Raw genomic sequence first — 144,179 nt, 5'->3', positions numbered from 1 at the left:
GCCGCTTCTTCCAAGATTGTTGATTGCATGATTGATTGTCCAAAGTGCTGGTAAATGCAGTAAAATCTATTAAAAAGCATATTATTAGTTATATTATTACGTTTAAAAACACTCTTCTTACCAAAATTTGCCAATTGCTTCTGGGACGATGCATTTACATACATTTGTTCTATTTTCATTTTGTCGTTTCTTCTCATTTAACAGTCAATGTTGCTAACAACATTTGACGGCAGTGAAGTTAATGCGCCTTCAAAGTAGTCCCTCTCAACTGCAACGCAGTTATACCAGCATTTTAACCAGCTCTCGAAACATTCCCGGAACTCAATTTTCAATATAGCCATCAGAACCGCCTCCGGCGTCTCCTTAACTGTGGTATTTCTTTCGTTATCGGTCAAAAATTCACGGATAAGGATGTCACTGTGCGACGGTGTGTTATTATAGTGCAAAATCTATGAGTTCTCTTCCCACAATTCCTTTGTTTTTTTTTTTTTTGACGAATTTCTTTACGTAAACATCTCATAGTGTCCAAATAATAGTCCTTAGTAAGTATCTGACCATCTGGCGAAACTTCGTGGTGTACATAAAAACCGTGAGCATCGTTTTCTTTTTTGACTGAAAACGACGTGGAATTTTTGGTTCATTCGGAGCTCTCCACTCACTCGGTTGATGTCTGCTTTGCGTGTCGTACTCACAAACCTACGTCTCGTCTCCAGTAGTAAAGCGTTTGATGAATGTTGGTCCTTTGGAACCAAGTTCGTAGCAAGACGACGCTAATTCAAATCAGTTGAATGAAATCAACGGATCCATAAGCCATCTTCAAATTCGCTACTTTTCTTTCTCTCTATTGATGTGGTAGATTTGTTCAAGACGGCGTAACTTTTACAAACTATAATCAGTTGATTTAGAGCGTCACCATGAGGGTATTCTGGGAACTTTTTGATCAAGGTAGTATTTTAAGTGATTTTTAAAAACTTATTTCTAACACACATACTGCAAAAAATACACTCTAAACACAGGCAAAACCATAGTGTCACAGTGTGAGGCAGAACCAATTTTAATTCGAAAGCTTTCTATTCGCGGATTGCCTTATTGGGTGAGGTCGAAACTCCGTAAAGTGCACAGTACCACTTGAATACTTAACGCCATAAAAACGCCAATAAATCTCGGAGTTAACCAAAACTGCCCACGCTACTAAATGATATTCAACAGTCGACATTCGTAACCGGGACTGAAGCAGTGGCCAGCAAACTACCTGTGTGGTCGACTCTTGTCCGCAATATTTCGAGATAAAAACTCAAAACGAAGGAGGATGAAGCAAGTAGTGCCGCAGATAGTCCGACGATTTTTCGTTAATGCCGTCCGGCAACCATAGATGACTCGTGTTCAAAAGTGAACAACTATATTTTCAGCCTATGCTGCTTCTTCGCTGCGAAAAATCTCCAACTTTCCCCAATTAAATCCACGGCAATCCTATTCACCACTCGGACAAAAGAGACCAAAGTACAGCTGAAGGTTAAAGTCGATGAAACGCAAATACCAACCCCTCCGGGTGTCACCTTCGCTAATCTGCTTTCTTTCTCGGCACATAGAACCGCAATTGCCACCAAGATCCAAAACGGCAATCAGGTCCTCAAATCGCCCGCCGGTAGATAAGGAAATGTTGCTGACGACATATAAAACAATTGCCCGGCCAGTTCTGAATTATGCTGCATCCATTTTGTCGCCTGGCATTAGTGAAATACAGTTGAAGAAGTTCCAAACCTTCCAGAATAGCCACGGGTTGTCTCCTGATGTCTTCCTTACAACATATCCCCAGTTAAGGAGCATAGGAAGTAGCTCAACAAGCAATTCTATCGGTACGAGTAGTGCAGAGCGGGATGACGAATTTTTAACTATTTCAAGAATTTGTTGTTTATCAACTCACGTGATTCCTTTTCGGGAGCGGCCGAACAGACGCGGCCGTAAATGTCGACCGTTTCACCATTATAATCATGATTGCATGAATTATTCATATGCAGGTATGTATGTATATAGCTATTTATATATATATTTATTTATATGTATGTATGACTGTTGCAGCCAATTAGACTAAGAGAATTGCGAGTAGGCCCGGTATCACATTCACGTGGCCTACGCTGAAGCTTTCAGGTTTCTTCACATGCTCTGACCGATTAGTGCACACGAATTGTTATCACCCATGTTTTGTTGAATAGCCGAGATTAATTTGTTGACGTCAATGTGCAAACGCCGAAAAAAGATCACCGCGCCAAACATTCATAGACTGGCGCTGCCAAGCTCCCTTCCCATGAGCCATTTAGAAGTCTAGAACAGCATAAATACATACATACATATGTACATACTTCCATTTACGTATATCTATGTGTTGGACGTAGTAGTTAATTAATATTTATTTACTTATTTAGTATACAGTGAGTCAAAAAAGTATTGGCACACTCGAAAAATCAAAGTTCTCAGTGCTATAGCTTTTCTTCTAATGAAATGGTAAAAAAACAGAAAACGGTATTTTCTAAATGTTTTTATTTATTATCAGGTCAGTCCATAAGTTCGTGCGCTTTTTAAAGATGGTTTTAAAATTAATAAAAAATATGTTTAAGGTATTTATTAATCAATAATATATTTTCCTTCATTATTTACAATGTCTTCCCAACGTTTAGGCAAATTTTTAATTCCCTGCTCAAAAAATTGTTTGTCCTTGGAGCCAAAATACGCGATATCCCTTTTTATAGCTTCTTTTGAGGAGTAGTTCTTGTTACCCATATAGAAGTCCATGGAAAAGGTGATAATCACAAGGTGCAATATCCGGAGAGTATGGTGGATGCGGCATTATCTCCCATCCGAGCTCGTTCAGCTTGCCTAATGTTTGCCTTGCGGTATGAGGCCTTGCGTTGTCGTGGTGAAACAAAACTTTGCGTCTATTCACTAAAGACGGTCGAAGGGTGAAGGCCATCTCTAGGGGTCGGTTATGGTGTTTCATCTTTATCTAACCATTGGCGTTTGTGAACAGGATTATTGTAAAGGACCCATTTTTCATCACCAGTAACGATACGGCTCAAAAAAATTTCATTTTCAAGCCGTTGCAGCAGCTGAGAACACACATTCCCTCTCTGCTGAAGGTCTATGCGGAACCCATTTCCCCAGCTTTGAAACCTTTTCCAACTGAACCAGGTGCCTGTGAACTGTTCCATGCGATGAATTTAACCTCTGAGCTATCATATCGACTGTCGAATTTGACTCAACTTCCACGATTTCGAGCAAGGCGTCGGATTTAAAGACTTCAGGACGACCAGCGCGCGGGGCATCCTCCACGTCCCAGTTACCACTTCGGAATTTTGAAAACCACTTTTACGCAGTCCTTACATTCACGGTATCCTCTCCGTGAACAGTGCTTATTTCTGCAGCAGCAGTTCTTGCATTTTTACCACTTTTATAAAAAAAAATACAAAATATGCCTCTAGCGTTCGAAACTTCCATTTTATTGTTTAACAACACGTGCTTCTATCCGCGATTAAAATCACTTGTTGGATGCACAATATATCAAAGAAAATATAAGTAGTTCCGTTAATCCAAAAATCGTATAAAAGTGAAATTATGGGTAAAATACGCACGAACTTATGCACTGACCTGATATGTATCTGAACAAAAAAAAATTAATTTCGACTTAGGTTTACAAGCTCAACCTTGAAAGGTAAAATAAGGCACAAATTCACATCAAAAAAGTATTGGCACAGGTAGCGTAATCAGCTTGCTCCATTGCAGCTGTAGCGCGCTAATACTTTGTGTGTCCTCCTTTAGACTGAATAACGGCCTGCGAATGTGTCTTCATATTATTTACCAGATTTGATGCCGCGAAACGCCTCCAAACCATTGCATTTCCTCCACCGTGTTTAACTGTTTTGAGCAGGTTGTTCTTTTGAAGCTCTTTATTTGGCTTTCGCCAAATCTCTTGTGCTCCATCTAACCCAAATAAATTGAATTTTAATTTATCACTAAACATGGTGGTGTTTCAAAAGCGTCGTTATTTAAATGCTGTTTAGCAAATTCTAGCCTCGTTTTCTTATTTACCTTCGAAATGAAGGGCTTGCGTCGAGGAACCCGGCCATGATATATATATATAAATTGGCGCTTACACCCTTTTTGGGTGTTTGGCCGAGCTCCTCCTCGTATTTGTGGTGTGAGTCTTGATGTTGTTCCACAAATGGAGGGACCTACAGTTTCAAGCCGACTCCGAACGGCAGATATTTTATGAGGAGCTTTTTCATGGCAGAAACACACTCGGAGGTTTGCCATTGCCTACCGAGAGGCGACCGCTATTAGAAAAATGTTTTTCTTAATTTTGGTGTTTTCACCTGTGTGAATTCCGAATGGTAGTCACGCACCAACCCTTTCGGCTACGACGGCCATGATACCCAGCCTTATATAGGGTATTCCGAACAGTTTGGGGGTTGCAATTGATTTCAAAAGAATTTTGCAGGGTCTCGCACAATTTGGCAGCCGAAGTTTTTGGAAGTTTTGTGCCACCGTGGACCCCACAATTCACTTCTGTCGTTCGGTTAATTTTTTTGGGCGGTCAGATCTGTTCTCCGGAGCGGTTTTGCCAGTATTGCAAAAATGCATAACGACGTTTCGAACGATGGGCCATGATTTATCGACAAGTTTGCCAATTTCGCGATAAGATTTTTTTTCTAAATACAGTTTTTTCATTAATTGACGTAGTTCTAGGGAAATTTCAGCACCACGGCTTATTTTGGGTTATGTGCATTGAAATCGCTATCAAAAGTGCTTGCGACCGTATGCGATTCCTAAAAGGTACGAATAAGTAAAAAGCAAGAGTAAAAATAACGGGAGTTTACCGTTACGACTCCAAAAGCATAAGCTAACATAAAGAATGTGCCAATACTCTTTTGATGTCAATTTGTGCCTTATTTTACCTTCAAGGTCAATATAAATTTTTTTTTTGATAAATAAATATATTTAGAAAATACCGTTTTCTATTTTTTTATAATTTCATTAGAAGAAAAGTTATAGCACTGAGAACTTTGATTTTTTTCGAGTGTGCCAATACTTTTTTGACTCACTGTATTTATTTGCATGCCATATCACCGTTCGTTGCGCAAATCCTATTTTTCATGCGTGCATTCATCAACTCATCACCTGGCGCCTACACAACTAGGCAAAAAAAGTTTAATAATTTTTCCCCTCGTGATTTAACAAAGTCGGATACACATATACATATGTACATATATGTATGTGAGTACATGAGTGTTTGGCCGAATTGTTAAATTTTTAAGCCAGTTAAGTTAAGTTGTTAAGTTTTTAAGCCAGTGTACACCAAGCCGCATAGTCTCTTTAGCAATGATGTACAAAGTCTGTCATTAGGAAGAGAAAAATAGTGCAAAACATAATACTCGTACGTATGAGCTCTAAGAGTATGCAAATATTGCGGAAGCAGATTGGTTTCAATGTGGTTCATGTAACTCGGCGTGTTTGAGGTAAAAATATCTTTTTTGTGTTTTTTTTTTATTAAAGAAACGCAATAGCCTCGCACTGGCTCATCGTGAAAAATTCCAATATTTTGTATAGGTATTTTTATAATTATGTTTTTCGCCCTCGTTATTTTGCTTTTCAATATAATTTATTCTGTTTTTGCTTATTTTCACTGTATATTTTCGGGTGATATAGGCCTACTGGGGAACGGAAGACCCCACATTAACTTCCAAAACAGGCCGCTTGTATACCCCAATGGGGGTGTGGAGACTGACAATTTCGAATACCCAAATAAAATTTTTGCGGTGCGCCATCCCTGGCTAAAGTTGTAGAAAATACACATTTTGACAGCGCTCTTACGGGAGAAAGAGTTTCGCAGTTATCTATTATCTTGATTTTTTCGTATATGAGTTCCCGTATCAAACAACTGCCATCTCCTTTAGTATGTCAGCAAATAATCTGATTCCTTCAAATTCACTAAGAGTCGCTTAGCGGCTTGATCTTCTTCATAATTCTTCATTCTTACACATTTTCAAACAACAATCATTGAATCAACTAATGGTTTTCTGAATATTCAAAAGAAGGATTTCGAACAGAAATATATAGTTTATTACATATAGATACTTTCCTTGTATTGTATAAAACCTGGGCCTAAATTTTATACTTATAACAAAATAAATAAGATCACTCTTGCAATGCGTGGTTCACTTCAATTTTAGGACCAGCTTATTGTACGTATGTATGTAAATTTACTTGTATATATTCAGCAATGTAATCAATTAATTTAGATTTTCCTCACGAAACTTGCTTGTTTTGACCAAAACCGACCGCCCAAATATATAACCTTATTGGGACTTTTCTAAGCGTAGATAAATAAATTTATTTTTATACCTTTCGTTTCTATAGCTCTAGAAACTTAATCCCATAGCCCATAATAAGCCCACAAAAACACTAGTCTTACCAGACATACATAAGTATGTATGTATTATATGTACTAATTTTGACAAATTTAATCAAATCCGCTCATATGGAAATACAATACATAAATAAAGGGTCTCCCATTCAGGTTTCTGAATGTTATTAGCAGACACCTAAACAGTGAGGCTACAATTGTCAATTTGGACGTTGCTAAACAACTCCAGCAACTTTGCTGAATATAAAACTTCAATTTGAACTAATTAAAATCAACTTGGAAGCGATTACTTGTTATGTGATGAAATATCCTAGTCGAACTTTTAAGAGGTCGGGCCAGGAAATGCCAATTTTTGTCTTCATACATTCTTTGAGCATCTCACGCTTCGTCCATTACAATATTTTCCCATTTGAAGCCATTGAACTTTCTTATTTGACTTTGCCATATGCAAACAGATGGTTGACTCCTTGACACTAAAGTACTTATTGGAGTCGATTCGACTAACGTGGTTTCTATTTTCTAGCACAAGTTTTCTGTCACTTTGCTTTGTAATTGGGGAACTCACATTATATAACATAACTTTATTGCCTAGTACTGAAAAACTGACCCTTAAAGGGAGGGCAGGATTGTCCACACAGTAGTGTAGCCAACTGCCTAGAGGCCCCGCATCGGAAATATTTCATCGAGTTTAAATTTAATTTGAAGATATGACAATATTATTGCGTTTTTTATATAATATTAAAATATCGTTTGCAAATAAGCGCTTAACAAATTCTACATTGTGAATGCACAAGTATTGGTACTATGTATAAATCTGCCCTATGGATGCGTCACTTTCATAAGGTTGGCACTACTGCCAGTACGAGTTCGCATCAAGCCTGATGGAATACACTATTAAGCCTTCCCATGTGCCGTGAAGTCAGTACAGAAAATAAACAAACAAACAGAAGAGGAACAATAAGCAAAAGTGAGTATAAAGCCAAGCATACATATAGAATCAGTTGCGCCCACATGCAGAAATTCACTCGAAGGGTTGCCATTGCCTGCCGAAGGGCGAGCGCTGTTAAAAAAGCTGTTTCCATCGTTTGATGTTTCATACCCGGTGTTTCGAAGCCAGGCACTATCTAATGGTAGCCCCTCACCCACCCATTCGGCAACGTGCTGCTGCATACTGCTATATTCTCGCGGTACGTAACTCGCTCTCTTATTCGTAATATACTTTTCAATTTCTGTTTGAATGTAAGTAATTCAGTCTCAATTATCTTGTGAATTACGAACAAATTGTTGTCCCTTCGGAAATTTACAAAAATAGCCTTCAAATCCGAACGAAAGAGTAACCAAAACAAAGAAACAAAGTTAACAAGCCCTGAATAATAACCCGAAAAAGTTATTTTATTATACATAATAAAGGAAACGAGAATATAAATTGTTTTCAAATTATGTTTATATCGAAAAGGTTGCTGAATACCTCAAGAATTGTGTAGGAAACCAAATTGTCTTCGAACGAACACTTCCATGAGGAGCAGTTGCAGCCATTCAAGCAACTGCATCTTCTAAGAACTGTGAAGTTACCATTAAATATTTGAAAATTTTACATGGAAGAAAATAAGTTTGAGAATTGTATAAAAAAAATAAATAATTGGCGCGTACACTTCTGTTAGGTGTTTGGCCGAGCTCCTCCTCCTATTTGTGGTGTGCGTCTTGACGTTGTTCCACAAATGGAGGGACCTACAGTTTCAAGCCGACTCCGAACGGCAGATATTTTTATGAGGAGCTTTTTCATGGCAGAAATACACTCGGAGGTTTGCCATTGCCTGCCGAGAGGCGACCGCTATTAGAAAAATGTTTTTATTAAGTTTGCTTTCACCGAGATTCGAACCAACGACCTCTCTGTGAATTCCGAATGGTAATCACGCACCATCCCATTCGGCTACAGCGGCCGCCGTATGAGAATTAAGAATTGTATATGAGCCATAAAATGAAGTAAAATTTATAGCAAATAATAATAATAAAAAGCAGAGAACCAGAACAAGATGAAGAGCGTTCACACGACAGTCGGTTACCCTTAACCGGAATGACCCGAATTTATATCCAAGGACTGTCACTGCAGTGTATGTAGGGTGATATTTATACTGCTTCAACAACAACAACAAGATGAAGAGCTGCCTAATTGAATTACGAATGGAAAATAAGAGTTTGAGTTTTATATTTAAAACTTACCACTGGCGCTTGTAACTGATGTAAATATTAAATATGTACCCAAATTTAAAAATTGTCGTTCGCATTTCCAAAATGTAAACAAACATCAGCTGGTTTCTGTTTAACACCCTTTGTTACCACCAAGGCCAGTATACTTTGATATTTTATATGTAAGTACAGCGCCAATGAACAACCCATTGGGTTTTATGTTGAATGTTAATTTCATTATTATTTTCTGTTGTTATTTATTCTTACATCTACATAAAAACATTTGCCCATACCCCGCAGGCAAAAATATTAGCCTACTACCAGTTCACCTGCTCGCTTCAGCTCAACCAGTTCGTGTTCTATCTTTTTTCCATGTTAGCAAAGTGTCAGTTGCCCATGCATCCACAAAATGCCAGTTAGAATAGCATACCATCATACCACCCAAAACATTGATAGTCAAATATATTTCTAAATTAACCAGTCTTAGACTAATTAAAATATAAACAAATCCATTCCATTCATTTCATTTCATTTCTTTATTAAGTCTACGGTTACACAAATTTTGCAGACCAGATGTTACTACAGTTTTCCATAGATTTTATTCATTTCATTAGCTGCTCTAGTAAAGGGCGCAAAATAAAAATATTTAGAGTTAACTGCTACAACAGGAAAGGGATAAGGGAAATGTAATGCTCTGTTTGGTGCATTGAAATGTATCTGCTCAAGTAATGATGGACAGCCAATTAAGCCACTAAATATCGAAAGTAAACACTAAAGACGGAATACATATTTCGCCTACTTGTGATTTCTGATTTTTCAGCACGCAACGAGCATTGTAAAATGGTTAGCGATCAAAAAAATTAATCGGTTGAAGGGCGAAAAGAGTGAAATTCCCAATAAAAGAAGCACATTCCAGCTTGGAACGGACTAGAGAATCAAACAGCGATTTCCTAGTATACGGATCCTTAAAATCTTTCGCGTGACGTTTTGAAAAAGCTAGATTAGAGTAAGCTTTGGGAATAAAACAATTTATATGATTAACTGAAATAAAACCTGAGTCAAAAATAGATCTCTTCAAGTTCCATTTAAATGTTTCAAAATATTCCATTTTATACTGAGTGTATAGAGTAAAATTCCTGCCAGTGTTTGCAAAAGAACTACTATATAGTTGTGGCAAAAACGATGAAAATTGCATTATTATGTACGGGCATGGAGGGAATTCACATGCGAATGGTGTGAAATAAGTATTTCCTTTGACTTTTTAAAGCCTAAACTGAGCTGGGGTGACATATTACGAATCCGCTCAACTAAACTTACTGAGTTGCGCTATACGTAAGGTGAATCAATTTAATGCAATTATTCATTAATTGTTGCCTTTATTCTATAGACTTGAATATACTGTTTTCCAAAAATGTATTGATCGGAATATATCCTCTTATCATCGCAATGCTGGGGAGGGGCGTCGGTAGATGAACCTTAATTTTTTTTACCTAAAAAAATTAATTAATTTTCAGACAAACTGATCATTTTACAACTGGTACTATTCTAGTTAGTGGCGAAGTGGTACGAGTATGATTTATCCTATTAAATACCAGTAACTAAACTAGAATGTTTCCGTACTAGCTTGGTTTTTCCCTTTAGGGTTCCTACAGACTTATGTAGGTATGTACATAAACGACATAAACAACTATACCCGTACTTAATAACTCAGGGTCCACCGCTTGTTGATTCAATCACGGAGAAGAGGGGAAGAATCCATTATCTTTATTTGTATTTTCGCACTTGATTCTCATTCTTGTTACTGACCAAACTCACAAATATGCACTACCTGCTGTATGTACGAATATATATTTATATGTTTGTGTATATGTACAATTACAAATTTGTTGTGAAAAAACATTTATGGACGGGGTTTGAATATTGATCCAGGTATGCTTCGACGAGCTGAAAAGCAATTCGTTGAAAGAGCGCACATTACGAATATTTATGCGTAAAACGTGACTAAAAATAGTGTTGATTATTCATTATCCGAATAGTAACCGGAAGAAATTTAAATTTAGCCTCTTTTATAAACTTGACCTACATTCAGAATTGTCGTATTTACTCCCACGCACATTAGTTTATGAATGAGTAAATATGTACAGGTAGGTGGAAAAGTAAGTGAGCAAAAATGAAAGACCATTCACCATTCAGCCTCCGTAAAGGTTTGGTGGGGAGTGTCTTGTAAAGGCGTTAGATCTCTTCATTTAAGCGAAAATAGGGTTCAGACCGGGGCAAAAGTGTACCAGAAAGATGTCTTAGAAAAGCAGTTAAGCAGAAATCTCTTGAATGGGGAGCGTTGGGTTGGACCTTGAAGCAAGATTCCGTTCCAGCCCATAAGGCAAAAACTACCCAGCAGTGGCTAAAAAACAATATTCCTGGGTTCATAGCCGCAGAAAATTGGTCGTCGGGAAGTCCAGATCTGAATCCATTGGACTACAGTTTGTGAAATTAGAGTAAATGACCTGTCGAAGGCCTCACAGAAAATTGGAGAATCTGAAACAATCTTTGGTTCGAGCAGCGACATCAATATCCATGGAAAAAGTGCGTGCTGCAATAGCTGAATGACCTAATCGTTCGAAGGCTTATGTAAAAGCATTTTGAATGAAAATTTAATTTTTTTTTGATATTTACACGTTTAAATAAAATTAACTTCATTAAGAAAAGTATTATAATTTCATATGTATAACGGACTTAACTTGTAACAGAACTTATGGCAGGACTTAGTATGTATAAGTCTATGCTGAACATACATGCATTCTGACATAACTGTAATATAACTGAATTTGTGAAAAAATTAGTAGTAGTAGAAGTAAAGTTGAAGGTAAAGGAGCTGATTCCTTAAACTTTTTCACCTCTTTTTATGAATTTCTTCCGCAGATAAAGCTTTTAACGAATTAGTAAAAAAAATATTGTACGAGGGTCGTTTAAAATGTCCATACAAAGTCAGAGATATGGCCTCCGGGCGCATATCGAGGTTTTGCCTAGTTAGCCGCACCCCTTGGAACAACACACACCAAGCTTCAGCCAGCTTCGAAGAAGTCGAGATGGAAAGTCCATCATGACAACACATCAGCTCACGCCTCAGTAAATGTGGTCGCAAAATTAATGGAAATAGGGTTTCATATCCCACTTATTCTCCAGACTTGGCTCCCTCGGATCTCTGTTTGTTCCCCAATTTCAAGAAATGGCTGGCCGGAAAAAGATTTCAGGTTTGGACAAATCCTATTTTTGGGAAGAAATCAGCAAATTGGAGCAGCTTTGGACGAAGAGTATAAGCCAGAAAGAGACTATGTCGGAAAATGAAAAAGGCTTACTTTACATCTTTATTTTTACACGGACTTTTTAAACGACGCTCGTTGGCATGCACTTCAAAGAGCTTAAACACAAAAGCTGAATTGGCAAATCCTAGTAGAATATTTTGTGTATTTAATTAAAAGGTAAGATATTTCAATGGCCTACAAGTTTTGTTTCCTCTACCGGTTAATATGTATTGCTTTCAATACTTTTCAACCAACCTGTATATAAACATGGATATTTTTGGAAAAATTGTATTGTCGCTTTAGTAATTCCCAAACGGGTACAACCAATGAAAATTTGAGAAATCTAGTATTTTTGTTGTTTTGATTGAATCGCGTCCTCCACGATGCCAATCGGAAAACGACACTAGGCGCAGTAGAGACAGACCACCGGAGTTGCTAAGCTGCATGGCCATGCCTGCCTGCCACCTGCATTACTCGTAAGCACACACGCCGACGACGTAAAAAGCTACATAAAGCGAATCGAAATGCATTGCACGGATCGAAATCAGAGTTGCGGCCGTCAATTGGTGATTGCGTGTGGCATAAAATTTGCGTGCGTGCGCCAAAAGGCTAACTCCCCACCTGCGCGACGATTATGTCTACACTTGCATACGACGAACATCCGCCGCTCCGCTGCACCACAGTGGGGGTCCACGCCCATTCGCCGTTTATACCGACTGCCAGTGGCGCTCAATTTGCACCACACACACATACATTCACCTATAGCCACATTTCATTCATTTATTCCCTTGCTCACTAATTTGCCACACATATGTATATACTTATACACACATTTACATATACATATATTTATAGGTACGTAGGCCGGTATGTAATATTTACGTATATAATTTGCCCATCCCAATGCCTTTGAAATTCCCTCCTTAGTCTATCTGCACTCCAACGATTGTACAGCGGCTATATAAGGATGTGTGCTTGTGTCTATATGGCGGCAGCCGTCCAGAGCTACTGATTGAATTTCAAATTACTCAATTTTTGCAACCACAAATTTGCACTGAAACGCGCTTGCCTGCTAACTGCGTACCATTGCCAAAGGTTTTTTGCTTTTCGGCATTGTGTACATCGCGAGTATGCAATGGCGACCACCGGCTGTCGACCACCATGGTCGCTGACTGCCACTTCAATCCATGAATCAACTGTGGCTGCCTTAGTGCCTGCAAATTTCGGTGTCGGCGACCACACGGTGGAGTAATTAACGGATGCGATATGATAATTTTGGTGGTAGCAATTTAAAAAGAGTAACACAACAATCGCATGGACGCATAAGTGTAAATAAAAATAAATATATTTACATAGATGCTGATACATATATACATATATACATATGTATATGCATGTGTAGGGATACCTATGTATGTATGTATGTGCATATGTGCAAATGAGATTTTCATCTTAAAATGCTTGTCACCATTCAACACGTAATGAATTCTTCAATTTCATTAGGAATTTCTTAAAATTTCTCGTTTCGGAGTATTTTAGTTGTTAATTCAACTCGAAAAAAGTGTTTCTGCTAATACTCAACACCAATCTTCTGCTAACGTGGTAAAACTCAAAAGAGTTGCCAATTAGTCAAACTTTGTCACTTTCAAAGTACTCTCCTTCAGATGCAATAATTACGCATTTACAATTTATTTCGTCCAGTATCGTCCTCGGTTAAAAATCAAGGCCGCTTTAGAGACTACGACCTTAAAATTTCTCGGAAAACATAAAGCAGCGTCTCACAGCCACAGGCACTTAACCGCTTGTCTATAGTACCACTGCAAAATGACTCCCTCTAGTCAAGCAAGCAATCCACATTGGCACATGATCCACATCGCTGACGAACGTCTCCTTCTAAGGTTATCACCCAGGCGAAAACTAGCCTTTTTAAAACGAAGAAGTTCCTTTAGCGCGAGATTCATAACATCGGTACCCATTAAGATCGCCCTGCCAAAACACAAGTACGTTACCTTATTCGACCGAAGCGTGTACATTCGAATATGCATTGTAACTGAAAGCATTTGCACACCGTGAAATAAAACCATTTAAGATCGCCGTAGCCATATGGGTTCGTGCGTGACTACCATTCGGAAATGTTTAGGCTCGAATCTCCGTGCACAGAATAGCAAAATGGCCACTTGTCAAACAACATCAAGACGCACGCCACAAATAGGAGGAGGAGCTTGGCCAAACACCCAAAACGGGTGCAAGCGTCAATTATCTATTTATATATAAGTATATAATTTTTAACCTCACTTTTTACAAACAACTCTTAAAATAATTCGTTTTTAAATTGGATTTTCTTACATTTCAAATAAGAATGCAAAATAATAAATAAATAAAAACATTGAACAAAAATTAACCAAAATATACGAAACCCAATTCTCCAAACATTATCTTTACTTTTAACTATTTCTATGCAATCGATTTCGTCAAATTCTTGAAAATTTTAAGTATTTTATTGCTTTTACTTCTTCCAGTGCGCACAGTGCTCCTAAAGCAAGGGCAGGGTTTTTGAAAATGGATCCAAGATTTTCCAACGTAGAGTTTTCGTATATGACCTCTAGATTTCAAATTTTCAAACCCCGAAATCGTACCTGATCCTATTTTAAAGATAAATGTATGTATTACTAATGTATGTACTTAAATGTAAACCACTTTCAGCGTAACCCAGGACCAACGACGGGGACGTAGTGGTAACCTGGTCCCATTTTGTTTTTTAAATTTTTTTTGGTTGATTTTTTGTTTTTTTATATTTTTTTTTGATTTTTTTAAATGTTATTATTAAATAAAAACTTGAGCGATAACGATACTCCTTGGAATCAAAATTTTGATTATGCATTAAGTGATGAAAATTCTACAACTGCTGTAAAAAGCTTCTCTAAGTATAACTCATCTGCGATTGTATTTATTCCCAAGTTTGCGAGAATTCACGGTGGAGTGACTCTCCACTTTGCTCGGACCAATATCCTAGACCATCATTGTGTTTTATGAATTGAAGACATTCCATAATGTGGGTTTTTAAGACATGAATTTTTAAGGTTACTGAGATGTCTTCAATTTCATGTAAAGCAATCAAAGCTTTGTTTAACTTATCCAAATGAACGTTTAGTTCTGGTCCTACTTTTCCAGATGTAAAACTACAATCGACAACTTTATTCATTATTACAAAAGCATTGGTAAAAGGTATGATTTTTAAATATCCCACAGTTTCATAAATCTCAGGATCATTTAGTTTGTGAGCTTCTTTTAAAAGTTTCCTACATGCATTGCCTTCGAAACAATCTCCGTGGTAGTTTTTGGAAATAAGTTTTAATTTTTTTGGCCATATCAAAGCTTTATCTTTTCCCAAAAGGGGTACTAAACCTTTCCAAAACAGATGGTTTACGAAGCCCATTAGCACGTGTAATTCAGGACTTACGCATTTTTCTAACACAGTGATGTCATCACTTTCGGTAAATAGAGGGAGGTTAATAGTGCTATGAAACTCTTTGCTGTTTTTCTTATTTCCACCAGCAAGATTGAACTGTTCATAATCGTTTCTTAAATCTCCGTATGATTTCAGTTTGATAACATTGCTTTCAAAATTATCTGCATTGGAACTACATTGATTGTAAAGCACATCTTCCTGTCCAGATGTCTTGTTTTCTTTCAAGTCGTTAAGTGAAACAAAACAATAAGGACAAGGAAACATTGCAGATGCCGTCTGTTGGCCATTTATGATAAGCATCAATTTAAAATCCGAAACGAACTTGAAGGGAATGTTATTTATTTTAGTGATGTCAAACAAAAGTTTTACGTTTTCATACGTTTCCTTTATCTTAGGTACAATGCATAGTAGTATAACTCGTTTCACGCTCATCAATTTTGCTTTCTTACTTGCGCTACCTCCCTCAGAATAAAGACTTCTCTGATTTTTATCATGAATTGTTAAATCATCATAATTAAAATCATCACCATCAGAATTTTCTTGAAATATTGATAAAGAAATTTTAAAAAATCCGCGGCCCCCGTCAGCCATTGCTTTAACACAAACATTCCCTTCAAGTTTTCTTTCCATAATTACTGCATCAAAAAGTTCTTCCGCATTTGCGTAAACTACTGGTCTTTCTTCTTTTTTTGCATCATCACAATCAAAAAAGTATTTATCTTTTTTATATATATCTTGTAAAAGTTTCGATTTTTCTGACATGTGCTTCTTATAGTCAACGGGTACTGACTTTCTTCCAACATTTGATCTTAAAAAGTTAGCAATGCTTTTCATTTTATTACTGGATAAGCCAAGGTTTACTCGCAAATTATCCAAACGCTCTTCACTGAACTTAATGTCCTTTTTTTCATTAGGATTAACAACAACTCTCATTTTAGAACCCTTCGTACTCAACTCAATTTTCTTATTCTTAATGTGTCGATTTATATCGTCTTCAGAATCAATTTTGGTTCTAATAATAGTTGACGCAACGATTTCTTGCTTGACATCAGGAAGTTTTTCTATTATTTTTAAAGCATTGCCTTGAATATTATTACATGAATGTTTTTTGCCTTTACCAATTTCTTGTAAGCATTTTTTACATATTTGTATATTAGTTTTTTCCTTTTTTTGGCTGTCTTTCTTTGCAAGTTTGTCAATATTTGAGGATCCATAAAGACCATTAGTTGTATCAATCTTAGTTTCGAAATTTCGTTTACAACCCTTACCCTTTACTACTTTCTCATGACCTTTATATCTGCCTGTTAAACATACATAACAATTACAACTGTCCATAGATGTGCGAGTACTTTTAGGTAAAACCAAACTATTGTAATCTGGCATGTCTGGAAAAGGTCTTGTAAAAATGTTGTTACTTGCATCAAAAAGTGTGAGGTAGCAAGTTCTGCATATGCTAAGGGGGTATTTTTCGTTATTTAAATCATAATCTTTGTTTATAAATTTCTTTATCAATGTTTCATACTTTTCGTTTATAAGAAATTTATTCGGCTTTTTTTTGCCAAAAGAAATTTTTGTACCGCAAGGTCCGCAGACTTTACGTCTATTTTCATCGTGAGAACAAGCTTTCGTATTGTCCATTGCACCATTCTAAACAAGTCAAACACTACTTGAAAATATCTGCAAAGCCTTTTTTATTCGTAATTTAACAAAAATTATTTCAGTTTTTTAGTGTTGAATAGGACCAAAATGTTTGCGTCAAAGGTGATTTATATTAGGATTGTGAGTTTATTTTAAATTACATGTATTTGTGTTGTTGAGATGATGGCTGCTAGACTACAAGTGACTTTTTAGATATTGTGAAATGTACAAATAAACGTCTAGCCTGGCAAGGCCTACTAGATCTTTATCTGGCGTAGACATGAACCTATGCACATTTAAACTGAAAATAAGTAATGTAAATCTTTCAACTAGATTTACCACACGTAAACTTACTCTATCTTTAAAATAGGATCAGGTACGATTTCGGGGTTTGAAAATTTGAAATCTAGAGGTCATATACGAATACTCTACGTTGGAAAATCTTGGATCCATTTTCAAAAACCCTGCCCTTGCTTTAGGAGCACTGTGTGCGATATTTCAAATTTTACGGAATCCTGGGAATAATAGAAGCATTCCTAATTGGAACATTGTCCCCTCATTTTCTAGGCATATTTCATATAAATCCGAGCCTCTTGCCCCTATTCACTTTAAACTGCGGCCGATGTTGAGCCTATGCTAGTAGTCAGATGTGTTTCTGGGATAAAAGTCATCTGTTTGCAGCCTTGATCATGGCTTAGGTGCCCTCCAAAACCGGTTTTGCACCAATGAACTTCATCATCAAGTGTGGCAACTTTTTAGTGCCCTTGACATCAGTATGTATATGCCCTCACGCATAATCTTCGAGTTTAGCCGCACAGCCAAACAGACTTTGATAACTGCATGGCTATCCGAACTAATCAAATACCTCTTCTCCCGTTTGTCGGTTATGTTACAGCTTCGCAGCGGTGAGGAATGTCGCACCGATACTGCCTCCTCGCAGGTTTGGTATCAATACTTACCTCTCTTTCCTGTGGCTGGGTGCTTCTTAAACAATCCAATCGGTATACTGTCTTTAGAGTCCCGTTATCTGCAGTCGGATTGCTGCGTAGCGCCTATTAATTAGCCCCACGCAAGCTGCTGACATCTTTGAACCAGTCGCTTTCCAGCGGATAGTGGATATGGTGACAATCCAATGGATCAATTGAGGCTTAAACCTGCCAAACATTTGTTTGTATTATTACAGATTTTTGGTAATCAGGATCAATGTGATCCGTGTATAGAAATTTCGAATCAGTATCTCTTGAGTTTAGAGACATCTTTAGGTTGTGATGGTTGCCCAGAGAGTAGGGCCCACTTGGACGAAATAGTTTGGTTCGTCCTTTGTGATACCATTGAAGGACAAAAAAGGGGGAGGAAAGGAAGGGATGGGGAGTGGTGAGTGTTTGTGGACTACGAACGGTGACTAGTCCGCGCTTGTGTTAACCTCATTATGCTGCTGATGTAGTTCATCAGATTTTTGTTATCAACAAACGTGCCCAGAAGGACTTCGCGACCCTACACGTTCGTGTACTTGCCCAGCGTTCGCTGAGTTGGTGCATAGCCCATCCTTCCAGGAGTAGAGCGCAGGTTGTCAAGGGGATCCCGATCCTCTCCTTTCGCGGGCACATTGCCTCACAGGTCCCCTGTCTGGCCAGCTCGTCGGCTTCGCAGTTTCCTGCAATGTCACTGTGACCAGGTACCCAAATTATCTTTATGTCGAAGAATTCTGATGCAATCGAGAGTGAGACCAGGCCATAATAGAGCCTAGAGCCCTAATGGCCGCTTGGCTATCGGAGTAAATATTTACCTTCTTAACAGTTATTACGCAAGTAAGTAGCCAGTCAGCTGCTTCTTTAATTGCGGCCACCTCTGCTTGGAACACACTGCAATGATCCGGTAGCCTGAATTTGAGTTTGATGGGGAGCTCTTTGCAGAATACGCCTCCTCCAACCCTACCGTCCAGCTTCGAGACATCTTTAGTTGTTTACTTCAAATTCGTTCATAATGCATCTTCGGTGCAAAAGCTGCATTTGGCGCCGTGCAGAATTCTCGAATTAATAATTTAAATTTAGTCTTTTCCACAGAAAAATCGGCATCTAACGAGCTTGAGTACAGATAGAATTCTCTCAAAGCACTAATAGTTGCGGTAAAATAAGCATAATTGGTCTTGAGGCTCTCTAGAAATAAAATTTCATTACTTTGAAGGCTGCGAGGAAGAGAGGAAATATGATAAAACCGTTTCAATAGAATAGGCGAGTCTATACACCGCGAATAAGCCGAGTGAAAGTATAATCTATCTACGATTCAAGGATTTCAGATTGGTTAGCTGACGTCTCTCAAAATTTAAAGAGCCGAGAGTAACTAATGAAGCAAAAAGTAGTTTTCGAGTGTGCGAATCAATGAAGTCGGCACTAAGCCACCGTATGAAGGCAATTGCGGTGATTATTGCATTAGTTGACTATGATAAAAGAACTTCGAATCGAAAATTACCCCTAAGAGGCTTCAATATAGTAAAAGGCACAGATTTTAGGATGAGTTTTAACTACTGTTATTTTAAGTAAGGTATTAGTAAATTTTGAGGAATGGCAGTATGAATATGTCAAATCTAACATTGTGTCTGTAAAGTTTAACAATTTTAATGGCAATCTTACTCAGAACATTTTGCCACACTAGTCAAACTCGTTTTGTTTACGCGTACTTCATCTTGGTCAAAAAATGTATTTAAGTCATGAATATTTTCGACGTGGACTAAACCAACTACAGTGCACCCATAAACTCGCTTCGACTTTTGGCGATAAAGCACCTACGTGCGTTACAGCACGAAATTCGTGAAATTCGGCCAAAACCGATGGTTGTACCAAACAAATCCGCTATTGCACAATCCTCATGTCACGACATACTGTGAATTTGAGGCATACTTAGCCATTAGTTGCAGGCGCATACGATCAATATTGCATTAACATTTGGCTGCTCGAAGGAGTTTTTTGCGTTCGATACCACATAATTTGAAAATGAACATTCATGAATAATATTTTGAAAAGTAAAGAACCATTTTTTTACAAATATTATTATTACTATTACTATTACTAATATATCTAAAAACTTAAGTAGCCACCCTCGCATAAAATTTGAAAGTATCGTATTCAAATAAATGCCTTTATAAGTTTTATGTAATTTTAGGAATATTTACGAACGATTTAACTCTTCGACTACCTGTTTAGATGTGGATGCAACAACTGCTTTGCTTGGGAACACTGTTGCATGAACTCTCTCAGCTCTCCGAAAACTCTATCTACTTTGCGGTTTTACATATGGAAATAGCGGCGGCTGTTGGGCTTTGATATACAATACAAGTAAATAGGTGTACATACACATACATTAGCATACACACACAGCGATATTCCTCCGGCATCAGATTGGAAAACCGCAAATACCTACCATCGCCAGCGGAACCAATTCGTGCTGACTTGGCAAGGTTCTTAGAAATTTCGCAACTTTTTTGCTAATTGCAACTGCTTAGCATTGCTATTAACACGATAAGAAACAAAATACAACAAAAATCGAGATCATCCACTCGACCGTATCCATCGCTAACAAATTACAGCGTTCACCATATGCACGCTCATGCATGAATCTTTCTATGGATTGTATGGAAGAAAACTTGCCTTGGTATTCGAAGTATCGCCGATGCAAAGCTGGTTTTTAATGGCTGCAATCATACAAAGCCCACATTAATTTTCATATTTGAAGTTGATACTCTTCATCATTTTATCTTCTTCTGTACCCTTTGGTCACAGTGCTTAGATTCAGCCTAGAAAAGTTCTGGAACAGCTCTTTGCAGGACGGAAACTATGCTTAATATTTTAACTGTAACCGGAAATCATAAAAGTTGATGCAGTTTTCCCGTCATGCGCTTTTCGGTAGGATTTCACTACTCCCAATTCATTAAAAATTCAGCTTGGTAGTCACAATGAATTATATTTCGTTAAGATGTTTGTAAGATATTTTTTGTAGTCAAAAGATTAATTTGTCCCAACCAGCATGGCTTTATCCCTGGTAGACCGGCTGTTTCAAATTTGGCTGTCTTCTCAGATGATTGATCCGCATAGCAGATGATTTCAGAAAGGTTTCGAGGTCTATATCGTATATACGGATCGAATATGCATCCTTCATCTGGAGACCATGGCATGCCTGCCACATAGCTCATATTGAACGAGTTTTCATTGGCTTTGCTCTAAGTTCCACTCGTTTTCATGAGCCCATAGCCTCATACTATTCTAGTTACCTGCTTTTTAATTTCAAATCCCTGCAGTCTTTTTTTCTTTCATGTTCAATGTTTCTCAAGGTGTTGTGGATTGCCTCTCTCTTCTAGTAATTTAGATTTTTTCCATATTGGCTTTTTAAGAACTCTGTACGCAAGAAATTCGCCCAAATGCGTCATAACAGCTCTGAACTTAACATTGCCTATACATAATTTGATTTAGTATGTTTTGATATATTTTTTTACGGATTGAGATTATTAATATGTTATTTGTTAAAACATCTATTAGTCTATAGGATGATTTATTTTTGTTCACTAATAAATAAATCAACTTAAAAACTGTGCACAAGGCGTTTAAACTTGTCGGATCCACTAAATATATATATTTTGCCAGTATTCATTGACATTTCATCATGCAAACACTTACGTCTCAGCAACGTTTACAAGTTGCACAGTTGTGTTACGAAAATCTACGGCCTGTGAAAAGTGTTCATCGCGCAACGGCTTAAACATCATTTCTCGAATCTCTATAAAAGTGCCTTCAAGCCGCTTAAATAAAAACACCTCGCACATAGGATGCTAGTCAAACATATTGTGCGGCTATAATCAAACCACGAAGCTAACTACACGTACATACATACATATATATAATATGTACCTACGCCTAGCGAAGTAAAGTAATTTGTGGCATACGGCGATCGCAACCAACCAATTCCAACCGCAAACTTAATTAGTGTCATTTTACTGCGGCGCATTCGTCGTTGATGAAAAAAATCCATTGATTCATAACTCACAGTTATTCAGGTGAGTCTTTAGTGTGTGGCGGGTGAAGGCCGTCAATTCTCACCGAGCACAAACACAGCAAAATGACCATTTCAGGCGCTGCTACAACACTAGTGTCTTAACCCCACAGTGAGCCCACATCATGGCTCTGAGATAGGCAGGTAACAATGGGTTGGCAATATTTTATGGCCTGTTGCTTACAACCATCCCCTACTACATACATGCATGCCTATATAAATTCTACAGTAGAATGCGGCGTTGCATGTTTAGCATGTATTGAATCCTAAATCTCTATTTTTGTGCCTTTTTGTGCATGACTTACGACTTTTTTCCTTCCCTTCCATATATTTTGAATGTTTTAACATCGTTTGACGCTCTGATTGGAGCACAGCTCACACGAAGTCGGTGGTGCGTTAATCACAAAAACCATTTCAAAGTGTGTGTGGCGACTTGCGACCGCGACCAACCACCAACCGCCATCCGCTGGCAAACAGTCGTAGAGCGCAGTGTCAACTGTGGGTTCCCCACTTATTTCTTGTACAGCATGTAAGGTATAAAAATGTATTGCATACCGGGCACACTTTCCAAGGAAAATTATTTATTTTGTTGCCTAAGTGAATCGTAAACAGACGCTGACAACAAACAGAAGACTTAAGAAACAAACCAAATGCATTTGATTACCCCTAAAGAAAAATCATAATTGAAGCATAATTTTTAAATATCTCAATATTAGAGCACTTTTACATGCATGGAAAAATTCACACACGATTTTGTAAAAGTACGCACTACCAATAAAAATAATTAATTAAAAATAATAAAATAAATCAAAATTGAAGCTCATTGGTACTCATGGACTCAAGTTTCTAATGTATACTGTTGATTTAGAAACTTACTCGACGATAACAAATGTAATTGATGCCGCAAACTTCTAGTCTCCGGTTCCGCTGATTGTTCCTCTCTGTTGGGTAAAATTAAATTTAATCTACCGTGTAAAGTCTTGCGTCATTTTGATCTGGGTTACATTGTCACTAGCCAGCTTGAAAACCCCTTTGCCTATTTGTTTCTTTGGACTTTGATCTCTCGGTTATTGAATTTAGTTTATTTTCCGTTCAAGAAATTACAATTAAAAAACAGCTTTGTTTTCTATTTAATTCAAAACTTATAGCTTTTTTTAAGTAATAATATGCATGTATGTAATCATGAAGCAAAAAAGAGTAATTTCAGTGGTCATATTGACCACCGAAAATTCAAAAGGGTGATGGCATTTGGCATCGAAAAAATCTCTCGATATTATATTACGAAAATTTAGTTTTTGAACTGAAAACAGATTGGCAGCCTGTTTCCACAAGCCCGAATTATCGCCACCATTAAAGGGGGGGTAGGGTTAATTCCACTAAAAATATGCACTTATTTATGAATTTTTTTTGGAAAGATGATTCATGTAAATTTATTTATCCAATTAGTATACTGTAAACCCATATTTCAAAAATATTTTCAAAAATTTTCACAAGAAAATATACAAAATTGAGCCGTTGACAGCAGATCTACGCAGTCGTCTCGAAAAAAAGGCAATTTGCCGTGGACAGTATTTCTCAGCATTGGATCATCTGAAATCAAAAAATCAAAGAGTTTTCATTAGGTAATCAATTGTCCGAGGTAACCCTGTCGAGTTTTTATTAAAAAAAAATTGTTTTCAATTTTTTTTAACATTTGAAGTAGAAGTGCGATTTTTAGACGATAAATCGCATAATATTGTTTATTGTAAAATAAATAAAAATTAAAAAAAAACCTCCCAGGGTTACCTCGGTAATTATGTAGAGAAAGTGTGTACAAAATTTCAGGAAGAGCGTTCGAGTAGATTCAGAGAAAAAGTGTCCACCGACTTGAAAAACGTCGTTTTCCAGAAAATGTGGCAATGGTGTTCGACCATAGCAGGTAGCCGTGAGTTTTGCACCGATTGACTTAAAATTTGGACACAACATTCTTGAGATTATGTATATTCATTTTCTCAAATAAACCAAAATCGATTTTTTTTTTTACCCTAAAAAAGTGGGTAATATTAAAATGCATGCAAATCCAACACAAACACGCTGTGAAAGGATGGGTTTGGAATGGGTCTCGGTTATGATATTTATACGGGATTCGACAAAGCTTTTGGCTGCTATTTGCTCTTAAATACGCTAGCGGCAGGAAAACTAAAAGTAAGCAGCGGTAGAAGCGTTTTATTAGACAAGACGCAGTGGCACCACTCTCAAACTTGAATCACAACTTTGTCACAACACATTGAATTTTGGTGTAAAGCTAGTACTAAGTAAGATTCACAAAGTAGGTTATGTGAGGATAAGTATCATATATAATATATTTTTTATATTTTTTTATAAAATTGGCTTAAAGAGCAAATCTATTTTAGATGACTCGCTGGAGGACTTCAGTCGGTATCTCGTGAATAAATTTAGTAATGTTGGCTTGTAATGCCTCAGTCGAAGTTGGTTTATCCAGAAAGCATTTAGACTTTACATACCCCCACAAATAAAAGTCCAAAGGTGTGATATCAATCCATTGGTCCGAAACGAAAGATAAGTTGTTCACCGAAGCGACAGCGCTGTAAATCCATTGTTTCATTGGCTGTAGAACCGTCTTGTTGGAACCTCTTTATTTTAAATTCTTAAATGCAAGAGCCATTTTTTGTTCTTCCACAAATCCGAGCGTTTCTGGCGGATTGATTCGCAAAAATTGCGCATAACTTGCAGGTAATATTCCTTATTGGTCTTTTTACCCTGTGGCAAGAACTCATGATGCACAACGCCGCTGCAATCGAAGAAAACGGTAAGCAAAACTTTTACAATCGACCAAACTTGGCGCGCTTTTTCGGCCTTGGTTCCTGCGGCAGCTTTCATTGAGATGATTGAGCTTTGGTTTCCACGTCATAACCATAAACCCACTATTCGTCCCCAGTTATGACCCTCTGGAGCAAATTGGGTCGTCGCGGACAGAGTCCAACATCTCCAAATCATTGAAAAAATCGAATGGCACGAGCCAATTGATATGTCTAGGTCCTCAGCAACTTCTCTAACGATGATTCGACGATTGGCCAATACCATTTTCTTCACTTCATCAATTTTTAATCACACAAAATTTGATACAGGTTCTTTGATCCATCTTTTTGAATAGGTAAAAATCGAAGACGAGCCGAAACACGTGCAAGCAAAGCCGAACTCGTCGGCATGAGTGAGAGACATGAGTACCAATATATCGCCACAAAAAAATCGAAATTCGAATATACGAAAATGCGAATATGCGAAAATTCAAAATTCACGATACTTTTTGAACACACCTCGTAGATTGATTATTGTAAGGAATTTGGTGATTAAGACTATTAAATTGGGAGTAACGGATGATAGGTGGATCTTTGGGCTGGAGACTTGTCTTCTACGGACAGAGGATACTGGGCAATATACCAAGTATGGTAATTTTTATGCCCGAGTTGCACGTGCATGCAGTTGGTCATAAGATGGCCGCGCGTAGTATTTGCGTGTCCAAGCTGAAGTCGTCCGCATTTTATGACAGCTAATCGAGTAATTTTATTTTTATTTTTGTTATGAATGATGTTGTATGGGTTTTTGTATGGTTTATTTGTTAGTGCCAGTCATTAGTTAAGCTGCATTCATCGTGGGTTTTTTCCTTATGTTTTTTATGTCAGTTATGTTGAAATTTTCTATCGTCCCGGCATTCAAATTAGTGTTAGTTTAACGTGCTTTGCTTTTATTATATTGTAAAGTTGTATTTATTTTATTATAAAATATAATTTAATGTATTATAAAATATATCTCTTGGTATATAGGTGTGTCTCTTCCAATACCATTCGCAGTTATTGAATTAAAATTCACGAAACCTTCAGAGAGTTGATTTTTGTTTCGACATGTTGCACAATTTGCGCGAGCAACGCCTGTGGTTTTACAACCATAGCACCGGCGTGTGACCTTGCTTTCGATAAAAATTGCAACGCAATGTCACTTCAATGTTAACACTCTTTGCAGTTTGATCAGAGTTTCCACTCCTACGTTCACTTAAAAAAAGTGGACTTCTCGAGCCTCGCTGAGCAAATCTTCATAAGATGAATTCTTCTGTCGGCTTACTCTTTCCCGCATTTGTGCGTGCACCATACCAAACAGCATGGCTAGCTGTTCTGCTTCGGTAGGGACGACATCTAGCTGCGAAAATAAAGCTCGCTTCTTCCGAACAAAGGTGTACGTCGGTTCACTCTTCTGTTGCTTTAACTCAAATATTTCAGCATAAATTCGCCAGGCCGGTTTTGAGGGTGAAAAACTTTCGCGCAGTCAACACCAGCAAAATCAACGACTTTAAATGTTGAAATTGCCTCAATGAACTCTTCCACTTTTGCTGGACTACGCTCACCATTGTAACGCGCACTACACGTGGTAAATGTTCCTGTGCGGTCATTGCTGGTGTCAACTAAATTCATCAACCGCTCGAATTGCTCCGTTGTAAAGGATACAGCCATGCCGCTTTATTGTATCACAAAATATAACTCTTGTATTTTTAACCGTAATAAAAACGCCGGAAAACGCCGATTGCCAAACGGAATGTGTCCCTTCCAAGAGCGCGTAGGCTTTTTATAGGCAAAGGCAATCCTGTTATAAATTTCAAATTTAGAGTTTGAAAAAAGACATCTGTAGTCATTACAATTTTACGACATTGCCATATAAGAAAAATTTGAATTAAATCTTAACAAGTAGAAGGTATTGCCATATAGAAACAAATACATTAATAATTCATAAATATAAGTATGCTACAATATTTAATTTCTAATCGTCGTTGTTTATATCTGCTGTAGAGTTGATAGCCGAAAGGGAAACAGAGCATATTGCGAAATATTTGTTTTTGTTGTTTATGGTGCTTATAGCTTCTAATATAGCTATTCTTTCTGGAGAGTATTTTGAGCTACAGCTGGGAAAGTTGGACATTTTTATAAATTCGTTTTGGAAGGTTATACTGTATGTTGTATTATTGTTGGCCTTAGATCCATCTGTGTAGATACAGGTGTAGTTGTGGTATTTCTCTTTAATTTTATAAAACTGTGCTTGTTTGCTTTAGAATTACATAACGTCCAGCTAGGTGATATATGTATGTTGAATGTTTTGTTGACATATTAATATCTGAGCAGAGCTTTAATACTCTATCTATAGCTGAGTCTAATTCGGGTATGGATTTTCTTTTCTTATAGTGTTCAGTAATTTATTGTTGCGGTTGTCTTTTATTCTTAAACGGGTTTCAAAGAGTTTTGCACTGGTTAAGTCTCTTTGGTTTTCGATTGAGAGTGTATTAACTTCGAAGAGTAGGTTAGAGATTGAAGTGAAGCGCAATACTCCCAGAGTAATTCTTATAGCTGAGTTAAATTTGTTTTAATTTGTTTCAATTGTTTTAACATCCAGTATTTTTTAATTCATTGGTTGTTTGGAGGTTTATTTCGAGTGAGAGGATTGCACACTAGCAATTGTGTTTGCGGTAAATATTAATGCATTTGATTTTTAGTTGAGATAATGTAGCTCCTGATTATTTGCAATAATTAAAAATGTCACTGAAAATGTTGTGCACGTCGATTACTGAATTTTTTTCTTATTTTGACTTGCACAGAAATCAATTTCTTTATGAAGAGATATAATAGATAGAAAGTCGGGGGAGAGGTTTGTCATTTAGTAATACGAGGTCTGTAAGAAAAGTATGCGACTTTGTTTTTTATTTCTAACACCTGAAAAATTTGAATTACGCGCGCTTGCATAAGCCGACCTGTAACCTTCCTGCAGATGTGTGAATTTTTTCCCGCCTGTCGCGAGCGTTAGTTGCTGTCAAGCAGTGTGCACGTATTTAGTGCTAGTACAAGCAAAATGACGGAACGAGTGGAGCAGCGTTACTGCATCAAATTTTGCCAGAAACTGGTTCAATCGGTTTAAAAACGGTCGCGCATAGGCGGAGAGCGAGCCACGCTCTGGTCGGCCATCAACATGCCGAAATGAGCATGTCATTGCCAAAGTGAACGCTGTGGTGATGCGGGACTGTCGTGTGACTATCCGAGAAATTGCAGAAAAGGTAGATATCAGCACTTTTTCGGCTTACTCTATTGAGAGTATGGCCGAGATTTGGCCATAAAGAGAGTGGCGACTAAATTTGTGCCGAAGCTGCTGACGGCGGAGCAAAAGGAACTTCGTGCTGAAGTCTCACAGGACATGCTGGACTCCATAAACAGTCATCCTGACTTCATGAACACCATTATCACTGGTGATGAGTCCTGGGTGTACGGGTCTGACCTGGACACCAAAATGCAGTCGTCGCAGTGGAAGCATTCCACGTCACCAAGACGTATTCAAAAACCGACGAGAGCACTAAATACGTTCACACTGCTTGACAGCAACTGACGCTAGCGCCAGGCGGGAAAAAATTCACACATCAGCAGGAAGGTTACAGGTCGGCATATGCAAGCGCGCGTAATTCAAATTTGTCAGGTGTTAGAAATGAAAAACAAAGTCGGATACTTTTCTAACAGACCTCGTATGTAGTTGGATTGGTTAATGAAGTTTACTAGTATGTTACCCTTACGTTATTTTTATGTGGTCTCCAGTTTTGCTGTCTTAATAGTTGGCAGTCCAGTTGGCAGGTATTAATGTGTGAGTCGTGTGTTTGGTTCAATATATCTATTATAATAAGCTATTTGTTTGGAAGTTGGAGGAGGGAATTGAGAGGAATGTATGCTGGAATGTAACGTTATCAAAGTCTTTATTTGAGTTGAATGGACTTGTGTACAAGTACAACAGCTCCTCTATATGGCAAATTTGAGGTGAAGGAATACAATTACCAATTTTCGGGATAGAAATATTTTAGAAGTTTGAAGGAATGTGGCTTTCTTGTACAAATATAGTTTGCGGCTTGCATGTACTTATTACTATTAATCAATTATACATATGTAGTAGTTATTTGTATAACATACATACATGGATTTACATTGCGCCAGAGTATTTGTATTGTCACATTTTGGCCTCACTTACATGGCCCTTATTCGACCCTTAGCAGCACCAAAAGAGAATTCGCAATGTTGAAGCAACAAAAGTCCTCCTGTATAAACGCGGCCTAATACAACTCTCTCGAAAGAGAGTTGGCATGAAAAATAGTGAGTGATACCAATTTTATGAAGTATAACCATGCTCGCTGATGGCGAATCCTGCTGTATAACTTTGTTGTTGCTTTGACATCCAAATTTTTTATCAAGTGAACAGAGCCCAAGAATAGCAAGCAAGAAGTGTCGAATCGAACGCGCCTGTTGATTCAGAAGATTCCGAGTGCTTGTTGTTTATATGTAAAGAAGCCGGACTTGTATTGAATTTTGGCTTTTTTCGATATCTCATTCATCTTTTTGAATTCGTTGTTCGATCTATTAGAATATTTCTTGGTAAAAGGTTATATATACAGGGTGGGCCAAATAAGACCTTCCACTACTACGCAGCAGGTCCATAGCTTGCCTAGCAGTATGCACAGTTGCTCCATCTTGTTGAAACCACAAATTAGGATACTGCTCCGCCATTGGCTGCAAAAAGTTTTCAATCAATGTTCTGTAAGAAGGTCCTAAAATCGATTCCGGCGTTTCATCCTCATTTTCGAAGAAATGTGGACCGATAACTCTAGTGGCCCTAACACCGCACCAAACAGTACATTTAGATGGGTACAACTGATGTTGGTGTGTTGCCCTTGTTTGTTGACATAACCATTTAAATGGAAATGCGCTTCATCCAACATATGCCGATATTTACGCTGCGTTAAAACAATTGATCGTTGACAAGAATAGAAAAACTCGATAATTTTTACGCGTTGTGTTCTACTGTCGGGTTCCATAATAAATTTCGAACAATTCAATTATAATCTATATTAAAAAAAGAGCTCTTAGTAGGTCTTATTTGCCCACCCTGCACAAAGAAGCGCGGTAGGTTGTAAGGTGACAGCTTACGCCGATGATGTTGTTATTGCGGTCTCTAGTAAATTTTTATCCACATTAAAACATAAGTCATATTGTTCACTAGGAAACATAGAATCTCACAGTTAGGTTCTGATATGCTTAAGGGGGAAGCTCTTGTGATTTCGAAAGAAACCAAGTAATTGAGACCCCTACAGGGAACTGTAAGAGAAGGTACCGTATGGCAAACATAGATAATTTTATGGGGGTACCTCTGGCAACTTGTAAGCTTCTTATTATGAACCCACTAATCAATTCTGTATGGAGGATGGTTCCATGTGTAGAAGTCCACGCAAGTGGGGAAAGTTACTGATCGCCATTCACTTGGGAGTGGCCAGGACGATTCTTCTACATATGGTTCAAGCAGCTCACAACGTCCGGGATTAGCCCACGTATCCTCTGGTTAGCTCCCGAACACCCGTTCGGGAGTGAGCTAACGTGAGAAGGCGAAGCATCCCAGCATAGCTGGTTGTGCGTTGGGTTTGGGACCCGCCACTTAAAAAGCCCCCCCCCAATGAAAACAGCAACAAAGCCTCGGATGAGAACTTCCAACACTGATGACGACCCCTGCAAACGAAATAAGGAATACGATTTGAGGGCATGCACCTGGAATGTCCGGTCCCTTAATGGGGAAGGTGCCTCTGCCCGGCTGGTTGATGTCCTCGTGAGAGTAAAGGCTGACATCACTGCCATCCAAGAGATGCGATGGACGGGGCAAGGTAAGAAAACCATAGGACCTTGCGACGTCTACTACAGCTGCCATGTAAAGGAGCGCAAATTCGGTGTCGGATTTGTTGTGGGAGAGAGACTTCGTCGCCAAGTACTGTCGTTCACTCCGGTGGACGAGCGTCTCGCAACAATCCGCATCAAAGCCAGATTTTTCAACATATCGCTAATTTGCGCCCACGCCCCGACGGAAGAGAAGGACGATGCGACCAAAGATTCCTTCTATGAGCGCTTGGAACGCTCCTATGAGCGCTGCCCCCGCCACGACATAAAAATCGTGCTTGGCGACTTCAACGCCAGGGTGGGCAAGGAGGGAATTTTTGGTCCTACAGTCGGAAAATTCAGCCTGCACAACGAAACATCCGGTAACGGACAGAGGCTGATCGACTTCGCCGGGGCCCGAAACATGGTAGTCTGCAGCACCAGATTCCAGCATAAAAAGATACACCAAGCTACCTGGCTGTCTCCTGATCGGAAAACGCGAAACCAGATCGATCATGTTGTGATAGATGGAAGACACGCTTCTAGTGTATTAGATGTACGTACGATCCGAGGACCCAACATCGACTCGGATCATTACCTTGTTGCAGCCAAGCTGCGCACCCGCCTCTATGCAGCAAAAAACGTACATCTACCTGCGCAAAGAATGTTCGACATCGAAAAGCTGCAATCACAACAGACAGCCAGAAGATTCGCCACTCGACTCTCACTCCTGCTCTCGGAGAGCACTGCCCAACAAACCGACATGCGCGAGCAATGGAGCAACATTTCTCGTTCCCTACGTACCGCCGCCGAAGAAGAAATCGGATTCCGGCGAGCCCGAAAAAACAATTGGTACGACGAGGAATGTCATGCTGCCGCCGAAAGAAAAGATGCCGCCTATAGAGCCACGCTGCGATCGGGCGCAACGCGAGCCATGTGGGATCGCTACAGAGAGCTGAGAAAGGAAGAGAGACGTATTATCCGACAGAAGAAACGAGAGGCCGAAATACGTGAGTGCGAAGAGCTTGAGATGCTGGCCAATAGGAACAACGCCCGAAAATTTTACCAGAAAGTTCGGCGGCTTACAGAAGGTTTTAAGACCGGGGCGTTTTCCTGTAAGAACAAAGACGGCGATCTGGTGACTGACGTACAGAGCAATCTTAAATTATGGAGGGAACACTTCTCGAACCTGTTAAACAGTGACAGCTGCGCATGTCATAGAGAATGTGAAGATCCCGATACCCCAATCGATGACGACGGAATTGTAGTTCCGTTACCCGACCATGACGAGGTGAGAATAGCAATAGCACGGCTAAAGAACAACAAAGCCGCGGGCGCCGACGGACTGCCGGCTGAGCTATTCAAACATGGCGGCGAGGAGCTGGTAAGGTGCATGCATCAGCTCCTATGCAGAATATGGTCGGATGAAAGCATGCCTGCCGATTGGAATTTAAGTGTGCTCTGCCCAATCCATAAGAAGGGCGATCCTGCAATTTGTGCCAATTACCGCGGGATTAGTCTTCTAAATATCGCCTATAAGGTTCTAGCGAGCGTATTGTGTGAAAGGCTGAAGCCCACCGTCAACCAACTGATTGGACCTTATCAGTGTGGCTTCAGACCTGGAAAGTCTACCATCGACCAAATATTCACAATACGCCAAATCTTGGAAAAGACCCATGAAAGGAGAATCGACACACACCATCTTTTCGTCGACTTCAAAGCTGCATTCGACAGTACGGAAAGGAGTTACCTGTATGCCGCTATGTCTGAATTTGGTATCCCCGCAAAACTAATACGGCTATGTAAGATGACGTTGCTCAACACCAGCAGCGCCGTCAGAATTGGGAAGGACCTCTCCGAGCCGTTTGATACCAAACGAGGTTTCAGACAGGGTGACTCACTGTCGTGTGACTTCTTTAACCTGATGTTGGAGAGCATCGTACGAGCCGCAGAACTTAATCGCTCAGGCACAATATTTTATAAGAGCGTACAATTGTTGGCGTATGCCGATGATATTGATATCATCGGCCTTAACAACCGCGCTGTTAGTTCTGCCTTCTCCAAACTGGATAAAGAGGCAAAGCGAATGGGTTTGGTGGTGAACGAGGACAAAACGAAGTACCTCCTGTCTTCAAACAAACAGTCGGCGCACTCGCGTATCGGCACCCACGTCACTGTAGACAGTTATAATTTTGAGGTTGTAAAAGACTTCGTTTATTTAGGAACCAGCATTAACACCGATAACAATGTCAGCCTTGAAATCCAACGTAGAATCTCTCTTGCCAACAAGTGCTACTTCGGACTAAGTAGGCAACTGAGCAGTAAAGTCCTCTCTCGACGAACAAAACTAACACTCTACAAGACTCTCATCATGCCCGTCCTAACGTATGGCGCAGAAGCTTGGACGATGACAACATCCGATGAAGCGACGCTTGGAGTGTTCGAGAGAAAGATTCTGCGTAAGATTTTTGGACCTTTGCACGTTGGCAATGGCGAATATCGCAGACGATGGAACGATGAGCTGTATGAGCTTTACGGCGACATAGACATAGCGCAGCGAATAAAGATCCAGCGGCTTCGTTGGCTGGGTCATGTCGTCCGAATGGATACAAACGCTCCGGCTTTGAAAGTATTCGATGCGGTACCAGCTGGTGGTAGCAGAGGAAGAGGAAGGCCTCCTCTGCGTTGGAAAGATCAGGTGGAGAAGGACTTGGCTTCACTTGGTGTGTCCAACTGGCGCCGGTTAGCACGAGAAAGAAACGACTGGCGCGCTTTGTTAAACTCGGCCAAAATCGCGTAAGCGGTTATCGCGCCAATTAAGAAGAGAAGAAGAATCAATTCTGTAAATCAATGGATCATAGGATTTTAGTAGGAGCCCTGTCATAGGAAATCACGCAAAGAGATTAGGCGTTTACATGCATGATTTCTGTCGTAGATGTAGGAATAAAGAGGAGTTGGAAACAATTCAACACTTTTTTTACACATGCCCGGCTCTAGTCAGAAGCAGGATCTTCTTAACGAATATGGATGATCTATACACCTTAGGTATCAACAACCTTTTACGCTTTGTCCCAGCCCCTACGGCTCACAACGGACCCATTTCGTAGTCTAAGTGGCTATTCCTATGTGCGATGCGCTGCCAAACCGGGCTACCTACCTAAGGAGCGCGGTGGTACTGCCCTTAGCGTGAAATCTGTTTTGTGATCTCAATAACTTTGGAGCCATAAGTCATCATTCTCCAAATGTAGATAGCCTTTCGAACATACTTTATAAGTATGTATGCAAATTATACGTAGCCTATATAACTATACACAGGCACACATACATGTATATTGGACGAATGTACCAATTGTCATATCAGTACCAACCTCCTCGCCAATTGACAGTACCGGCTGACTGTTTTTATTCCTTCAAATAGGTAAATATGTACTCTTGCAAATACCTACTGTGCCCCTACAATGTGGAGAAACAAAATCAATGCCTATGTCAGCTGGTCGCGCATGCGCTGCAGCACGTGCTATATCCAAAGAAATCTGTTCCCTTTTTTTTTTTGACCTTTTCTGGCACATTTGGGCCGTTAACTGACCCGGCCATTGTCCTGCCCATATGTCATCTTGTCTGGCATGCGTTAACGAAGCGGAAACTGTGAAACGGTAGCAATCGAATAAAATCCACTTGACTGAGTTCATAGCGAAGAAGTCCATGCTGCAAGTTACTACCTGAATGTGTGCGTGGATATGTACATATTTATGTGTTCCTTTCTATATGCACATTCTGTTAAAAATGTATCGGAAATTGAGCAATTAAGAATTCTCTTTAAAGTGATTTGTCAGAATTCAAAAAAGGAGGTCACATGGTAAATAAAGAATAATATCGTCGGAAACATTTTCTAACATTCTAACGATTATGCCCAGTTTTAAAATTGTGTGCAATGTCCATTACTCAAAAATTTACCCATTCAGTGCCAGGAAATTCCACTGACTCTTTGCTCTTTCTAAAAATCAAATACCAGATTTCGAGGCATCCGATTTCATGCGATAGAAAAGCGAATTCGAGGCGAGAATTAAAATCTATTCCAGACGAAGCCTTTGAAAAATGTTGCGACTATTGGATTATTCCTTGGCATAAGCAAATTATTTCGGAAGAGTGTTTCTGGCCTACCATCCAGAAGATGGAATAAATTTGAACGAATAATAAATATTTTCCCTTTTATTTCCAAAACCATTTTACTTTTTTAGCAGAATGTATAGTTGTATTTAAATATTTATCCAGAGCAAATATGATATGTTTAATCCAAAAAGGCCAACGGCATGCCACGACATGAGGTCTAAAGTGAATTAATAATGCAATGATGGAGGCGCTATGGATTTTGGTATAGGATTACCAACCACCAAGAGATGTGAGCCAAAAGCAAGTTGGCTTTTTGAATTTTACGCCTCACTAGATTTGGACACATTAACATACTTACGTGCTTAACTTGCGACATATATGCACACAATGGGTGCAAAAGTATCCGCATCTAGGTATGCGTACAAGTGTGCATGTATGTACGAGTATTTACATTTCTTTTCGTACACACACATCGATATCAAATATAGGTATGTACTTGTAGCGCTCTGTACCAGATTGTGGTAACCAGAGCTCGATGACGTTAAAGGACAAGTAGGCATGGGCCGTATTGTAATATAACCCCATGGCGCTAGTGTGGCGACCTCAATCACTTAGCGAAAATCTTGTCCTAGCTTCGGTTAATCACAACTGTTCATTTTGCTAATTTGTTTGCTGGACATATAATCAGACTAAGCGATGCAAGCAAAGTAGCGGCACAGTTATATTGTAATAATTTGAGTCTTGGGTTTCGGTTCTAGGAAAGTCCTTTAATTTATTAATTATAATATTAATAATAGATTACCTAAAAAGCTAAAAACAAATACTTTGAAACTGTACTTGTGTATGTAGTTTTTGAGAACGTCGAGATATCGATGTTGAAAGTTGCTCAGAACACTTTGGGATACCGCAGCAATTTCCCAACAGAACGTCTGATTTTTGGTCTGCACGTTCTTGTTTAGCCTCGACATTTTTTATAATTTTTACACTTGGGAAAATCCAAACTCACTTATGTTTCTTTTCACCGCTAACTAACAACAATTTTTAAAAACTTGATATTTTCAATTATATTTAACTACTCAACTTCTCACTCCTGCCTTTGTGGGTAACTTTGTAGTAACTTAATTTATGAAATGTAAAAGTACCTACTACAAAAAGGTTAAGTTTTTATGCTTTTACAATGTGACTTACATTTTCTCTTCCTCTTAATTGGCGCGATAATCGCTTACGCGCTAACCACAAACCAGTTAGATACACCAAGTGAAGCCAAGTCCTTCTCCACCAGATCTTTCCAACGCAGCGGAAGCTTTCCTCTTCCTCTGCTGGTGCAGCATTGAATACCGGAGCATTTGTATCCATTCCGACAACATGCGCAGCCAACGTTGGCCTATGTCTATGTCGTCGCTCGTTGTTTCATCGCCAGCGATAATCGCCGCCACTAACGTGCAAAGATCCAAAAATCTTCCGCATACGTTAGGACGGGCATGATGAGAGCCTTGTAGTGTGAGTTTTGTTCGTCGAGAGACGGCTTTACTACTCAATTGCCTACTTATTCACAAGTAGCATTTGTTGGCGAGAGGGATTCCATAAGACTGAGATTATAACCGTTGTTAATGTTGGTTCCTATATAAACGAAGTCCCTTACAACCTCGAAATCATAACTGTTGTCAACAGGGACATGGATGCCGATACGCGAGTGCGCCAACTCTTTGTTCGGCCGATAATGTTAATATCAATTGTACGCTGTTATAAAATAAAGTGCCTGAGCGATTAAGTTCTGCGGCTCGTACGATGCTCTCCAACATCAGGTTAAAGAAGTCACACGACAGCGAGTCACCCTCTCTGAAACCTCGTTTGGTATGAAACGGCTCGGAGAGGTTATTCCCGATGCTGATGGCGCTGCTGGTATTGAGCAACGTCATTTTGCATAGCCGTATTAGTTTTGTGGGGATACCAAATTCAGACATAGCGGCATATAGGTAACTCCTTTTCGTGCTGTCGAATGCTGCTTTAAAATCGACAAAAATATGGTGTGTCGATTCACTTTCAAGAGTCTTTTTCAAGACTTGACGTATTGTTAATATCTGGTGGATTGTAGATTTTCCAGGTCTAAAGGCACACCGATAGGGACCAATCGATTGGTTATTGATGAGCTTCAACCCTTCCACACAGTACGATCGCTACAACCTGTAATTGGTATAATAATCCTTCTTGTAGATTGGGCAGAGCACATTTAGAAACCAATAGGTGCGCATTCTTTCATCCGATCATATTTTGCAAAGAAGCCTATGCCGGCACCTTACCAGCTTCTCGCCGCCATGTTTGAATAGCTCAGCCAGCAGTCCGTCGGCTTTGTTGTTCTTTAGCCGCGATATTGCTGTTCCCACCTCGGGGTTTCGGATTGGGGTATCGGAATATTCACATTCTCTGTGACATGCGCAGCTATCACTGTTTAACAAGTTCGAGAAATATTCCCTCCATAATTTAAACTAATTAACTAATATAAATTCAACACTAATTGGAAATTATATTTATGTGCATATAGGTATATTTTTAGATTATCTCTGTTTATTTTTCATGCACAACTTCTTTCGCTCAAAACCCAGCTTTTTATTCTATTTATATCATTATATTTCTTTCTTTGGATTGGACGCTCCATATCTGCTACAGAATTACAAAGTTTTTTTATTCATATCAGTTTCTTTGCAATAATTTCAAAAATATCCTAAGTTTTAAATTTTAAACGATACAAATTATTGAAACTCGTACATTTAAAAGAAATACCAAGAAATAAACTACCAGTTTTTTTTTCTTATTCACTCCGCTCAGTAGCATTGAACCTCGACAAGACTCTTCTATCGTACACGGTTCTGGGCCGTTGTGTTTGCACCGTCCCATGTGATATCGGCTGTGCTATCTGTGCTCAACATCGACATTCTGCAAGTATTTTTTGGCTCCCTTGCGGGTTCCAGACCAGTGCCATTCTCGTTATGCTATCTGATAGTTTTCTAAGTGTGTGACCTATCCATCGCCCCTTTTTGCGTTTCATTTGTCATAGGCTTGGTTCCTCATTCGTGGTTTTCCATAGCGCGCCGTTGCTGATGGCGTTCGCCCAGAACATTCTACAGATGATGCGAGGTATTTGTTGACGAAAGATTGTAGCCTCTGTGTGATGGCGTTTGAGAATAACCATGTTTCACTTCCGTACAGCAATACTGATTTCACACATGAGCTGAATATTCGCAGTTTAGAACGCCTGAAGATTCGCGAACTCCCCCATACTATATGCATTTGCCCGAACGTCACCCTTGTATTGTTTAGCCTGCAGTTAACATCGTCATCTGCTTCGCCCTCTGCCGAGATAGTGCATGCAAGGTAGCAGAAGCTTTCGACAAATTCCACCTCCAGTCCGACGGTGCGTGGAGGCATGACTAGTCTGTCCCCTCGCTTGTATGTCAGTGAGGACGTCAAGATGTCTAGTGAAACTTCATACAATGCCTCTTTTGTGTAGGGTCAATTGACTCATGGCGTCGTCTAGGACGATGGCGAAGAGAAGGGACGACAGGGGACAACCTTGCCCTACGCCTGCGTTGGTGGTGAATGGCTCGCTAATGTTGCCGTTGTGAGACACTGCCAGTTCGGAGTTTTCATAAACGAATCTGATGAGGCGGATTACCTTATCTAGTGCAATCGAATAGTTGAAATTTTATTAATTTATGTATGGACAACCACAACTCTGGTTTATTCGCAAAACTATCGCCTTCATCATTACGAATGATTATGAAAGCACATCTATTTTCCATAGCAGTTTATTATAACAACTGACCATCTACGAAAATAATTTAAAACTGTAAATTAGCTATTTTATGCACTTATACATATGTAAACTAACAGAAGGGCACTGTCGAAGGAAAAAACGTTAACCAACCAGAAAACGAAAGTGTGTTTAAAGGGAAGGTAGATCGAGAAAATGGTTTGATTATCAACATTCAAAAAAAATAATCCTCTAAATGAATTTTTTGAACGAGTTTCAAGATACTTCTTTCCATCTGTCGTTACTATTTCTTTTTATGCCTCTTCCGAACGGCAAATGTTTTCCATGCCATTCTTTTTCTCTTCTTGTTCTAACATTTTATAATACATCGCTACATTTGGTATGCATATTAGGGATTGAACCCACAACTTTTGGACTAATTGCACTGTTTTTATGCACTGTTCCCTTTCACTGTATCGAATTGAACTGACATGTTTTGGATGGAATTTAGAAAGTGCAGCGAGGTCAAATACAACCGGTTGAATTTTCGTGATAACGGGACAATGTGTCGTAATAACAGACGTGTGAACATTCACTCATTTTTGATGAATTGGCCAATGTAAGTATATTATATGTAAATACACATATTTACATATTAGGGTAGTAACCTTCGTGAAAAAAAAAATTGTTTTCGTATTCTTTTTTAATCATTTCTCCTCGAACACGCCTTTGTTAAAATTATTCTTATAGATAGTTTGGAATTAATAGGACTGAGTACTTTAGTAAGTGAAGCATCTAAATATGTAAAGGGTGTTTTTTTAGAGGTTAGGTTTTCAAGTTGGCACTACTTTTTTCGTAGATGGTCTTTTTGACAGCTGTCACTTGATTTATGCTCAGTTTGGTTTGCCATTTCATAATGAATAGACTTACACCTGAACAACGTTTGCAAATCGTGCAAACTTATTACGAAAATAATAGTTCGGTTCGCGCGACGCATCGCAAGAAAATTTTGTTCAGCGATGAAGCTCACTTTTGGTTGAATGGGTATGTCAATAAGCAAAATTGTCGCATTTGGAGTGAACATAATCCACAAGCCATTGCTGAGACGCCGTTACATCCTCAAAAAGTCACTGTTTGGTGTGCTCTATGGGCAGAGGGAATCATTGGTCCATATTTCTTTAAAAAATGAAGCCGGCCATAATGTTACAGTCAATGGAGAGCGCTATAGAGCCATGATTAATGACTTTTTCGTGCCTGAATTGGAGGATGTTGATGTGGACGACCTTTGGTTCCAACAAGACGGCGCTACATGCCATACAGCCAACGCAACAATCGATTTATTGAAGGAAACTTTTGGTGAGCGCATTATCTCGCGCCGTGGACCTGTGGCCGGCAGATCGTGCGATATAACACCGCTGGACTATTTCTTGTGGGGCTATGTGAAGTCGCTTGTCTACGCAGATAAGCCCGAGACGATTGACGTCTTGGAAGAGAATATTCGGCGCGTTATTGCTGACATACGGCCCCAATTGCTGCAAAAAGTGGTCGAAAATTGGGCTTCTCGGCTGGAATTTATTCGAGCACGCCGCGGCGGCCACTTGCCCGAAATCATTTTAAAACATAATGACAAACCCTTATCTTTATAATAAAGCTAAATTCTTGGCCATAACATTAAATTATATACGTTTTATTTCATCTTGAAAACCTAACCTCTAAAAAAAACACCCTTTATAACGAAATTATTCCAAAACTAAAACACAGCGATTTTGGGTGGACTGTTCAGCAAATCCCGCCAATCGTTTCTTCTCCACGCCAACCGACGCCAAGTAAAAGCACTCAGTTAAGCCAAATATTTCTCCACTTAGCAACGCAAATGAGACCTTCGTCTTCCTTGACTGATAGGTACCGCATCGAAAACTATCATAGCTGAGGCCTTTGCATTCATTCATGTCACAATTTCACATATTCACTCCACATGGCCATGCCACTGTAAAGCTAACAGAGCTCATCATTCCATAGTCTACGATACTCACCGTGGCGAACTCGCAAATATCCATAATTTTCTCACAATTTTCAAGTTTCTACGTAATACATGAATTAGTATGAACACATGAGCTGAAAAGTCCACGGCCTAACACATAGATGACACTAGTTTTATAACATTCACCTCTTTTTAGTTAGTACTGACCTTAAAATGACAGATGATAAATTTTCGTGATATTCTATTCATTAATTCGTGAGTTATTGTGCTAAGAGGGACGCTACTTTTGGATCAAAAGAAAGTGTTATGGGGACTCCGCTCCATTAGAAACAACAATAAAACGATGGTTTACTGACTTCAATCGTGATCGTAGAGACAGCGATGAGGCACAACGCAGTAGACGTCCAAATGAGGCATTAACACCAGAAAACATCAAAAAAATCTACAAAATCCTTTTGAATCATCGAAAAGTGAGTTAGTAAAAGTATCAAAAGATAAGAAATTTCGCTCGAATGAAGAGGTTATCGTTGAAACTGAGTCCTATTTTGAGGCAAAAGATAAATCGTTCTACAAAAGTGGCATTCAAGTGTCAGAGCGGCGCTGGAATGATTGCGTTGTTCTCGAGGGAAATTACGTTGATGAATAAAGCTGAAAACAAAAACGTGTTTTCTTTGTTAGGCCCGGGGCTTTTCAGCCCATGTGTTATAGGAGATTTATTAAGAGTGTTTTCATGTTCGTCGTCGTCGTTCAAGGCTGGCACTATTATCAGTGTTAATGCTGATTTCCACAATGAAAGTGGTCCCAGAGGCCTAGTAGAAAACACTGTTCTTGTTTTTTAAACGCAACCAACCTTTTCGTTGAATTAATTTAGAATTTATACTCTCCTAGAGACGCTCCAAACGAAAAGTATAGCTTCATCTGCGATAAAACCAAATACCATAGCTACGTGTATTATTTTCCCTTCACGGTAGACCCTCGGTTAAAGAACACAATTCGTTCCAGAATATTTTAAAAAATTCTCTCTTAAATATAAATGCACTGAGTTAAATAACTATTGCACTATGACTTATTTACAGATTTTGACATATTATTTGCCATTAATAATTTATTTATGAAAATATAGTTCATTCGCCTACAAAAACCTTATAAATCCGAGTTTCAAACTCTTTGCAAATATAAAAACAATTCAACAAATTTTCACCAAAGTTCTACCCTTTTAATCAGAATGTTAAGAAAAATTATATCCCATTGAATTTTGCAGTAATGAATGCAAGTTTGTACCGGCTCAAAAAGCGCGTCGTTTTTAAATTTTTTTCGTTATGCGAAATGTTCGTTAGCCTTTAGTAAATTTTACACTCTGGCCGTTTTATATGCCTCTATACCTCTGTTTGTATAAAAGTAGAAAAGAAGCTGTTGAAATAATAGTCAGTTTTTCAGAAAAATCTAAAAAGTTTTTTATTAATATATTTCCGAATCCTATAATTCTAATTAATGTGGATCGTTAATTCAAACACTTGGCCATTATAGCACAAAAACGTCTATTTAATTAAAAGAAAGAAAATAGTGTAAAATTGATTACCACCTCCACATACCCGTTAAACTATTTCACCTCATAAGTAAAAGATAAAGCGGCGTGGTCGTTAACCGAGGGTCCACTTGACTTAAACCATACTTAGCCCGCAATCTGAGAATAAATAAGAAATGCGGCAAGATCATTTCACATTCACTCCACATTTACATTTTAATATATCACAATCTGTTTGTGCTTATATTTTAGGAGCGTATTTCCTTGTGGAATAAGGTACGCACCCTAGTATAAATACAACAACAGACATACATACAAAAACATCGGTGCTCAAATATTGAAAGGCAATGATGTTTTAATAAGATTTTGTGCGATAAATACAAATCATGCCGTCGCTACTGTTATCATATTTATGTTGGTGAAGTGCCCACAAAAGACATCCTTTTTCGTCTGGCAGCTCTCTGCCGCTTGCTTTGAAGATTGTAGTCACCACTTGCTGGCTTTTTAGCTTCGGGCGTATTCACGGTTCGTATACAAACTATTCATACATACAGGCGTTGGAAAATACATAAGAACGCCACCCAGATCTCTCCATTTGAGACTTTTTTCAACAAAATCACTTAAATGTTTTGCATATTAGGCTTTATTTCACACATTTGAAATGTCTTTAGTCTGTACCGGTCTTTTTGACTAAGAAAAACATATTTCTTTATGTACAAAATTTAATACATTCCATAATTCTTCGAGAAAAATACTTAAGAACGAAGCAAAATAATAGTCAAGTCATAAAAACTGCAAGCGAGAAGTAAAGTATACCTTAATATTTTGTTGAAAATCCTGTTTGCTTCATTACGGCTGCACAGCGTAATCTGCGTTCAATATTACGTTCAACGACTATGGATTCCCATGCATGCTGCCTTGGTCGTTTAAAATACCTGATCCAAATTGGTGATATTCTGCGTACTGAGTGCATTTTTTACGTCGTTCCAAAGATGTTATATTGGATTTAACTTGGCGCTCGAAGATGCGCAATCCAGAACAATGGCCGAATTGTCTTCGAAAAACTTGTTTGCCACACGATAAGTGTGCTTCGGTTCATTGTCTTGTTGAAAATTTCCAAATAGCCGGCTAATTCTCTTCCGCGTAAGGTAGCATAACATTCTGAAGTACTATTCATTTTCGTTTCATCGCTGAATAATTTATAACGCCACTGATTTTGAGTGCAGGATATGTGCTCTCGAGAAAACTCAATTCGGCGTTGTCATTGCCATGCTATTACCAATGGCTGCTTCTGTTCCAGTCGACCGTGAAGCAACTGTTCTTCCCATTATTGGCTTTTCCAGGTGAATACAAATTTCTAGATGGATGTCAGTAACGCTTTTCCTGGGATCCTGTTTTGTCAATCTGACGATCATCCTATCAATCTAGATAGTTGTTTTTCGCCCTTTTTTCTGGAAACGGCCTCTGCTGTTTTATACCAAAAAAAAAATATTTCAAACCATTAAAAACCATCGTTTTTGAAACGCTTAGTTGTGTTGAAATAGCACTCTAGGTTAATCCTGTATCTTGCAACTCTATGACTGCTTTTCGAAGGGGTACAATTTTTCCCTTTCGACATTATTGAATCGATTCAACTAAAATAAAGTGTTGTATAAATACTCCACACGCTATCTTTTTTACTTACCAGTTAAAATATAAAACAGAAAGAAATTCACAAAGTTTCGGAGGAACACCGAATCGTTCTTAAGTATATTTCCCACAAAAATATCACTGCTCCTACTAAAACGCAAAAAAGCAATGCGAACGCTTCAAGAAAAATATATTATATAAATGAAAGCATTTCAATGAATGTGATTACAGTAAATATATTCAATAAAACATGCGCAAAGCATCGTTCTTAAGTATTTTTCAACGGCTGTATATCAAGTAAGCATAAAACAAGTAATTTAAACAGTTCATCAATGTATCAAATATTGCAAGCGCCGATCGACCTGTCAAGATATGCAATTTGTTTTAACAAATCGTTATTACCATCACCTGGCTACCCGCACACCAGTCTACCAATACAATTAATTAGTCAAAAAATGCAAAGCGTAGTTTGCAATTATCACCTCATGATCGTCAACACTTGTGTCCCAATTTATAATGGCCACTCGCAATCCCCTATTGATCTCCGGTGCGCCGCTGTGGCTTTTTGCGTTCGGCGTAATTGCGGTCTGCCATAATTGTGTGCCATTTAACACCTTGTTGACGCGGCATCTAATTATATGGTGCGAGTAGTACTCGTATATAGGAAGATTCAGGTTTGAGGATCTTGCAGAATGCTTGCAATGATAATTTCCGCCCATTGCGCTCAAAATGCATTTGCATGGGCACGGCATCCCATGAGTGTACACACGTATGTTTGTATGTACGAGTTTGTCACGTAGTCGGCTTTCTCGTGCAAACCAAACTTACCATGCCAATTCTAGTACCCTTTATAGCTGGCTTGGGGGAAAGAGGTTAAATGAATAAATAAATCAAAAAGAGGTTTTCACTTCAATCTTAACACGCTTCAGCCCCTGTGTCAATATGACCACAACATATGGCTTCATTTTAGGCGAAAAATGTGAAGCACAATCAATATTTTTTTATTTTGCATATATTTTTATTTTTCAAAGTATTTTGATTTCTTTTCTACAAATATACAGACTTCTCTTAATTTTCTGTTTTTTATTTCTTTAATTGGATTTTTCCTATGGAATCAAATTGGAATTTTTGCCGGGGATCTTTTGTACCCAGGAAACACGTTACCAATTCAACTAATTTTTGGTCATGAAAGGAGTCATTCTCTCTGAAAAAAGTTTATGTTTTGACAAATTTTGGGTAGGGCTGATTGAATACAATATTACCCAAATTTAAGTGGATATTTGAGAGTTATTTCAACGAGAAGTTATTTAGCTGAGTTGTTAGAGAGAACGAGGTGGAAGGTACTAAAATATGTCGAACCTTCTTTAGCAAATATAGAATGGTAGGCCAAAGCCAAATTAACGTAAACATAGGCATTATTGAAAAAGGAACGGAAAGAGAAGAGTTGTTTATAAACTGAATAAATTTGGTCCTTATGTATGTCGCCTCAGTTTTATTACAATTTCCTGTCAAACAAGTATAACTTCTAGGCGTATCACTCGGCGTGCCATGCAATTCAGCGGAGTAGTTTTGGATTTGTTTTCAAAATCCCGTAGAACTCTCCAAGCGTATACATGTATTGAATTGCATTTCACCATAAGAATTGCTATCAGCGTATTGATTTTTAGTCGTGACTTTTCTTCTGTTCGCGACTTGTTGACGTTTGAAAATACCCGTTCCACTAAAGCGCTATTTCTCAGCAAACACAAAATTTGCTACCATCAAGGGAAGAGTGGGGACGGGACGATTTAGGGCAGGGCGAGTACGCCCATGTGTGTCCGAGCATCTTAGTTTTCGGCTTCTTGACCACTGCAGTGTCTTTCAGGCTGAGCTTCATGGCAATAATAAAAGCCGTGGTATTAGTACAGTGTGAGGCAATACCAGGAGATCATATCTACATTTTCATTGGTAGCCAGGTAGCGATAGATCGCTCACAAAACAGTCGGCAAACCTCCAAGGTAGCCATGAAATGCCGCACATCTCTTAACGAGATGACTGAGTCATTTTACCCAAAAGTAACATGGGCTCTTGGCCATTGTGACATAGAGGGGATCTGCGAGACCGATGAACTAGCGAGACTTGCAGCCAAGTTGACTGAAGAGCAGCAGTAATGGACCCACCTGCAGAATCACCCCACAATTGTGGCCGACACTCAATGCCAAACGCACAGAATGTCTGCTAATCCAGAATAAGCATAGTCTAAGCACACCGATTTCTGTTATAATGGGTCACTGTCTAATGGGCAGACACGCCCAGATGATGTGTGTTCAAACACATGACTTCTACCGAAGTTGTGAGGAAGAGGAAGAGACGCACTTTCTATACCATTGTCCTGCTCTATCGAGATGTAGATTCACCATTTAGGTAGACAATTTTTTTATGAAATGGAAGATCTCAGTAAGCTTCTAAAATTTTTGAAAACTTCACACTGTTTATAGGAGAGATAAGGACAAGCCTGAGTGTGTTTCACAGTGGACAACCGCTACAACCTAACCTAAACAGAATATTTCAGCACAGCCACAGATTTCATCATGCAAATGTTTAAATCATTGTGTCCATCGATTTTAAACGAATTTTAAATTTTGTCTCCGCAACAATGTACCAAAACTGCGTATACAACTCCGCAACGCTCAAAAGCTATGCAGCGATTTCTCCTTGTCATTTCTTGATCACCAATATGCGTTATGAAGAAAAAGATTTTTACAAGAAAGAAAGTATTTACGGAAGGAACGAGTATCCTGCAAAAAAGGATAGATGGTATGATTGATGTGTAAAATTTCATATCGTACCATATTTGTTGTATTCATAATGCGTTAATTTCGTGCGAAAACAAGAACACAGCGCAATATGAATTTTACTCATTTTGAAGAAAAAAATGTATCTGAAGTTCATAGACTTTTCACGTAACATGAATTTTTAGTAAATGTCAGAATTTGTTAGTCATATGAAAATTATAGCGGTGTAAATTTTTAAAACCAGGTTTAGCTTTACTGATGTATTTGAAGCCGAACCTAATATTTTCTATTCATTATCAGATATGGAGTTTCTCAAAACTTATTACTGTTTGGTACATAAAGGCCATATGTCCATGCTTTAAACTAACTGTGCTTTATCAAATAAAAAAAGCAAGAAAGGTGTGAAGATGATGAAATTTTTTATAAAAAGTGTTCACAATGTTTACTAGAAAGCCTTTGTTTCTTGTTCTTAAACAACTGTATTAAAAAATGTGGTTGTTGTTGAAATATTTAGAGTATACAAAGATAACTAGGGCGAATTCAGAAGCAACAACGGTATATTTCACATTAAAGCAAGCACTTGAATTTAAGCGAAATTTCCGCTTTGTGTAAATACTTTTTACTATTGCTGTATAAATTTCCATATGTACAAGAATATCCAAAAACGCTAGCAGTAGATATTTGAAATAAGTTCAAGGATTAGCTAGACCAAGAAATACCCAAAACCACTGCAAAATTAAATTTTTTTTTTACAATTCTCAGCTTAAATGGGAAAAATATTATATTAATTTAACCATTGCAATAGAATTACCTTTACGTGAAATTTTTACACATGAAACCCGTAAAGTTAGCATAATATTTGTGTATTACTTGCGTCAGAGTAGCGTTAAAAATTTCATATGAGACATGTTGAATTTAAATGAAATTTATACCAAAATGGAATTCTTTGTTAATAAATTTATTTTTGTTTTTTAAATAAATAGATGTGTAGTTTAGTTATCTATATACATATTAATACGGAGACCAAAATTTTGTCGTACCTTTTTTTAGTATCATATTTATAGGAGAAAAAAGTTGAAACATATACCAATGGATAGCATATGTGGAGACGGTTTGCACAATGTATTAAAATAGATACATTAGATTACATAGATTAATCACACTATTTTACCCGTATTATGATGCATCATGTTATAATATGTATCATATTATATGTATATATATATCATGATATAAAAGTTGATGAGACAACTGGAAACTTACATATATGTATAATATATTGTTAGTCAATACTATTATAAATTTGATTCAGAAATTATGATGGTCATGGATTAATTAATGATTGTTTTTTATTATGGTTTTTTCAAAAATAATAAATTTTCATGAATAAAAAAAAATTATGATATTTGAAATACACAAATATAGGATCGTTTAATACAGGTAAAATGGGCTATTTTTCATATTTAATTTTACTACATCTATTCACATATATCATGTAAAAAGTATCAACATAAGCTATCCATTTATATATGTTTCAACTTTTTTCTATGACTATAAATACTAAAAAAAGGTATGACTAAACTTTGACTAAACTCAACATTTTTTAATACAGTCACTTTGTTTTTATAACCCACTTTGCACGATTGATGCTTAAAGAAGCCAATAATTTCACATTTATTAGCGAGATAGTAGCCTCATTAAGTGCACTTATAACTATATCTACGTATATGTACATTAAGAAAATAAAATAAAAATAAAATCGATTTTTTGAAAATTCTAACTGTATATTACGCCATTCTCAGGCTCAACATCGACGAAAATCATGTGACCTTTATTACTCTACTTGGCCATTCCAAACCATTTGACTCCGTATACCTTGGAGCTTAAAAACTGATTTAGCTTTTCAACGTCGGCTTTACGTCTTATGGAAGCATATTTAAGTGCCCGATTACGAGCAGCATGTGGTGATAATACCATACCCAACTTCCTACCTGTAACCAGAGTTGTACCTCAAGGGTCTATCTTGGCCCCCTTTTATTTGTCCTATGCCGATGACGTTCAATTATATGTTAGTTGTTCCATTAGCTGCACTGATATTTGCATCAGTAATTTGAATTCTGACTTGAAACTCACATGCAAGTGGTATATCGTTATATAAAAAAACTCAAGCTCGATGACTATACAGAAGTCAAACTAAATGACGCTGCGATTAACTACTAGCCCTGTCTAGTGTACCGTATCCCACCCACCCACGCTGCGATTAAATATGTGGACGTTAAAAATTATTTGACACCAGTAAATATTCGACTGCTACTAGCTAAAACGTATTTGGTACCAAACGTTACTGTATGGTTGTGAGTTACGTATAGTATATACTCCTTGTGATAGTGTGTGCCGTAGTCAGCTTAACGTTTTGTATAACAACATTGCAAGATACGTTTACTGTAAAAAACGTTATGACCACATTTCTGTTATTGCGAAAAAAATTGCTTCCGTATCTTTTGACGATTTAAATGCTTAGTGTTACTCCAGAAGATCATAAACACTCAGAATCAGATCAGACACCTGAAAGATCGACTTATGTTTTCAAAGTCTTGCCGTTCGTTAAATACTTTGTGTTCTCTGTCCGTCTTTGAAATATCTTACCTAAAAAAATTAAACGTATAAAAGAAACATCGTGCTTCAAACATAAATTGCTTCGATACCTTGTCGAAAATTTATGAATGTACTCAAATGATTTCTCACTATTTCAATCTATTCCAATTAATCCCTACTCCTACTACTACTATTTTTACCTTACTTTTCTTTTTTAATACCTTCTCCAAGTTCAACTTCTTTACGGACGGTCACTACAGCAACATTCCCCAAAAATTTATGGGGATTTTTTACTCTCTTTTTTTTACTCTTTCATTATTTATATTTCATTGCCGTGTGGCGGCACAAAACTTTCAAATTTGTGGGAACTGAATAAACATAAACTTTAAAATTAAATTTTGTTTCAAGTTTAACCGAACTGATTAAACAGCAGGAGCTGGATAATTGTACAACAATAATAATTTTGGTAAGGCCTACTTTTAGGTTTTATATGCACATTATGTACTGGTCATTGCGATGATACAATCAAATCAATCAATTACAACCTTTATTGGATGTTAAGTAAATTATTATTTCTATCATACGCATTGTAAATTAGATATAATGAAGGCTTAAATTGTGACGGGTACCGCTATCCCTTAATATTTTATGTGGTTTACATCCATTTCGTAAGGTAAAATAAGATAATAAAAACTAAACAATATAATTCACCATCCTTGTAATTAAAGCCTATCATATAGATGATGTATTCTGATATGCTTTTTTGATATACTTTTCTCTACAAATACTCGTAAAATCGTTAAAAGCGCGGCGGTTAGTGTACTGTTTTTGTTGTTGTTGTTGTAGCAGTAACTGACGGCTGTCAGTGTCCTCTAATCTCTTGCTTTTGAAATTCATGTTGAATTTTCCATAAACCTAGTTTCTCGTGCATTCCGCGTGAGCATCATTCATCTTCATTTCCTTTTCTTTTATAGGGATCTATTAGCATGCAACATATAGACCGCTGTTTTAAATTACATACCTTGTCTGCAGTTATCTTCCAACTATTTTGTTCTCTTATCTTTGTTACGTATTTGGTAAACGACTTTCTTTTTTGGTAATTTTGGTACACTTTTTCGCTTTTGATGGCTCTATGCGTATTTTTTGACACCTTTGCTCTGCGATAACTACATTCGTATTTATATATATGTACGCACGCATACACTTAGCTTTGAGACCTGTTTTTACAAAAACAAACATTTCTTCCATATTTCACTATTTTTATGGGGTTTATTTGCATAAAAAAGCTTATTTTTATTTTCTTAATTTTATTTCGCCGAGCAAACCTAATGCCGAATTAGAGGAACTTAATGTTATTTCATTCAATTAAATACAGCACATACGACAACTTCGAATGTCGAATAAAATGCAAAATGGAACCAAATTAGCTTAATAAAAATTCCAAAACTCAAACTATAATGAAAAACCACTAAGGACTTTAAAAATAATATTATCCTTTCAGATTAGGCAACCTGGTAGACGGCATTTAAGGACAAAGAAATATTGTGTCTTTGAAGGAAGCGTCGATTAAAAGTTTATGGTAACCATGGGCTTGTGTCAAACACTATCTAAATTTACATTATTTTACAGCATTCTATCTATCCAATCGGATAAATTATTTAACTGATTTTCCTTTGCAGAGGATTCATCGAATTGTACGTTTTGTTGAATGTGCGAAAATTCAAAGTCTTTGCCTTCTTTACCCAGAAACACTGGTTTAGACCCATCCTCCTCTCCTACTGACTGCAATTTACGAGAACGTGTAACACGAACAATGTTCCTACAAAACAGAAATTACAAATGCATGCTTTCTAATACTCGTACATTGAATCTTTCATATACATAAATATAATTACTCACATCTCCTTTTCCAATATACTTTTTATAACCTGAGCGCCTTTTGATGTGCTCAGATCTTGCTTATTGCAAAGCACGAGAAATGGGCATGCGAGGGTAGCAGGATCTGTAAGCACGCTGTATAGTGCACTATTACATGAAAAAAGTAATCATTTAAATGGATTAATCATGTACAAGAGACATACGTATTTATCTTTCATATTGTCTACTTACTCAGCCACGTCGCGCACTTCTTTTTGTACTGTGACAGAATCAACGACAAATATTATGCCTTTAGCAGAGCGTTTGTACTGATCAAAGCATTTGTCCCGCACTCTATAATGCCCGGGAATGTCAACAAGACGACCGGACATTCGCCCAGAATGATATTCACCCACGTTTTCTGTTATGGAGGTGAATGTATCGGGAAATTTGTTATGCAGCATCTGCATAAAGATCGCACTTTTTCCAGACTCGCTTAATCCAATCAAAAGGAAATCTCTTCTGCCCAAAGAGCGCCTTCGCAATATCAATATAATTGCTGCAAACGCATATGAGAATTATATTACTTTTATCGAGAAAGCAGATATTTAGTGCACGAACCCATTACAATGAATCCCAATATCGCAGCAAGCAGTATTGGTGTCATATTCAACTCAGATATCTTCAATGTTGGATTCTCTCGACCATTCTCACTTATTTTATCCATTTTTTGCGTATTATATATATTATTAAACTAATTATTGTGTTTGAATTCACTTGATTTGTGCCGCAGCAGAAAGTCTCTATTTCACTTCCGCCCAATATTATAAATAATTCCAAACAAGTCACAGCGCGTACTGGACACGCACTCAATAGCCTGTAGCCTCAAAATTTCGTAGCACTATTTAAATTTATCGATATTTCGATGAATCGGTATAGAGGCAAATTCTAATATTTCATCGATTTATTAGAAGAAGAACTCTTTTGTAAAAATACAATGATATTGATTCAAATCTATAAATTTACATGGTTTGCTTGTCGCCTCTAATAGATGTAGGTTCTTCAGTATGGCTTAGTATAGCAGCTACTTCAACGCTAACCAATCGCGACATATCGATACAGGATCAAACATTGTCACAAAAAAGTTTGTTCCTATTATCCGCTAGATGGTACTCAACTGCAGTGATGTCAAGCTGAAGTAGTTTTTCCCTTTCGAGGTAATTTTGAATAACAAACAGGGATTAATTTTGAGGCATTGAAAAATCATTTAAAGCTGAACAAACAGAAACATCTAAATATCCCAGTTGATGTATTGGCATAACGTAAGGTCTAAGGTAGCTGGCCCCAGGTCCGAAACCCCAGGCATGAAACAGCAAACGATTGAACATTGGTCCCAATCAATTCGACGTAAAAACATCAGCACTCATACAACTAATTGGAGGAGCTCGTCCAAACACCCAACAAAAAGCCTGTAAGCGCCAATTAAACCTAAGCGCCATAAACGAGTTATAAATAAATATGTATGTATATACATAAAACGTATAAATATGCTTTGTTTTCATTTTATTGGTGTGTTAAAATGATAAATTCTCTTGTACGAAAAAGGAGAAAACAAGAATATAACATTTTTGAGGTATTTTGAACAATTTTATGGCATCACTGATCAGCTGTTCTAGCAACAATCGTTCTGAAAAACTTAGTCTATAGTTATTACCAGACATTGTTATTAAGTGGAAATATGTCGAACATTTTGCAGCGTGTGGAAACAACATTGCGCAGTTTCTATATTTTCAATTCTAAATTTGGACAAAAAGAAGGCGATGAGTTCAAAAAAATACTTTACTATAATCCTCAAGACATAGAACTGAACTCAAAAATCAAAGATGTTGGCCTAAGCGAAGCAATTATACAGTTTACGAGGTATAAATTAAAGTTTCAGATCTCGTTCTCAATTCATTCACATTGAATTACTAGCACGTTCGTTGGGGAGGACGACTGCAAAGCTCTGCACACGCAGAAAACTACTCAAATTTTTTATCAGCCTGAATGCGGTTACTGGATGGTAATGGTACTGAATGTACCAAAAGAAATTAAAAGCAAGGATGGGATTGAAGTACCAGAGTATCGCGGAGCTGAAGTACAAGATCGAATATATAGAACTGTTTTGCGGCAATGTTACAAAATGTTTCGACTTAGCTGTGGGACTTTCCTTTCGAATACGATAAGCAATGGAGATGGGCATGATTGTGGACGTGAACAATTGCAAGAAAGACTGTCCAAATTTTTCAACAAAGTAAGATTTTTTTAACTCGTGTTTGATATAGTGACTAATTCTTTACAGTATTTGCAATCCCTGAGGATCCCCGTCAATGACGTGCTAAGTTTTATGCACTCCATACAGTATTTGCCACTAGAACAACCGTTGTTCCTTCGAGCGCATAATTTTATTAATATGATTCGTGCCACATTTCCCATCATAAAGGAGACTGTTTTACTCTATGATGAACGCATCGTATGGTAAGTCAAAGTCTTGAACTTCATGCCGCCTGTCAGTAATTCATTTCAAATTATTTACATTATCATACGTTTTTTTTTCTTTACTATAAATTTGCTATTTTCTTTTTGTAGCGGTGGCCAAATTGGGCCAATCGAATTATGCAGTTTACACCAATATCTGGTAAATTCATTTCTGGAAAAATCTGAAAATACAATACGGAATGCACACAATGATAGTCCAATAGTAGACAAATATCATAGTGGTGTTTTTATTACTGGTCAAGAAAACGACTTGCCTAAAATATATCTCACAGTGGCTGGAAATCTTCAATGTTATTACCTGTTAATTTTTCGTGTTCTAAATGCAACATTGTGTTTACTTTTAAGTGGTAAGTTGTTTGTACGTTTTCTTGAAATAGCTTCGTCACGTTGTATAAGTAACAACCTTTCAGACAAAGAGGACCTACCGAACAATGATTTCTGTACAGAATTGCATACGTATATGGGTCCACAGTTATCGAGAATTATAAAAGATATTGAAGAAAATATTAATAAACAACAAAGTCTGCGTAAACAATTCCCTTCCACATCACTTTCCGCTCTAACTTCAAGTACCAACACAGACGACTTTTCAGTTCCAAAATATCTTTTCATCAATGAACAGAGTTTAAAGCATCTTACCAACATTCCTCCCGGAAGCAAATCGGCACATTACATTCCATCCAATGTTATCAATCTTATAGCCGATCTGAATCCCTATGAGGAAGGAAATCTAGAAGAATATTATTCATCTTTAAAAGAAGTTCAAATTAAAACCACAAATGACTTTTGGATAGTGCAAAGATGTTGGAACTGGAGGCAATGTTATGTGATTATACATAATAGCAAAGCAACATTGCTGGATATAACACAAGAAGCCAAACGCGTGTTTGATAAGGAATTTACAGATGATGTATTTTTTGACAAATAAAAAGAATTATCAAATAAATGAAAGGTGTTTTCCAGTTAAAACGACGTACTTCCTCGTGGTAAGATTTCAGCTGTCGTACAGATCTGTTTCGATGGCAGAGCAAACAACATGATGTAGTAGCGTCTCAAGCCAATACTGATGTGACTACCGTGCTCTCATTTTCTGCAAACACCACACTGCTTCCATTGCTGGCAGAACTATATCCTGCATTGCCACGCGCTACATTTTTCAACTTTACAATGAAAATTCGGTGGTTACTCATGGAAATATTGTAACTATGATCATCATACACAATTGAAATGCGTTCGCAGCTGTTGTTGGGCATGAAATTATCATCAACACTATATAAGAACATACAAATTTGTTAATGTAATAAATTTGGAAAAGTATAATACACACATGTAGTCAATAAAGTTATAGGCTAATTTTGATTACCACGAATTTAACTTTTTCTCTAGGACAGCGAATTTAAAACGTAAGTAGAGGTCGAAGTCACGAGAAAACTACTACTCAGAAAGGCCACACAAAATCTAGTGCACTGAACATCAGCTGCCTCGGAAGGCCCGCGTCACCTTGGCACATTTCGATCAGGATATTGTAATAAGTTAAATTCTTACCTATCTGAATTCGACACCGACAGTAAACTATTACAGAACAATTTCTCATATTGGCTAGGGTGCCTCAAGGAAGCGTTCTTGGCCCCGCGGTATACCTTTTTTTTACATCTGATATTCCTATAAGTAAAAATAAGTTAACATCAACATTCGCGGATGATACCTTAATTATGTACCCAAGCACATGCCTAAAAGAAGCATCACAAATTTACTGCTTAAATAGAAAATAAATTTATGTATTTAAAAAAAAAAATTAGTCCTATCCAGCTCCTCTAGCTATTGTTGTTGCTGTAACAGCATTAACATTCTCTATAAATGTTTGGGGAATGCTGCTAGAGTGACAATCTTTGTTCGGATATAAATCTGAGTCGTTCCGTTAACGTAGAGCCGACGGTCATGGGAACGATCTCCTCTCACTCCTATGCCATGGTGGCATATAGGGAAACTAGGTAGAGAAGCCGCAGCAACAACAACAATAATGATTGAACCTTTATTTGTGCACATACAACCATTTATACACATTATCAACCAGAGAGAAGAAACAACTGCAGCCGAGGAGAAGGACATAGTAGAAAAAAACAACAATTAGCATCGCCCTTATTTATAAGTTTCCTGAGAGAGTAGAGCGGAGGGCTCTTTAGACCATCACATTGTAGTGCACACCTCAGATCTATATATATCTACTAAAGTAGGTACGACTTTATGCTAAGTTAAATAAAATCTTAGCCATTATGCATTGATTTTAAAGTCAATGCTAACACAATTAAAAACAAAAACATAACGAACAAAATGTTGTGCCAAATTGTAGTGTACTTAATTTAGTGACTACATGTTTCTGTAAAAGAAGTTTCAAACCTTTCCGCTAGGTTCAGAAGATCCAGGAATATATTAGCACTTCGCTCATCATTTTCCAAATCTCCTCCAGACTCTATTACTGCACCGTCATCTTGCAATACCAAATATCCAATTTGGTTGCACAACTTCTCCATTCTGTTTATTAAAGTCATGCAAAAGGAATTCAATATACAAATTCCTATACCAACAAAATTGTTTTTTCTTTATGATAAATTCTCTGCAATACAAATAATGATCAAAACGGATACTAAAAAAAATAGTATAAAGACAGCGAGATATCACAAAACACGAAATATTCAAAGCAACCTTGCATTAGTGTGCTGCCAGGTTAGTGTCAGAAAACCATAAATAACCATACAGATTTTGACAGAACAAGCTGACATAATTTTGAACTTTTGTTTCCATTTTTTTGTGCACAACCTCAAATTTTTGTTTACAAATCTTCGTTATTTTCAGATTCTTCTAGTTGAAACGCACATTTCATTTATATTCACGTCACCTCAAAGTTATGCTCTCTTCCACTTCAATCTGCGCATTCGTATATTCCAGGATTCATGAAACAATTGCGACAAGATCTTTAAGATGATAAGTATACTTTTTAATTAATTTTGACTTTTCTTGATTATGCATTCACATATAAGTATTATAATTAGATTTTCTATCTTTCGTGCTTAACTCCCATCCGTAATTAAAAAGCGAGATTACCCATACAAAATTTATCTCCCGGGATCTGAGATTATAAAATAGTCCTAGATTATTATCATCCTTTTTTACACACAAGCCCTGTGTAAAGATCAAAGCGAACTGAGTATCTAAGGTGCGCCATTAAAAAACAGTTACATTATTTTTCACAATTTTAGCAAGTCTGACGTCAGCTCCCTTCGCAATACACAACAAACGAACAAATCAAACAAAAGTAGAAGAAATATAGTACATGCTTGTGAAAATTCACTGAATGGTTTGGTAATATTATGATTTGAGATTTAAACTAATCAAACTAATGAAAACGAAGTGCCTTGTGTTAAATTGTGAAAGCACAAATTAATATAAAGCTTCCAAATGCAGTTTGGTTACGTTTTTATGCGGAAGGCGCCTTGGCAAAAAAGTATATGTGTGTGCGTATAATTTCCTGTGCTTGGTTGTTTCCATTGATTTCGCCTACTCTTCTTTTTCACAAACAAGTAATTCCCCTTCCTTTTGCTTGTTTATTCATGGTCTCTTGCGACACGGCGAATTCGGAAGGCGCAATCTTCTTCTATATCATTCTTGTCAATATATCTTTATTTTTACGAATATAAAGAGAAACCTCAAAGTAAAAACTAAATAAAATGGCTGCCGGCAAAGAAATCAGGTTTGTAGGCATAATTCTAAGAAGATGTTTGTTAGGTATTATTAACTATGCAATCATGTAACAGAAGAAAGCGTGTGTCCACAAGAGCTTTGTCCTCTTATTAATTATTATAAAATGTAATATCGAATCTCGTAAGCGCATTGCTGCCATAATTTTTTGAAACCTTAGTAAACGTCTTTACGGACTTCCTCCAACTGTTTATTACTAGTAGTCAATTGCGCAATGAAATTAGCAGCAAAGTAGTGTTGACAACTGATTACCAATTTTGGAGGTAATCTACCGTATGTGAACGGGTAGATTAATTGTTTGGATTTATTGCTAATAACTGCTTATGTGAACGTACTTTTAACGAAAGCACAAACAAGCTTAATCGTTTGTGCGATATCGTCAATTCGATTCAAATTTTACTTCACCTAACAGTCTGAAATGTCATGTGTTTTCAATTTAACGTCCGATGTTGCACAAAAAAAATTTAATATCGTTTCAATTCATGATGAAAAATGAATTTTATGTATGGGATTTAATTTAATTTTAATTCACATGTATCGGAGTGTGTTTATGTATGTAGTTGTTTGAATCCCATAAATATATGTATCGGGTGTATTTTTAGGTGCATGAGAATTATGGATATCGATAATTATGATTTGACAGCTGAGAATGGCAAACTGTGTTAAAACAAAAAATACTGGACGGCAACGTTGAATAGAGCGTAATAAACGGGCTAGAAACTCGCAGGAACTTTTGTAGCGAGTATTTAGTTTCTCGTTGCCATTTTGTAAAGTGCTCTTAAAACAGTCGAAAGTTCATATACTGTACGCTTTTAATTAATTATTGAAAATAGAGGCTATCCAGTTGAAAGCAAAAGGATACTGTGTAAACCAAATCTGGAAAATTATTTCCGTAAGTTAGTTAAAAATTTCATAAAATTGTATACAACTTACAGTAGGATTAGGTGGTAGTACGTTGTGAAGAAAAATGTTGGGTCAGCTAGCACCCGCCACACCCATTGTGAAAAAATATGGATTTGCTGGAGTTTTTACCGAAACTTTGGGTGCAATGTTTTTGAACAGACAATAAAATATAAAGTTATAGTGAAAATTAAATTCTCAGTTCGGTATTTAAGAATATAACAAAAATTGTCTGTATCCAAAAGTTAATAGGTGCAAAAATTACAGAAGGAGCATTTTAGGAGAAATCGTTCAACAAGAGCATAGACGATGTGAGCGACGTCATCGTGCTGCTTCCGTCGTGGTGTACTCAGCAGGCAGCTATTTTGTTTTTGTAAAGTTTTGTGCTGTGTGAATAGCGAATAAGAAGTGCGAATCTCTTTAATATTTGAATCATGCACTCCTTAAACAAGACAAATTAATTAGTGATATTCTAAAAATCGTTTCCACAAAATGTTAAGTGAAAAAGATGTTTCAAAAGTTGTAATTTAAAATTAGCATTTTACTCACCAATACGAACGTGATTATTTTAGATGTTGCATATTTTTAGGATTTGATATTGATCCGTGATTTAAAAATTCTAAGTTCAAATGGCTTATTGGAATCAATAGCTAATACAATTACTTCTACTTAAAAGCATTATCAATTCCTTTTGCCGTGAATGGAACATAGGGCCTTCACAAAACGTTTCCATCGCGTACGGTCCTTTGCAATTACTTTTCTATAAACGTTTTAGCCATATAACTTTGAGATAATCAACACTAAAATGAAAAACTGTGTAATTTTGAAGTATGTAGTATATTTTTCATTTGTAGGTCATTACATGAAATTTGGAAGAAATATTTCGCATCACCATCTAGATGGCAAGGGGAAACTGTAGATAAGTAATTATACGCACAGTACTGCTTGTTAAATTTTATCTTACAAAAGTTTACAGTAAACCACATAAAATTAAAATTTGATAATGGTTTATGGAGTGTAGTTTTTTAATAATAATACATATATATATGGCCGGAATACGTATGTTCGAATCTCTGTGAAACACCAAAATAAAGAAAAAAGTTTTTTCTAATGGCGGTCGCCCCTCAGCAGGCAATGGCAAACCTCCGAGAGTATTTCTGTCATGAAAGAGCTCTTCATAAAAAATATCTACCGTTCGGAGTCCTCTTAAAACTGTAGGTCCCACCATTTGTGCAAGTACAACAAGACTCACGCCACAAATAGGAGGAGGAGCTGGGCAAACACCCAACAAAAAGGGTCTAAGCGCCAATTATATATATATGGTACATAATGGTAAAACTGTCAGAGCATTTTTGAAAAATAAAGATTATAAGAAAAAACCATTATATCTTGGGAATAATAAAAGTCTAGAGAACTATATTTGTAATAAATAAAATAAATTTTGTATATACATATGTATTTACTTTAATCCACACTAAGTTCAATATACGTATAAACTACAACAATAAATGAATAATAAAAGTAGAATGTACTAATTGAAATAAAAAGGGCTTAAGTTGACGTATTTTGTATGTATACCTACTTTACTATTATTTTATTATGAGCACATAGGTATTCTGAAGTTCTACCTTAACAGGTACTTTTTTAGTAGAAATACAAACCAGGAAACCTAATATTTTAAAATTAATCCTTTTCAAGAGTAAAAAATTAATTTCATGAAACAAGGAATTTCGGCGAAGATTAAGGGCATACATTTATCAAAATAAAATAAGCAAAGATTGATGTATACATTTTTGTTTCTAAAAAAGTAAGAATTAGGCACAAATTTTCTGTAGTAAATGTACCACTTCATAAGAATAAAGTCCCAAATATGAATTACGTCAACTTGCTAGGAACACAATAATGCAGATGACATTTTATTTTTGTTGAGCATAGGTTTCTGGTCCTTTATCTAACGGTGACTCAAAGAGCATGCGCATCTCAACTTTTTGATTTTATTTGTATAAAAGTATAAATGCGTGCACATGTATGTATATATATCCATACATACATATATAGAACTGCTTTTAATTGAGTTATTTTCATCTAATTTTTTTGTTTGTTTAGATTCTCAATCATTGTTGCCGTGCCGTATCATTATTCGGCGTTTCGTTATGTGCGCTCATTTCTTTGGTTAAGGAATTCTCATGAATAATAGTGTACCTAATATTTATGTGGAGTCAGTTTAAAGCTAAATATTCGTGTTTACGCTGCATTACGTCATTCCTTTATTTTTGCTTAAAGCATGTCAATTACTTTGTTGACAGTCAAATGCTGAGCTCTCAGCTCCACCTTCAATATTTTGGTTTTCTTTTTCACAGTTGGGCACTTGATAACACCCTGTGCGTACACTTATGTTCACAATAATAGCAGGGCGACATATTATAAAGTCTTAACAATTTATTTATTTATTATTTAATTTATTTTTTAAATTTTTATAAAAAAATAGTTTATACTTCAACAAAAACCGTATAACTTAAAATTTCCTCAAAATTTGAAACTTTTTGTTCATAGTGTTTCTCGTAAAAATGGTAGAAAATGCATAGCACTGTCAAATAAAGAACAAAAAAATTACCGAAAATCAATTCGATTTTTGAGCTACTCCAAACTTGCACAATATGGAATGAGCTACAACTCTGCATTCTCGACATTTTTCTGAAAATTCTAACTAAAAAGTTTGAGATTTTGATTAGTGTTATCCTGAATCCAACAATTTTGCGTATTCACGCTTTTAATACAGCGAAAGTAGCCAATATTTCTATCTTCGGTTATTTAACATAATAAAATTGTTAACAAAAAAAAATGGTTAATTTGATATTACCTTTAATTTGGAAACCGTATTCAGTCCTAAACTGTTCAAATACCTTTAAATTGATTATTTCGCTTTCTGTATTTAATTTTACTAATTGTACTTTAAAAATAATAATTTTCCAAAAACATGTTTTATATAAGTTACTGGTTTACTTGTTTTATATAACTTTGTGATTCTACCAATTTGGTGGGTACCTCTTCTGAAAGGGTATAACACCAATAAATTAAAGAGAGTGCAGAGGACTACATATAATATATTGATCTTCAAGTTCGATCCATTGTTGCTCAGAGCAATCTCCTGTAGGACATGGAATCATTTTGTACAGATCTCTTCATCCGCAAACTGGGTTTTGATAGTTTTGCTAGGGCCATCTTTCCAAGCAGGCTAGATAGGAATGAGGGGAGAATCTGGAGCGGGAGCGGGGCTTTTCCCTAAATCAGCTAATATTTCAGTATCCTTTAAACTGGACTCAAAGGACTCGTGATCTTGCATACATGCAAAAAGTTTAGGGATCGCTGTTGAGAGAAAACATACTACATAAATAGCTTTCCCCTATAGTACAGCTGCAATCAAGGCGTAATATACTCGGCGTTTCCATATAATAGAGTTGTTCTATTTAGTATATGCCCAGTTCTTTTGGCATCACTGACCTCATCTATTGCACAGCACAAGAGTTAATCGAATAAATGGTATATATTCCAAAATTATAGTTGCCTTAAATATTCTCATCAAGTCTTTAGTTGAATGCCTAGTTCACAGAATTGAAAGTTCATAAGCGTGAAATCGCCTTTATATATAAGAAATTTATTGTCATGAAATGCAAGTAACTTCGTTTCGTTTCCGTTCGCAATGTTTTTGAGATACTCTCTGCGGAAACAAACTTGTATCCTTATTTTATTAAACTAAAAATGAAAACTAATGTAATTAGATGTAGTTTTGTTGTAGTTGATTTTATTTATTAACCAGTACAAACATTGCAAAAACATGCTTAATAGAAATAAACCTGTACTTGCAATTTAGATTTTTCCAATAACTCTGACGACAAGCTGCATACGACTTCCTTCCTGAAATATCGTCCTCTTTTTCTCTGACATCTTCCATTTCAGATGATCAAACTAAAACTTAAGAATATTTAACACAGTAGAAAGAAAAAGCCATAATGAACAGTGTTTGAAATCAACGATTATCTAAACTAAAGATGTTAGATGTTATATACAACAAATTAGCAATGTGTTCACCGGAAGATACATTAAAGGCTCTGCTACTAGCTAGTCCGGAAATGCTAATACATTCCCTCAATGATGTCACAGTTTCCATGGATTTCTTTCGCCACTGGTTTCTTCAACAATTCAGCGAGCCGAAGGGAGATGTCGCTTGCAGCTTGGAAAATTTTGCTATATACTTCCTGAATACCTTGCGACAGCAAACTGAAAACTATCTTCGATCTAATGAGAATGAACCAACCGTTCAAACAACAATACGAATGGAAAATACCATCGGTGATTTTTATGGATGTGGCAAAAATTTAAATGTGAATGATACACCCAAGCGCCAGCCTTTAACATACAGTCAGAACTCTGCACCATCTACACCAAATTTTTCTTCTACACCTGAGCAAGTCGGCAAAGCTAAAGCACACTTTGAAAATAGCCCAGTTGAGGATCTGTCGGCACATTTTCGAAACACAAGCAAAAATACTTCCTCGGCTATTTCCACGCCTACGCAGTCGATGGATCGAAGCCTGAGAAATATTGCTCAGAGCGACTCATCAACACCCATCCGCCGCCATCAGAACAGCAACCGCCGATCGGGAAATAGCTCAATAATGCAAACAACGCCTCATGGCGCTGAAAAGCCGAGCCGCAATAACAGCACTTCATCCAGCTTTTGTCTGGGGGACTTTATGGTAGTCCAACAAAGCAACAACCGATCGAGCCGAAAGAAAGCATCCCACACACCAATTACAAACGCTACTGCCGCATCTTCTAGTGAATCTGTAGCAAATAGTAAACCCAAAAAAAGAGTAGTACCAACTACTATAAGTAACCGAACCGTTGCAAGTGGTACTGGCGAATTAAAACTTTTTGGCTGCAGCAGTTCATTCAGTAACGAAAATAATATACTAAAACTTACAAATGCTGAAATTGAGGATAAAAATAAATGTAGTATTGTGGCTGCAAGAAAGTCACTGAAACTCAATGCGAACGATATCAGTAAGGAATTGGAAACTGCTTGTGTTGGAAATGTCGAGAAAAACTTGCGGGGGATGATTGAGCGAAAGCTACAAGATGTTACATGCAAAGTAGAAGATGAGACAACAGAAGCTTCGGTTAGCAAGCAACTGCCTCCTGTAGAACTTGATAAAATAAAAAATCACGCATACATTCAACGCTTAGCGGATATCTACGTAATTTTAATGGATATGAATTTCGTAACAAACGTTCTTAGCGAAATGGCATTTATGTTGAATTTGTTGAACGCACAGGAAAGAACGGTGGAACCGATTCAGAATGACTCCAAGCCACCCAATGCACAATTAGAAAAGGATAAAGAATTATCAATGGGCATACATATGCTAAACAATGCTACAAACTGCATTTACTTTGCATTGTGTGTGCTGAAGCGCCAGCGGCACTTGTTTGCTCATCTGGACGTCAAGAGTTTGGGAGTTGTCCTACACAATGAGCGCGTTCATAGTCTTGACATGGACTTGAAGTCGTACCTGGAATTCATTTATCAGCGCAAACAATCGTTGCTGGTCGGGAAGTCTCACACAACTGAAATCTCTGCTCCAAACGATCGCTCTTTTAAAAGCGTATATTATCAAGAAGACAAAGACTCGAGACAGCATTTCACATCCAATTATGAGTTTGGCGCTTTTAAAACGCAAAGAGATCTATTTTATAAAGTACTCAAGTTATGGGAAGCACACCATCTTAATCCGAATTGGAACTTCGCTCAAGAATTGGCACCGAGAATTCGTGAAATATTTAAACAGTCAGAGAATCCAATTAACATGGCACACTTTTCTAAATTGTTTGTCTCACAGCTCTTGATATCTGCAAGTGATGCTGCCTCCCCTGAGGACATTGGCTTAGAGGTTGATGCGGAAAAGTTTAGTAAATTGGCACAACGTCTCGTGGCACCTAGTAACTTCAGCGTCGACTATCAATTTCCGCGTAATCAAGCATTTTTTCGGGATTTCATCAGTGAAGCCAAATCCATACCATTTTTTGAACAGTTGAAAATGGCACTCTATTCTCAACTGATTGCCTTAAACAATTCCACATTTGAGCAATTGAATTTATTGAGTGACAACAGGGATGCGGATGAGTTCGAAACGGAAAATGATAAAAGCGAAAATAGTGAATTCATAGTGCGTCCAGAGGTTCTGACGTCCATGATAATTTTAGCGAAATTTTTGGGCTTTGTAACAGCATATCCCTATTGCCAGAACTTGTACACCTCTGCTATATCCGGCAACATTGAAAAGAAACAGTTAATATTGCGCAGCTTATTTCAGCCGCATTTTAGTGTATCCTATCACCTTCTAGATGCTATTAAAGGCAATAAAATGCTTATTACATTACCTTGGCTGGTACAATATCTTGCAATGTTGGACAATGTTACGCTACAAATGGAAGATTTCGTCAAAACCACTCTCATTCTATTTTCATTATACACACAAATCTGTTTCAATTCGTCGCCTACAAATTTAACGCCCACATCTATATTCATCCTGCGTTGCTGCTTAGGTTGGCTCTTTGATACAAAACCTATCATGTCGGAAAGATATTTTAGATATAGAGCCTCCCAAACAGGCACTGATAACAACAGTAACGAGAAATATTCGGAATGCCAACAACTAACTGCAAACATGTTTCGTGCAGCCGATTTTCGTTTTGCAAGTATGAGCAACATTGGTTCAATGGAAAAAGAGAAAAACATAAATTTGGAGACAACACTGAACCCCATACTTGAATCTTTGCTTACTGTTGCTTGCCCGTTTCTGGCAGAATTTCGTGTTGCTATTATGCCAAGCAAATATGCAACTACTAAATATGTGTCACGCACAGGCCGATATCGCCACATAACTACACGCATTGCAGATTCACAACCTCCAGCAACCAATTCACCATCACACTCCGGATATCAAGCGAATCCGAACATCTTAAACTCACAACAATCTCTACAAAATAAACTTATTGAAGCATTTCTTCATTCTCAGAATGTTTCTATGAGACGACTCATAGAGTTTGTAACCGAAAGAGTTTACAAGTCGGTTGTAAAGGACGTACAGCACAAATATATACTGCCTTCAAAAGCTGCTGCGGACAAGCGTGTAAACGAGATCACTTCGTCCAATACTGATGAAGTTTTTAGAAAAATATCCATCATCTATGAAAGCGCCTATGCAGATGCCCGACAACAGTGGGAAACTGACTTACCAAAACGGGTGGATCAACGTGTTACAACTGCTCTCAAAGCTCTGCTCCCAGAGGAAACAACTCCTGTCGTAAAAAGAACATATTCTCAATTAATACAAAAAAATGCAATGAAACGTATTCAACAGTGGTTTCAAGATAATCTGCAACGAAATAATATTTATTGTGGCGATCTTAACGAAATCACGCAAAAAATATGCAAAGTAAACAAAAAGGAACAACAAGCGCCGTCGCTGTCGGAATTAAAAATAGTGCAGCTTAAACCCAGCGTGTCCGATTTACTTGACGAACTACAGTACTGGCTCCATTGCAGTTCGATTCGCACTGAACTGTTAGCGACAGAACCTAATTCCATTATATCATTCTTGCAGAGAATACCCGAAGCGTTTGTGAATACATTGCCCATAATATTTTACCGTCTACTCGGAGGAGGAGTTGTGCAACTTATACAACACCTAATTATTCATAAACCAGAATGCCTTACAACAGAACTCATGAAATCTTCTTGTAAAGTTTGGTTGCATCCAAATTTCGAAGTTCTCGTAAACACTGCTGAACGAAGCAAAAAAAATAATAAGAGAAACGCGCATCTTGAAATAAACGAGAGTGATGACGACAGCAATAGTTCCAGCTTGGCAGAGTCACAAAAAACCCCTAGTATTTACGACGGACTGGTCACAGTAGCATTTATCGAAACTCTGGGAGTAAATAGTGATCGTTTTGGAAAACTAAAAGACTTGTTAGTTTACATGATTGAGATGCAAGTACTTACTTTAGACAAGGTTAATGTGTTGTTTGTGCCAATTTTCAAGGAGAATTGGCCCGCTAATGTGCTGAACGAAATCTCAAAAACACTACAATGCATTGCTGATGAGGCCATCCAAATTCGGAGAACAAAGATTAGAGGTGCCGTTAACAATGGTGACAGTAGTGATGACGAAGCCAAATCTCATTTATTTATGGAAGTATTGGCCGATCTCTCGAGAGACACTGATAATTTAGGTTTTTATTAAAATTACTTGTCTAATTAAGTTTTAATAAATTAAAGTGTTTGTTTTTAATTGATGACGTAATAAATGAGTACAAACTTTCAATTTCCTGTTTTTATTAAGTGTCAATGGCTCTGAAAGCACTGGAAAAAATTAATTAATCGATTCTAATTTACCTAATTCCTTAGGCTATTCACATATCGCGTATAATCTGACTCCATCATAACGGTCAAAAGAAAACTTATATCATTGAAGTAATTTCTAAAGTGAAATTATGGAAAAAAACATGGCGATTATTTTTTTAAGTGTTTTCGATATCTGGAATCTGATAAATCGCGCTTTATATATTAAATAAGTATGGTTTTTCAAATTTTGGCTTTTACATGCATTAAATGCATGCTGGGATGACGACGAAAGACTTAAAACGTCATTTCAATTTTTTGCAACTCCCCGAAAGTTTATTGGACAAGTTGTATTATATTACAACTACTCAGCGACGTAAATTAATTCAAAGAAGAATATATAAAATAAAATACCAGTGGAAACATAATAATTGCAAAAACTATGACTATTTAAAATTTTATGATTAAATTTGAACCTGAAGTTTTAAATTATTATATTATTTATTTCAAAGATATTTTACCCTATGGTGAAATCTACTTACATTTCAATAGAATATCTGCTGGATATATAAAAACAGAAAAAAAAATCGGTTTAGCTCAAACTCAAACACTTCACAATTGGAGTTTTGTTTAATAAAAAAAAGCACTTGATAGGAGATAAAAACACTTGTCAACATTTTAATTTATCTTAACTCCATAATAACGGTGCAATGTAATAAGTATCTCTTACCAGGTTTGCCCTTATACGACCCGGAACAAAATATTCAGTTGACTATAAAATAACTTGCCGAGAATTTTAAAAATTTGTACATATTGAGATAAGATATGAAAGAATAAGTGTTGGTGTTTGAAATTCATTTATTTTGAGTCACCTAATACAGAAGTTTAGTTTCGGTATATTGATAGGGTTTATGAGTGCTTTAGCAGCAAATTATATATACACCTGTGTTCACAATAATAGCAGCGCGACATATAATATTTTTGCGAACACAAATGTACCGAGAGGTCCATACAAGTATATTTTTTTTTCTTGTGTTTGGTAATGAAATGTTATTTTGACAGTGACAACTCTTCCCCGCAAGAAACTTTGTCTGAAAGTCATTATCGGAACGAAATGAATCTCATTACGATTCAACAATGTTGGAAAATGTTGCAAACTTTACATATGTTTGTATTTCCAAACACAATATTGTCTAGCCCAAACAGTGCGTATATTGAAAATAAATCAAAATCATCTTTCCTGACGAAACACATTTTGATCTCGGCAGCTATATTAGAAAATTGAAAACTCGCTCGGAATCGTCGAGAAGCCAGTCCATTCACAGTTTGGGGGATTTTGGAACAGTGGCATCATTGGCGCATTTTTATGGAAACGCCCTTTCGTTCAACAGTGACCACTACAGAAGATTGATAAAAAAAATTTGTTGTGCCCGGGAATTAAAAATATGGGCATGGACGATCTGAAGCAAGGTGTTGCGCCATCTCACAAAAGCCGTACCACCAGTACCGAAAGCTACATCAAGAAAATCCTATTCCAAAACGAATGCGAGTGTTTGTTCTTTCGAATAAACCAATGAAATACTGAAAAAAATATTTTTATTACTTTTTTTTTGTATTATTTTTATATATTTATATTATATCTGTTATATATATATAACAGTTCAAAAGTAACATCTCCGTCCGATAAAAAAAAATGTAACGAAGCGAAAGTAGGATTTCCAGCACCTCGTAGATGGTATTTGTAAAATGACAAAAAACCGCATCAAAAGAAACCCCTGTGTGTGTTAACATACTCTAAAGGGTTAAGCGTGACAATTTGTTATCAACTACTCATTTTCAATAGATGGGAGTACGAGTTAAGTGCAGAAACAAAATGCGAACGGGCTAGTCGTGCATTGCGAACGAAGCGAGCAACATTTTAGAATAAGTTGGGGTAATTGAATAATAGAAGGTCTGACTCACTCCGCTCTTATATATTTGCCTGTATGTGAAGCATTTATGTTTGACGAAATTGTATCATTATTATGTAATAACGAAATTCAGTTCATTCAAAAAAAAAATAAATTGTTTTCATTTCATTCCGTTTGTTGCAGATACAGAAAAAGAGGCTTTGGACAACGCAGGTGGTAGCTAGCAGCTTAATCGTTAAAAGCACTAAGCAGTATTAATTTAATTAAAGAGAATAAGAGCAAACCATAGTAACAAGGTAAATATCAATTAACTTAAATTAATACGATGATGAGGTCATCAATTTTAGAACCAACTGAAAGATTTTTTTGTTTTGTTTTGTTAGAAAACTGACAAAATCGAAAAATACAAATTAAAACTTATTACAAGGCAACGATCGAAACGAGAATACGAGGAAAATGGAGAATTTCACTCCTAAGGAGGTGAAAATTCTCGAAACAGTCGAGGACATTCAAGAGCGTCGAGAGCAGGTGCTTTCACGGTATAATGAATTTAAGATCGAGACTCGCCAGAAGCGTGAGAAACTAGAAGATTCGCGACGTTTTCAGTATTTCAAGCGCGATGCGGATGAGTTAGAATCATGGATTCATGAAAAATTGCAGGCCGCAAGTGAGGAAAGCTATCGCGATCCCACAAACTTGCAAGCTAAAATTCAAAAACATCAAGCTTTCGAAGCGGAGGTGTCAGCTCATAGTAATGCCATTGTCTCACTTGACAACACAGCTCAAGAGATGATTAATCAGCAGCACTTTGCTTCCGAGACGATTTTACGACGATTGGATGAGTTGCACCGTTTGTGGGAGTTGCTATTGAATCGCTTGGCCGAGAAGGGACAAAAATTGCAACAGGCTTTGGTTTTGGTGCAATTTTTACGCCAATGTGAGGAAGTAATGTTTTGGATCAAGGACAAAGAAGCTTTCGTTACTGCAGATGAATTTGGGCAAGATTTAGAGCATGTCGAAGTATTGCAGCGAAAGTTTGATGAATTCCAAAAAGATATGGCTTCGCAAGAATATCGTGTGAATGAAGTGAATCAATTGGCTGATAAGCTGGTTCAGGATGGCCATCCAGAACGCGAAACAATAACCAAACGCAAAGAGGAGTTAAATGAGGCATGGCAACGCCTTAAGCAATTGGCTATTGTACGCCAAGAAAAATTGTTTGGTGCTCATGAAATTCAACGATTCAATCGCGATGCTGATGAGACCGTTGCTTGGATTGCAGAAAAGGATGTTGTATTATCATCGGATGACTACGGCCGCGACCTGGCCAGTGTACAAACCTTGCAGCGGAAACATGAGGGCGTCGAACGAGACTTAGCCGCACTTGAAGATAAGGTATCCACTTTGGGAGCTGAGGCATTACGCCTGTGCTCGATTCATGCCGACCATAGCGATCAAATTCGTGACAAACAAGCAGAAATTGCTAACTATTGGCAAAGCCTAACAGCAAAGGCACGCGAGCGTAAACAGAAACTAGATGAATCGTACTTTTTGCATCGTTTTCTGGCTGACTTCCGTGACTTGGTATCATGGATAAACGGTATGAAAGCCATTATTTCCGCCGATGAATTGGCTAAGGATGTAGCTGGAGCCGAAGCTCTCTTGGAACGTCACCAGGAGCACAAAGGCGAAATTGATGCACGCGAGGATAGTTTTAAACTGACTACAGAATCCGGACGCAAACTATTGGAGCGTGAACATTACGCTGCAGCTGAGATTCAAGAAAAATTGGCTGCACTAGAAAATGACAAAAGTTCACTGTTATCTTTATGGGAAGATCGACGTATTCTGTACGAGCAATGTATGGATTTGCAGCTTTTCTATCGTGATACTGAACAAGCAGACACATGGATGGCTAAGCAAGAAGCTTTCCTTGCCAATGAAGATCTTGGCGATTCGTTAGACTCTGTTGAGGCTTTGATTAAAAAACACGAAGATTTTGAGAAAAGTCTCGCTGCACAAGAAGAGAAAATCAAAGCTCTTGATATATTCGCTACCAAGCTAATTGATGGACAACACTATGCTGCTGATGATGTGGCACAACGTCGTCAAATGCTGCTGGCGCGTCGGTCGGCACTGCAAGAGAAGTCTGCAAGACGCCGGCAGCTGTTGGAAGATTCCAATCGCTATCAACAGTTTGAACGCGATTGCGATGAAACCAAAGGTTGGATAAGTGAGAAATTGAAGTTCGCTACCGATGACAGTTATTTAGATCCAACCAATTTAAACGGCAAAATGCAAAAACACCAGAACTTCGAACATGAACTCAACGCTAACAAATCACGAATTGAAGATATTACAACAGTAGGCACTGAATTGATAGAAAAGAAGCATTACGCGTCTGACCAGATTAATACACGAATGCAGGAGATTGTTGTATTGTGGGAAACATTGGTTCAGGCTTCTGATAAAAAGGGATGCAAGCTACATGAAGCTTGTCAACAGCAACAATTCAATCGGACTATAGAAGATATTGAACTATGGCTAAGCGAAATCGAGGGTCAGCTGTTGTCCGAAGATCATGGCAAGGACTTGACGTCGGTACAAAATTTGCAGAAAAAACACGCACTTCTCGAAGCGGATGTTATGGCTCATCAAGATCGCATTGAAAGCATCAAGGTGGCAGCTAATAAATTCATTGAATCGGGACATTTCGATGCAGATAATATTAGAAACAAAGAAGCCAATTTGTCAGAGCGTTATGCTGCCTTGGCTGCTCCGATGGCAGAGCGCAAGCAACATTTACTAGACTCATTACAGGTGCAGCAACTATTTAGAGACTTAGAAGATGAAGCTGCTTGGATTCGCGAGAAAGAACCAATTGCTGCTTCGACTAATCGTGGTAGGGACCTAATTGGTGTACAGAACCTTATCAAAAAACATCAAGCTGTTTTAGCTGAAATCAATAATCATGAACCCCGTTTGCTTAATGTTATTAGTTCAGGGGAGAATATGCTAAAAGAGCAACCATTTGCTAGTGAAGACATTCGTCAACGGTTGGATGCTTTGCAGGAACAATGGAACACCCTGAAGGAAAAATCAAATCAACGCAAGCAAGATCTTGAGGACTCATTACAAGCGCATCAATACTTTGCTGATGCTAACGAGGCTGAATCGTGGATGCGTGAGAAAGAACCAATAGCCACTAGCAGCGATTACGGGAAAGATGAGGACTCCGCCGAGGCATTACTGAAGAAGCACGAAGCGTTAGTCTCAGATTTAGAAGCATTTGGCAATACAATACAAGCATTGCAAGAACAAGCTAGAAATTGTCGGCAACAAGAAACTCCTGTTGTCGATATAACCGGAAAGGAATGTGTTGTTGCCCTTTACGATTATACTGAAAAATCACCACGTGAGGTGTCAATGAAGAAGGGTGATGTGCTAACTTTGCTCAACTCAAATAACAAAGACTGGTGGAAAGTTGAGGTTAATGATCGTCAGGGATTTGTACCAGCTGCTTACATAAAAAAAATTGAGGCTGGTCTCAGTGCAAGTCAGCAGAATCTTGTAGATAATCACTCCATTGCTAAACGTCAAAATCAGATTAATTCCCAATACGATAATTTACTAGCATTGGCTCGCGAACGTCAAAACAAATTAAATGAAACGGTCAAAGCATACGTTCTTGTTCGCGAAGCTGCGGATCTAGCAAACTGGATTAAAGACAAAGAAAATCACGCTCAAATCGCTGATGTTGTGGGTGAAGATCTCGAAGAAGTTGAAGTGCTACAAAAGAAGTTCGATGATTTCAACGATGACTTGAAGGCCAACGAGGTTCGCTTGGCAAACATGAATGAAATTGCCGTTCAACTGACTTCCCTCGGTCAAACAGAGGCTGCTTTGAAAATCCAGTCACAAATGCAAGACCTGAATGACAAATGGACCAATCTTCAACAATTGACTGCTGAGAAAGCGAGCCAACTTGGATCTGCTCATGAAGTTCAGCGCTTCCATCGGGACATTGACGAAACCAAGGATTGGATCGCCGAAAAAGAAAATGCCCTCAACAATGATGATTTGGGTAAGGATTTGCGCAGTGTTCAAACATTGCAGCGCAAGCACGAAGGCGTTGAACGCGATCTGGCAGCACTGCGTGACAAAATCCGGCAATTGGATGAAACTGCAAATCGCTTAATGCAGTCACATCCAGATACTGCTGAACAAACTTACGCCAAACAAAAGGAGATAAACGAAATGTGGGATCAAATCATTACAAAAGCAACTGCACGCAAAGAAAAGCTTTTGGACTCATATGATTTGCAACGTTTTCTCAGTGACTATAGGGACCTCCTTGCTTGGATTAACTCGATGATGAGCCTGGTAACGTCTGACGAACTCGCAAATGATGTTACGGGGGCCGAAGCGCTTATCGAACGTCACCAGGTAAGTGGTAATTTTATATTTCATTAAGACATATGGATGGATATCATAAAGTTCGAAGAAAGAAAGGTCTGCGGAGGAGCAAGGGCGGAGATATTTTTAACTTAAAACTACTTAGCGACTCAATACAACAGACAACTGAATCGGGTAGAAAACATTAACTATGGAGAAATTAAGATTCGTCCCGTACTTAAGCTCCTCACTAAGTAAGGAAAATTAGCCAGGGAAAAAATCAGTATATAAAAAAGCCACACTGATATATTTACACCCCTTTTTTAAGTGTACGGTTCGCCCGATTTCAATGAAACAAAGAAATGCTAACTTCGGTATTTAGGGGCATGACATCTGACTTATTGACCCAAATGTGAAAACCAATATGTCTCTAATACCAATTAAGAAGGGAACTGAAAATTGGCACGATTAAATAAATCGTATATACCGTACTTATGGTATTGGAAAAGGAGTCGTGGCACCTCTCATATAAACTGAAATTTCCAAATAGATTTTCTCCAGAACCACAAAAGTTAAGATAATGAAATTTTACGCAGTTAGATAAATGCCAATACCTGTCTTAAGGTAAAATGTGGTAGGCATTGGAAAACGGGGTGTCGCATCTTTTTTACAAACTGAAAAATTCATATAGGTTTTCTCTGGAACCGTTCATGTTAAGGTACTGAAATTGCATACGTTTACATAAATTGTCAATGCCTGTCTTATGGTGAAAAATGGAATCACGTATGCCAACGTACTGAAATTTCATACAATTAATCATTACGAAGCTGGACCGAAACGGTAGTCTATACAGTGTTAAAAAAATGCTTTACCATCTGATGAAAAGATGATCCTCCAAGAATTTTGTTTTTTTTTTCCGAGAAACTGGTTTCATATTACGAAAGGGTTATATTCTACACTTTTGGAAAATCTAACAGCTGTCATAAAACTACTTATCTATAACATGGGTGCATTGTTTACAAAAGTCTCAAATAAAAAAAGGTTATTAAAAAAAAATTACTGATAATGATAGCTATTTCTTCTTAATTTTTTATTAATAGTTTTCAGAAAGATCTCAAAAGTGGGAGAATAGATAGAAAAATAAACTCATGTTTAATTTCAAATTCCTTCCCTTTCCTTCAGCGAACTTTTTGAACTACCCTCGCAGTTACTATATTAGTTTTTTATGTTTGTGACTGTTCCGGCAGGAAATCCCCGCATTAGGAATTTTCAAAATTTATTTAAATGCATTTGTTTTGTTTGTTGTGGTTTTAGCAGATTTACATATTTAGTATATAAATATAAATTTAAAAACTTTTTTTTTCTTTCTCTTCGTTCGCCGACTTTTGGTTTCCCTCTTCGTATATATAAATCGTATGGCCATTTACGGCATTTCCTACATATACATAATACATACATATGCTACTGGATCTTCCACCACCCAAATGCCACTTTATCACCTCAATAAACATATTAAAAAAACAATTGGCTTGGATGAATAAACAATAAACGAACATATATAAATTTAATAAATAACCAACAATCCTAAATCAATCATGCATCAACCTCAAGGCTCGTCGCGCAGAACTCGAATCCATTATTGGACACGGTAACACTCCCGGCACATCTTTGTCTGATGAGGTAGTTGCTAATTAAATTAAGTCCTGCTAACCAAGATTTTTCAAATGCCGCTACTGCCGTTTCTTGTTAAATATCTTATCACTTTGTTAAAATTTATAATTTTACACATACATATATATGTACGTACATGCATAACTACATCCGCGCATATGCATATCATAATCGATCATCAAATGGAAAATTTCTAATACCGAGATTTATATTTATGTCGACACCAACACATACATCTTTTCTAACATTACTCCTCGCAATAAACAATTAACCAATTCAAAAACAAGGTTCAATCTATTCTGTAATACAATTGCATTGCATAATAAATACAACAATACTAATAACATAGAGGTAGATATGTATGTACATAAATTAATTTATAAATATAAATGTCCATAAACGAATTAGTTCTAAATCTATGTAAGAATATCTCTAACCTGCTGCAAACGCTTCCACACAAACCGAAATAAAGACAAAAATCGGATATATCTCGCATGTGGCTAGTAGCCTCGCGATAACTGTAACGTTGATGTGCTGCAGAGTAGTTCATAAATAATTATTTCCATTATTGCAAATTGAAATTTTCGGCCGTACTTAGAAATTTTCACCCAAGCTTTTTCTAGGGTTATATACATATACCTATACATATGTATTGTGCATATGAAAAAAAAAAATGATTTATGTAATTTTTTGGAACAAGAGGCCATTTATGAACTTTATTGGCAATTTACAATAATTAAAACTCTTTAAATCTAGTAGAAATTTTTTCCACATGTGTGTCCTCTCATAACAGCCTTGTCTAAACTCGAATGCCATCTCAAAAAATGATTCGTTATTGTTTGGTTTTGTTTTTATCAAAAATTTTCCGCTGAAAGGGCCTACACACCACGTCAGCATGTTGGCGCCTGCGAGTGATTCTGCTATCCGATTCATCGTGTACTATATGTACTTGTGATGCGATTGTACCAGCTGCTGACATCATATAGCTCATTGAAGAAAAGGTTTTAAAGTTGTAAACGTCGCTAAATATCCAAACACGCGAGCATGCACGTCGTGTGTGGGCCCCTTAAATGTATTACAGAAGCTTTAATGTACACTTACAGTGAAAAGAACACTGCAAAATAAATATACCTACAACAAAATGTGCATATACGGGTTATTAAAAAAAGAATTCAAAATATTTAAGGAGGAAAGAGTAGAGCCAAAAAAACCACAAAAGTCTTAAGAAAAATGGATCCTTTAGTTACGGGTTTGGATATATGGCAAGCTATTCTTTTCTGAGTCAAAGTAAAAATTAAATTACACAAGATTTTCGACATCATGACTCGCAGTTGTTGGCGGTTTTGATTAATTCGTAGCTAAAGTTATTGGAGGCTATTTACAGAGTTGCCATGGACTAATGTTTTCAAAATTCCCCCCAAAAAAAAAATATTTTAGGGTTTAAATCAAGGCCATAATCTAAAAATACTTATTTTTACAACTAAAAAGGAATGATTTCAGCGCTAGTTGCAATTGAACCCTTCTAGAACTGTTAAAATAAAATCGTATTTTGTCGTATGGACGTAAGGGTAACCTGTATTGTATTCTATGTTGACTAAACCACATTTTACAGCAAATTTATGTGTTTACTCTGTTTTAACTAAATCGTGGCCTTATACTTTGTTATAACCAGCAAATTACGTTGGTGACAAATGCAATTTAAAATGATGATTATTTTTTCTATTAGGAGCACCGGACGGAAATTGATGCACGTGCTGGAACATTTGCCGCCTTCGAACAGTTCGGCAATGAACTGTTGCAAACTAATCACTATGCTTCACCCGAAATCAAGGAGAAGATCGAGGACCTGGCTAAGACCCGTGAAGAACTGGAGAAAGCATGGACTGCTCGGCGATTACAACTTGAGCAAAATTTGGATCTGCAATTGTATATGCGCGATTGTGAGCTTGCAGAGTCGTGGATGTCGGCACGGGAAGCATTCCTTAATGCCGATGATGTCGACAATAAGGGCGATAATGTTGAAGCTTTGATCAAAAAGCACGAAGATTTCGATAAGGCTATCAATGGGCACGAGGAGAAGATTGCTGCCCTTCAAGTGCTAGCTGATACGTTAATTAATCAAAATCACTACGCATCTAATCTGATTGACGACAAGAGAAAGCAAGTGTTGGAACGTTGGCGTCACTTGAAAGAGGGTTTGATTGAGAAACGTTCCCGATTGGGCGATGAGCAGACATTGCAGCAATTCTCTCGTGATGCTGATGAAATCGAGAACTGGATCGCTGAGAAATTGCAATTGGCTACCGAAGAGAGTTACAAAGATCCAGCCAATATTCAATCGAAACACCAAAAGCATCAGGCCTTTGAAGCTGAATTGGCAGCCAATGCAGATCGTATTCAGAGTGTTTTGGCAATGGGCGAAAACCTGATTGATAAGAAGCAATGCAGCGGCTCGGAAGATGCTGTTCAGAAGCGTCTAACCCAAATTGCTGATCAATGGGAATATCTCACACACAAGACAACTGAAAAATCTCTGAAATTAAAAGAAGCAAACAAACAGCGAACCTACATCGCTGCTGTCAAGGACTTGGACTTCTGGTTGGGCGAGGTCGAAAGCTTGCTCACCACTGAGGATTCTGGTAAGGATTTGGCATCAGTCCAAAACCTCATGAAGAAGCATCAGTTGGTGGAGGCGGATATCGTGGCACACGAAGACCGCATCAAGGACATGAACAACCAGGCCGATTCCTTGGTCGACAGCGGTCAATTTGACAGTGCTGGCATTCAAGAGAAACGGCAAAGTATTAATGAACGCTATGAACGCATCTGTAATTTGGCTGCACACCGTCAGGCTCGCTTGAACGAGGCATTGACTTTGCATCAATTCTTCCGCGATATCGCCGATGAGGAAAGTTGGATCAAAGAAAAAAAATTGTTGGTTGGCTCTGATGACTATGGTCGCGATTTGACCGGTGTACAAAATCTGAAAAAGAAACATAAACGCCTAGAAGCTGAATTGGCATCACACGAACCAGCAATTCAGGCTGTACAAGAAGCAGGTGAAAAATTAATGGATGTTTCCAATTTGGGTGTACCCGAAATTGAACAGCGACTTAAGGCCCTAAACCAGGCTTGGGCTGAACTCAAGAATTTGGCAGCTACACGCGGCCAGAAGTTGGATGAATCCCTGATATATCAACAATTTTTAGCCCAAGTAGAAGAAGAAGAAGCGTGGATAACAGAGAAACAGCAATTACTCTCGGTTGATGACTATGGAGATTCAATGGCTGCTGTGCAAGGACTTTTGAAGAAGCATGACGCATTTGAAACGGACTTTGCAGCTCACAAGGATCGCTGCTCATTAATATGCGATCAAGGAACTGAATTAGTGGAAGCTAAAAATCACCACGGTGACTCTATTGCACAACGTTGTCAACAACTTCGCAATAAACTAGACAATTTGAATGCATTGGCGGCCCGTCGCAAAGGAGCACTTTTAGACAATTCTGCTTACCTGCAATTTATGTGGAAAGCTGATGTGGTCGAGAGCTGGATCGCCGATAAGGAGAACTACGTACGGTCTGATGAATACGGGCGCGATCTTTCAACTGTTCAAACTCTGTTAACAAAGCAAGAGACATTTGATGCTGGTGGGTGAAAAAAACTAAGTTATTTTATATATTATGAAAAAAAAAACAACAGTTATTTGACATATTATGCATATTAGTAAATTGCGTCACCGATACTACGCTCATGTGTTAAGATATTACCAAATGTTTATTGTTTTATTTCAGGTCTCAATGCCTTTGAACAAGAAGGTATTCATAATATAACTGCTCTAAAGGACCAACTTATTAATGCGAATCACGCTCAATCACCGGCTATTTTGAAACGTCATGAAGATGTCATTTCTCGTTGGAATAAACTTCGGGAAGCCTCTGAGACACGCAAACAACGCTTGTTGGCCATGCAAGATCAGTTCCGCCAAATCGAGGAACTCTACTTGACATTTGCGAAGAAAGCTTCCGCCTTCAATTCTTGGTTCGAAAATGCCGAAGAGGACCTTACTGATCCTGTTCGCTGCAATTCGATCGAAGAAATACGTGCTCTGCGCGATGCGCATGCACAGTTCCAGGCTTCACTTTCGTCCGCCGAGGCAGACTTCAAGGCTCTGGCAGCGCTCGATCAGAAAATCAAGAGCTTCAATGTTGGGCCTAACCCATACACTTGGTTCACCATGGAAGCTCTTGAAGAAACCTGGCGCAACTTGCAAAAGATCATAGAGGAGCGAGATGGCGAATTGGCTAAAGAGGCCAAGCGTCAAGAAGAGAATGATAAACTGCGAAAGGAATTTGCAAAACATGCTAATCTTTTCCATACGTGGCTAACCGAAACAAGGTGAGAATTTTATTGAATTGGGTGGCAGAAGCAAATGCGAATGCCAAAGGTCATGCAAAAACAAATTTCACAAAATTTACTGCATAATGGAATTTATTTTGAGATGAAATTTTGTTCACCAGTGTAACTCCAGATTTGTACTCTTTTACTTTTTATTTTAGATATTATATGCTGGGTTATAATAGAGAAGGGTAAAAATTCTTTACTTAAATATGCTCAAGTGTTCTCTTTTCTAATCCGTATTCATACATATACATATATTACGTTGTGAAATGCTGATGTTACCACGTTTGTTAGATGCACTAAAATAGGCGAAAACGCAGCTGAGCATTGTTATACGAAAGCTGGCAAATAACTTTTTTTATTGATAACAAATGAATAGCTTCTATCTGCTTCCACTCACCAAGCGATTAACATATCGATGGTATACATCTAAGTAGGAAGTATTGGGAAACTTAATGTGTTTTAGAGTATTAGAGCAGTAGGAGATTCTGCCTTCATGGCTCAGTAAAGTTTTTTTTTTTTTAATTTAGTAGAAATATTTGATTTACACCAAATTTTTCATTGCATGCAGAAATATAAATAGCTCTTATTTAAGATCTTAAATTGAAGTTGGCCATTTAATCACTTTGTGTAAAGTTTGTTCTAAATTGTCAAATTAATTTGATAAGATTAAACAAAAATGGGGAGTGTCCCAAACACCAACAAGATTATCGATCAACTGTCGGACACAATTTTTTTCAATTCGTTCATAATGCGCGAATTTAACAGCCTTTCTCTGTTAAATTAATTTGAATCATTCAAGCAGAACGGTTACACCACGTTTTCTCGAAAGTAACCATTTAAAAAACCAATATACCAGACTGGGTACCAAGGAAACGGTTAGCATTGGCTAAATTTTTGTAGTTGCAGTATTTGAAATTTTATGGGCCTTTCAAAGCGGCTTATGGGGCTTATTATGCTTCTTAGGTTTAGAATATTTATTAGTGTAGTTTCTTTATGAAATTTCTTAATCCCATTAAATATATATGTACATTATAAGCACCCTAATTTGGATCAGATTTCCAATAAAATTGCTTATAGGTTTAGGCATATTAGTTTGTATTGTTTTACTACGCGTGCCATAAATTCATCGACAGGACGAAGCGTCAAACACAACCGTTAAAAGTCGTCGTTGGTCATTTGTCCTTACATATCCCTCTTTCCTGTTTCCTCTTTTTACTCTTCAATGATGCCATAATGGACAAATTTGCAATCCTGTTCCAAGTGAATCCTTTTATCCTTGGGGGGGCAACCATCTAACCTAACTAACCTTGTAAATGCCGTGCCCTATGTTAAGACCACTAATCATCCATGTGAATAACATAACATTGCAGAATAGTGTTTGCATTAACAATTTCAAAAGTTGAGGATATTTAAATCCTTGGAGTAACTTCTTAGCAGAAATGCTAAGATTTATAGAAAAATTCGGAAAATGTAATCAATTCAATTTGCTTCTTTTTTAGCTAATTAATTAATAGCACTTTGCCTTTCTTAGAAAATTTGCAGTTTTGCTATTTGAAAGTGGAACTAATTCTCAGCTTTGATTTTTTTTGTACTCTTTAAATTATCACTTATCGATATAGAACTAGCATGATGGAAGGTTCCGGTTCATTGGAACAGCAACTGGAAGCTCTTCGCATCAAGGCCACCGAAGTACGCGCCCGTCGTGTTGACTTGAAGAAAATCGAAGAATTGGGAGCATTACTAGAGGAACATTTGATATTGGACAATCGTTACACAGAACATTCAACTGTTGGCCTGGCGCAGCAATGGGATCAGCTTGACCAACTATCAATGCGTATGCAACACAACTTAGAGCAACAAATACAGGCACGCAATCACTCTGGAGTATCGGAAGATTCACTAAAAGAATTCTCAATGATGTTCAAGCATTTTGACAAAGACAAGAGTGGTAAATTGAATCACCAAGAATTTAAATCATGCCTGCGAGCGCTCGGCTATGATCTCCCAATGGTAGAAGAAGGTCAGCCCGACCCAGAATTCGAGGCCATTCTCAATGTTGTGGACCCGAATCGTGATGGACATGTTTCATTGCAGGAGTACATAGCTTTTATGATTTCAAAGGAAACAGAGAATGTACAATCCTACGAAGAAATCGAGAATGCTTTCCGTGCTATCACTGCCTCCGACCGCCCCTACGTAACAAAGGAAGAGCTTTATTGCGTAAGTGGACATTATTTATGGATATTACATATTTATGTACGATACTTATAATGAATATGTTGAATTTTCACAGAACCTAACCAAGGACATGGCGGATTACTGTGTGCAGCGTATGAAGCCGTATGTGGAACCCCGTTCTGGCCAACCTATAAAGGATGCTCTCGACTATATCGAGTTTACGAGGACACTTTTTCAAAATTAAATGAAAAATGTTAAAAAAAAACTTAACTTTCGTAACATCAAATTAAAATATTTCCTGCAATTACTTGGGTAGTTTAGATTTAAGTATTATTCTCTGTCTACTGCTACTACTACTATATTCCGCATGCAACGGAAATACATATGGGCAGCCAAAAAAATTCGAACCGTGAGCGATAAAAGTATCAATATACCACATACATATATATGTTTACTAATCAAGTTCGCGTAGCTTCGTAGCATTGAATGCATTTAAATAGTTTTGCTGACTTGTATAATCACGCTATGATTTTCTATGCCGCTTAAATACGAAGATTATCAATATAATATACCGTAAAATACACATGAATAGATACAAGTCAAATCAGCTTAATATTACCAATTTTATCAAGAAAAAGCGCGATATATCGTGGACTTCTATGCGTTTTCAGGTATGCGGAAAACTATCATCACCAGTAAATTCAATAATTTATTAAATGCTTATCCGCCAAAAAAGTTATTAAATTTTGACACACAATACGTTGGTATAAGTGAGGAGGCTTAAGAAAATAAACGCATTGCGATCTAAAAAAGTACATTTACTATTTACATCCATTTAAAATGAAGATAATTGAAAGAATTATAATTCCGTTTATTAGATATACAGATAAATTTATATGACTTAGATGAAACATTTTCTATTTACACATGCACATGCATAATTGCGAATATTTTATGAAATAAAGAGTTAAAACCCTTTAAATATGTCCCTTAATATATTACTGCTGCATGTCTAATAAAGATTAACATATACATAATAACCAATATTCTTTGTTTCATACTCTCACTTATAGGTATTATATAAGCTATTTCTTGTAATTTTGAACACTGCTCACTCTCTGTATCTCGACATGGGACTGTACCGTTACCTCAGTAGCTTCTCGTTTTTTTTATAATATTTATGGTCTTTCTATTTGAATCGATGGTTTTATATTTCGTTTAGTGTACTTCGTTTTTATTTGTAATTAAAATATCTTTTGATTTTGCGTAAGTTTTTGTCTTTGAAGTGTGTATATTAATTTTAGCTGAATTTGTTTTTTAGTTGATTATTTCACGGACTGTATTTCACCGAAAAACATTTTAAATGAATGGTTTTATATGTTGCATCTTGTGAATTTCTTTTCTTACTATGTAGGTACGTCTATTCTCATTCAGATTCATGATTTTAGAACCCATCAGTATAGGAAACGATATCTTTTAGCAAAACAAACTTCTAAGAACATTATATATATATATATATAATTGGCGCGTATACCCTTTTTGGGTGTTTGACCGAGCTCCTCCTCCTATTTGTGGTGTGCGTCTTGATGTTGTTTCACAAATGGAGGGACCCACAGTTTCAAGTCGACTCCGAACGGCAGATATTTTTATGAGGAGCTTTTTCATGGCAGAAATACACTCGGAGATTTGCCATTGCCTGCCGAGGGGCGACCGCTATCAGAAAAATATTTTTATTAATTTTGGTTTCACCGAGATTCGAACCAACGTTCTCTCTGTGAACTCCGAATGGTAATCACACACCAACCCATTCGGCTACGGCGGCCGAACATTAAGTGAGTAAAAATAATTATATACTTTATATATACATTTATGGTGAGCGGTGATATTCTTCGCCAAATGGAGGGGCCTACAGTCTTTTATGAATGGCTTTTTCATGGTTGAAATATACTCGGATTTCTTCGGGTCATCCCGAATAATGGTCACGTATAAGCCATTTGGGTTTCGGGGCGCATTGGTGTTTACTGGTTGTGGAGGCCAAGTTGCTTTAGCTAACATCGCATTTATGCTTTTGTTACAAGCATATACGTATTTTTTTTTTTTTACTGTAGGTGGCGTCTTCCTAAAACAGTTTGTTTATTTGTTTATATAAATATTACATAGTAAGACTGAGGTCTTTTAATAGTACTTCAACAATATATGTAACTGGAGTATTTTTAACATACAAGTTTCTTAATCTAAATTTTACACCAGTTCATTTACAAATCAATCCAATATGTTTAACCTAACTATACTAATAAGAAGAAATGAAGCAGTAGGAAAAGAAAAGAAGGATTTAGAAAAGAAAAAACAAAAGTAGTAATTAGAGAATGTAGAGAATTTAATGCAATCAAACACGTTTAAAGTAATTATAGACTTATGCCTTGAAGTTAAATCTGTTAAGTCCAGCCTTCACAGTGTCGGGTAATGAATTCCACACTTTAACAGCGTTAATGAAAAATAATCTGGATGATGCTAGGTAATTAAATTTTGGAACGATGAATTTGTTGTGTCTGCGAGACCTTACTGGTATCAACTTTTCTGTCAGATATGGAGGAGATTTGAATAATGTAAGTTTGTACAAAAATATGCAATTTCGAGCAGACAAATAACTGTTAAGGCAACATCCCAGTAACTTTGATCGCCAGGCAGAGATATGGTCATATCTACCAATCCCATATACATACCGCGTGGCGTTATTAAATGCCACATTAAGTTTATGGCAAGATGTGGAGTCGAGTCTGCTGTATACCACCTCAGAGTAGGTAATAAGAGGCATATCTAGCTGGAGAACTAATTTGCGGCTCGTTTTCTCTGGCGTGAATGTTGCAGAGACTCTTAGCTTACGCAATGTAGCATAAATATTCCCCACAACCCTATTTATATGGTCAGCACCGGTAAGTTTCGTGTTAAGAATAAACCCCAAATTTTTTACCTTATCCATAAAGGTAAGGGAACTTGTACCTATCCACAATTTAGGGATATTGTCAACTGGCACCGTACTATTACATACATATATGTATGTAGGTAAGACATATGACTTTGACACGTTCAAACATAGTTTTCATTAGCCCATACAGAAATAGCAGACAAATCACTGTTTATTTTGAAACATAAATCTTCAACGAGACCAATACGACTGGACAAGTACAATTGTATATCATCAGCATACGCATGGACATTCACGTACTGACAAACGATAAAAACATCATTGACAAAAAGACCGAATAAAAGTGGACCAAGGATAGACCCTTGCGGAACACCAGTGTCCTACGTATCTACACTGGGATGTTGATATACTGGTCTTGACCTTCTGCGTTCTGTCTCCAAGGTAGCTGGCCATGAGCTTCACCGCACTGTCTTTGAAGCCGAAATAGTGTTTAAGCTTCAAACATAACAATTTGTGATCCACTGAGTCAAATGCTTTAGAAAAATCAAGTAAACAAAGTAGAGTCAAGTCTCCGTTGTCAAAACTAATTCTAATATCATCTAGTATTTTAACCATTGCAGTCGAACAACTGTGACTTTGTTTGAAGCCAGATTGTAGTGGAGAGAGTAGACGATTGTTCTGTACATATGATGAAATTTGCGTCGCAAACTTTGGAAAATGTGGGCAGTATGCTGACAGGTCTATAGTCACCAGCCTATAGCCTTCTTCCATACTGCTAGGAAACATGAACTAGTCAAGCAATGGTTTATTATATGGGTCCTATTATATGTATATTGGATGACTATACGGACAAATTTTATTTTTTGTTTTAACTTTTGATACTTTAGCAGATTTAGTTTCTTAGAAGTAGGGTAGTGCAAAATGGACTCGAGCTATTCCTTTTGAATATTTAATTGATAAAAATCGAAAACTTTCACAGCACCACAATCCCCTTAACTATGTTCTCATCAAAATTTGATCTCTTGAATTATGTAATTTTTGAACTTAACTTAATTATACTTATTACCACGAATGGGTGATTCTATTATTCTTGACCTGATACCACAGACAAGTATGTATGTATTAACTAGTAAATCCAACTTTCTCTTGGAAAAAAATACTCTTAATTTAATAAAACAAATAAAATGTAGAAATATAAAAAAACTAGTGTTCAATTAAAGTGAAATTTATTTGTTTGTGTTAAAAACTAAGCATATTATGCATATGTATGTTACAGGAGAAACTTTCGTATGCTTTCAGTATAATCAGTATTTTTAAGTTTTTCTTCCAAAACTGGCTTAGTTAGCCATTCGTACTTTTTTGCAATTGCCTTGTCTATATCACCACCACGCAGATAAGCTCGGTAAAAGAAAACTTTAGCACCAGCGCTCCTTTTTCGCATATCAACAGGATATTTATACTTGTAAAATCCACAAGGCGCGTTACTGTAAAAATTAACTTGCAACTGCGTACCACATTTCTCACGTAGCACACGTTCAGCAGCCTGTCGCATTGTCTCACCATCATGACGAAGCCCTTGAGGAAGCATCCGGTGTGCTTTTGTGTTTAATACTTCCTCGATAACAAGATATAACGTTTCCTCTAAACAACGGTCAGTAGAAGTAGTTGTGTTTGCTACGTCATCTGGCGTAGAACGAAGTGCTGTTTGAAAGTTTTTCAACTCTTCTGAATAAGCATCTTTTAGATCTTGTGCTGTCATTTTGGAAGAGCTATCATCGAGGTCCACCTCCATTTCCCCTTTTTTTATTAATTCACTTTGAATTTGGTCACGTTCATGTTTCAGTTCATAGTCCGATTTTAAGCTGTTCTCAAATTCTACGCGCCACAGGTGCTCCTGAAATTCCCGTTCTAAATTGGTTAAACTTTTAGACACGATAGGTAAACGTTCCACCAGAACGGATGCGTACAAGTCCCAATTTTCTGTAGATTCAGTTGTAGAACTCGACGACATTGGAAGCACTGTGCCCCTTGGATTACTTTTAAGCAATCTGATGGGGGTGAATGGGGCAAGTTTTGTTATTTTCCGGAACATTTGGGTTTGACTAATTAACAATACTTTTTACTAAAGCACTTAATAAGTCGTCTCAATACTTTTTCCTTAGCCTTGCTACAATGCCATGTTATGTGACAAGACATCATCAGCTGTTTTCAACAATTCAGTAGAAGGTGAATTGCAAACAAAAAGAAGAAGAAACAATTTTCCCGGGCAAACACACACTTTCGAGTTTAGTTTAAGTGATACATTTTCGTGATATAAATAATCAATTTATTCTATTATTACTAATAATGGGATCCCGCAGCAAGACGGAGTACGAAGACTTCTCCAGTAAATATCGTGTGTCTTCTTTTGATTACAACAAACAGTATTCGCACTTTTATGCTCATCGTTTGAGAGAGATGACATCTCTCCTCCTAACTCGCGTGGAGGAACAGTGGGGCAACAGTCACTCCGTAAAAAAACTTTGCGTGTTACGGGAGGAACAAACCGAGCAATGCATAATTATCGGTACGATTTACAAACATCAAAACCACAAACCAAGCATATTACGCGAAATTTCCGAAGAAAATCAACTGGCTCCTCAGCCGCCTCGTAAATATTATGCTGATCTTGAAGATAAAATAATTCTTGAAGATGAACTTCAACGTGTTCGGCTATGCGGTAAAGTGGATGGTCGCTATTTAGCATCAGGGGTCGCGTGCGCTGTTTTGGGATGTATTGAGGAAGATGGTCGTTTCGTTGTTGAAAGAATTTTATTTTATGAAGCAGGTCCGCAGAAACCTTTGCGCAATTATTGTCAAGGCAGAAAACTAGTTCTTATATCGGGTATAGACTACTCCCAAGTACATAATTATGTCGATTCTTTGAATCTGTTCCAACACTGGTTATGTGGCAATGTATCTGGGAATTCATGCACTGGAATAACTCGTGTAATTATAGCGGGAAATTCCGCACGGACGTCGTCAGAAGAACATCAAACTACATCTTTACAAGCTCGAAGCACAGAAAATAGTGGAGCCGTAGCAGCACTGCGCACATTAGACAGTTGGTTTGCTTGTTGGTCGAAAAGTGTATTCATCGATTTAATGCCAGGGGCACACGATCCAGCCAACTTTATGCTACCCCAACAGCCGTTCCACAAATTTATGTATCCCGAATCATCTAAAAATGCCTCTTTTCGCAGTGTTTCCAATCCATATGCTTGTGCTTTAGACAGCATTCAAATAGTGGGATGCTCGGGACAGAATGTACACGATCTTATAAGATGTACAATGATTGAGCAACCATTGGAGGCACTACGAAGCACTCTAGTTTGGGGGCATATAGCTCCGACGGCGCCCGACACTCTTGCTTGCTATCCATATGTTAATAGTGATCCGTTTATTTTGTATGAATGTCCCCATATATATTTCGCAGGAAACTGCGACACATTTCAAACGGACTTACAAAAAGGCCCCAAAGGACAAATAACAAGATTGATTTGCATTCCAAGCTTTTGCAAAACTCAAAGCATTGCCGTAGTTAATTTGGACTCGCTTGATTGTAAGGAAATTAAATTTAATATAGATTCTGAATAAAAAATAATAAAATAAAACACTTATATACAGCTTCATACTCCATCCATTTGTTTATTCTTTTGTAAAATTAATGACCTAATGTACTACTGGACCTAGAGGCTCCCCACGAATATTACCTAAGTCAAGACGTGCATCAATCTGATCATCGATTAGTCCAATCACTGCGATATTATCTCCGCGTATAATATGTAATCCTAGAACTATCTGTTCGATCCCCGATGTTGTGGAAAAGACTCGCTCATGGGACTCGTCCAGTATCACATTTATTGTTTGATCGAATCCTTTAAGCGTGCCAATAAAATTGCGTCCATCCGCAGTTATTATAGACACTGTATGATTTATATAGGCTTCCAAGCCTGATGCCATTTTAAGATTTAAAGTTTCCTTGAAATTCTAAAGATTGTCGACAATTTTACCAAGATTCTACAGAAACGTATTGTAAACAAGAGCAAAAGAAAACTATATATAATTCTTCTTCATGTAACCAAATCAAAGTTACAATAAGTGAATAAAAAAACTTGTGTTCGATAACAAAATTAGCTATCATCAGCCATCAATCCAAATAAAGAGTGTGAACGAAAATTCTCTCCCAAAGAAAAAGCCGAAATGTTTATCCATCACCTACGAAAACTGGTAGAAGAACACATATTAGCTTTTTTGCATTGTCCAAAAGGATTACCATAAATATACTTTATATAATTTTATTGTTGATAAATTTTCCTTTTTATCGTTTCTGATTATAAAATGCAAATTTACGTTCACATGCTTATAATACGTTCACATATAAGTAGTTTATCTACTTTTTCGTGCTCAACTCCCAATCCATAATTAAAAAGCGAGATTACCCATACAAAATTTCTCTCTCGAAATATGAGATAATAAAATAATCTTATATTACAACCATACGGGTAGATTAATTTTGTGGATGTATTGCTAATTACTGCATATATACTTTTGAACGTACTTTTAACGAGCACCTACCGCTATCGTTAATTGTGAACTGTTCTATGTTCTCATGGCGCATTTTACACTGATTCAAAATGAAGACACATCTTATGGCCTCTGGCGACGATACAGCATGCTTGACTGCGCTTTGTATGTGTTAGTGCAGTCGGGTGGCGTCGTGTCACACATACTTGTTGTCGGTAAAAATCAAAAATTTTAGATATTAGCGTCAAGCACCCGACACGCACACATATAAAGTTCTTGTCAAACAATGCTAGACCGTCATCAGAGGCCATTAGAGTAGGGTAGAGACGACGGACATGCTCCCGTTGCGCTGCATGTTCACCATCTGTGACATGTTGGCGAGCATTTGCCCCACAAATCAAAATATTCTGATTTCCAGCGGGCGCCTATCTAATTTTGTCTTGGTGCTTGAAGTGTGCATATCGATGGAAATATGAGCTTGAAAAAACGAGCTAGTATTATGGCAAATAAGAAATGGAAAATATAAAAAACTCGATTGGATTAAAGTGCTTTAGTGCAGAAATAATTGCTGAAAATGTTTATACTCTTATTAAGTCCAGGGACTGGGGTGAAGTATTTGTCGAGCATTTGAATTTTGAAAGGAATTTTAACGTAGCGGATAACCTCTCGTTTGACGTAGTCGCGTATTTATTTTTGTTTTGTAAATTGCAGGCGTAACCAAATAGAGAATGTTAGTTAACAGTCTCCACGTCCATATACAAACAGTTTTAAGATTCCGACAATTCCAGACAATTTAATAGCTTTACCATATCTTATTCTTCTATTAGCCAATCACTTATCCGTACTTTTCAGCGTTTTGCTCTTTATTTTTATCTCTTTCCCTTTTTCTTTTTTAAACAGGCATAAATAACAAACAATCGCATTATCCGCGTTTATGCTATCCCTTTTTACGCTATCTGCAATAAATCACGTATGAGCTGCACGCCGTCTGGGGCAAACGAAAGTGAGCATGTCCGGCGTCTGTATCCTACTTAAGGAGAGGTGCATGCGCACAAGGTATTTAGTCTTAAGTTTAACGTGTGAACGTGTAAACGTGTAAGCGTACAATGTAATATAAAGTAATTAGATATTTAAATTAAATATATATATGTATATAATATCTTGTTTACGTTACTCTGAACTATCAACTATCCATCATTCTAGTGGCCAAAGCGAAAACAAAATATATTGCTTCTGTTGTTCTACTGTTGCTCCCTGTTTAATGTGCCTCGGATTGAGCATTTCTTTTCTATTGACAAAACTTTTTGAAGTACGTTCAAGTCCCAAATAACGCGGCGCTATTAAAAAACAATTACTTTATTTTTTTAATTTTGACAAGCCTGATGCCAGCTCCCTTCGAAATACAAAACAAACTAACAAAAAACAAAAGGAGGAGAAATCACATGTTTGTGAAAATTCAGTGAATTGCTCGATTTGTGAGTTGTGAGATTAAAACTAATAAAATAAATGAAAACGGGAAAGCACAAATTAATAGAAGGCCTCCAAATACCCGCAATCGTAAACAAACCATTGGTATGAGCATTGGCTATGATGATTTTTATCACTACCACTATCCAAAATTTAGGAAACACAGCCCAAGTAACATCAGCACATCTGACAAATTCGCTCAGAGCCGAATAACGGTCTGCTACGTAGGACACCTTTAAAAATCTTTTCACCATGGACACAACCAAGCACAAGAAATTATTCGCACACACACAAACATACTTTCTTGCCGCGGTGTCTTCCGCATAAAAACCCAAACCAACTGCATTTGGAGTCTTTATATTAAATTGTGCTTTTACAATTTAAAACACGGTACATCTGTTTGTTTAGCTCTGATCTGATGAATCACATTAGCCAAGCTATTCACTAATTGTTCACAAGCATGTAATTTCTCCTCCTTGTGTTTGTTTTGTTTGGTAAGGGACTTGAGATCAGAATTGTCAAACTCGCGAAAAATAAAATATCTACTTTGGGAAGACGCCACCTATAGTACTCAATTCGCCTTGCTATTTAGTAATTAGATCAATTTTTAGCTATGTCTATTGGCCTCGCGAGACGTTCCAGCATGCTTGACTGAGCTTTGTGTGTGTTAGTGCAGTCGGGTGTCGTCGTGTCACACATACTTGTTGTCGGCTTTTGAATGATGAAAATCAAAAATTTTTGATATTAGCGTCAATCAGCCGACACGCACACATATAAAGTTCTTGTCAAACAATGTTGAACGTCACCAAAGGCCATATTATTTTAACATTCAAAATTGTAAATTAGCAACCTAATGTGAAAATTTTCTGGCAACATCAATATTAACATATTTATAATAATAATAATAAATTCGCCTTAGTTGAAAGAATACCAACACTGGCACGATCATAATACTATTTTTGGAAATTTTTCATTTAGAACTGCTTTATAATGCGGGGATTCCCTGAGTTACAGATTTTATAAGTACGTAACTTTAGTTATTCCCATAATTTATTAGTTATTTGAACTCGATCGAATTTGGTTGAGTTTGGTGCGCAATTTGGTCCCCTTATAAAATTATTATAAGTATCTCTGCAGAATGGCTCAAAAAAGTGTTCGCGATGTCCAACAACATTTCGCTAAAAGGCATTGTAAGTAAATGGAATGGATTTAAATAGAATGTATGCATACTTCGTCTAAATATCAAAACATTGCTATAAATGCACGTACATATGTGTACACATATATGTGTATTTCTAGCAAAAGTCAGGAGTGCGCATATGCCTGTGACGATCCTCGTTTTAGTAGTGCAACAGGAAATCCCAGATACGGATATTTTTGATAGTGAAATCTATACATGTCACCATATTATATCTAAGCATAAGCAGGCTGGTGAGTAGATTAATGCCAGTGAACATGACAAATACTAACAATCAATTTGTAGCCAGCGGCGATGATAGAACCTTTGTAGACGAAGATGGAAACACTTATAATGATTGGAAACATTTCAAGCAAGAAAATAAATTGGAATGTGGTATTATGGTCGCACCGCTGAATGGCAATTACTCTTTCGACGATGATGGTAAAGTGAAGCTGGAATTTTCGGAAACACCAGTTGCCAAGTCTCCGACGATTCGTGAAGTTCAGCAAGACTTTGCTGTTGAGAGTAAAGAAATTACAATTATAAAAAAATTACAATTACAATTAATGTATTTTTGTTTTTGTACTAGGTGAATCTTTTGCTGGTTTAAATAGTAAGTCAAATATGATTTATGTGTTAATCACAGATGTGAAGGACTTCGAAAATATAGAAAATGTGAGAAAGTTCACATGTCATCCTGTGATACGATCGAATAACTCTAATTGTAAGTACCTACTTATAATGATATACAAATATAAATAATCAAAATTAAACTGTTTACAAGCGAAGCTGAAATTTTCGTTGACGAAGATGGAAAGTCATATATGAATTGGGAATGTTTCAAAAGAGAAAACAAATTGCCTTGTGGCATTATGGTTGCCCCATTGAATGGTCATTATAGTTTTGATGGAGATCGAAAAGTAGAGCTAGAGTTTTTGGAAACGCCATCTTTAGCTGGAGTTGTTGGTAATAGACAAAATAAGTCAGAAATTTTGGAAAGGCCTTCTTTGAATGATGATGCTACCATTCGCGAAGCTCAGCTATATTTTGCAAGCAAAAGTAACTAACACAATAATGGCTTACATCTTTATTTAATAAAATATTTAAAATAAGGTAAATCTGGAGAGGGAAACATGTCAGCAAGCAGCATATACGTGATGGTCACAAAACAGATGGACATTTATAATGCCATGAATTCTCGGGAGTTTTCCTGTCATTTTGTTTTACGAAAAGACGATGTCATAAGTACTCCCACATATAAATATTAACAAGATTTGAATATTTACTTATTTAAGATTTTCCTCTTCATAGCTGAGAATCAAATGTTCGTTGACGACAACAACATAGAATACACATCGTGGAATGTTTTTATTTGCAAAAATAAATTGCCGCAGGGCATTATGGTCGCACCTTTGAATGGAATTTACAGTTTTGACGAAAATGGAGTTGTTGAATTAGAGATAAGATTAACTCCAGTGAGCATTCCAACGACGCCAAATCAATTAAAAACTATCGGCAGTCTTCAACAGCACTTTGCCGACATGAGTGAGTACCGAATGAGCTTTTTACAAAGTTTGTTGTTCATATTTATGTGTTATAGATAAATATGGAGTGGATATGGAAATGGATTCGACTGTTTTACACATTCTCGTTACTTCAAATGAGTATGAAAATGTCTTAGAAGCAAAGGAGTTTGAAGATTTTTGCGTTAAGCGTAAAAAGTATCAAGGTATGAATCGGTTTGAATCTTAACACATTACCTAGCGTGTGCACATATTTGTGATTTTTGTTGAACTTCACGTGCATACATTTAGAGTGCCGATAACTGTTAATTTTAGTTTCGAATCAAATAAAATTAGATTCCTTTGTTTCAGCTAAATTTTCACAGGATTATCACATATTTCAATATTTGTTTTCGCTTTGAGTATATATATTTTTTTATTTTATATAATACACAAACGCCAATCGGCAATATACAACTTGGTAACAATTAATGAAAAGAGAAAAAATGAATTTTGAGGGTAAAGGTTTAAACAAATTAATAGGGTATTTGTAACAATTAATTGATTAAAAAAAAAATCGAAATATTGTTTGACCTAGGGGTATGGTAATAGACGTGATTTAATATCTGGTACGAAGGTATTGAGTGATCCGCTGTAAAAATTCACCTCGTTGTGCAGAGAGTTGACGATCCTAGCTATTGGGTTATGTGGACCGTTAAAAACATAGTTTTTAGTTGTCCTTATGGTTTTTAGCAGGCGATTGCGTCTCAGTGGAAGTCCAACAGTTGCGAATTCAAAGCAACTATTGATATCTGGGGCATCGATCAGGCCATTCACAACTTTGAAAAATAATATTAGGTCCGCTACCTGCCGACGTGCTTGCAAATTATTGATGTGGAACTGGTCATAGATCTCAAGTGTTGATCTGTATCCTCCTTGGCGACTGTATCTCTAATCCTGGCTTCTGCAGAGTTTCACTTGTACTCGTTTAACGCGTTTGATTGCAGAGTCAGTAAAAGGACACCAGATTACTGTGCCATATTCCAGAATTGGAAGGACTAAGGAGGAGAAAAGGCTCAGTAAGGTGTTGGGATTTGTGAAGTCCTTGCTGGTTCTAGTAATAAAATGTCAATCTGTTGTCTATGAAGATACCTAGATCCTTTATGCTGTCGATTTCACTTATTGTCTCGTTGTTTAAATTGTAGTTGGTTGGAGTACAGACTTGCGATCTTGAGAAAGATACTGCTGCACACTTTTTGATATTCAGGCCTAGTTTGTTTCTGCTGCACCAGGCCGACAATAAGTTTTGGAGAATTTTGATGTCTTGTACACTAGTTATCGATCTAAAGATTTTTAAGTCGTCCGTATATAGCAGGTAGTCAGACTGTAAATGATCGCCAATGTCGTTAACGAATATGTTGAACAGAGTTGGACCCAGGTGTGATCCTTGGGGCACACCCGACGTTACATCATGCTTGGTGGATAGATGACCATTCACCCTCACTTGAAATTGCCTAGATAGATATGAGTGGATCCAGCCCAGAGCATTGCCTTGAATACCGTATCTGTTGAGTTTATTTATCAGGATACAATGATCGACCCTATCGAATGCTTTGCTAAAGTCCATGTAGATGGAGTGCACTTCGTGCCCTTCGTTTAGCGCTTCTTGGAGTTAGTTGACATAGATAAACAAATTCGAAGTAGTAGACCTCCCGCCAACCAAACCGTGCTGCTTGTTGGTGATAACGTTCGAGAAAAATGCTGTGAGATGGGGGAGAACAATTTTTTCAAAGAGTTTAGCGAGAGAAGATTGTATGCAGATTGGTCTATAGTTGGAAACCTCAGACCTAGGACCGTCCTTGTAAATAGGACAGACGTAGGAGGATTTCAAAACTGTTGGGAAGGTACCGGTTTGTAGAGAGAAATCAAATATATGTGTGAGATGTCCGCTGAGGCTGGTAGCACAGTTTTTGAGGAAGGTGTTTGGTAGTCCATCCGGGCCAACACCTTGCTTTGTATTCAATGTCAGCAGCGATTTGTAAATATCATTTATATTAATCTCGAACTCGGTGATAGTATTAGTCGGCCTGTGTCCTAGATCAGCTAACGTTAAGCCTCGATGCGGATCCTGATTATATACACTCTTGAAAAACGATGCGAACATGCTATTAATCTCAATGCCGGAGTCAGCCGACAGATTATTCCAAGTCATGGTAGACGGAATATCGCTGTTACTCCTTCTTTTATGTTTAATGAAAAATGCATTTGTATCAGTCCGAACCTGCTGCTCAATCTTATCTATATAATTCCTTGCACTCCCGTCTAAGTTCACTAAATTTTCTATAGTACAAATTAATATCGTTTTTCTTGTATTTCTTCTAGTTGGAATGAGTTTCTTTCTTGAGTAGTGTTTTGGATTTTAATTCACTTGAGAACCAGTAAGGGAAGTGACTTGTTTTTTGGACACGCACTGGAACATATGATGAGATGCCTTCCTGGATTATGTCATAGAGTACTTTTATTTTGCAGTCTACAGTGCTTGATGAATATAAGTTATTATAGACTAATCAGCGTTTACGAAGAAGTTATTGAGATTATCATAGTCACCGTTCTTGAAATCATAGTAAGTCGGTGTTGCAGACTTTAGACTGGGCTGGAGCTCGATAGTGATATCAAGGCAGGGTGCCTGAGTATATTCTACCTGAATAGAAATGTTACTAAAGCAGAGATCAAGCAAGTTATTATTATCGATATGGACACTGTTAAATTGTTGGCATTCCAGCGAAGAGAAACCTTCGTATATAAGATTTTCACAGTCAGTGCAGGGTGAGATGCTAGGAAGGTTGAAGTCGCCAGGGATAAGGAGATTTGCGGCACTATATTTTTCCTTCAGATAGTGAAGCGTATCAATGAATGTCTGGAAAGTTGCGAGTGAAGCTCTGGAGGAAAGTAGACGCACCCGACGATGATATCAGAACCCACTTCAATTTTACGTAGATGTGTTCGATGCTATCGTCGAGAATGGGAATACTTTCTGCTTGAACATATTTCTTTACAGCAATGAAAACGCCTCCGCCGCGTTCACTAACACTTGTTGAGCTGCTTCTGTCCTTCCTAAAGATCTTAAACGTGTTATCTATTACCTCCCCCTCATTGATGGCTGGATGAAGCCATGATTCAGTGATGCAGAAAGCATCAATGCCACTGATCGATGCCGCTGTGAGAAAGCTTCCGAGCTTGGTACGCAGGCCTCTCACGTTCTGGTAGTGAATTTGTAGAATCGACTGGGTTCCCCTTTTTGCTGAGCGAGCGAAAATTTGTTCCCTATCTTAGGAGCACCATTGACATATGTATTTTATTGTTTTTGTCACCAATGTGTCCAACTGGTCACGAAGATTCTTAAGATGTGTCAGCTGGGTCGGAGTGAGATCAGATTTAAATGAGACTTTGGTTGATCCATCAGTGGGTTCAGGTGGTTTAGTCCTGAGAATTGCTCGTGCTACTGATGGGGATGGAGTTTCCACCAGTAATGGGCGAGTACGACCAGCCGAGGGACGACCTAGGTGGCGGAGTTTGAATCTATCTAAATTAGCTGAGACATCCGGTGGTAATATTGCCTGGATTATGGTTTTGTCATCTTCAAGGCGGTCTTTATCATCCACTTTTTTAGATTCTTTGATATTTAGTATGACAACATTTGACTCACGTTCTTTGCGTTCTGTGAACTCAGCAATGACATCTTTCGTTGGCGCTGAGGCGCCAGTGTAGTTCTTGAGCTTATTTTCGACGATTGTTTTTGACGTTTATCGAATCCTGACCATTTGTCACCCAATTGCTTGTGTTGTTTAGCTAAGCTCATGACATCCTTCCTGATGTCAACAATATTCTTTTCAATAGCAGACTTGAAATTATTAAATTTACTTTCAAATGTCGATGTAAACTTCAAGCATTGGTCGTCGAGCAGTCGTCTTAGCTTATTCATGGTAATATTATCGTTATCTTCATCATCATCATCATCATCATCATCGGATTCAAGATCGTTCGTGGTGACGACACTAACCTCCAATTAGCAGGAATCACATTTCCACAGGAACCCCTGTATTTTAACTTTGTTTGCTAAATCAGTGAACTCGGATTTGGTAAGCCCCGTACAATTGGCATGAGTCCACGTACGGCAGGCTACTACACAAAATACTAGATGCTCTGGCGTGAACAGCCGCGTGGCAAACACCACATGAGTGCTGTTGCTGGGTGCCTTTTCTAGGAGGCATAGTTGGTCGCAGAAATTCACGTATTATTGAGAGAACTTTTACTGATTTTGATTGTCACTGCACGAGAGTATGACTAAACTATTAATTTGAATTATTAATTAACTATAAGTTGCAAAAATAGGTTCAAATAAACAGCAGTAAAAATGTATACTAGGTCATAAATAAATAAATATAGTTTTGTTAAGGTTTTCGGAAGTCAAGTCGCATTTGTAGGAGATCCTAGACTGTTAGCTATCATTAGATAAAATTAAATTAAAATTACAAAATCCCCCTACCTCCGAAACCAAGCATTCCATCGCCTATCTTGACACGTACACATCCCCACGAAAAGCGATACATCCTGTTTTTGATGCTTTTGAATTTCATCCGGCACCAGAGTCTCTTTTTTTTTGCAAACATTAGCAGTAGGTAATGTGCTAATTTATTTAAAAATGTGTAGATCTTAAAATTTGAATTTAGTTTTACATTTAAATACCCAAATTTCGGGAAAATGGTTCGATTCGTTCAAACATTTGCAATGTTATTCCTATTTTAGATTTTTGCCATAGATAAGATTAAGTAGATATATTATAAAAATATTACAAATTTCATATATACCCATCATTTTATTTCGCTTCATAGATAAATTGGAAACTGAATATTTTTATGAAGACGAGAGTTGTAACAAATATCCTAGCTGGAGCTGTTACCTGAAAGATAATGATTTGCCAGATGGCATAATGGTTGCGCCGCACAATGGCGAGTACACATTCGATAATAATGGTAATGTAAAATTGGACATACAGCCAACGCCAACAAGACGCAGAAAAATGCGAACAATTTTGGAAGTACAGCAGGAGTTTGCAGACAACAGTGGATTCAATAAAGAAATAATTTGGGACTTGTAAGTAAGACTGTAGAGTAGAAGTACTTAACAATATTTTCAATTTTACCCAGATTATCTGCAAATCAGTGTGATATTTTGAGGGATAAAATAACGAAGCTCATTCCAGACCAAAAAAGAGGGCAGAACAGAATAGAAGAAACGCGAAAAATTATTTTAGATAGTGTTTGGTCTCAAAGTGCGTACACATGTCAATTACATATGAAAACATTTAAACTTCTTTATTTCTGGTTTAAAACAGGGAAATACACCAACGGAAACTCTTTAAGTGCAATCATATATGTGTTAGTTACCGATTGTGAAGACGAAACAACTGCTTTAAGCGCCAAGGAATTTTCTTGTCATCCCGTATTTCGAACTAGAAAATGCACAGGTAAGAAAAATCGGCTTATTTATATATATTTTCTTGCTTACATTTTTATACCATGTACATATGTATGTATGTATAGCCAACCATTCAACTGATATTTTTGTTCATATGTTTTTTTTTTATTTATCGCACGTTTATGTTATGTGTTTGTTATTTTATATTATTATTTTTTTTTTATTAGCTAAGGGCGACAGTTCAAGTTGTTGTATGATATTTGTGGATGAATTGGGACGAGTGTATCAAAACTGGAAAACTTATCTGGCAAATAACGAGCTCCCATCCGGTATGATGATAGCACCGGGAAACGGTATTTACACAACCGACGGAAATAAGATCGTGGAATTAGAAATACGTATGACACCAAATGGCAGTACTGCTAGAAAGGCACTCAACTACGCGGACACAACGACAGCCGTTGCTGGATTTGGTGCCGCTGCAATACCGGTAGCATCCCTGATGGTGGCTGTAACCCCTCCACTTTTGATTTGTGCTTCTGCTGTTTGTGCAACCACTGCTGCATATTCAACAATCCGATCGGTATATAATTTAGTAGACCGTAAAAAACATGAACAGTCAATTGGTCTTAGTAATTCGCAAGCTAGAAATTCTTGGCTAGGGGTGGGTGCTGGTGTTCTTGGAATGGGCGCGGCCGGTGCTACTAAGGTCATGACAGCCGCCGCAGCTGCTGGCCAGGAAATTTCATTGGTAAGTCAATGAAATTTAATAAATGGAAGTTTCTTTTTAGTAGAAGGTTGAAAGTCACTTTAGCCTTCGGAGTATCTGGTTTGCCTTGAAGTATTGATGATCGGAGTAATTTTGTGTGTCATTGCCACATTGCCAGCTTTGGAAGAATATGTCGGGTGCAACAATTTTTCCCTCTGGTATCATATACCATAAGTAAACCGGTTTCAGCGAACAGGTTTATTATTGGAGTTATGGGGAATGTCCGAATAGAACTGCTTATAGCTGCACGATATGGTGTAGGGATCTTTTTTGTAGATGTTGCGTCGTTGTCATAGATTGGCAAGTCGTGGTCAGAACTCGGCTAAGATCAGGGTTCTGGTTACGTTTATCAGCGTAGATGGGTGCATTATTGCATGATTGAAGTTACTTGGTGACAAGGATAAGGCCCAGAGTGTTTAGCCTTGCACAGTGGTAATGTCATTGCTGCAGTCAGGAGGAAGGGAAGAGAAGTTGTGCTTTCTTCCCACATGTAGGATTTTTGATTTTTTATAGATATTGTTGTACCGCAGGAAAGGGATCGTCGTCAGCAATGAGTTAGCACTCTATACTGCTACAATAACAACAATAACAACGCGAATTGCTTGTAAGTTTGACGATTTCATCGATCGCTATTATAAAGGGAATACCGGATAACAGATGTGACGCCTATGGGGTTCCATTGTTTAGCAGGACTGTTGAAGAGAGATACCCATTGACTTTTACTCTGCGATTTTGTATTGATGAAAGATCTTTATTGTATATTTTTTGATTGTTGAGCCTATTTGCCATTTGATCAAAAGCTTTCTGAAAATCCATCGCTAAGGGCACATGGCTTTTAGCGGAGGGGCATTCAGTATGTAATAAGATTTAGAAGTGCATCAATGATGCTATGGTTATTTTTTGCAACCTGATTTGGGTTATGAGTTTACTGTTTTTTGCGCACCTCATCAAATGATTAAAAAGTTTTACTAGGCAAGCAAATAGAGATTTTTTATTTTGGTAATTTGTATTCTTATATTAGAAAGTGCATAAGCTATCAGAGTGGCAGATTTTAGACGAAAAGCTTTAAAAGGTTAAACTTTATACATAATTGACCCAGACATACTCAGCGTACATATGTGTGGCATTTTAGTGTGCCCCGCATGACACCAACCTCCTCTTCACATGCTCATCTAACACACCTTTAGAAATTTCTGATCCATCCCAACTTAAAAACCGTTTGTTTTTCTAATGATACATGGTTACAAAAAAACGAAGATACATGTACTGTTCCAAAAAATATGATGTTTTTTCTCAGGCGCAGTTCTCGGGCAGGTTGATTTTTATGAGAAACTTCAGAGCGTTTGTACCCATTCGAACGCCATGACCCAACTTACGTAGCCGCTGGATCTTTTTTCGCAGCCCTATGTCTATGTCTTCGTAAAACTCATACAGCTCATTGTTCCATCGCCTGCGACATTCGCCATCGCCAACGTGCAAAGGTCCAAAAATCTTCCGCAGAATCTTTCTCTCAAACAATCCAAGCGTCGCTTCATCGGATAGTGTTATCGTCCACGCTTCTGTGCCATACGTTAGGACGGGTATCACCCTATCTGAAATCTCGTTTGGTATCAAACGGCTCGGTGAAGTCCTTTCCAATTCTGACGGCGCGGCTGGTATTGAGCAACGTCATTTTGCATAGCCGTATTAGTTTTGCAGTCCACAAATAGAAGGAGGAACTCGGTCAAACAGCCAAAAAGGGTGTACGCGCCAATTATATATATATATATATATAAAGGGTTTTTCAATTGGCGCGGGTCGATTTTGGCGCACTGTGGTAGCCATTTTGTTTTGGTGACATCTGTCAAATCTTTTTTGTTTATTATTCAAAAGAATAATGGCAAGTTACACGATTGAACAGCACGTTCAAATGATAAAACTTTATTATCAAGATGAGTGTTCATTAACGCCAACGTTTTTCAATTGGCGCGTTTCGATTTTGGCGCCCTGTGGCAGCCATTTTGTTTTGGTGACATCTGTCAAATCTTTTTTGTTTATTATTCAGTTGTTTATGCCAAATCATCATGGCAAGTTACACGATTGAACAGTACGTTCAAATGATAAAACTTTATTATCAAAATGAGTGTTCATTAACGCAAACGTTGCCCGAATTGCGCCCATTTTTCGGTAGACGTGGTGGCCCTTCCAATTTCTTATGGCCCATATTGAACCATATGGACCTAGACGACATGCGGTTCCAGCAGGACGGCGCTACGTGCCACACAGCAAACGCCATTTTATTCCCTTTTTATATATATTAGTTTTGCAGGGTAACTCCGTTTCGTACTGTCGAATGCAGATTTGAAATCGACAAAAACATGGTGTGTGTATATTCTCCTTTCATGGGTGTCTTCCAAGACGTGGCGTATTGTGACTATCTGGTCGATTGTGGATTTCCCAGTTGGCTGATGGTGGGCTTCATCCTCTCACACAACACGCTCGCTAGAACCTTATACGAGATGTTTCGAAAACTTATCCCGCGATTATTGGCACAGATTGCAGTATCACCCTTCTTGAGGATTAGGCAGATTGTTCCTATTGACCAGCACTCACGTGTTTCGGCCTCTCGTCTTTTCTTTCATGCCTGAATACTTACATTAAAGTATTTAATCCGTAGAGGGTAACAAGAAATTGGCTCTAAGTTTCTGGAATTCTCCGTGGATTCATTTAAGGCATATAAGGAATTTCTTAAGAAAAAATTGTTTATTTTTATTTACAACAGCAAAGAATCTACCCTATCTTCATGAGCTTTTTGATTGTGGAAGCAAAGTATTTATTTTAGACTATTTTGTAGGATTAGAACAATCGTTAATTTTTCAATTCAATATTAAACAATTTAAATAACTTATTATAAATTCTGTTATAGGTTACAGAATTGTTTGTGAACGGGATGAACATTTCATCTATCGTATTATCAGGATCAGGGGTGGCAAATGGAATATTGGATATAGTTCTTGTAAGTTATAAAATATGGGTCACTTTAATTGCATAATTTTTGTAACAATTTTGCAGAAATATCGTGACGACGAGGATGTGTCTCACATAGATGTACTTCAACTTGCAGCGTCTTTGGTGCTTTTCACTCATTCTGTCCGCAATTTTCGCCTGGCGTCAACACTTATAAACGAAACACGTCACGCTACAATTCAGGACTACCGAAAATCGCTAAGTAATCGTCAAAGGTATGTACATCACATTTTTTACACAAATAAATTGAATTGACAAATTCTGCTGAATATTTTTAGAAAAATGTTCGATAAAATGGCTAAAGAAACAGTCCGTATCCGTGGTGAAAGTCGTGGAAATGTAGACATTATCCGCAGTGTTAATGACATGCCCTCCAAGCAATATCTAAATGATTTGTATAAAATAAATAAGAAGTTAAATGAAGCCAAAGTACGTCCATCATTCGGATCTGCTGGTGATGGTATTGTACTGAACAATGAAGTGTCAGTCAATGCGAAAGTTTTGCGAAACAATGTGCAACATAACCAAGGCCCTAATGTACTGAATACAGTTACGCAACCAATACCTGAATCACATCCAGAAGCGAATGCTGCAATCAATTCACGCTTGCTGCCCTCTAACAATCTAAACCAGCTACCACAATCTAGTGATATTGGGATAGCAGCAATTGTTCTTCCTAATAGTGTCCTAATTCCTTTGGCCGAATATGGAAAAAAGCTCAGTGATATTATTGCCAATTCTAACAGCTTTGAAGACATTATAACAACGATGGCAGAGGCTTATACAGAGAATGCATTCCGTTTCTTAATGAAAATAGCACAAGAATTTGTTGAAAAAATGCTGGATAGCATAAGAACTAAGATACACATTTTTATATCAGCCGAATGCATACTATACCGTATATTTTTGCATTGTCAAGAGAAATACATAGACCAGTCTTATGAATACCTAGCCGATAAAAAAGATAGCATTTTAAACGCTATTAAAGAGTATTTTCAATCTCTGAATCCTAATAGTGATACAAATTTAACAAAATGTGATATTTGTATTGGATCTTATTCGATATGTACACTATGAAGATACAGAAATATGTATATATTTACAAATTTTTCGTTTTGCACAATCAGTTTCAGAAAAGTCGTCATGGGAAGCTTTTTGTAATATTATTGTAGTATATTAGCTATTTTGTAACAATTATCTAGTAGTTTCTTCGCATTTATGTAATAATGCTTTTAACAATATCCATATATATATATATATTTTTTTTTTAAATAAACACAAAATCGGAAGCAAACTTTCCTATTAAAATCGGTGCTAGTATGGAGTTGTTTCACTTCGGTAGGGCTTAGATTCGAAACTTCAGATGCATGAAACACCAAATAACAGGTTTTTCTAATGGTGGTTGCCTCTCGGCTGGCAATGGCAAACCTCCAAGTGTATATTTGCCAAAAAAATTATAATAGAATATTTTAGTACGAAAGGACAAATATTAAATAATTATACTTAAATGTCAAAATTTGATCAAATATACCGTATCTTGGCAGATCAGTGCAGTAAATTTAGAATTTATTTATGGAATTTTTATTGCAAATAGTACTCGATTTTTATAGAAATCATTTTACCTTTTGTTGATAGATTAATTTTAGTGATTTGTGCTTTTTTTAACCTTTTTGGAAGGTTTAGTTTTATAGAAACCATTTTATATTTTGTTGGTAGAGTATTGCTCCTAATAAAGTTGAACTAATAGGTATTTTCAACCTTTACAAAAAGGTTATATGTACTTAAGTTATTTACTAAGGAGCAAACTTATCCTCTTTTGTTAAATTATATTTCTCATCAATTGTTTTAGTTTAATGTTAGAATTTGATTATATATGAACCATTTTGGCAGATAAACCCAAATGCGGAGACGGTGAAAAATTGTATGTACCCCGTTTAGAAGCACACTCAAAATTGAAAGAGAATCTTGGTGAAGCAACCAAGAAAGGATGTACGCGCCAATTATATATACTCGTATATAAGTACATATATGCACATAACGTCATAGATGTGTAACCACTTGTCAATTTATGATTTAAATATTGAGCTATTACTGTGGTCACCAGTATTAATAAGTCATACTTTGAGAAAACCACTTTATATTCGTATGTGTGTCTACATATAAACATTATTTCTCAACTCTTTCAATGGCTAGAATAACTTTTGTGAGTTAATATTCTCTTATTTTACCTCTGTCGTCTACCTTTTTTGGTAAAACTTAATTTCATAGTCGAAAAAAAAATGTTTATGCTGTTACAAAAGCCTTACGAAGTTGATGCTCGCCAACCAGAAATTGGAAGAGCGGCAAAGATATTCTCGGTAAATTCTGTGAACGCAAAACAATTAGCTTTCGACGATATTGCAAGATGTGATTTTTATAAATGCTAGGCATCCACCGCTGCCTTGCGCTCCTTGCAGCTCACGCTGTAGACAACGCTGCTAAACAACACGTGGCCAGCCCTCAATTACCAAAGACACTATGAATAATAATATAGAGTATAGTATTGTTGGGCGCTACATCGTTGCAATTTTAAGTGTTTACCAATAGAACTGTGGATGGGGAACTTAGTTTCTAACTTCGGTAGACTCGGTTCTCTGACAAAGGGCACTTATTTATAATTTTTACCTTTGACTTTTGATCGACTGTCTGAGGAAAGTGATTGCGTGTTGTCTTCATTATCCCTTGAAGGTATCGCTTGAGTTAAAATTAGGTTACGATACGTGTATTATTTTTTATTGCAAGTTCTAAATAAGTACGTTCATTTTATATTCATATAAGGAAGGATATTTGTAACAGTTCAAAACGATATTCTATAGGTTATTTGGACACTTAAAGCTTTCTAAATACTGTATACTATTTCACATAAGGTGTATGAATAATTTGGGATCTGACGAAAACCAGTTTTACTTATGATTAAATTAATGCGTCAAAAACCAATTTATATTCCTGTTCTGTATTTCGATTCCGATCAAATTTTTCTGAAAAGATATTGGATGGTGTTACTGATTTTGGTCCCGACAATACTTTTAACGTATTTGGAAGTGTAAGATGAATGTTCGCCAAAATTTTCTGTTTTACTCTGCATAAGACTGAGAAGACATATTTAACCTTTTTAATAAAACTTTTCCCTAAAAATCCCTCCAAAATTGTTTGGATAAGCAAAGCTGAAAGATCAAAATAGAAACATGTTCGAGATTCCGCAACAACATCTTCTACTGAGTGCAGGCTCAGTACTCCTCGAAAAATTTCATATTGCCATGCATGCTCAAATAATGAGTAGGGTAGAGACGACGGACATGCTCCCGTTGCGCTGCATGTTCACCGTCTGTGACATGTTGGTGAGCATTTGCGCCACAAATCAAAATATTCTGATTTCCAGTGAGCGGCTATCTAATTTTGTCTTGGTGCTTGAAGTGTGCAAATCGATGGAAATATGAGCTTGAGCAGGAAATTAATAGTGCCTAAAAAGCGAGCTAGTATTATGGCAAATAAGAAATGGAAAATATAAACAACGCGATTGGATTAAAGTACTTTAGTGCAGAAATAATTGCTGAAAATGTTTCTACTCTTAACTCTTATTAAGCCGAGGGACTGGGGTGAAATCTTTGTCGAGCATTTGAATTTTAAAAGGAATTTTAACGTAGCGAATAACCTCTCGTTTGACGTAGTCGCGTAGTTTTTTTTTTTGTAAATTGCAGGCGTAACCAAATCGAGAATGTTAGTTAACAGTCTCCTCGTCCATATACAAACACTTTTAAGAATCCGACAATTCGAAACAATTAGATAGCTTTACCATATCTTATTCTTCTATTAGCCAATCCGTTATCCATACTTTTCAGCGTTTTGCTCTTTATTTTTATCTCTTTCCCTTTTTGTTTTTTAAACAGGCATAAATAACAAACAATCGCATTATCCCCGTTTATGCTATCCCTTTTCACGCAAACGAAAGTGAGAATTTCCGGCGTCAGTACCCTACTTAAGGAGAGGTGCATGCGCACAAGGTATTCAGTCTTAAGTTTAACGTGGGAACGTGTAAACGTGTAAGCGTACAATGTAATATAAAGTAATTAGATATTTAAATTAAATATATATATATATATATATATAATATCTTGTTTACGTTACTCTGAACTATCAACTATCCATCATTCTAATGGCCAAAGCGAAAACAAAATATATTGCTTCTGTTGTTCTACTGTTGCTCCCTGTTTAATGTGCCTCGGATTGAGCATTTCTTTTCTATTGACAAAACTTTTTGAAGTACGCTCAAGTCCCAAATAACGCGGCGCTATTAAAAAACAGTTACTTTATTTTTTAATTCTGACAAGCCTGATGCCAGCTCCCTTCGAAATACAAAACAAAGGAACAAAAAAACAAAAGGAGGAGAAATCACATGTTTGTGAAAATTCAGTGAATGGCTCGATTTGTGATTTGTGAGATTAAAACTAATAAAATTAATGAAAACGGAGAGCCGTGTGTTAAATTGGGAAAGCACAAATTAATAGAAGGCCTCCAAATACCCGCAGTCGTAAACAAACCATTGGTATAAGCATTGGTTATGATGATTTTTATCACTACCACTATCCAAAATTTAGGAAACACAGCCCAAGTAACATCAGCACATCTGACTAATTCGATCAGAGCCGAATAACGGTCCGCTACGTAGGACACCTTTAAAAATCATTCACTATGGACACAACCAAGCACAAGAAATTATTCGCACTCACACAAACATATTTTCTTGCCACGGTGTCTTCCGCATAAAAACGCAAACCAACTGCATTTGGAGTCTTTATATTAAATTCTGCTTTTACAATTTAAAACACGGTACTTGGTTTTTATCTGTTTGTTTAGCTCTGATCTGATGAATCACATTATTCCAAGCTATTCACTAAATGTTCACAAGCATGTAATTTCTCCTCCTTGTGTTTGTTTTGCAGAGAACGTTAAATATAGAGAATTCTCACGAGCTACGAATAGTGTGAATTGTCAAAAATGAAGTGAAACCGCGAACACTTTTCACCTCGCTTAACTCGACAGCGGGGAAGTTCTTAACAGAGCTGATTACAGTGAATTATGTACAAGTACATTGGCTCTGCTCAGTTTTTGGTTTCTGTATGAAATCAAATTGACAAATGCCGACGGCATTTTGCAGGGCATTTGCTTGTGCATTTTTATGTTCCCTTGGTAAACGAAAATTTATTCAATTTGTATTTTCAAACAAAGGTGATGAAGAAAAAATGCGCCAAATCAAATCAAAGTAACTTTAAATATTTTGATTTAATTTAAAAAAATACATTATAAAACGACCTCTCACATTTTGGTATGTGCGTTTTAGTAAATTTAAAACTAAAGAAATTTGATGAAAATTTTTACTAATTTTTTGAATCGAAATTAATTCATAGCATACAAGTGTTTTGGTATATCGACATATGTATGTATTTACATTTGAACATGCATTTATTTGTTCCTTTGGCAAACCAAATCTTTTTCAATTTACATTTTATTACAGGGAATAATAATATACATACATTTGTATGTATGCATTTTCTAAATAGTATATTAATATATAAAACTTTAAAATAAATAAAGGAAACAAAGAAACGTATTTGCATATATGGGACAACTAAATTCAATTGCATCTTTATTAAATATGTATATGTTGCACGCATATGTGTGCACTGAAGCAACATGACCTACCTCACGAGCATCGCCTTATATTTCATGTAAATAACCTAATGATCAAATTCCTGCCTCACAGATGCTAAAACAAATTTCTTTTGAATACTCATGTACATATTTGTATGTGCGTATGTACACCTTTGTGCCCATATCCCTTCAAACAAATCAAAAAATTCTGTATACAAAACGCTTCATTACCAGGCACACAGAAAGATAGCATATGCAAATATAAATATTGAATTCAAGCAAAACAATGCTTATTAATATACACATATGCATGTACATACAAGCGCACACACAGGGCATTCGCTTTATTCCTCAAAATGCGTATGTCGTTCAAAGCTAAAATTCTATGCCTAGCGACTACAAGAACAAAATGCAGTCATAGACGCAGGCGTAGCGGCCATCATTCTAGTTGCCATAGCGCTGAACAGTCGCGGCGGCGCCGAACAGTTTCAACTATTGTAGTGTGCAACAAAAACTCATCTTCAAAAAATTCATTGATAAATTCGAGCTCATAGTTCTAAGAGCAAAAACTTTCATTCATAAAACGAGCCGCCCATATGCCAATTTTCTCGACAATTCGAAAATAGTCAATATTGGAATATTTCGCGTAGAATTATTTGCCAATATTTGATAAATCTTCAATTTTTGTCAAGTCGAGTGCCCGCGGCATCGTACATATGTATGCAAAAATATATGTATGTAAATATGTCTTTCTAAATGCTCGACAGCCGCAGCTGCTGTGCGTCAAGTGCGCGCATGAGCATACAGTAAGTTGCAGAAGAAAACAAGTAGCTTAAAAAAAGGTCTGATTCGGACATTTTAATACTAAGATAAAATTTGGAAACAATTATTTTATGTTAACTGATAGTAGGCAGATAGTTAATTAGTAGATTACTTTACGTATGTAGTTTTTCAATTGATAAAAAGTGCACAAAACATATGCATATATCTGCAGTTAGAAACTTACTCTGAAATCAGAGCATTTGAAGATGCCTGTAACTTTTCAAACTTACTGTACATACAATGCTGTGCCAATGAATGTGCGCTGGGCCATGAGTGCGCGCTGGATTTCTTGCGAAGTTTTACCGTTTTATCTTGAGCTGTGGCTGGTGAGCACACATACACACAGCATATACATATGCGCAAATGTATATAAATTCACAAATGTATGTAAATTCACAAATTTACATTTGCATATGCCATCTTCCTGTGCGCCTGGTAATGAAGCGTTTGCTATAGAGGATTTTGATTCAGTTGAAGGGAATTCAACAAAGTTTTACAGACACCAGACAGACAGATATAACATATGTATATAATTTTAGATGATTTGGAAAAATTCAAATTATAGGTCATATTAAAAAGCTACCTAACATTCTTTGCTTCTAATCACCAAGAAATTCTTATCGACTGCTGCTAAATTTACATAATTCAGCCCCGCACTGTTAATTTTTGTTGAAAAATCTGTCTATGGTGAATTGTCTTCGCGAGACGAGTACCCCTCGAAAATGAACACTTTCCAGTCATTAAGACTTCTCTATTCATTAACGTTCTCTGCATACGCATTTTGAGGAATAAAGCGAATGCCCTGTGTGTGCGCTTGTATGTACATGCATATGTGTATATTAATAAGCATTGTTTTGCTTGAATTCAATATTTATATTTGCATATGCTATCTTTCTGTGTGCCTGGTAATGAAGCGTTTTGTATACAGAATTTTTTGATTTGTTTGAAGGGATATGGGCACAAAGGTGTACATACGCACATACAAATATGTACATGAGTATTCAAAAGAAATTTGTTTTAGCATCTGTGAGGCAGGAATTTGATCATTAGGTTATTTACATGAAATATAAGGCGATGCTCGTGAGGTAGGTCATGTTGCTTCAGTGCACACATATGCGTGCAACATATACATATTTAATAAAGATGCAATTGAATTTAGTTGTCCCATATATGCAAATACGTTTCTTTGTTTCCTTTATTTATTTTAAAGTTTTATATATTAATATACTATTTAGAAAATGCATACATACAAATGTATGTATATTATTATTCCCTGTAATAAAATGTAAATTGAAAAAGATTTGGTTTGCCAAAGGAACAAATAAATGCATGTTCAAATGTAAATACATACATATGTCGATATACCAAAACACTTGTATGCTATGAATTAATTTCGATTCAAAAAATTAGTAAAAATTTTCATCAAATTTCTTTAGTTTTAAATTTACTAAAACGCACATACCAAAATGTGAGAGGTCGTTTTATAATGTATTTTTTTAAATTAAATCAAAATATTTAAAGTTACTTTGATTTGATTTGGCGCATTTTTTCTTCATCACCTTTGTTTGAAAATACAAATTGAATAAATTTTCGTTTACCAAGGGAACATAAAAATGCACAAGCAAATGCCCTGCAAAATGCCGTCGGCATTTGTCAATTTGATTTCATACAGAAACCAAAAACTGAGCAGAGCCAATGTACTTGTACATAATTCACTGTAATCAGCTCTGTTAAGAACTTCCCCGCTGTCGAGTTAAGCGAGGTGAAAAGTGTTCGCGGTTTCACTTCATTTTTGACAATTCACACTATTCGTAGCTCGTGAGAATTCTCTATATTTAACGTTCTCTGAATGGGGTGTTATTTGAACTCGATCGAATTTGGTTGATTTTGATGCGCAATTTGGTCCCCTTATAAAATTATTATAAGTATCTCTGCAGAATGGCTCAAAAAAATGTTCGCGATGTCCAACAACATTTCGCTAAAAAGAATTGTAAGTAAATGGAATGGATTTAGGCTGGAATTTAGAACAATGCCGATCTTGGAATTTCTGGCAAACTATAATGTTTTTTTTAATGAAACTTGGTGGAGATGTTAGTGAGGTGTTAAGGAACACTCTTTATAACTTTAAATTAATCGGGAAATAATAATTTTTTAATTATTTACATTCAAAATGCCCTTGGGAACATCAGTATAATTTGCCACATTACACTCTATATTTTTAAACATTTCACTATAAATCACCAAATATACACTCACACGCGTGTTTGTACCGATTTTTATGCTAATATTCCAATTATATCTATTAAAATTAAATGCGAATTCATTTGCCTATGCAATCACATTCCAATTTTAAGCGCGAACAAGAAGAAGATTGGAATTACAAGAGTATGGTGTTGCCGGATGCCTGCAAATGAAAACAAAAATTAAGTACTTGAGTTTAGTGTTAATGATGGGAATGGGGGTTATTGTGCCTGCTTACTACATACACGCATATGACGTTTTAATTTTGGGTTCAATGGTTTTAACACGGAAAGGAGTTTTACGCAAAAATACTGTGGATTGCGTAGCCGGAGTTGGACTGATGAGGGTTATTTTTTTGAAGTGCGGCCGAAGGCCGCCCACGCGAAAAGGAGTTCTACGCAAAAATACTGTGGATTGCGTAGCCGGAGTTGGACTGATGAGGGTTATTTTTTTGAAGTGCGGCCGAAGGCCGCCCACGCGAAAAGGAGTTCTACGCAAAAATACTGTGGATTGCGTAGCCGGAGTTGGACTGATGAGGGTTATTTTTTTGAAGCGCGGCCGAAGGCCGCCCACGCGAAAAGAAGTTCTACGCAAAAATACTGTGGATTGCGTAGCCGGAGTTGGACTGATGAGGGTTATTTTTATGAAGCGCGGCCGAAGGCCGCCTACGCGATAAAGAGTTCCACGCAAAAATACTGTGTTAATTAATTTAATTTAATTTTAATTACTTTATTATTTTTTGTGATACGCTTAATATCATTGTTTTTAAGTTTAAATGAGTTGTATGTTTTTATTTTCAAATTCATTTCTCAACTTTAAATTACAGCAAAAAATACTGCAGTTTTACAATGAACCTTCCACTGAACATCCCTGCGTGCGAACTTCGTTTTCATTTCAGGTGTATGGCAACACCAACTTTTCGCTAAATTATAGAACTTTAACATTAAATTACTTAAAAACTATAAGCCTCCGCAGGTTCTGTTTTCAGTTTTAAGATGGGGATACACCCCTCTATCACCCCCTTTTTACCGTTTTTTCCAAAGCGATCGGCATTATACTAAATTCTAGCCTGGATTTAAATAGAATGTATGCATACTTCGTCTAAATATCAAAACATTGCTATAAATGCACGTACATATGTGTACACATATATGTGTATTTCTAGCAAATGTCAGGAGTGCGCATATGCCTGTGACGATCCTCGTTTTAGTAGTGCAACAGGAAATCCCAGATACGGATATTTTTGATAGTGAAATCTATACATGTCACCATATTATATCTAAGCATAAGCAGGCTGGTGAGTAGATTAATGCCAGTGAACATGACAAATACTAACAATCAATTTATAGCCAGCGGCGATGATAGAACCTTTGTAGACGAAGATGGAAACACTTATAATGATTGGAAAAATTTCAAGCAAGAAAATAAATTGGAATGTGGTATTATGATCGCACCGCTGAATGGCAATTACTCTTTCGATGATGATGGTAAAGTAAAGCTGGAATTTTCGGAAACACCAGCTGCCAAGTCCCCGACGATTCGTGAAGTTCAGCAAGACTTTGCTGTTGAGAGTAAAGAAATTACAATTATAAAAAAATTACAATTACAATTAATGTATTTTTGTTTTTGTACTAGGTGAATCTTTTGCTGGTTTAAATAGTAAGTCAAATATGATTTATGTGTTAATCACAGATGTGAAGGACTTCGAAAATATAGAAAATGTGAGAAAGTTCACATGTCATCCCGTGATACGATCGAATAACTCTAATTGTAAGTACCTACTTATAATGATAAACAAATATAAATAATCAAAATTTAACTGTTTACAAGCGAAGCGGAAATTTTCGTTGACGAAGATGGAAAGTCATATATGAATTGGGAATGTTTCAAAAGAGAAAACAAATTGCCTTGTGGCATTATGGTTGCCCCATTGAATGGGCATTATAGTTTTGATGGAGATCGAAAAGTAGAGCTAGAGTTTTTGGAAACGCCATCTTTAGCTGGAGTTGTTGGTAATAGACAAAATAAGTCAGAAATTTTGGAAAGGCCTTCTTTGAATGATGATGCTACCATTCGCGAAGCTCAGCTATATTTTGCAAGCAAAAGTAACTAACACAATAATGGCTTACATCTTTATTTAATAAAATATTTAAAATAAGGTAAATCTGGAGAGGGAAACATGTCAGCAAGCAGCATATACGTGATGGTCACAAAACAGATGGACATTTATAATGCCATGAATTCTCGGGAGTTTTCCTGTCATTCTGTTTTACGAAAAGACGATGTCACAAGTACTCCCACATATAAATATTAACAATATTTGAATATTTACTTATTTAAGGTTTTCCTCTTCATAGCTGAGAATCAAATATTCGTTGACGACAACAACATAGAATACACATCGTGGAATGTTTTTATTTGTAAAAATAAATTGCCGCAGGGCGTTATGGTCGCACCTTTGAATGGAATTTACAGTTTTGACGAAAAGGGAAATGTTGAATTAGAGATAAGATTAACTCCAGTGAGTATTCCAACGACGCCAAACCAATTAAAAACTATCGGCAGTCTTCAACAGCACTTTGCCGACATGAGTGAGTACCGAATGAGCTTTTTACAGAGTTTGTTGTTTACATTTATGTGTTATAGAGAAATATGGAGTGGATATGGAAATGGATTCGACTGTTTTACACATTCTCGTTACTTCAAATGAGTATGAAAATGTCTTAGAAGCAAAGCAGTTTAAACATTTTTGCGTTAAGCGCAAAAGGCAAGGTATGAATCGGTTTGAATCTTAACACATTACCTACCATGTGCACATATTTGTGATTTTTGTTGAACTTCACGTGCATAAATTTAGAGTGCCGATAACTGTTAATTTTAGTTTCGAATCAAATAAAATTAGATTCCTTTGTTTCAGCTAAAATTTCACAAGGTTATCACATATTTTAATATTTGTTTTTGCATTGAGTATATTTTTATTTTTTTTATTTAATACACAAACGCCAATCGACAATATAAAACTTGGTAACAATTAATGAAAAGAGAAAAAATTAATTTTGAGGGCAAATTAATAGGGTATTTGTATGCATGATTCAATTATTAAAGGTTTGCTCACTTATGACATTCGAATTCTGACACTCCCTTACAAAAGGTCGCATTTAAAAAGGGATGAAGAAGATGGAAATATTAAATAACTTTTTGCTTAAAATGGTAGCAAAATAGTCCGTTTTTAGTTAAATTATAAAAAAATATATAGTATAAACGGAGATTACTAACTATGATATTAAAAAAATGGTTTAACTTAATGCCAAAATTATATTTTGTGAATTAATTTTTAAATTCAAAACTGATCACGAAGTATTGCACTATTATGTTACCTAAGTATTACCTTAAATTCTTTCATAGAAGAAGCGAATTCAATATGAATTTGGTTGACTAAAAACAACTTTGAATATACTCACGGCGCTTTACTTTACCATGCCTTGCCCCCCTTGGGGGAGCCTGTTATCCCTAGAGGGCGCGTCCCCAGGTGGTGGATAGGGGAACACCTCCCAGATATGGAAGGTAGGAGAGTTGGTCTCCCGCGAACCACACAGGCCGAAGACGTAAACTTCGTTAAAAAAACTCCCTTAACCCAAGGTGTGATGCGACCCGTGCCTATTGGGTGGGTTTGGCAGCCGGGGGACTAAACAAGGCTGTCTTTGAACGGAGCCCTCCTGATATCAGGCCGCCTCAGGTTGTAACGGTGGCCTTGCCATGGTATGGGGCGCTGCCATGGTCGACCGGTTATTTCCCCTAATTCCTCTTTGGTCACCGCGCATGGCGACATGCGCAGCCCCTTGGGCGGGGCAGGTGACCGTACGAACCAGAACAATGAAACCAAACAAAAAACAAAAATCGGATGGCGGCGAGAAACAGACGGACAAAGTGACGGAAGGACAAACGGACGCACTGACAGCACAAGACAGACAAACGGACACACAAACTAAGCGACAGGACAAACAATCGGTTACCCATGACAAACTGGGGATCGGATCCTCCACGGAGGATGAGCTCCTGGCCTCTAGCCAGGAAGCAGTTGAGGGTAAAGCTGTGGGCCACAGCACGCCAACAACAATAAATGAACCTACAACATCCGCTAAAGCCATGGGGCAAAAGCGCGCCAATAAAGGCCCATCAAGGTACAAGCTCTACCAGAGGTCTCTCGCTATCCTTGGCAGGATTCATAAGAACGAGACCGAAGGTAAAGCTCATCCCAAAGATGAGGCTGACAGGGCAAGGTGTCAAAAGGTGGTGGACGAATATCTGGTATTCCAAACCGCCCGAAAGACAGAGGCCAAAAAACGTAACCGTTCTCAAGGCGAAAACAAAAGGGCAACAAAGAAGCACAAGATCTCAGATCAGGGTGCGGTTGTCCCCAAACTCACGAAACAATTCAGTGTAGATGGAGAGACCAGACGAAATGCAAAATCAGCAGAACGTTATGGCCCTCCTACAACCTCAAGCAATCGTCGACATTAATAAACATGAAACGACGGGACACCTGTAGACTTACGGCAGTCATAACTGGCTTCTGGTCTATCGGAGAACAAGCCGCCAAAATGGGCATCCCTCACAACACATACTGTCATAGTTGTAAACAACCGGAGAAAAAAGAAACAATCTTCCATTTTCTCTGTGAATGCCCTGCCCTATGGAAGGACAGAATGTCAACCCTGGGCAAACCGCTGTTCGAGAGTCTCGAGCAGCTGTCTGGCTTAGACGTCAACAACCTAATAAGGTTCCTAAACCGCACAGACTGGATATAGTCCTGCTGCAAATAACTGTTAAACAATTTGGTAACGAGGATGTGGCAACAAAATGGTGCGGAAGCGCTAGTTGGATTCTGGATGAATCACCACTCTAACCAACCAACCAACCTTTGACCACCCACTCAAGAATATTTTCACATTCATAAATACTTAACAAACTACCTGCACCTATTTAAACTAATTATTATTATATCGACGGCAGCTGCCGTAGTCGAATAGCTTGCTGCGTGACTACCATTTGGAAGTGCAAGGATTCAAAGCCCCGGGCCTAAAACACCAAACTATAGGAAATGTTGTTTGTAATAGCGGTCGCTCTTCGGCGGGCAATGGCAAACCTCCGACTGTATTTCTGCCATAAAAAAGCTCCTCATAAAATCATCAGCCATCCGGAATCTGTGATTAATTACATATTGCTAAATGAGGTCCTGTTAGTAACTTATGTAGTTTTAAAGTAACCTAGTAAGTACTTTCCCAACCTATATTTGAAAGGCATCGGGCTCAAATTGTCAAAACGTCAATCTTTCACGTTCATTGCCCCAAAAAGATGCGCTATCATATCCTGATTTAAGGTGTATGTCAGGATGTTTTTCATATCGTTTTGATTATGGACATACCGAGCAAGTTCTTGTGCATAAAACCCCTTTTCAAAGCAACATTTTTTTACTACAAATTTTATTTTTCTTCCACTTTTGATAAAAATTTCTAGAGTTAGCAACCCAGTGTCTTGCTAAGGGAGCCGATTTGTCAAGAGGAAATGAGAAAGCTGCTTACTGAGCAAACCTTTTATTATTGAATCATGATTTGCATGATTCAATTATTAAAAGTTTGCTCACTTGTGACATTAGAATTTTGACGCTCCCTTACAAAAGGTCGCATTTAAGAAGGGCGTAGAAAGTGGAGAAATTAAATACCTTTTTGTTAAAAATGGTAGCAAAAAACGTTTTCTTTTTACTTCAATTATAACTGGTACAAACAGAAATTGCCAGGAATGATATTAAAAAAAATGTTATTAAGTTAAACCCAGACTGATATTTTGTGAATTAATTTTTAAATTGAAAACTGATCACGAAGTTTAACCAATATGAAGCTATTATATTACCTAAGCAGTATGGCCTATTGAATTCCTTCCGCTTTGCTTTACTATGCTATGCTATGCCCCCGTAAGTTTGGAGTTTCGACCCCCAAGTCGCGATTATTCATTCCTAACTACTTGACAAACTACCACGGGCATGAAAGACCGAATGATAGATAATGTTGTTTGTAATAGCAGAGGCTCCTCGACAGGCAATGGCACACCTCCGAGTGTATTTCTGCCATGAAAAAACTCCTCATAAAAAGCCATCTGCCATCAGGAGGCTATGATTAGTTCCATATTGCTAAATGAGCTCTTGTTGGTAACTTATGTACTATCTTTGAAGTAACGTAGTAAGTACTTCCCCCACCTGTATTTGAAAGGCATTGGACTCAAATTGTCAAAACATTCATCTTTCACGTTCATTGCCCCAAAAAGATGCTTTGTGATATCCTGATTTAAGCTATATGTCAGAGTGTTTTCCATATCGTCTTGGTTATTCACATACCGAGCAAGTGCTTATACACCCTTTTGAAAACGAAATATTTTTCCTACAAATTTTACATTTCTTCCACTTTTGCTAAAAATTTCTAGAGTTAACAACCCAGTGTCTTGCTAAGGGAGCCGATTTGCCAAGAGGGAATGAGAAAGCTGCTTACTGAGCAAACCTTTTATTATTGAATCATGGGGTATTTGTAACAGTTAATTGGTTCAAAAAAAATCTTCGAAATGTTGTTTGACCTAGGGGTATGGTAATAGACGTGATTTAATATCTGGTACGAAGGTATTGAGTGATCCGCTGTAAAAGTCCTCCTCGTTGTGCAGAGAGTTGACGATCCTAGCTATTCGGTTATGTGGACCGTTAAAAACATAGTTTTTAGTTGTCCTTGTGGTTTTTAGCAGGCTATTGCGTCTCAGTGGAAGTCCAACAGGTGCGAATTTGCCATATTCCAGAATTGAAAGGACTAAGGAGGAGAAAAGGCTCAGTAAGGTGTTGGGATTTGTGAAGTCCTTGCTGGTTCTTGTAATAAAACCAAGAGTTTTAAACGCTTGGAGAGTAACCTTGTTAATATGTTTGTTAAATGTCAATCTGTTGTCTATGATGATACCTAGATGTTGTTGTTGTTGTTAACAGCATAGGTAGCCCCGTCAGTGTAGGCATATCATCGTTCGTCTTCGTCTAGCTCATCTAGGGGTAGGCCCAGGAAGGGCCGACAGGTTGGGTCCAGAGGGAGAGGGGGTTAGATGAGTCGGTTTGAGGGGGCATGTGAAGAGGTGGTTAGTGTCGTGCGGGGTACCTTCACATGTCGGACATGTGTTTGGTATGTCGGGGTCGATTCTGGATATGTAGGAGTTTAACCTGCTACAGTATCCAGAACGTAGTTGTGCCAGTGTTACACGGGTCTCACGGGGAAGCTGGAGCTCTTCATCTGCGATAGGTGGTGGTTGGACTCCGATTACGGCATTCACAGGACGGGAGTTCAAGAAGGTGGTAACGGTCTCCCGGTGAATGTCCTTTATAGACTGTCTAAATACTATCCAGTCCAGTAGGTTACGGTCAGTCTTGTCCTGGATTTCGCCAGCGTAGTCTAGGAGGTGTCTCCTGACGTGCCTGGGAGGCGGCTCGGGCTCAAGCAGGTGTCTGCAGGGATGAGACCTACGGTAACATCCGAGCAGGAACTGGTTGCTGAGCAATTTGTTGTGCTCCGCAACTGGGAGCATTTGAGCCTCGTTATGAAGGTGTTGGATGGGTGACATCAGGAGGCACCCGGTCGCTGTCCGAATGGCGGTATTTTGACAGGTCTGTAGCTTTGTCCACTGCGAATCACTAGTTTCAGGCGACCAGACAGGCGCAGCATAGTTGAGAACCGGCCGGCCAATTGCCTTAAATGTCGAAAGCAACAGTTCTTTGTCTTTGCCCCAAGTGCTGCCGGCCAGCGATTTGAGGACCTTGTTGCGATTTTGGACTTTAGTGGCAATTGCGGTTGTATGCGCAGAGAAGGAGAGCAGGCTGTCAAAGGTTACACCCAAAATTTTGGGGTTATTTACCGTCGGAATTGGTGTATCATCGACTTTTACCTTAAGGGACAGCTTGACCTCCTTTGTCCAGGGGGTAAAGAGTCGCCGTGGACTTGGTGGGGGAAAGTTGGAGATTCCTCGCAGTGAAAAAGCGAGAAAGGTCGGTGAGGTAGTTGTTCATTTTGGAACACAGGCCATCGATGTCATTGCCCGACGCCATGATCGTGCAGTCGTCAGCGTATGAGATCAGGGAAACTCCCGCTGGTGGTTGGGGGAGCTTCGAGATGTAGAAATTGAATAGCAAGGGAGAAAGGACACCACCCTGCGGTACGCCTTGCTTAATCTTTCTCTGCTTTGAAGTTTGATCTCGAAATATCACTGACGAGTGCCGACCGCTCAGATAGTTCACGGACCACCTCTTCAGCCCTGGCGGGAGTGTCGACTGATAAATGTCATCTAGTAGCGTGGAATGGCTGACTGTATCGAAAGCCTTTTTCAAGTCCAACGCTACTAGGACAGTCCTCTCGCAGGGGCAGTTTTGGTTGAGCCCGCGATTTATGGTGGTGGGTGGCCGCGCCTCCGGGGGCGGTAGTGGGTGCAGAGCTCTGCAGCAGGGGGCAACGTAGGCAGTTGTCCACTCACGGGTGGTGCGCAGGCCGGAACATCTCCGAAAGTGGCACCAGCCATTGCAAGAATTGCACTGGACTGATACCAGATTCCGAGATATTACGGCCTGACACACGGAACAGACTGTGCGGGGGACCAGGAGCTGCTGGTTTGTCCCCGCACTGGGGTTGGAGCAGGAAGGAAGGGGAGGGGTTGAAGGGGAGTTGTGTTGCTCCGATAGGCTCCTCACCGTGGAGGTGTTGGTAGTGGTGGCGGTTGGTAGTGCCGGCCTATCGGGGGGTGTGTTAGCCGTGGAGGCATTAGACGCCTGCTGGCGGGAGCAACACCTGGCCACATACCGTGTGGACCACTCCCTATGTGACTTAAGGCCCGAGCAGGTCTTAAGGTGGCTCCACCCGTTGCACTTGTTGCACCTAACCGAGGTGGAGTTCGGGTGAAGCCGTTTGTGGCAGACGCAGCAGTAGAATACTTCTGGCCCAGGGTTGGATTCGATTCCAGCTCTGAGGAGAAGTATTCGGAGCAGGATTGCTGCGAGAGTTTGCTCCTGTGACGTAAGGGGTGGGATGATATGAGTTTCACTAGACAAGGCTAGTATACTGGGGCGGCAGCCCTTGGTCGGGAAAAACCCGAGTCATTCCGTAGAACCGGCTGCCATGGGAATGATACCTAGATCCTTTCATCGATCGATTTCACTTGTTGTCTCGTTGTTTAAATTGTAGTTGGTTGGAGTACAGACGTGCGATCTTGAGAAAGATACTGCTGCACACTTTTTGATATTCAGGTCTAGTTTGTTTCTGCTGCACCAGGCCGACAATAAGTTTTGGAGAATTTTGATGTCTTGTACACTAGTTATCGATCTAAAGATTTTTAAGTCGTCCGTATAAAGCAGGTAGTCAGACTGTAAATGATCGCCAATGTCGTTAACGAATATGTTGAACAGAGTTGGACCCAGGTGAGATCCTTGAGGCACACCCGACGTTACATCATGCTTGGTGGATAGATGACCATTCACCCTCACTTTAAATTGCCTTTCAGATAGATATGAGTGAATCCAGCCCAGAGCATTGCCTGAAATACCGTATCTGTTGAGTTCATTTATCAGGATACAATGATCGACCCTATCGAATGCTTTGCTAAAGTCCATGTAGATGGAGTGCACTTCGTTTAGCGCTTCTTGGAGGTAGTTGACATAGATAAACAAATTCGAAGTAGTAGACCTCCTGCCAACAAAACCGTGCTGCTTGTTGGTGATAACGTTCGAGAAAAATGCTGTGAGTTGTGGGAGAACTATTTTTTCAAAGAGTTTAGCGAGAGAGGATTGTATGCAGATTGGTCTATAGCTGGAAACCTCAGACCTAGGACCGTCCTTGTAAATGGGACAGACGTAGGAGGATTTCAAAACTGTTGGGAAGGTACCGGTTTGTAGAGAGAAATCAAATATATGTGTGAGATGTCCGCTGAGGCTGGTAGCACAGTTTTTGAGGAAGGTGTTTGGTAGTCCATCCGGGCCAACACCTTGCTTTGTATTCAATGTCAGCAGCGATTTGTAAATATCATTTATATTAATCTCGAACTCGGTGATAGTATTAGTCGGCCTGTGTCCTAGATCAGCTAACGTTAAGCCTCGATGCGGATCCTGATTATATACACTCTTGAAAAACGATGCGAACATGCTATCAATCTCAATGCCGGAGTCAGCCGACAGATTATTCCAAGTCATGGTAGACGGAATATCGCTGTTACTCCTTCTTTTATGTTTAATGAAAAATGCATTTGTATCAGTCCGAACCTGCTGCTCAATCTTATCTATATAATTCCTTGCACTCCCGTCTAAGTTCACTAAATTTTCTATAGTACAAATTAGTATCGTTTTTCTTGTATTTCTTGTAGTTGGAATGAGTTTCTTTCTTGAGTAGTGTTTTGGATTTTAATTCACTTGAGAACCAGTAAGGGAAATGACTTGTTTTTTGGACACGCACTGGAACATATGATGAGATGCCTTCCTGGATTATGTCATAGAGTACTTTTATTTTGCAGTCTACAGTGCTTGATGAATATAAGTTAGACCAATCAGCGTTTACGAAGAAGTTATTGAGATTATCATAGTCACCGTTCTTGAAATCATAGTAAGTCGGTGTTGCAGACTTTAGACTGGGCTGGAGCTCGATAGTGATATCAAGGGCAGGGTGATACAGATCCATCGTGGTGATTGCCTGAGTATATTCTATCTGAATAGAAATGTTACTAAAGCAGATATCAAGCAAGTTATTATTATCGATATGGACACTGTTAAATTGTTGGCATTCCAGCGAAGAGAAACCTTCGTATATAAGATTTTCACAGTCAGTGAAGGGTGAGATACTGGGAAGGTTGAAGTCGCCAGGGATAAGGAGATTTGCGGCACTATATTTTTCCTTCAGATAGTGAAGCGTATCAGTGAATGTCTGGAAAGCTGCGAGTGAACTTCTCGGAGGAAAGTAGACGCACCCGACGATGATATCAGAACCCACTTCAATTTTACGTAGATGTGTTCGATGCTATAGTCGAGAATGGGAATACTTTCTGCTTGAATATATTTCTTTACTGCAATGAAAACGCCTCCGCCGTGTTCACTAACACTTGTTGAGCTGCTTCTGTCCTACCTAAAGATCTTAAACGTTTTATCTATTACCTCCCCGTCATTAATGGCTGGATTCAGTGATGCAGAAAGCATCAATGCCACTGATCGATATCGCTGTGAGAAAGCTTCCGAGCTTGGTACGCAGGCCTCTCTCGTTCTGGTAGTGAATTTGTAGAATCGACTGGGTTTCCCTCTTTGCTGAGCGAGCGAAAATTTGTTCCCTATCTTAGGAGCACCATTGACATATGTATTTTATTGTTTTTGTCACCAATGTGTCCAACTGGTCACGAAGATTCTTAAGATGTGTCAGCTGGGTCGGAGTGAGATCAGATTTAAATGAGACTTTGGTTGATCCATCAGTGGGTTCAGGTGGTTTAGTCCTGAGAATTGCTCGTGCTACTGATGGGGATGGAGTTTCCACCAGTAATGGGCGAGTACGACCAGCCGAGGGACGACCTAGGTGGCGGAGTTTGAATCTATCTAAATTAGCTGAGACATCCGGTGGTAATATTGCTTGGATTATGGTTTTGTCATCTTCAAAGCGGTCTTTATCATCCACTTTTTTAGATTCTTTGATATTTAGTATGACAGCATTTGACTCACGTTTTTTGCGTTCTGTGAACTCCGCAATGACATCTTTCGTTGGCGCTGAGGCGCCAGTGTAGTTCTTGAGCTTATTTTCGACGGTTGTTAACCGTTTATCGAATCCTGAGTATTTGTCACCCAATTGCTTGTGTTTAGATAAGCTCATGACATCCTTCCTGATGTCAACAATATTCTTTTCAATAGCAGACTTGAAATTATTAAATTTACTTTCAAATGTCGATGTAAGCTTCAAGCATTGGTCGTCGAGCAGTCCTCTTAGTTTATTCATGGTAATATTATCGTTATCTTCATCATCAGCTCATTCAAGATCGTCCGTGGTGGCGACACTACCCTCCAATTAGCAGGAATCACAATTCCACAGGAACCCCTGTATTTTAACTTTGTTGCTAAATCAGTGAATTCGGATTTAGTAAGCCCCGTACAATTGGCATGAGTCCACGTACGGCAGGCTACACACAAAATACTAGATGCTCTGGCGTGAACAGCCGCGTGGCAAACACCACATGAGTGCTGTTGCTGGGTGCCTTTTTTAGGAGGCATAGTTGGTCACAGAAATTCACAAAGGTATTACTGAGAGCACATTTACAGATTTTAGTTGTCACTGCACGAGAGTATGAATAAACTATTAATTTGAATTATTAATTAACTATAAGTTGCAAAAATAGGTATAAATAAACAGCAGTAAAAATGTATATTAGGTCATAAATAAATAAATATAGTTTTGTTAAGGTTTTCGGAAGTCAAGTCGCATTTGTAGGAAATCTTAGACTGTTAGCTATCATTAGAGATAAATATAACATTCGTAGAATGTACACAAAGAAACATATAGGGTCTAACGAAAAAAGTACCTAAAATTACAAAATTCCCCCTACCTCCGAAATCAAGCATTCCATCGCCTATCTTGACACGTACACGTCCCCACGAAAAGCGATAATCCTGTTTTTGATTCTTTTGAATTTCATCCGGCACCAGAGAATCTTTTTTTTTGCAAACATTCGCGGTAGGTAATGTGCTAATTTATTTAAAAATGTGTAGATCTTAAAATTTGCATTTACTTTTACATTTAAATTTCCAATTTTCGGGTAAATGGTACGATTCGTTCAAACATGTGCATTCTTCTTTTAGATTTGTGCCTATTTCGCTTCAGAGATATATGGGAAACTAAATATTTTTATGAAGACGAGAATTGTAATAAATATACTAGCTGGAGCTGTTACCTGAATGATAATGATTTGCCAGATGGCATAATGGTTGCGCCGCACAATGGCGAGTACACATTCGATAATAATGGTAATGTAAAATTGGACATACAGCCAACGCCAACAAGACGCAGAAAAATGCGAACAATTTTGGAAGTACAGCAGGAGTTTGCAGACAACAGTGGATTCAATAAAGAAATAATTTGGGACTTGTAAGTAAGACTGTAGAGTAGAAGTACTTAATAATATTTTCAATTTTACCCAGATTATCTGCAAATCAGTGTGATATTTTGAGGTATAAAATAACGATGCTCATTCCAGACCAAAAAAGAGGGCAGAGCAGAATAGAAGAAATGCGAAAAATTATTTTAGATAGTGTTTGGTCTCAAAGTGCGTACACATGTCAATTACATATGAAAACATTTAAACTTCTTTATTTCTGGTTTAAAACAGGGAAATACACCAACGGAAACTCTTTAAGTGCAATCATATATGTGTTAGTTACCGATTGTAAAGACGCAGCAACTGCTTTAAGCGCCAAGGAATTTTCTTGTCATCCCGTATTTCGAACTAGAAAATGCACAGGTAAAAAAATCGGCTTATTTATATATATTTTCTTGCTTACATTTTTATACCATGTATGTATGTATGTATAGCCAACCATTCAACTGATATTTTTATTCATATGTTTTCTTTTTTTACTTATCGCACGTTTATGTTATGTGTTTGTTATTTTATATAATTATTTTTTTTGACGTGATAACGTCTTATAATTCGATTTAACAGGCTGCACGCACGAAAAAATGTGTCGTTACCTTGCTCATTAGTGTTACCTTGCACTTTAGTGTTACCTTGCTCATATGTAGTTACCTTGCTCATTAGTGTTACCTAGCTCTTTAGTGCTACCTTGCTCTTTAGTGTTACCTTGCTCATTAGTGTTACCTAGCTCATTAGTATTACCTTGCTCTTTAGTGTTACCTTGCACTTTAGTGTTACCTTGCTCATATGTAGTTACCTTGCTCATTAGTGTTACCTAGCTCATTAGTGTTACCTTGCTCTTTAGTGTTACCTTGCTCTTTAGTGTTACCTTGCTCATTAGTGTTATCTTGCTCTTTAGTGTTACCTTGCTCATTAGTATTACCTTGCTCTTTAGTGTTACCTTGCTCTTTAGTGTTACCTTGCTCATTAGTGTTATCTTGCTCTTTAGTGTTACCTTGCTCTTTAGTGTTACCTTGCACTTTAGTGTTACCTAGCTCATTAGTGTTACCTTGCTCTTTAGTGTTACCTTGCTCTTTAGTGTTACCTTGCTCATTAGTGTTATCTTGCTCTTTAGTGTTACCTTGCTCATTAGTATTACCTTGCTCTTTAGTGTTACCTTGCTCTTTAGTGTTACCTTGCTCTTTAGTGTTACCTTGCTCATTAGTATTACCTTGCTCTTTAGTGTTACCTTGCTCTTTAGTGTTACCTTGCACTTTAGTGTTACCTTGCTCATATGTAGTTACCTTGCTCATTAGTGTTACCTAGCTCATTAGTGTTACCTTGCTCTTTAGTGTTACCTTGCTCTTTAGTGTTACCTTGCTCATTAGTGTTATCTTGCTCTTTAGTGTTACCTTGCTCATTAGTATTACCTTGCTCTTTAGTGTTACCTTGCTCTTTAGTGTTACCTTGCTCATTAGTGTTATCTTGCTCTTTAGTGTTACCTTGCTCATTGCATTGAATGAACTGCAAGCGAAAGCACGGAACGAACGACAAAGCAAACAAAGCAAACGAACGGCAACGTTCGACATCTTGCTCTCTCCTACTTAAGTGAGCGTATATATGTATGTATGTATATGCGCAAATGTACATATATAAATTCACGTATTTGTATTTGCATATGCCTTCTTATTGATTATTATTAATTTGATAGAGATAGAGACCAAAACGTGGACCCTAGAATGTGTTTGTACAATATGGATATCAAATTGAAGCTGTTGGTGAATGCTTTAGTACAGAGTATTTTTCATGCCGCTCCGTGACTGGGGTCTCGAGATATAGGTCAAAACGTGGACCCGGGTAACCTTTGGTTGTGTATGTACAATATGGGTATCAAATGAAAGCTGTTGATAAGTGCTTTAATACGGGGTAATTTTCATACCTATTGATGACTAGGGTCTGGAAATATATGCCAAAACGTGGACCCGTCGTGTCTTTGCACCGAATTAAACCAAACTTACACACATTGTTAAGGAGGTATTGAAGATGATTTCCGTATAGTTTGAATACCTATTGGTAGATAGGGTCTCAAGATATCGGTCAAAACGTGGACCCGGGTAACCTTCGGACGTGTATGTACAATATGGGTATCAAATGAAAGCTGTTGGTGAATGCTTTAGTACAGAGTATTTTTCATGCCGCTCCGTGACTGGGGTCTCGAGATATAGGTCAAAACGTGGACCCGGGTAACCTTTGGTTGTGTATGTACAATATGGGTATCAAATGAAAGCCGTTGATAAGTGCTTTAATACGGGGTAATTTGTTATGTTATGTTATGTAATGTTATGTTATGTTGTGTTATGTTGAGTTATGTTATGTTATGTTATGTTATGTTATGTTGTGTTATGTTATGTTATGTTATGTTGCTTTATGTTATGTTATGTTATGTTATGTTATGTTATGTTATGTTATGTTATGTTGTTTTGTGTTGTGTTGTGTTGTGTTGTGTTGTGTTGTGTTGTGTTATGTTATGTTATGTTATGTTATATTATGTTATGTTAATGTTAACTCATTCTCTATATCCATACAAAATATCTATCAAACAAATAAAATTAAAATTTTCTTTTGAAAAATGCAACCATTCAATCAGTATTTTCTTATGACGTTATCACGTTAAACTATCGTCAGTAAACCGACTTTACAGACAACCTCTTTTTTATTAGCTAAGGGCGACAGTTCAAGTTGTTGTATGATATTTGTGGATGAATTGGGACGAGTGTATCAAAACTGGAAAGCTTATCTGGCAAATAACGATCTCCCATCCGGTATGATGATAGCACCGCGAAACGGTATTTACACAACCGACGGAAATAAGATTGTGGAATTAGAAATACGTATGACACCAAATAGCAGTATTGCTAGAAAGGCCCTCAACTACGCGGACACAACGACAGCCGTTGCTGGATTTGGTGCCGCTGCAATACCGGTAGCATCCCTGGTGGTGGCTGTAACCCCTCCACTTTTGATTTGTGCTTCTGCTGTTTGTGCAACCACTGCTACATATTCAACAATCCGATCGGTATATTATTTAGTAGACCGTAAAAAACATGAACAGTCAATTGGTCTTAGTAATCCGCAATTCATGACAGCCGCCGCAGCTGCTGGCCAGGAAATTTCATTGGTAAGTCAATGAATAAATTTAATAAATGGAAGTTTTTTTAGTAGAAGTTTGAAAGTCACTTTAGCCTTCTGAGTATCTGGTTTGCCTTGAAGTATTGATGATCGGAGTAATTTTGTGTGTCATTGCCACATTGCCAGCTTTGGAAGAATATGTCGGGTGCAACAATTTTTCCCTCTGGTATCATATACCATAAGTAAACCGGTTTCAGCGAACAGGTTTATTATTGGAGTTATGGGGAATGTCCGAATAGAACTGCTTATAGCTGCACGATATGGTGTAGGGATCTTTTTTGTAGATGTTGCGTCGTTGTCATAGATTGGCAAGTCGTGGTCAGAACTCGGCTAAGATCAGGGTTCTGGTTACGTTTATCAGCGTAGATGGGTGCATTATTGCATGATTGAAGTTACTTGGTGACAAGGATAAGGCCCAGAGTGTTTAGCCTTGCACAGTGGTAATGTCATTGCTGCAGTCAGGAGGAAGGGAAGAGAAGTTGTGCTTTCTTCCCACATGTAGGATTTTTGATTTTTTATAGATATTGTTGTACCGCAGGAAAGGGATCGTCGTCAGCAATGAGTTAGCACTCTATACTGCTACAATAACAACAATAACAACGCGAATTGCTTGTAAGTTTGACGATTTCATCGATCGCTATTATAAAGGGAATACCGGATAACAGATGTGACGCCTATGGGGTTCCATTGTTTAGCAGGACTGTTGAAGAGAGATACCCATTGACTTTTACTCTGCGATTTTGTATTGATGAAAGATCTTTATTGTATATTTTTTGATTGTTGAGCCTATTTGCCATTTGATCAAAAGCTTTCTGAAAATCCATCGCTAAGGGCACATGGCTTTTAGCGGAGGGGCATTCAGTATGTAATAAGATTTAGAAGTGCATCAATGATGCTATGGTTATTTTTTGCAACCTGATTTGGGTTATGAGTTTACTGTTTTTTGCGCACCTCATCAAATGATTAAAAAGTTTTACTAGGCAAGCAAATAGAGATTTTTTATTTTGGTAATTTGTATTCTTATATTAGAAAGTGCATAAGCTATCAGAGTGGCAGATTTTAGACGAAAAGCTTTAAAAGGTTAAACTTTATACATAATTGACCCAGACATACTCAGCGTACATATGTGTGGCATTTTAGTGTGCCCCGCATGACACCAACCTCCTCTTCACATGCTCATCTAACACACCTTTAGAAATTTCTGATCCATCCCAACTTAAAAACCGTTTGTTTTTCTAATGATACATGGTTACAAAAAAACGAAGATACATGTACTGTTCCAAAAAATATGATGTTTTTTCTCAGGCGCAGTTCTCGGGCAGGTTGATTTTTATGAGAAACTTCAGAGCGTTTGTACCCATTCGAACGCCATGACCCAACTTACGTAGCCGCTGGATCTTTTTTCGCAGCCCTATGTCTATGTCTTCGTAAAACTCATACAGCTCATTGTTCCATCGCCTGCGACATTCGCCATCGCCAACGTGCAAAGGTCCAAAAATCTTCCGCAGAATCTTTCTCTCAAACAATCCAAGCGTCGCTTCATCGGATAGTGTTATCGTCCACGCTTCTGTGCCATACGTTAGGACGGGTATCACCCTATCTGAAATCTCGTTTGGTATCAAACGGCTCGGTGAAGTCCTTTCCAATTCTGACGGCGCGGCTGGTATTGAGCAACGTCATTTTGCATAGCCGTATTAGTTTTGCAGTCCACAAATAGAAGGAGGAACTCGGTCAAACAGCCAAAAAGGGTGTACGCGCCAATTATATATATATATACATATACTAGCATTTCCCAGTGGGCTTCGCACCACCATACATAAAATGTTTTTTTTATATCGCAAGAAATTTTTCATATTAAGTTTTCTTTATAGAACTCGTAAAATGTTTAAACAGTTGAATTAGTTGATTTTTTTCATTCAACATACTTTCTAAAGATGTCACAATAGCCTTTTCTGTACTTTTTTTAAAATTTGATTGTGGTGGTCACCTATATACAGGTAAGGTGAAAGAGCCGATAAAAACTTGTAATTAAATTTTGATTCTTTAATTTCCATTTCAATTTTTTACGCTAAATAAATTATGCTAAAATAAATAAAGTTAAAAATGTTTTTCCAGTTCCTTGAATGATCCAGTTTTTATTATATTTTCGTCCAAAATTAATATTAACATAATACACTTACAACCACAACAGTACAACAGAAACGCTCATAAGCGGCTGTGTATTTGTTGTTGTTTTTCCCATACAGGCATTTCGTATGCGAGGAAACCATTACTCACATAAAATGTCATAACTCAGGAACGGCTGCACCGATTTCAATCAAACCTCACACAAACCACCTCCTCAAAGATAGAAAAGAACTCTAAAATTTTTGTGTCAATCGGTTCGGCGGTTCTTGAGTTATAAGATTACCAAGGAAATGTAACTTCTTTTTATATATATATATAAAGGGTTTTTCAATTGGCGCGGTCGATTTTGGCGCCCTGTGACAGCCATTTTGTTTTGGTGACATCTGTCAAATCTTTTTTGTTTATTATTCAGTTGTTTATGCCAAATCATCATGGCAAGTTACACGATTGAACAGTACGTTCAAATGATAAAACTTTATTATCAAAATGAGTGTTCATTAACGCAAACGTTGCCCGAATTGCGCCCATTTTTCGGTAGACGTGGTGGCCCTTCCAATTTCTTATGGCCCATATTGAACCTTATGGACCTAGACGACATGCGGTTCCAGCAGGACGGCGCTACGTGCCACACAGCAAACGCCATTTTATTCCATTTCAACATCTACCCGCCCTTATTTAAAAACCCTTTTTATATATATTAGTTTTGCAGGGTAACTCCTTTTCGTACTGTTGAATGCAGATTTGAAATCGACAAAAACATGGTGTCTATCTATTCTCCTTTCATGGGTGTCGTCCAAGACGTGGCGCATTGTGACTATCTGGTCGATTGTGGATTTCCCAGTTGGCTGATGGTGGGCTTCATCCTCTCACACAACACGCTCGCTAGAACCTTATACGAGATGTTTCGAAAACTTATCCCGCGATTATTGGCACAGATTGCAGTATCACCCTTCTTGAGGATTAGGCAGATTGTTCCTATTGACCAGCACTCACGTGTTTCGGCCTCTCGTCTTTTCTTTCATGCCTGAATACTTACATTAAAGTATTTAATCCGTAGAGGGTAACAAGAAATTGGCTCTAAGTTTCTGGAATTCTCCGTGGATTCATTTAAGGCATATAAGGAATTTCTTAAGAAAAAATTGTTTATTTTTATTTACAACAATATTGAAAACAGCAAAGAATCTACCCTATCTTTATGAGCTTTTTGATTGTGGAAGCAAAGTATTTATTTTATACTATTATTTTAGGATTAGAACAATCGTTAATTTTTCAATTCAATAATAAACAATTTAAATAACTTATTATAAATTCTGTTATAGGTTACAGAATTGTTTGTGAACGGGATGAAAATTTCATCTATCGTATTATCAGGATCAGGGGTGGCAAATGGAATATTGGATATAGTTCTTGTAAGTTATAAAATATGGGTCACATTAATTGCATAATTTTTGTAACAATTTTGCAGAAATGTCGTGACGACGAGGATGTATCTCACATAGATGTTCTTCAACTTGCAGCGTCTTTGGTGCTTTTCACTCATTCTTTCCTCAATTTTCGCCTGGCGTCAACACTTATAAACGAAACACGTCACGCTACAATTCTGGACTACCGAAAATCGCTAAGTAATCGCCAAAGGTATGCACCTCTAAATTTATTCGAGTTTTTTACACAAATAAATTGAATTGACAAATTTTGCTGAATATTTTTAGAAAAATGTTCGATAAAATGGCTAAAGAAACAATCCGTATCCGTGGTGAAAGTCGTGGAAATGTAGACATTATCCGCAGTGCTAATGACATGCCCTGCAAGGAATATTTAAATGATTTGTATACAAGAAATAAGAAGTTAAATGAAGCCAAAGTACTTCCATCATTCGGACCTGCTGGTGATGGTATTGTACTGAACAATGAAGTGTCAGTCAATGCGAAAGTTTTGCGAAACAATGTGCAACATAACCAAGGCCCTAATGTACTGAATACAGTTACGCAACCAATACCTGGATCACATCCAGAAGCGAATGCTGCAATCAATTCACGCTTGCTGCCCTCTAACAATCTAAACCAGCTACCACAATCTAGTGATAATGGGATAGCAGCAATTGTTCTTCCTAATAGTGTCCTAATTCCTTTGGCCGAATATGGAATAAAGCTTATTAATATTATTGCCAATTCCAACAGCTTTGAAGACATTATAACAACGATGGCAGAGGCTTATACAGAGAATGCATTCCGTTTCTTAATGAAAATAGCACAAGAATTTGTTGAAAAAATGCTGGATAGCATAAGAACTAAGATACACATTTTTATATCAGCCGAATGCATACTATACCGTATATTTTTGCATTGTCAAGAGAAATACATAGACCAGTCTTATGAATACCTAGCCGATAAAAAAGATAGCATTTTAAACGCTATTAAAGAGTATTTTCAATCTCTGAATCCTAATAGTGATACAAATTTAACAAAATGTGATATTTGTATTGGATCTTATTCGATATGTACACTATGAAGATACAGAAATATGTATATATTTACAAATTTTTCGTTTTGCACAATCAGTTTCAGAAAAGTCGTCATGGGAAGCTTTTTGTAATATTATTGTATATTAGTATATTAGCTATTTTGTAACAATTATCTAGTAGTTTCTTCGCATTTATGTAATAATGCTTTTAACAATATCCATATATATATATATATATATATTTTAAATAAACACAAAATCGGAAGCAAACTTTCCTATTAAAATCGGTGCTAGTATGGAGTTGTTTCACTTCGGTAGGGCTTAGATTCGAAACTTCAGATGCATGAAACACCAAATAACAGGTTTTTCTAATGGTGGTTGCCTCTCGGCTGGCAATGGCAAACCTGGAAGTGTATATTTGCCAAGAAAATTATAATAGAATATTTTAGTACGAAAGGACAAATATTAAATAATTATACTTTAATGTTAAAATTTGATCAAACATACCGTATCTTGGCAGATCAGTGCAGTAAATTTATAATTTATTTATGGAATTTTTATTGCAAATAGTACTAGATTTTTATAGAAATCATTTTACCTTTTGTTGATAGATTAATTTTAGTGATTTGTGCTTTTTTTAACCTGTTTGGAAGGTTTAGTTTATAGAAACCATTTTATATTTTGTTGGTAGAGTATTGCTCCTAATAAAGTTGAACTAATAGGTATTTCTCAACCTTTACAAAAAGGTTATATGTACTTAAGTTATTTACTAAGGAGCAAAGTTATCCTCTTTTGTTAAATTCTATTTCTCATCAATTGTTTTAGTTTAATGTTAGAATTTGATTATATATGAGCCATTTTGGAAGATAAACCCAAATGCGGAGACGGTGAAAAATTGTATGTATCCCGTTTAGACGCACACTCAAAATTGAAAGAGGATCTTGGTGAAGCAACCAACAAAGGATGTACGTGCCAATTATATATACTCGTATATAAGTACATATATGCACATAACGTCATAGATGTGTAACCACTTGCTAATTTATGATTTGAATATTGAGCTATTAGTGTGGTCACCAGTATTAATAAGTCATATTTTGAGAAAACCACTTTATATTTGTATGTGTGTCTACATAAAAACATTATTTCTTAACTCTTTCAATGGCTAGAATAACTTTTGTGAGGTAATATTCTCTTATTTTACCTCTGTCGTCTACCTTTTTTGGTAAAACTTAATTTCATAGTAGAAAAAAAAATGTTTATGCTGTTACAAAAGCCTTACGAGGTTGATGCTCGCCAACCAGAAATTGGAAGAGCGGTAAAGATATTCTCGGTAAATTCTGTGAACCCAAAAGAATTAGCTTTCGACGATATTGCAAGATGTGATTTTTATGAACGCTAGGCATCCACCGCTACCTTGCGCTCCTTGCAGCTCACGCTGTAGACAACGCTGCTAAACAACACGTGGCCAGCCCTCAATTACCAAAGACACTATGAATAATAATATATAGTATAGTATAGTATTGTTGGGCGCTACATCGTTGCAATTTTAAGTGTTCTACCAATAGAACTGTGGATGGGGAACTTAGTTTCTAACTTCGGTAGACTCGGTTCTCTGACAAAGGGCACTTATTTATAATTTTTACCTTTGACTTTTGATCGACTGTCTGAGGAAAGTGATTGCGTGTTGCCTTCATTATCCCTTGAAGGTATCGCTTGAGTTAAAATTAGGTTACGATACGTGTATTATTTTTTATTGCAAGTTCTAAATAAGTATGTTCATTTTATATTCATATAAGGAAGGATATTTGTAACAGTTCAAAACGATATACTATAGGTTATTTGCACACTTAAAGCTTTCTAAACTAAATACTGCATACTATTTCACATAAATAGGTGTGTGAATAATTTGGGATCTGACGAAAACCAGTTTTACTTATGATTAAATTAATGCGTCAAAAACCAATTTATAGTCCTGTTCTGTATTTCGATTCCGATCAAATTTTTCTGAAACGATATTGGATGGTGTTACTGATTTTGACCCCGACAATACTTTTAACGTATTTGAAAGTGTAAGATGAATGTTCGCCAAAATTTTCTATTTTACTCTGCATAAGACTGAAAAGACATATTTAGCCGTTTTAATAAAACTTTTCCCTAAAAATTGTGCTCCAAAATTGTTTGTATAAGCAAAGCTGAAAGATAAAAATGGAAACATGTTCTAGAATCCGCAACAACATCTTCTACTGAGTGCAGGCTCAGTACTCCTCGAAAAATTTCATATTGCCATGCATCTCAAATAATATTTGAATGTACATTTTTAGGTTCGTAACTTTTATTCCCGGTATTTTTTTCAGTTTTAGCTACCATAAATAATTACAAAAATTTATAAAAAAAACCTTGGAATTATGGAAATATGCAAAAAAATTATAGTTGGTCATTTTTGTACCAATAATTCGCGACTAATGACAGCCCCTGACGAAAGCATTATATAATTGAAAGTAACTGATTATTGAATCTAAATGAAAACGAGTAGAAAATGATTTTCAACTTTTCGATCTCATTCGGAACTGAGAACAACACCAATAAAACGAGCCGGAACAAGTATCAAAATGCAGAATAGGCCTGTCAGTTTCCACTGATACTAAAACTATTACATAAACGACTTGAAAAATGGAAAGAAGTGGAAAAAGCCTACCTATTAAAAAAAATGCCAGTACCACAACAACGGTTCAAAACGCTGTAATTTAGAATCAGATATCTTTCTAGACCTCAGTGGGAGTACACAGCACTTTGAGCTAAAATCACGCCGTTTAAATTGTTGTTAGATTTTGCCAAAATCACTTTCGACCAACTATTATCAAACGCTTCTAAAATCATCCCATCTTCTACAATTATGATTAAATTTAATGCGAGTTTTTGCCATCGTGTGTGATTTTTAAGCATGACTATGGTGACACTTGCTCAAGCATATCTTCAGCCACCTTCTTCCGATGATTTTTTTTTAAGAAATTCAACCCTCTTGGAACGAGTCGAGAATTGATTCGTGAGTCACGGTATGGTCACGAGCTACCTCCCTCAAATTTAAATGATGGTTTTCCAGCACCATTTCCTTGACTTTGTAGATGTTTTCATCCGTTGCAATTAAATGCCAAAACAAATTTAGACATTTGTAATGCGCGCTTTTTAAATGAACAATTCCCGATATTTTTTTGACAGAATGTTTTAACGAAGATCCCAAAACAGCCCGCTGCAGTTATCGTTAAAAAACTGAAAGCAGCTGCTATTACAGAAAACCATCCTCAAACTGGGCGAAATTGTTTACATACGCTTGATTCTGGGGTATATACGCCGCGAAACAAGTCATAACTATCAACGAAAAATATTGCTAAACTTATTAAATATGCCAGAAAATATAGACTGCGATGATGACTTTTGCGATACAGAAATTTGTGCAAATGATTCCAAGTTTAATTTATTTAGACCTGATTATCGCTGATTTGTATGGCGCAAGGAGGATCAACAAAATTCTGAATAAGACGGTAAATCATAGAAGAGGCTTTGGTAGAGGTCATGGTATGCGAAGCAATGGGCACAAAGGCGTAGATAATCTTTTCTTCATAACGACATAATGAACAATAAACAATTTGGCTCAATCGGCTGAAAAATTGTGGTGCTTATTATGTACCTATGCAGGGTAATAACCCAAACCTTTTAGGTTTTTATACCATGCCAAATAAGTATTGTCGCAGCCTCCACAGAGCTCAAACCTTAACCTTAAAAAAATAGAAAAGATGAAGTGAATTTCGATCTTCAGCAAAGTACAAGTAAACGTTTTTTTGATCCTTTTTTAAGCTTTGGGTAGTAAACGAGTTTTTCAAAATAAATTTTTTTAAGAAATAGCTTTCTATTGTTGCTTTTGTATCAACCTAAACATTCCCCATACTGTTGGTTTTTGGATCACTGTATACACATATGTAGGTGGGCGACCGCCATAGCCGAATGGGTTGGTGCGTGACTACAATTCGGAATTCACAGAGAGATCGTAGGTTCGAATCTCGGTGAAACACCAAAATTAAGAAAAACATTTTTCTAATAGCGGTCGCCCCTCGGCAGTCAATGACAAACCTCCGAGTGTATTTCTGCCATGAAAAAGCTCCTCATAAAAAAAATATCTGCCGTTCGGAGTCGACTTGAAACTGTGGGTCCCTCCATTTGTGGAACAACATCAAGACGCACACCACAAATAGGAGGAGGAGCTCGGACAAACACCCAAAAAGGGTGTACGCGCCAATTATATATATATACATATATATATATATATATATATACATATATATATATATATATATATACATATAATATATATAATATACATAGGTAAATTCTAATTCAATAAGTTCACAATGCTAATTCATTCACTGAATTTAATACACGCTAAGTTTCTTTAAGCAACCAAATAGTAAAAATTATTATTTATATAAATAAAAACAAATTTTTAGAATTTTATAAAACTTAAATTAGAATCGTTCAACACTTAAAAAATTTCAAGCTGTGGAACGTTAGGCTGGATATTTATATTTAATATTTTAAATCATTCACCAAAACTTGTTAATGAGACTAAAACTATCAATTTAATTTTAAAGTTTTTCCATATGGATTCAAACGCGAGTCAGCTGGTGAAGAAAGTTGCATGGCCACAATGCTTCAATACGTTCCTTCAACAGATGAAATGGATAAGAGATCCAAATAAGTACAGTTTGAGCGAGTGCACCCATCGGCTCAGGATACTGATGTGTAAGCAGAGCTAAAAGAGCAGTAAAAGAGCAAAGTCCCGCGGTAAACAAAATAAAAAAGGGCAATTCCTTTTTGGGGTAAACTGACACCTCATGAAACGACGGAAGCAATTCCCGATCAGCGCACTCTGTACATGTCGGATAGGGATAGAATAAATGGCCGCGCTCTAACGGATACGGTAACATACGAAACGTACCTTCCCATGTACAATGCAATAAATTTAATGCTCCATCCACATTTTTCCAATGTTTTAGATGAAAAAAAGCATATGCAAGTGCCTCTGAATCGCCACGCTTCAATATGTGTTCTGGCGGTAGAATCAGTGGTTTTGTTTCCAACAAATACTTCGGTACGTGTGGATTAAATTCAACAGCCCGATGGATCGCTTCCACAGCACTCATTTCAACTGAGCTAAGTCCACGTTTTGAGGCTATATCGGGAGAAAATTTATCTGCCACTGCACGTGCTTTTAACAAAGCAGCGGTGTAACATATTGTTGCCGACTTAGGTAACGAAATGTCATCATACTTAGCCAAAACTGCTTGACAGTCGGCATATGCTTGCATCTCAAGCAAAGTCTCGATGAGATTTTCATGTACGTTTAGTACATTCATTATAGATGGAATCTCCTTACTTAGATCACGAAATATTTTTGCGGCCTCCTTCAGTTTTCCAAGCTTCCGTGCACACATTGCTAGACGTCGCTTAATATAGATTAACACATTCGTATCACGACGATGTATACCCTCAGCTATAGGACCTTGATGCTGGGTGGCTTGTGATCTCCGATAGTTGGTCTCTGCTACTTTTAGTGCATTTTTTAAAATCTTCTCCGCTTCTACGATAGTAGTTGCCTCTTCTTCGGCCAATAAAATATAAGCAGACGCACAGTCTGGATTGATTTCAAGTGCATTGTGAGCCGATTTTATTCGCTGAACAGGGTTGCGTTCACGCCAAGCGGTTTGCATTATTTCGTATTCTTCTTTTCTAGTATCACCTACACGTAGAGCATTAATTGGATATAAGGATTTATAATTCGCATATATTACCTTCACATGTAAAAAAGGTCTGATGATCCTGTGCACTTAAATTCATGTCGTAATATGTAAGAGGCTCTTTACTTGTTGCCCAAAAAAAACGTTGATATTCCGCTCCACGATATAAATTCAACGGATTTCGCCAAACTTTGCACTCCGGCATTTGCTGACTCGCTCCTGCTGTCTGATTACTATTACTACTACCCGTCCCATTTGCACTTCCATTATTTCCATTCCCATTAGTCTCGCTTTGAGCCTCACTTCCATTTATCCATGGGCTAATATGGTTTATTGATACTTGTTCTTCAAATAAAATAATATAAATAATAAGTTAGAAGAATTTTTTGCAGACGTTAAGTGTTTACCTATGAACGAAGTCCCATATTTACGAAAATACCACCATTCAAATATTAAAATCAACCCGGAAATGAGGCTTGATGTACCAGTCAGAGCAACATAAAACTTTGGCGTTAGTGTGCTCAGGAATACCGAAGAATCCCACATCCTGGACCTCTACTTTACTTCTCACCCGTTGTAAGGCAATACTGCAACCTAAAACTTTTCTTAACGACAAGTTCCACCAATGACTTAAACAATAAAAGTGCCCAGCACATTTATACAATAATAGTATTGTTTATAATATTTGCGTGCTTTCTTTTCCACTTCACCTTCTTTCTACCGATTTACAACGATTTGTATTATATTTGTAATCTGTATTGCAACTAAATTCTTTGACAATCGTGCATTTATTGTGTTCGTAAATGCCAATTTCGTACAATATTAAACGAAGTCTTACAAAACCTGTTCGTTTTTCTGAGACAATTTTGTTTGGAGACTAATTGACAGCAGAACAAGCAACGGTATATACTTGAATAATATGCACCGTTTTGCTAGAAAAAAAAAATTAGGTTCGATAGATAGAACATTTTCATAAATTTTGTAGTGATAACCCTTGGACACTCCATGCCGTTCAATACTGACACCGGATTAAAAAAACATTATAAATAGCATTTATTTACTTGAAAAAAAAAAAACAAGGCTAAGCGATTGTTCAGTGGTAGTTGCTGCTCTTCTTTCACTAAATTAGTTTTTACACAAAACAACAATAAATCAGTAGACAGAATTTTTTTAGAAATATGCTGCCCTATTAATGCTCTAAAGCAAAACACAATCAAACGAATAGAAGAGCAAAAGCGATGAGTGGCATCGCCAAACGCGAAAAAATAAAAAACAGTAACAAACAGCCAAACAAATGAGCAGATTCGTTAGCCAGAACGAAATTAAACATTTCAAAATTCAGTTACAAAGAATTATTTCAGTCGATTGATTCGTTTTTGATTTAATAGCTACAATTGAGGATTTATTACCATATTTTTACATATTGCAGGTTGTTGGAGCAGCATAAACATTTCCCATACGTGGAGAATGATGCTGAAGTTATAGTCCTTGTCCGAGTCGTTGCGGTTAAGCAGAACCGAATGTCGTGGGAACGTATGTACATAGCACTCTGTGCTTCGATTAATACATACATACGTATTTCGGGACTTGAAGAATTTGTTTTTGCATTTGTTAGACAAGAATTTGGTCATTTGGGTTTTACTTTTGAGTTCTTGTAAATATGTAAATATGAGTAAGCTACATGTCGCGAAGTAGGTCATGGTTGCGTCAGTATATATATATGTATGTATGTAACAATATATGAATTAAAGATATCCTTGCCCTTTTGCTTAATTGTACATATATGGACTATGAAAAATGTGACACTTGTTTAAAATGTAGAAATATTTGTCTAATTTGTTTTTTATATAAGCATAACTACTTAGATTCATTGTATGCCTATCAGATTTTATGCACAATTTGCCGCAATAAATTGCAACTGTCGAGCTGGCTACGGTGAATTTGTCTTCTCCGACCGATTTAATAATGACAATTCACAGAATTCATAGTCCATGAGACTTTTCAATTATTAAACATAACGAGATAACTAATTATTCCTGCTGTTGGAGCAGCATAAACATTCCCCATACATGCACGGGGAATGCTGCTGGAGTGACAGTCCATGGCAGAATACAAATCTGGGTCGTTCCGGTAACGTAGAACCGACTGTCATGGGAAGAATTATTCCTCTGATGCTTCTATTGAATGCATAATTAATAATACCTAGCAAAAATTTTATTATAATTATGTATACAAACTTGTTTTCTTTGCCGGCATCCATTTTATTTAGTTTTTACTTTGGTGGAATATTTCGGTGTTTTTGGTTTGTTTTATTATTATTAACGATATGAAGAAAATACAAGGAGAAGGTATAGCTAATTTAATTGCGCTATTGGCTGCTAATAATAAACAATTTGAGGAAAACCGTGTTGTTGTTGGAGGGAATCCGTAAACGGCTTTTACTGAGGTTTCAAAAAATTATGGATAAAGCGTCTATAGGCGTACATTTTGTTTCTTTTACATGAATGCATAGTTAATACTACCTAACAAACATTTGATTAGAATTATGTCTGCAGACCTGTTTTCATTGCCGGCATCCATTTTTTCCAATAATAGGTGTTATTCTCGTAAAAGATCAATGGTTTCGTTGCTTGTGTGGCACGTAGCGCCGACTTGTTGAAAATAAACGTTATCCAGATTAATACCATCCAATTCCGGCCATAAAAAGTCGTTAATCATCTCTCGATAGCGCCATTTTTATTAATGGCGTAGTTTCTACTTGTCAAATATCAAAAAATGACAGCTTCAAAAGTGACATCTACCGAAATAGCGAGCTATTCAAAATAACAGCTGTTATTTGAAAACCCTTTACTTATATGTGAACGTATTATCATTTAACGGTGGACATAGAAAGCATGATAGTGATAGCATAGCAAGCGTGATAACTGCTTAAGCGACTTTGGCCGAGTTTGACAAAGCGCGCCAGTCGTTTTTTTCTCGTGCTAACCGGCGCCAGTTAGAAACACCAAGTGAAGCCAAGTCCTTCTCTACCTGATTTTTCCAACGCAGAGGAGGTCTTCCTCTTTCTCTTTGCTAGCACCAGCTCGTACAGCATCGAATACTTTCTGAGTCGGAGCGTTTGTATCCATTCGAACGACATGACCCAGCCAACTAAGTCGCCTGATCTTTATTCGTTTCACTGTGTTAATGTCGTCGTAAAGCTTATATAGCTCATTGTTCCTCCTCCATTGCTAACGTGCAAGTGTCCAAAAATCTTCCACAGAATCTTTCTTTAAGCCTCCAAAAAACGCCTCATCGGATATTGTTATCGTCCAAGCTTCTGTGCAATACGATCGGACAGGCATGATGAGAGCCTTACAGTGTTAGTTTTGCTCGTTGGATTTCAAAGTTGAGATTATTAATGCTGATTCTTAGATAAACGAAATATTTTACAATCTCTAAATCATAACTGTCAACTGGGATGTGTGTACCGATACGCGAGTTCGGCGATTGCTTATTTGATCACAGGGGGTGCTTCGTTTTGTCCTCGTTCACCACCAGACCCATTCGTTTTGCTTCTTAATCCAGTTTGGAAAAGGCAGAACAAACAACGCGGTTGTTAAGGCCGATGATGCCAGTATCATCTGCATACGCTGGTAAATGTACACATATACATATATATAATTGGTGCGTATACCCTCTTCGGGTGTTTTGCTGAGCTCCTCCTCCAATTTGTGGTGTGCGTCTTGATGGTGTTCCATAAATGGAGGGGCCTAAAGTTGTAAGACGACTCCGAAATGTACGAAATGAATATTTTTTATGAGGAGCTTTTTCATGGCAGAAATACACTCGGAGGCGTCTTTTTCTTCATTTTGGTGTTTCACCGAGATTCGAACCTACGTTCTCTCCGGACTCCGAATGGTAGTCCACGAACCCATTCGGCTACGGCGGCCGCCATGTATGCCGTACGCTTTATTTTAAAAAATTATGCCTGAGCGATTAAGTTCTGCGGCTCGGACAATCTTTTCCAGCACCAGGTTAAAGAAGACACACGACAGCCAGTGATCCTGTTTCAAACCTCGTTTGGTATCAAACGGCTCGAGGAAGTCTTTCCCACTTCTGAAGGCGATGTTGGTATTGAGCAACGTCATTCTGCATAGCCTTATTACTTTTGCGGAGATACCAAATTCAGACATCGCGGCATTTAGGTAACTCCTTTTCGTACTGTCGAATGCAGCTTTGAAATCGACAAAAATATGGTGTGTGTCGATTATCCTTTCATGGGTCTCTTCCAAGATTTGGCGTATTGTGAATGTCTGCTCAATTATGGATTTTCCAGGTCTAAAGCCACACTGACATGATCCGATCAGTTCGTAGATGGTGGGATTCAGCCTTTCACACAATACGCTCGCTAGGACCTTACACGAGATATTTCGAAAACTAGTCCCGCGGTTGTTGACACAAATTACAATCGGCTTTTAGATAGATATTTAAATAGATCAGCCGGCAGTCCGTCGGGCTGAAATGGCTGGCACTGCGTGTGATCACAGCGTGTCCCTATAAGCAGCATCCTTTCTCTCCGCGACAGCATGACATTCCTCGTCGTACCAATTGTTTTTCCGGGCTAGCCGAAATCCAATCTCTTTTTCGGCGTAAAGATCGAGAAATGTTGCTCGATTGCTCCTGCATGCCGGATTGAATGGCAGTACTCTCAGAAAGCAGGAGTGAGAGTCGAGTGACGAATCTTCGGACTGTCTGTTGCGATTGTAGCTTTCCGGTGTCATTCATTCTTCGTGTAGTTAGATGTACGTTTTTTGCTGCACTGAGGCGTGTGCGTATTTTGGCTGCAACAAGATAATGATCCCAGTCGATGTTGGGCCCTCAGATCGTACGTACATCTAAAACACTAGAAGCGTGTCCTCCACCTAGTGTAACATGATCGGTCTGAATCTGAATCAAAAATTCCATCCTTGCTCACCCTAGCATTGAAGTCGCCAAGCACGATTTTTACGTGGTGGCGGGGGCAGACACGTAGTTATTGTGCAGATACAGAAGGTGACTTCGCTATATCAGTTGATTTGGTTTTTTTCTTTCTATTTGCATGTTGAATGTTAAAGTACTCTGTTGTTGTTATTGTTGTAGCAGTATCTTTGCCCTACGGTGACACCCAAGCAGAAACTGCTTGCTGAGCAGTTTCTTATGCTCCTTCACAGGAAGCATGTGAGCCTCGTCGTGCAGGTGTTGTATGGGGGACATCAGGAGTATTTTGGCAGGCCTGGAGCTTCGTCCATTGCGTATCACCAGTTTCAGGCGACCAGACACGCGCAGCATAGTTAAGAACCGGTCGGCCTATTGCTTTCAAAGTCGACAGCAACATTTCTTTGTCTTTGACTCAAGTGCTGCCGGCAAGCGACTTGAAGACCTTGTTGCGATTCTGTACTCTCTTTGCAATAGCGGTTGTATGCGCTGGAAGGAGAGCAAGCTGTGAAAGGTGACTACCAATATTCTGGGGTTGTTTACCGTCGGTATTGGGGTATCATCGACGTGTACCTGAAGTTGCAACTTGACCTACTTTGTCCAGGTGGTAAAATGGGTCGCCGTGGATTTAGTGGGAGAAAGTTGTAGGTTTCTCGCAGTAAAGAAGCGAGAAAGGTGGACGAGGTAGTCGTTTACTTTTGTGCATAGGCCATCAATGTCATTGCCCGACGCCATTATCGTGCAGTCGTCGGCGTATGAGACCAGTAAGATTCCCTCTGGTGGCTGGGGGAGTTTCGAAATGTAGAAATTAAAAAGCAAGGGTGAAAGGACACCACCCTGCGGTACTCCCTGCTTTATTTTTCTCTGGTTTGACGTTTGGTCTCGAAATATCACCGACGAGTGACGACCACTCAGGTAGTTCGCGGTCCACCTCTTCAGCCCTGGCGGGAGTGTCGACTGTAAAATGACATCTAGTAGCGTGGCGTGGCTGACTGTATCGAAAGCCTTTTGTAAATCAAACGCTACTAGGGCAGTCCTCTCGCAGCGCGGTTTTGGTTTAGCCCGCGGTTTACCTGGGTGTTTATGACGGTGAGTGCCGTGGTGGTGCTGTGCACTCTTCGGAAACCATGCTAGTGTGGCTGGTGTGAGGCTGGAGTCAGGTGTTTTGTAAGGAGTGGGAGTAGAAGGGCTTGAAGCGTCTTCACTACTGGGGAAAGGAGAGTTATTGGCGGGTTGCCCTGGCTTCAGTAGTGGGACCACTTTCCCTAATTTCCACTTATCAGGAATGTTGAGAGTGGCCATAGACAGGTTGAAGACCTTGGTGAGAAATTCTACTCCCAGTGGGCCCATTTTTTCAGCATCAGCATGCTTAGTCCGTCAGGGCCAATGTCGCTGGAAAAGCAAGCGGTGCACTGTTGTATGTCAGTTTGTGCAACTGTCTGGTGGCACAACGTTTGGATCTGTCGACCGGAGGATGCAGTATAAATTTCCGGCTAAAGTTGCTCGCGCATCTCTTCGGATCCGGCGAAGTACGACCGTTAAAGGTGATATCCACCTTGTCGTTGTGCTTCGTCGGGCTCGACAGGGACCTTACGGTGGATCAGAGCTTGCTCACACCAGAGGTCAAGTTGCAGGACTTCAGATGCTCTACCCATTTGGTCCGCTTGTGTCGGGTTACCAGTTGCCGGATCTCCGAATTGAGATCCTTTATT

General features: G+C 37.6%; 11 protein-coding genes across 14 annotated transcripts; 6 read left to right on the top strand and 5 right to left on the bottom strand.

Annotated features, from left to right (window-relative positions):
- Nucleotides 1-50,379: 50,379 nt before the first annotated feature.
- Nucleotides 50,380-52,059, bottom strand: LOC129242520 (signal recognition particle receptor subunit beta). The gene is made up of 4 exons (XM_054879202.1): nt 51,609-52,059; nt 51,240-51,546; nt 51,030-51,155; nt 50,380-50,949 (listed from the first exon to the last, which is right to left on the bottom strand). The coding sequence occupies exons 1-4, from the start codon at nt 51,712-51,714 to the stop codon at nt 50,754-50,756; spliced, it is 735 nt and encodes a 244-aa protein (XP_054735177.1). The 5' UTR covers nt 51,715-52,059; the 3' UTR covers nt 50,380-50,753.
- Nucleotides 52,060-52,684: 625 nt separating this feature from the next.
- Nucleotides 52,685-54,894, top strand: LOC129240316 (vacuolar fusion protein CCZ1 homolog). Its single transcript, XM_054876044.1, has 5 exons — nt 52,685-52,907; nt 52,962-53,280; nt 53,329-53,504; nt 53,616-53,872; nt 53,936-54,894. The coding sequence occupies exons 1-5, from the start codon at nt 52,726-52,728 to the stop codon at nt 54,451-54,453; spliced, it is 1,452 nt and encodes a 483-aa protein (XP_054732019.1). The 5' UTR covers nt 52,685-52,725; the 3' UTR covers nt 54,454-54,894.
- Nucleotides 54,412-56,189, bottom strand: LOC129240317 (ragulator complex protein LAMTOR4 homolog). The gene is made up of 2 exons (XM_054876045.1): nt 55,923-56,189; nt 54,412-54,794 (listed from the first exon to the last, which is right to left on the bottom strand). The coding sequence occupies exons 1-2, from the start codon at nt 56,072-56,074 to the stop codon at nt 54,578-54,580; spliced, it is 369 nt and encodes a 122-aa protein (XP_054732020.1). The 5' UTR covers nt 56,075-56,189; the 3' UTR covers nt 54,412-54,577.
- A 1,841-nt stretch (nt 56,190-58,030) lies between these two features.
- LOC129240315 (spectrin alpha chain) lies at nt 58,031-82,416 on the top strand. Of its 4 annotated transcripts, XM_054876040.1 has the most exons (9): nt 58,031-58,173; nt 68,682-68,794; nt 68,882-72,944; nt 74,505-74,573; nt 76,291-78,214; nt 78,359-78,962; nt 79,124-79,153; nt 80,588-81,188; nt 81,262-82,416. In XM_054876040.1, the coding sequence occupies exons 3-9, from the start codon at nt 68,955-68,957 to the stop codon at nt 81,388-81,390; spliced, it is 7,347 nt and encodes a 2,448-aa protein (XP_054732015.1). In that variant the 5' UTR covers nt 58,031-58,173; nt 68,682-68,794; nt 68,882-68,954; the 3' UTR covers nt 81,391-82,416. The 4 variants fall into 4 exon arrangements, with proteins under 4 accessions (XP_054732015.1, XP_054732017.1, XP_054732016.1 ...); XM_054876042.1 differs by lacking the exon at nt 74,505-74,573; XM_054876041.1 differs by lacking the exon at nt 79,124-79,153.
- LOC129240459 (protein disks lost) lies at nt 62,261-66,490 on the top strand. The gene has a single exon (XM_054876265.1). It carries the CDS (start codon nt 62,261-62,263, stop codon nt 66,488-66,490), a length of 4,230 nt encoding a protein of 1,409 aa, XP_054732240.1.
- A 2,865-nt stretch (nt 82,417-85,281) lies between the features above and the next one.
- LOC129240932 (39S ribosomal protein L46, mitochondrial) lies at nt 85,282-86,264 on the bottom strand. Its single transcript, XM_054877007.1, has one exon. The coding sequence runs from the start codon at nt 86,162-86,164 to the stop codon at nt 85,343-85,345; it is 822 nt and encodes a 273-aa protein (XP_054732982.1). The 5' UTR covers nt 86,165-86,264; the 3' UTR covers nt 85,282-85,342.
- Nucleotides 86,265-86,324: 60 nt separating this feature from the next.
- LOC129242553 (DNA polymerase delta subunit 2) lies at nt 86,325-87,750 on the top strand. The gene has a single exon (XM_054879249.1). The coding sequence runs from the start codon at nt 86,419-86,421 to the stop codon at nt 87,706-87,708; it is 1,290 nt and encodes a 429-aa protein (XP_054735224.1). The 5' UTR covers nt 86,325-86,418; the 3' UTR covers nt 87,709-87,750.
- On the bottom strand, nt 87,729-88,180 carry LOC129242554 (U6 snRNA-associated Sm-like protein LSm8). Its single transcript, XM_054879250.1, has one exon. The coding sequence runs from the start codon at nt 88,072-88,074 to the stop codon at nt 87,784-87,786; it is 291 nt and encodes a 96-aa protein (XP_054735225.1). The 5' UTR covers nt 88,075-88,180; the 3' UTR covers nt 87,729-87,783.
- A 2,896-nt stretch (nt 88,181-91,076) lies between these two features.
- On the top strand, nt 91,077-103,307 carry LOC129240652 (uncharacterized). The gene is made up of 16 exons (XM_054876583.1): nt 91,077-91,128; nt 91,243-91,295; nt 91,405-91,536; nt 91,589-91,810; nt 91,875-92,009; nt 92,075-92,344; nt 92,399-92,530; nt 92,597-92,830; nt 92,886-93,014; nt 97,680-97,941; nt 97,995-98,119; nt 98,183-98,314; nt 98,493-99,016; nt 101,940-102,029; nt 102,086-102,255; nt 102,319-103,307. Exons 2-16 carry the CDS (start codon nt 91,244-91,246, stop codon nt 103,115-103,117), a joined length of 3,408 nt encoding a protein of 1,135 aa, XP_054732558.1. The 5' UTR covers nt 91,077-91,128; nt 91,243; the 3' UTR covers nt 103,118-103,307.
- Nucleotides 103,308-110,426: 7,119 nt separating this feature from the next.
- On the top strand, nt 110,427-131,876 carry LOC129240661 (uncharacterized). The gene is made up of 15 exons (XM_054876590.1): nt 110,427-110,540; nt 111,957-112,088; nt 112,141-112,362; nt 112,427-112,561; nt 112,627-112,896; nt 112,951-113,082; nt 113,149-113,382; nt 113,438-113,563; nt 123,696-123,957; nt 124,011-124,135; nt 124,199-124,330; nt 126,664-127,121; nt 130,579-130,668; nt 130,725-130,894; nt 130,969-131,876. Exons 1-15 carry the CDS (start codon nt 110,489-110,491, stop codon nt 131,765-131,767), a joined length of 3,339 nt encoding a protein of 1,112 aa, XP_054732565.1. The 5' UTR covers nt 110,427-110,488; the 3' UTR covers nt 131,768-131,876.
- Nucleotides 131,877-136,281: 4,405 nt separating this feature from the next.
- LOC129240660 (protein ST7 homolog) lies at nt 136,282-138,306 on the bottom strand. Its single transcript, XM_054876588.1, has 3 exons — nt 137,919-138,306; nt 137,566-137,856; nt 136,282-137,513 (listed from the first exon to the last, which is right to left on the bottom strand). Exons 1-3 carry the CDS (start codon nt 138,055-138,057, stop codon nt 136,381-136,383), a joined length of 1,563 nt encoding a protein of 520 aa, XP_054732563.1. The 5' UTR covers nt 138,058-138,306; the 3' UTR covers nt 136,282-136,380.
- Between the last annotated feature and the right edge of the window lie 5,873 nt (nt 138,307-144,179).

The sequence above is a fragment of the Anastrepha obliqua genome, chromosome 3, assembly GCF_027943255.1.
Source record: "Anastrepha obliqua isolate idAnaObli1 chromosome 3, idAnaObli1_1.0, whole genome shotgun sequence".
NCBI lineage: Eukaryota > Metazoa > Arthropoda > Insecta > Diptera > Tephritidae > Anastrepha > Anastrepha obliqua.
The sequence above is the reverse complement of the archived record's forward strand: the minus strand, read 5'-3'. Positions and strand labels throughout refer to the sequence as shown.

Excerpts from the sequence above, each read along its gene's own strand:
- LOC129240660 (XM_054876588.1), bottom strand. The coding sequence starts at position 138,057 with ATGTGGGATTCTTCGGTATTCCTGAGCACACTAACGCCAAAGTTTTAT. Across the intron at positions 137,857-137,918 it reads ATATGGGACTTCGTTCATAG|AACAAGTATCAATAAACCAT; the intron begins GTAAACACTTAA and ends TTTTATTTGAAG. Across the intron at positions 137,514-137,565 it reads GACCTTTTTTACATGTGAAG|GTGATACTAGAAAAGAAGAA; the intron begins GTAATATATGCG and ends CTCTACGTGTAG.
- LOC129242520 (XM_054879202.1), bottom strand. The coding sequence starts at position 51,714 with ATGGATAAAATAAGTGAGAATGGTCGAGAGAATCCAACATTGAAGATA. Across the intron at positions 51,547-51,608 it reads ATTGGGATTCATTGTAATGG|CAATTATATTGATATTGCGA; the intron begins GTTCGTGCACTA and ends ATGCGTTTGCAG. Across the intron at positions 51,156-51,239 it reads GAAGTGCGCGACGTGGCTGA|TGCACTATACAGCGTGCTTA; the intron begins GTAAGTAGACAA and ends TTCATGTAATAG.
- LOC129240315 (XM_054876040.1), top strand. The coding sequence starts at position 68,955 with ATGGAGAATTTCACTCCTAAGGAGGTGAAAATTCTCGAAACAGTCGAG. Across the intron at positions 74,574-76,290 it reads GCACATCTTTGTCTGATGAG|GAGCACCGGACGGAAATTGA; the intron begins GTAGTTGCTAAT and ends TTTTTCTATTAG. Across the intron at positions 78,963-79,123 it reads ACGTGGCTAACCGAAACAAG|ATATTATATGCTGGGTTATA; the intron begins GTGAGAATTTTA and ends TTTTTATTTTAG.
- LOC129240932 (XM_054877007.1), bottom strand. The coding sequence starts at position 86,164 with ATGTTCCGGAAAATAACAAAACTTGCCCCATTCACCCCCATCAGATTG.
- LOC129240652 (XM_054876583.1), top strand. The coding sequence starts at position 91,244 with ATGGCTCAAAAAAGTGTTCGCGATGTCCAACAACATTTCGCTAAAAGG. Across the intron at positions 92,831-92,885 it reads ACAGCACTTTGCCGACATGA|ATAAATATGGAGTGGATATG; the intron begins GTGAGTACCGAA and ends TATGTGTTATAG. Across the intron at positions 99,017-101,939 it reads CTGGCCAGGAAATTTCATTG|GTTACAGAATTGTTTGTGAA; the intron begins GTAAGTCAATGA and ends ATTCTGTTATAG.
- LOC129242553 (XM_054879249.1), top strand. The coding sequence starts at position 86,419 with ATGGGATCCCGCAGCAAGACGGAGTACGAAGACTTCTCCAGTAAATAT.
- LOC129242554 (XM_054879250.1), bottom strand. The coding sequence starts at position 88,074 with ATGGCATCAGGCTTGGAAGCCTATATAAATCATACAGTGTCTATAATA.
- LOC129240661 (XM_054876590.1), top strand. The coding sequence starts at position 110,489 with ATGGCTCAAAAAAATGTTCGCGATGTCCAACAACATTTCGCTAAAAAG. Across the intron at positions 127,122-130,578 it reads CTGGCCAGGAAATTTCATTG|GTTACAGAATTGTTTGTGAA; the intron begins GTAAGTCAATGA and ends ATTCTGTTATAG. Across the intron at positions 130,895-130,968 it reads TCGCTAAGTAATCGCCAAAG|AAAAATGTTCGATAAAATGG; the intron begins GTATGCACCTCT and ends GAATATTTTTAG.
- LOC129240316 (XM_054876044.1), top strand. The coding sequence starts at position 52,726 with ATGTCGAACATTTTGCAGCGTGTGGAAACAACATTGCGCAGTTTCTAT. Across the intron at positions 52,908-52,961 it reads GCAATTATACAGTTTACGAG|CACGTTCGTTGGGGAGGACG; the intron begins GTATAAATTAAA and ends TTGAATTACTAG. Across the intron at positions 53,873-53,935 it reads ATTGTGTTTACTTTTAAGTG|ACAAAGAGGACCTACCGAAC; the intron begins GTAAGTTGTTTG and ends ACAACCTTTCAG.
- LOC129240459 (XM_054876265.1), top strand. The coding sequence starts at position 62,261 with ATGTGTTCACCGGAAGATACATTAAAGGCTCTGCTACTAGCTAGTCCG.
- LOC129240317 (XM_054876045.1), bottom strand. The coding sequence starts at position 56,074 with ATGACTTTAATAAACAGAATGGAGAAGTTGTGCAACCAAATTGGATAT. Across the intron at positions 54,795-55,922 it reads CTTCTGAACCTAGCGGAAAG|TGTTGATGATAATTTCATGC; the intron begins GTTTGAAACTTC and ends GTTCTTATATAG.